Source organism: Benincasa hispida, chromosome 9 (genome assembly GCF_027475165.1).
Source record: "Benincasa hispida cultivar pf3 chromosome 9, pf3_genome.v1.1, whole genome shotgun sequence".
NCBI lineage: Eukaryota > Viridiplantae > Streptophyta > Magnoliopsida > Cucurbitales > Cucurbitaceae > Benincasa > Benincasa hispida.
In genome coordinates, this window is record NC_143486.1 from 93,357,839 (window position 1) to 93,502,017 (window position 144,179).

Below are 144,179 nucleotides of genomic sequence, written 5' to 3' on the forward strand. Positions count from 1 at the left end.
TGTAGATATTACTCAAGAGAAGAGGAAAATCCAAAGGGAGCGCAGAAGAGAGATATCGAAAGAAGGAGATCGACAAGTTGCTGACAATCCAGTAGGGTCAATGGGAGAAGAGGTTCGAGAGAAAACTCTGAGGGAGCTGGCAAAACCAAACATGGACCAGTAGCCCCTGTTCATGAAGGAACTCTAAACCTAAAGGACCAGTGAGTGAAAATGGATCGTTCCAAACTCCATTGTGAAATAACATAAACATTTACAGCCATTCCAAACAGATTATGCATTAAAGATAAATTACAACATGCTTCTGAACAAAATACAAGGGATCGAGAAGACAATACCTTTGAAAAACCCTTTCTTCATGTATTTTCCTCGATCGTTCAAAAACTCAAAAAACAACGAACGCAATGAGCAACTGGAAAAACCTCGATCACTAGCGAGTAAAACTCGATCCTCGATCCTCGAATAGAACTCGACACCACCAAAAGATTACCTTGGTATTTTTGGTGTGAGAATCCAAGATTTTTGGGCTCTGTATGAATTTGGATAGAGGGATGGAGGAAGTAAACGATCAAGTATGCGATAATCAATCGTATAGAAGAAGAAGAAGTCTATCATATAGACTTGTCTACTCGATCATTTAGGCTCTAAGGCTATCGTGTAGTAAAACTCATTTTTATTCAATAATGAATTATGTGATAAGTTTTTCGACTGAATGATTTTGAAAACTTTTTTTTCCTTTTATCTCATAGTTACCATAAACCATGCATAACCACCCACTAAAGTGGTTATTGGAGAAAAAGAAAATTAATTATCTCATAATTAATAATTTATAAATAAATACTATAACTAACTTATCATATTATATTTATAACATATAATTTTAATATTGCATCATATGCAACATATAAACCATAGTTCTTTTTCTATTTTATGGCACTTAATATAAATTATATTTATATTAATTCCTCCAATAATGTATCAAATACATGATATCAATTATATCACATATAATTGAATTAATTTAATTATATCATACATAATCAAATTCCCTCTTATTAATTTGAACATTTCAAACTAACCCAAAAACTTATTCTCAACTTGAATCCATTGTGGTACCAAGGGGACCTTATGGACCTGTAGCTTCAAGTTCCAATAGTATGTGAATAACTGACTAAACTCTTTAATCATGATATCCACCATCCATTAACTGTCAGACACTCCACTAAAGATCGACAACTGCACTCTTCGTACTACAGATATATTTATGTATCCATTGGATATAACCAAGCAATAGTACGATAACCCTTCACAAATCACTTGTAAGTACAATTGGACCAATTCACTGTTTTACCCCTGTAGTTACCTCTAACTCCTTAAGTACCACTGATTTCTCTAATGAACAATAAATCATAGTCCCACTATGACTAAGCCCTTCCCGGGCTAAGAGAAGATGTGGCGCCACATTGTTCAAGCCCCAGAATCATCCCTTAAGGGAGAAATTTCCCAGCTCTTCTTCGGGGAATGAGTGAATTTCATCTTGTGTAGCTAAGTTCCCAGCTCCACAATTAGACGAATCCCCAAAATGGTAGACTTGTTGAGTCGGCAATCTGACCACTCTCACCCATGCAAATCAAAGAACCGCTTCCATAGACAGAAGTTCACAACTCACTTCATCCTAAGGGAGAAGTTCACAACTCACTTAGGATTAAGTTGCGCCGGCTCTATGCGGCAATCCTTATTGAGCAGATGTATGCGAACAAAAATCACCACAAAGCCTTATGGTAATGCTGCTCCCGTCCGTTGATTTCTTGTGATCTCGTTTTTTGCCTTGCATCAACGCATATTCTGCATAAAAATACAAAAATTAACTATTTCTATGCGATGAACGCATACGACCGCAATGTTATGAACTTAATGCTTTTTGGACACAATCTAACATATTTTATCAACGCAAGCCAGCATTGTTTAATAACTTAGCACTGTAATAATGTGCATTTATGCCCGTTATCAGATGTCAAGACAGCTTTTCTGAATGGCTATCTTGAAGAGAGCATCTATATGTCTCAACCAGAAGGGTTTATACAGCAGGGTCAAGAGCAAAAGGTTTGTGAGCTTAATCGATCCATTTATGGATTAAAACAAGCTTCTAGATCCTAGAATATGAGATTTGACGCTGCGATCAAATCTTATGGTTTTGAAAAAAATATTGACGAACCCTGTGTATAAAAGAAGAACGTCAACAAAACTGTCGCTTTTCTAATGTTATATGTTGATGATATTCTACTCATTAAGAATGAGGTAGAATATCTAACTGATCTTAAGAGATGGCTAGCTTCGAAATTCCAAATGAAAGATTTGAGAGAAGTACATTATGTTCTTGGAATCCAAATAGCTCAGAATCGCAAGAACAGAACATTATCTCAAGCATCTTATATCGACAATATGTTGTCTAGGTATAAAATGCAAAATTCCAAGAATGGATTTTTACCTTTCAGGCATGGAATTCACCTGTCTAAAGAACAAAGTCCTAAGACACCTCAAGAGGTTGAAGAGATAAATCGAATTCCATATGCATCTGCAGTTGGGAGTTTGATGTATGCAATGTTGTGTACTCGTCCCGATATATGCTATGTCATAGGAATTGTCAGCAGATTTCAGTACAATTCTGGTCATGACCGTTGGACTGCTGTTAAAAACATTCTCACGTATCTTCGGGGAACGAGAGATTATATGCTTCTATATGGTCCTAAGGATCTGATCCTTACTAGATACACTGATTCTGACTTTCAGACCGATATTGATTCAAGGAAATCAACTTCAGGATCAGTATTTACTCTTAACGAAGGAGCAGGATGTGGAGAAGCATCAAACAGACTTGTATTGCAAACTCCACAATGGAAGCTGAGTATGTAGCTACAAGAGAAGCAGCAAAAGAAGCAATATGGCTCAGAAAGTTCTTGATAGATTTGAAAGTAGTTCCTAATATGCATCTGCCTATCACTCTCTATTCTGACAACAGTGGAGCAGTTGTAAATTCAAAAGAACCACGAAGTCATAAAAGAGGAAAGCATATCGAACAGAAGTACCATCTCATCAAGGAGATTATACACAGAGGAGACGTTACCGTCACTCAGATTGCTTCCCAAGACAACTTAGCTTATCCATTTACAAAGACTCTCTTAGCTAAAGTGTTCGAGCCTAGTAGGATTAGGTCTATGAATTTTATATCACTAGGGCAAGTGGGAAATTTATGGGTATTGTAATGCTGTAGTTTATTGTATTTGTACATGTTATTCTCTCCATGTAAAGTCAACATTGTATATACTTTTATATATTGATCCATTGGAGTTTTAGTCTAATTGGGAGTATTGTTGGGTTTTATGTCCTAAAAACTCCCAGTTTGTAAAATAATAAACATTTTCTATAATCAATATACTTGTTATTAATTTCATAAATTGTATGAAAGTCTAAATCCAATAAACTAAGATCCTAGATTATTGTATGAGTACTTGAACTTTATGTGGAGACATAAAAGTAGATCGGGTTCGAGTAAATAGTCAAAATAATCTATAGTACATGAATGAGGTTGGGTACCTTATTCTTGTAATACCATTGGATGCGGCCTACTCTATAGTTATTACAAAGAGTTGTAAAGTGCTACATACGATGTGATCCTAATTCGTATATGTTATGACATAAGGAGTAGGGGCATCCTATGTAATGAGTTTGTATAAGATCGGGACCAAGAAATAAATCACTCTTACTTTATAACGTTTTTTACTGTTCAAGACTAACTATTTCACCTAGATGACCTAGGTAACTCAATCTTAATCCTGAGCTAACTATGAACTCTTGTCTATTCGGAACTGCCTTTAGATTTGTATAGTTGAGGGTTGGCTCAACAACGCCAGCTCAATAAGACTCCCATTTCAGAGGTAAGATCCGATAAATAGCTGGGATCATAGGGTGCAAGACGAAGTTCGCGCCTACTCAATTTAGGGATAGAAGAAAGATTGTTCTTTCAAGTACTGAATCCAGGTCTTGGACAAAGGGTCCCACTCTCTCACTGGGCTGAAAGAGTTTGGTCTAGTGATTGGATCACAAACTAGTTGTTCATTAGAGGATCAGTAGGGACTTGAGGAATAAGATGTAATCTCAGAGGTAAAACATATATTTGACCCAGCCGTTATTACAAACAACCTGTGAATGGTTGACTTGCTGATTATAGTTAAATCATGTTGACATAATATATCTACATTGAAGGGAGTGTAACTATGGGCTTTAGTGGAGTAACCCATTAGTTAACGAATGGAGATTAATTTGGTCTAATGAGTTTAGCCAATTAATCTCGAATCGTTGGAGCCCATGATCTGTAGGTCCGCAAGGTCCTCCTACTAGCTCGTAACGGACTAGCACTAGAATAGCATGATAAGTTAATTTGAAACGTTCAAATTAAAATTAAGGGAATTAATAATTATATGAGATATTCTTACATGTTTAATTTGAGAATTAAACGGAATAGGAGAATTGATATATTTAAATATATAAAGATGAATATGTGTTAAAATTAATTTAATATCTGATATTAAATTAATTAAGTTTTATTAATAATTAATTTTTCTTTTTTAAAATCAAAATAGATTTTTTAAATCAAATTTTGATTTTATGATAGAATTGGAAAGAGAAAAACAAACAAAATACTAAAATGGAAAAAATAGATTTTCCATTATCCATCTTTGAAGTTACTCACACATGAAGCATTTGTTTAGCCTTGTCTTCTTCAAGCATGAGCTGCAACTCATGCGACTCTTTTCTTTACATGATTTGTAATATAATGAAGAGATTGGAATGAAAATCGAGCATGCAATCTATAGAGATTTTGAGAGAAATTTTGGTTTGAATAAAGAGTTCTTCAGCTAGTTTTCTGCAGTGAGCATTTCTCTTTCTACCCTTGATTCAAGCTTGTTTTGAGTCCCATAACTCAATCTAGAGCACCAAGAGAATAGTGGGAAATATCTTGAGATGGTAGATAACAAGATTTGGAGAAGATAACAGCTGGTAAAGGAGCTTTGAAGAAGTTCTACAAGAGGTATTTCTTGAAACTCATTTGTTTCTGCAAAAGCATGCTTTATATTTTACCAAAATTAGTGAATTTGAGTACTTAGATGATCCTTGTGCTTTCGTTGTTGCTTATACAATCCTACACCCACTACATCGAGGTTCCCTAAACACTTGAAGTGGATTTGACCTACTAGATGAACTCACATCAACAACTCGTGTTGAGGTAGCAGTCTCTTCAACAACTCTTGTTGAAGTTTCAGTAGTTTCTTTGGAAAGCTCATTCAACACGATTTTGCTTCTTGGACTATGATCTCTTATATGATCCTCCTCAAGAAAAGTAGTGTTTATCGATACAAACACTTTGTTTTCCTTAGGATCATAAAAATAACCCCCTCGTGTCCCTATGAGGTTGCCTACAAATAGGTATAGTGTAAAACCTGAGTTCAAGAGGGGTACATGAATGAACCAGCATCACATCCGAATGAAGGGGATCCTGAAGACATGAAAGTATGGTTAAGAAAGGTTTAAAACAATTAAAAGTTATTATCTATACCAACAAGGTGTACCTTCTTTTTTGGTGGCTCAATCATAAGAACTCCAAAGTTAAGCGTGCCTAGCTTGGAGCAATCCTATGCTAATTATATGTGATATATTATATGTCTCTAGATCGTGGTTCTGATATCTTAAGCTTTCCTCTGCTTTTCTTTTCTTCTCATCTAGAGAATACTGAGATTGCTTTTGTGGTAGTGCCCTTTTTGGTGTTCGTGTTTTTCACAGTGAAAAGGAAACGTGAAGATTACGTTCTTCAAGGGTAAGTCTACTCTTCCCTTTTTCTCTTCTTAGTTTCTTAAGCATGTTGTATGTTTTGTTTAATTAAATGCATGATCTGTTCTGTTTCTTTATAAAATTGCATTCTGTAAATTTTTTAGAATCGGGACAATTCGCTTCCGCTGCGGACCCTTCATAGTGTTCATTCATGCATGATTTGATTGTAAAAGTCCCTTTTTATAATGAGTCTTGATTGAGTGATTTATTGAATTTCGATTGTTATGTGATTTATGGTGTAACCCTAAAGACTATTAAGACTTGAGATAAGATCCAACAAATAGAGTGAATAGTTCTTGTCAATTTCATGACCGAGTGTTATGACCTTGCTCGGGATGATCAAATGCTAAGTTGGGGGTGTTTGTTAGTTCTAAAAAATAGCTAATTTTATGTCCTTAATCCTACTAAGATGAACATTTCTTATGCTCCATTCATTTTATTTTGTAGGTAAATCAATTCCGGAGAGCAAGCATGTTGCTGGATGAAAATCGAGCCAAAAGAAAGAAAAATTGAGAGTTGGATACACCAAAATGAGTAGAGATGTCAAATTGACCAAACTGCCCTTCAGGGCAGCGTTGCAACAATCCCTTAATGCTTGCCTAATGATGAAAGGTAGTAAGCAATGAATTCTGGACAAGTAATCAGCGTTGCTATGCTCCCTCAACACTACAAGGCAGTAGCTATCGAACAGGGCAATGAACGAATACCATTGCAAAGCCTTCCTAACGCTCTAGGCTTGATTCCGCCGCAACGTTGCGACATTGAGCTTATTTTACAAATAAGGGAATTTGATTGCAGCCGAGGAGAGAAAGTTTGGAGATTGAGAACGTAATTTAGAGCCAATTAGGTTGAATTTCTGGACAACAATTTCATCTCATTCATCATTCTCTTCATTGATTGATTTTCTTGATATGACTATGCAAGGCTAGGTAAAATTTTCTTGGGATTAGATGTATGTTTAAATTCTTGAAGGATTTCTAGTTGATTTTACTGAATTGTTGTGAAATCTTTAGGATGATTTGATTAGATTTTTAATGAAATTTTTCTGAATTGATCTGACAAGTCGGTTTATTGAAATTCTTGTTTGTAAAATCATCATAGCCTGTGCAAAATTGATTGATTTCGTTGCAAAAATTAGGATCACATGTATAAAGTTTAGACTTTTTCTTACCAAACTCAAGTATGCCTTAATTTAATCTTTTCCAATTAAACATGCTATAAGATATGGCTTTCCGCTTGTAGTATGTCTCGAAGTTTGAACCCTTTCGTAATGAAATTTTATTTTAACTTGTATTTCGTTGAGGAAGAAGAGTTGTAAATTGAATTAGGGCTAATTTAGTTTAATATCAAATTTGGCTATTTGGTTTGTTAGATTCTCTAATAGGTTGAGAAATTCACTGATTTAGTACAATTAACTAGTGCCTGATGATAGAAAAATTAAACATATATACTAATCCCATGACTCTTTGCATCAATTTAATCCAACCCATTTGCGTGCTCGTTCCTTTTCTTTACGTTGCATGCTAATTTTTAATTATCGTTTCCACAAATAAAACCAAAACCCCCATCGCATGTAATTCTTTAATTAACCAGGCTAGACAATAGTTTTCCTATGGATTCGAGCTCGTTTTTACTACTTTTATCGCATTTTTGGGTATAAGTGTAGGTTCGGTGATTATATTTCTTTGTTTGAGTCAGTGAGCATGTGTGACAACATTTCTGTTTAATCTAATCGTCGAACAGTATTCCCAACTTTCCAATCAGACGAATCCCCAAAATGGTAGGCATATTGAGTCGGCGATCTGGCCACTCTCACCCATGAAAATCAAAAGACCGCCTTCATAGGCATAAGTTCACAACTCACTCAAGTTTCAGGTCATGTCACTTGTGGTCATCATGGTGAAATGTAAGTATCTGGTATTAACGGCGTTATATAATGAGACTATTCTTTTCATTGCCCAGATTTATAGAAACTCTATGTATGGGATACCCCTGCTCACATATTTTCACATGAATGATCAGGATTAAATCATTTGTAGCACTCTACAACACTTATAACATTTACAAAGTGGGCAGTATCCGTAGTGTCATCAAGATAAGGTACTTAACCTTATCCATCTACTACAGATCGTTTAGGTTATCATTTAAACATGATCCACCTGTATGTCTCTACATACATGTTCATATTACATAAAATAACTTAGAATCTTTGTTTCTTGGATTGTGTGTATGCTCATAAAATAACAATAATTTATTTATACAGAGTTTACAAACTACGAGAATACAAGAGAGATTTAGGACATCAATCCCAACAATCTCCCACTTGCCCTAGCTTAGGGAGCCAAATGTACAATACAAATAAAGTACAAAATACAAGAAACTAGGGCATACATTATACCCCAATAACACATCCAAATTTTTAGATTCAATTTCCAACTTCCACATTATATAAGTTACAATCCAACCATAATTTCACTAAATTTTCTTCTATAACTTGCTCATAAACATCTTAACTTTCTCACCTTAACATTTGGGCCTCTGATTCCTCCTGATAAACCCAAAATTCCTCAAGCTCTTCAATTTGTCGAAGCGATCTACAGATTTGTATCACTTGTGGAAATCTTCAATTTCCAACTCCAATCCATGAGAAATTCGTCTCGGCAGCCTATGATCATCCTTAGCACCAATCAACCTTCAACTCGACAGCAAGTCCCTTCTCTTAGCTCAAATGAATTTGCCAAACCAAGTTCTCCTTCTAAACTCTTCTTTTATACTAAATTTTGCATGAATAAATAGTTTATTAGTATGACACCTAGCCCACTAACTCTTGCTAGCCTCAAATGTTGCCACTTAGCCTAGTAATCAGGTGATTAAGCTGCGCACCTCAATCTTACCTCATCGCATGTACTGGTTATCATTGTATAAGCTGGTCATCTTCTAGACTTCCCATAATCTCAATAGCACACCTCAACACCCCATAACCTTGTGCCAGCTCGACGGCTTGGCTATCAACTATCTTCTAAGTCCCATGTCAACACATTCCCTACCATTGCATGACACCCTCATCAAACCATTGTCATCACATAGGCTCATGCCTTGTTTTGCCCTTCTCTGATCTCCTTAGTAGTACTTGGCGGCTCTTCAAGGCACTCCACTCATCCATTTTACCTAAGTCTTAGGCTTTTTTTAATCGACTCAAGCTTCTCTTATGCCTCGTCACCTTCCCTATGCACTCATCATGGCACTTGGTGACTCGAGTGCAACCCTTCTTAGGTTATGCTAACCTCCCTTGAGGCCATTAACTACTACTTCTTAGTCACGCCATGACAAGCCTTGGTAACCATCTAACCTCTTCGCATAGACTTTCATTATCCTCACATAAGGTTGATCGCATACTTCCTATGTCAACCTTGGCATTACTTTACTCGATAACCTTTCTGACTTCTACATGGCCTTCAACATACTCCCCAGCCATCATTGCATCGTCATACCTTAACGTTTCTTTCAAACTTCATTCAATCATCCTTTCCTTAATTAACTTCCATAACCTACCTCGTCACATCACCTATGCAATAAGACTCGCTCATGGCTTCGCCTAAGTCCACGAAAGCCTTACCTATCAATCTTTAAGCCTCTCAGCCATTCTCATCTCACGCTCCTCTTAGCGCTCTGCCTTTGCATTCCTTGGAACGATTGTCCAAGTGAGTTGATTGCTCGCATGCTGCCTGCACTTGATCTTTACTAACATCACATGATACTGGTCTCATACCTATTTCCTTATCCTCAGCCAACTCTTTACTCGCCAGATAGCCAACTTAACTTTCTTTATGGCCATCTGCAAGTATCGTGGACCATACTTAACCACAATTTCCCTTTCCTGAATACTTGACTACATAGCTTGGGATGGCTAGCTACATAGCTTAACATAACTTCATCGCATCAAACTCTCTGTTTTTCTTCTAAGTGTTGGGCTTTTTCCATTTACCTGAAAACTTAGTTCCTTACACTTAGAATAATTTTTCTTCTTCTTATCATTTATTTATATATTCATAATGTCTTTCATATCATTTCAACTAGTTCTAACATCATACTTGTTTAGGAGGGCTCAAACATAATTAATTAGTAAACTAGGGTTAGGGGTTTACATAACATGCCCCCAATCCAGTGCAATCAGAGATTATCTTATCAGATTTATGGATAGTTGTATTCCAAAAGGGAATATAAGACCTAGGTCAACCTTCTTTATAATTACATTTTTTTTCACTTTCTGACTTAAGCATTAAAGTGTGTGTGGCCAGTACCATCATGCCACGTTATTTCTCCTTTTCACATAAATTCACTACTAGTGTTATGTGAAGGTTAGGTGTGGTTCCCCTAATCGAATTTTAACATCCACAAGATTTAGTAAGATTTCATGCATAAGTAACTCAATAAACTAATCAAGGATCCACTATACTTATAAGATACAAAATCTAAATTATTAAATTATAAAAATCAACAAATTTGATGAGACTTTTTATGGTAGAGATTAAATTGTTACAAATTTAAAAACACAAGGCTAGAATGTTAAATATGAAAGTGTAAGAATTGAACCTTTATCAATCAAAGTTGATGGACTAAATTATTACTTCTATAAAAGTGTAGAAACCAAAAGTGTTTTTTAATCTAAAAATATAATGCTTAAATTCAATAATATCAAATAAAAAAATAATGAAATGAATTATTATTAAATAAATAAATAATATAAACTAATGAAATACCAAACCAATCATAAATGGTTTGTAAATTTAATTTGGCAATTGCAGGCCCCCAAAAGTAAGTTGAATGGGCACCAAAGCCCTTCCATTATTCTCAATTTTTTCCCTCGTCCTTTTCGTCTCCTCTCATCTTTCAAATCAGAGTTTTGTCCAAAATGAAGAAGAAATCAACAGATCAGATTTTCCAGAGCATTTCTTCTTTGGAACTTCCACTTCCTCTTACCAGGTAAAGTATTGATGAATTTCTTCTTCATTTTTTATTTGTCTATTTCTGGGTCTGAATTTTTCTAGGGCTTTTCTTTTAATTTTGTGTGTGCAGATTGAAGGGGGATATGTTGAAGATGGAAGGGGAATGAGTAATTGGGATGTTTTTTCTCATATTCCAGGTTAAATCCACCTTCTAATTTCTCATTCCAATTCAAACCCACTTCCCCAATTTCCCTCAAAATCTGGTCGTATTTGCAGGAAAAGTTAAGAACAACGACACCGGAGATGTGGCCGACGATCACTACCACCGGTTTATGGTACTCTGTTTTTAGTAATATTCCGATGAAGGGAAGAGTTGTTGGATTGAGTTGATTTTTGGTGTTTGATTTTGGCAGGAAGATATTGAGTTGATGTATTCCATGGGGATGAATGCTTATCGCTTTTCCATTTCTTGGACCCGAATTTTGCCTAGTAAGTGTCCTTTCTCTTTACATTTTTTCCTCAATAAAATTATATTAAAAAAAAAGTCAAGTTACAAAAATACCCCTGATGTATAGTGATAATTATAATTATGCCCTTAAACTTTCGTGTGTAAAAATTAGGTTCTCAAACGTGTAAGATGTTAAAATTGGAGTGAAATTGTTACAATTTCTACAATTATGTGAGTTTGAGGTTATATTAATTAAAACACTGAACTAATAATTATATTAATTTAAAATGGATGATTAGAGTAATACATCAACGGTTGAAATTTTGAGTAAGAGTCTAAATTGATTCGTTTATAAAAGTTTATGGATTTAATTGATACAATTATAAGTTTCATATGGAGTTTTCCCATCCAAAACATAATGAATGGCGTAAAATGATATACTTACAAATTATTAGGTCATGATTTAAATCGATAAATTCTAAAATATAGGGTTATAAATTGATATTTTTCCCAAATTTATTTGATAAATCTTGAAACTTATATTGAAATTTTCAAATTCGTATCTTCCACGTTTTTTACTTATTAAAAAAATTGAAGTCAAATTGGTATATTAGAATTAAATTTTATGTGATGAGATCAAAGAGGTTTCAATTTTGCATTTAGTAAATTGGTGATTTTTTTTAAGGATTGTGAGACTTTTTTGAGTTTATGTTGTTACTGAATACAAAATTGAAAGTTTAAGAACTAGACAAATTTTAATTGAAGGGATTAAATAGACATAAATCTCAAAATTTGAGGAATTAAACATGTAATTTGACCAGAAATTTTAAGAATGGATTGAGAATTTAGTTGAAAGTTGCAATTTGATCTATATAATTGGGTTGAAGTAGTTTTTGTTGTTTTATCTTAATGGTCTAGTTGAACTTTGCAAATTATCTAAACCTTTTTAAATTTTAGGAATTAAGCGTTGAATCTAAATTTTGAAATACCTGCAAATTCTTTTGCATATTTCCAACTACCTATTATTATTGTTATTATTTTTAATAAATATGAGGTGGGATTTAATGCCTTGACTATGTTCATGTGTTGGCTCTAAGTTTAAACATATTTAGCGTATCTTTGGTTATGTTTGGTTTTAACTTTTCAAGTCTTTAATTTTGACAATAAGTCATTTTGAAAAAAAAAATCAAAATGTTTGTCAATCACTCGAAATAGCTTTTGGATTTTAAAGTGTATTTTAAACTTTTTTAAAAAAAATCAAAAGAGTTTCAATAAAAATATCTTTTTTTATTTATTTTTTTTCCTCAAGCATGCCCTTAATCAACCATATAAATGAAGTGTCTCATGTATTTAATATACCTTGACTATTGTTTTTATTATTTAAGTAAATATTCGGAAGTAATTTTGAAATAGTTAAATCACTTTTATGATAGTCAAAATCACTATGAAACACGTCTTTATTCATTCAAAATTAGTTTGGTTTGATTTTACCTTTTTAGATGTGATTTTCATATAATCTCGATTTTAAATTATTAAAATCATGTTTGAGAATACTTTTGAATATGATAAAAGTAATTTTGGCATTTAACATAATCACTTTTAAACATGTCCTAAACAAGGTTTAAAGAAAAAAAAAATCAATCATTCATTGCTCTAAATGTATTAATTTTCACTGAAAATTTTAAGTTCATTAAATTCAAGCCTAATCTTAGATCTCAAATGTTTGTTGACTTTAAAATTTATTTATTTTATTGATCTTACAACAACAATGTTAATACAATCAAGCAAAAATATAATATTAGTAATGTGAATTACATTATTGTAAGGAAAATGTCTTTGTTGATGATTGATATGGTATCAATTTTCAAAGGAAGATATTAATAATTATGGGGTTTTTTTTTTTTTTTGGAATAATTATATATATAGAGGGAAGATTTGGTAAAGTCAACCGAAGAGGGATCACCTTCTATAACAAAATCATTGATCATTTGTTGCTAAAAGGTACGGCTCTCTCCTTTGCTTTTGTTACTCATCCCCTCTTGAGTTGAATTATAATTTTAATTTGATCTTTATATTTCAAAATTAAAGTTGATCAGATTTCCTCTTTTTAGTGTAGAGTAACAAAATTTTAATGTAGTTATTTGCCATTGTATTTGGGGAAAGTTAACATATATGGACTATTTTTAAAAAATATAATTTGTATAGATTTTCATGTCATCGAATTATGAAGATCATGCGTCAAAGTAAACAAAACTCAAATAGTATAAACCGTGTACTCTCGACTCGTCTAGAGATCGAGTCCTCACTCCTATGTTGTACATATAATAAAAAGAACATATCGAGAAACAATTAATTTACCACAACTTTATGGCTTTATTACTTAAAACTCCAAATTAATTATTGTATCAAATTAAAACCAAGGATAAATATCGGTGTGGTTAAAAAAAGGATTAAATATCAAATATCGAGGTTTCAATTCTACCAAACATCGAAATTTGGAATGGTTTTTTTTAATTTAAATTACATCAAAATTGGAATAGTTTCTAAAGTACTAAAGCAAGAGAAATGAATGGAGCAGGCATAGAGCCGTTCGTGACAATTCACCATCATGACCTCCCTGACGAACTCGACAAAAGATATGGAAGTTGGATGAGCTTTCAAATGCAGTAATGTCTCCCTTGTTCTTCACTGTTTATGGTTTAAAAAATACTATTGGTCTTGAACTTTCATATAATTGACAAACTAGTCCCTAAACTTTTGTTTATGATGCCGTTTAATCTCTATTCTTTAAAAAGTAATGGAGTACAATTTTTTGGTGATTTGATCAATGTTATGAAAAATATGATCAAAATTTCATGAAATTTCTTACCATTGTAGTTTGATGAACTGGTTATAGGTCAAGATTCTTTATAAACTATAAAGACCACATTATTACTTAATAAAACTTGATACTTAAATTTGATGAGTATGAACTAAATTATTACTTTAATTAAAGTTCAGGGACAACATTTTTTAACCATCTAGTTTTCTTCTTTTCACTCTTGCTGGTGGATGTAAGATGACATAATTGGGACGATGAAATGGTTTGTTTCAGGGAAGATTTTGTGTATTTTGCAAAAATTTGTTTCAAAGAATTTGGAGACAGAGTGAAACATTGGATGACGATAAACGAGCCAAATTTGGTGACATTGATGGCTTATACAAGAGGAGTTTACCCACCAGCTCACTGTTCACCACCTTTTGGAAACTGCTCTGTTGGGAACTCTGATATTGAGCCTCTCATTGTCATGCACAACATGTTACTTGCCCATGCCAAGGCTGTTCGCCTTTATCGTACCCATTTTCAAGTAACTTTCTTCTCCTATCCTTTTAATACTTTTTCGGTCTCTAAAATTTTTTGTTTGGTTTTTATTTGGTCCCTAACTTTTAAAATGTTTTACTTTTAATCTTTAAGTTTTGAGTAGAATTTCTATTTGGTCCTTAAGTTTTAAAAGTTAACACTTTTACTTTTGAATGTTGAGTTTTGATGTCTTATTAATTAATTTAAAATAATTAAAATTAAATAATTTTCATTAATTTTTTATCACTATCAAAATTAATTTTGGATTACCAAACCAAATATAGTTCAATTGACATCAATTAAGTAATATCAACCTCAAGTTATAACTTCGACCCTTACCCCACATATTGTAAAAAAATAATAATAATAATAAAATAAAATAAAAAAAGGTTAATTTTCACTTTATAGTTATTTTAAATTAATTAATTGAAAGTTATTACCAATGACCAAGATGAGTACTATTGACAAAAACTCGGGAATACAAGTGTAAAATACTGAAATTTAGGGACCAAATGAAGTTGTATCAAGTTTTAAAATAAACTTTTAATTTCATCCAATTGAATTTTCAATTTAGTTAAATGTTGCCGTTTTTACTCTCTATTCAAATTTTTTTTTCTAATTTACCCATTAATTTTAACTAAAAAAAAGTAAAAATCTTTGTAAATTCTCTAATTTCATTAATATCAAGTTTTGCATATATTTAAGTTTGATTAATAACAATTGAATTAGTTTTACCAAAACACAATTTTTTTTAAAAAAAAAAAAAAAACTAGCTCTATTGTCATTTTTCTTTTCTAATCTTGTCAATTTTTTACCTTTTTCTTGAAAGTCAATTTTTTACCTCATGAAAGGTATATGAGAAGGCTCTTTTTAATAAAATTTCTAAGTGAATCTTTTAGATGATAGAATTCTCAATATTTGTATAAGTTTAAGGTAAAGATTACAATAATTGTCTAAGTTGAAGGAGTAAATTTTTGTTCTTCCTTATTTTTTTAGAAAATGTGTAATTTGATGAAATGGAAAGTTATAGATAAAAGTTGATAAAACTGGAAAAGTTTAGACATAAATTTGATCTCCCCACCCTTTTACTTGATAGTTAAGTTTATTGAAATTCAAGTCAGATTTAAAGGAAGAAGTTGAGACAATTTTTTTAAGTTGATTTTTTATTGGTCCACTTCACTTTTGAAAAAAAAAATTAAAGATCCTAGAAAATTTTTTATATATATTTTATAGTTCATCATATTTTCAAAATATAAGGATTTACAAAGCAACAATATTTGCCTAACAAGTTTGAAATGTATAATATAATTATATTGAGTTTCCAAAAAAAATCTCAGTAATTAACATCTATTTCTCTCTTTGAGATCAAAGGATTGAATGTCAAACTTGAACTTAAAAAAGAAAAGAAAAGAAAAATTAAGCGCTTTTCAAGATTTTAGTTAAAGTTACAAAATGTGAGGTTTTTTGGAGCTATTATTTTTATTTAGTGAGGTTGAATTTTAAAGGTCATATTTTTTTTAGTTTAATTATAGATTCAAATCTCCAATTTCTAGATTTAGAGTAGATATTTGGTTTAAATCCTATTTTGTTTCTAAACTTTAAATCTTATTTTATTTTTATCTCTAAACTTTTAAAATATCCATTTTAGTTCCTAAACTTTTAAAAAATGTTTATTTTGGTCTTTACGATTAAAATTATATTAGCATTTTAAAAATGAAATCTATTTAAGACGAAGGTGAAGTAAAATATCAACAACTAATGTGTCAAAATAGTGAACAACCAAAATCTTGGATGTAAAATAACTTTTGAGATCTCCTATTGAAAATTGCTTTACCACCTAATTCAAAGTTGAAACCTTATATTTTTTAGCATGCATTGTACACTTATTTGGCAACTTAGTCATCCAAAAATACAAAACCCTCTCACCATTATGTTTAAGAATTAATAGAGTCTTAATAGCAAGGACCAAAATAAGTATTTTTTAAAAGTTCAGGTATTAGAATGGACATTTTTTAAAGTTTATAGACCAAAATAGAACAATATTCAAAGTTTATTTTATATACAATATAATTAATTAATAAACTAATTTTGCAATGACATAATATGGTTATCTCAATATTTTTCTCTATCTCAAGATCAAACAAAAATCATTATAAATCCCCTTCAAATTCAATAAGCATTTTCTTCAATTCTGTTTTAAATATGCCTTATTCTCTGAAAATAATTATAAAAATTTCATTTGTTATTATTTAAAAAAAAATGTATATTAAGAAAAAGTCTATTTTATAGGAAAAACAAGGTGGATTGATAGGAATAGTGGTATTTGGGCACATGTATGAACCACTAACAGACCATCAATTTGACATACAAGCTGTGGATAGAGCCTTGATTTTCAACTTTGCCTGGTTAGTTTTTTTTTTTTTTTTTTTTTCTATCTTTTATGCTTTCACTTTATTATTATATATTATTTAACAAAATTTTATTGTCTTATTACCTTTTCTAAATTTTAAAAAATAATAATCATAATTCAGACGACATATAATATTTGGCTAGACATGTCACCAAATCGTCAACATTAACAATAATTTAAAATGTTATATTTAATTAAAAATATGTCTTAAAATCAATTAAATAATTTAAAGTCATCATTACTTATGATATAGAGTGTATCTTCAATCAAAAGGTTTAAGATTCAAATTCTCCACTTCATGTTGAAAAAGTAATAATAATAACCTCGTGTGTAATTTTTAATACTTTTATATTATTATAGTATTTAAAAATTTAAGGGATTGATTTTGTAGGTTGAATTCTTCCACTTCATTTACAATATAATATTTTTTAAAAAATTAATTGATAATATAATTTCAAATATCATGTTCTCATTTGATAACCATTCGGTTCTTGTTTGTTGGTTTTTTTAAAAGTAAACTCGTAAATTCATAAACACAACTTCTCTCCCTAAATTTCTTTGTTTGTTAATTCACTTTTCTGCTAATGTTTTAAAAAAATCAAATCAAGTTTTGAAAAAAGAAATAATTTTTAAAAATTTATTTTTGTGGTTAGAATTTTTCTGAGAATTCAAATGGCTTCTCTAAGAAATACAAGAAAATTATGAAAAAAAAAGACTAAGTATTATTTCAAACAAAAACCTAAAAACAAAATTACTGATATCTACCCCTTGATTTTGTGAGTGTATAAGTGATTTTACCAATTTTGAGAAATTTTTATAAATAGAAAAATCTAAAAAATATTTAGACAGTTTCGAGAGTATTTTGTACTTTTGAATTTTTTTGTTATAAAGTGTAAATATTTTTAAATATTTTTTATATTTAAAAATATTTTTTTAATTTTTATATTAGTATAATAGTATTATTATTATTATTATTAAAACTTTCTTTAAAGCATTAGACAAATTTGACCCGCCAAAAACCATATGTAGGATTTATTAAACCAAAGTAATAAATCAATATGGGACATGGTTGAGTTAGTACTTATAACATCAATATCATATTGGATCATTTTAATTTCCTGTTGTTTTTTTTCTTTAATATTCCCTCACAAGTAACTTTTGATAATAAAAAAATTAAAAAAAAATTATATATCTTTTTAGAAATAAAAACACATCTCAAAGAAGTAATTAGAACTACTTATTTAAAACTTCCTTTTTAAATACGAATAGGGTGTATGATCCTATAGTGTACGGAGATTATCCTAAGGAAATGCGAGAAGTTTTTGGAAACCAACTTCCAAGTTTCTCAGACTCGGAGAAAAATATTATAAGAGGAAGTTTGGACTATATTTGTGTCAACCATTATACCACGCTTTATACAAAAGACTGTCTTTATTCTGCCTGCTCTAACGGTGGAGATCGTCCTATAAAGGGATTTCTTGACACCATGGGATATCGGGATGGTGTTTCCATTGGAGATCCAGTATGCTCTTTTTCCCTACTATCTTCTTTCAATTATCAATTATTAATACAAGATTTCTATACTTTAAAGTCTTGCTTCTATTTTAATTTCGTCAAAATTTTAAAAAGTTCTATTTAATCCTTTCACGTTCTAATAAGTTTCAAATTCGCATTTAATGTTAAAATTTTAAATGTAAGTTAGGAACTAAACCAAAAACAGAAAAAATCATCAAACGTAAATGTAATAATATAAACATATTATATGAAGTTATGAACAGTCATAAGTGAGTGTTTAGTTATAATTGGTATATATTACTTCAGTTGATATACTAAATAAAATTATAATAAAAATGAAAACATATTACGCGAATCGTCTTTAGGAAAAAGGAGTTAAAACATGTTCAATACTCAAATAGGAAGAAAAAATCCTTTAGACATTGTGAATTATTTGAAGAAAAAAACTTTTTTTTTACTGAAATTTGTTATATTGTATATGATAACAAACAGTGGCAGAGTCAGGGATTTTGTATAGAGGGACACTATGTAATTAAAAACAATAAATAAATTTTTAAAAAAATATTCATAGCTCGATAGCTTAACTAATTTAGTACATATTACAACTATCATCTATGAGTTTTTATGTTTTGAAATTGATCCAAATTTTTTTGAATGGAAAAATATTATTCTGGGGTTGACAAAAACCTTGTAAGTATACTCTATGAACTTGATCTTAAATAATCATCATATTTAGAAATTTTAGTTCTTAGATCAAGATCTGCAAGTAGTTCTCCTAGATTGATTTCTATATAAGATCTATCAGAATCAGAGGTATGTTTTATTTTTTAAGATAATATCTCTATGGTCTCTATTCTTATTTTTCATTTATAATATCTCTCCATATTGATATATGGAGTTAACCCTACAAAAGTACTATCAATAAAAGTATTATGATTTATTACATAGATTTAAAATTATGAAACTTAAAAATATTAAGAAAATTTTAAAACTTACTTGTGAATGGTATGATATCATGACGAGGAATAAGAAAATTATCTTGTAACTTTAACTCTGAAATTAATTAAAATAAATATATAGTAAGTGATAAAAATCTGAAAATTAGGTAAAAAAATTAAGGATATTTTTTTAATAGAATATTATTGAGACGAAATTTAGATTGAAAAAAATATCTATAATTTTCTTCTTTTATATTTTTACTGAGGTACCGGCTAGAGAATTTAAGGATTTTTTTTTTTTTTTAGAAAACCTAAATTCCTTATCTATTGATGTCTTTGGATCAACATGTGCCTCCTTTGCCGCTAGACCATTTTTTTTGTTTCAAAAAGCTTGTTAGCTTTATTTATATATATATATATTATTTAACTTTATATTTTAAAAAAATGCGATAAGTTGAGGGGATACGTACTCCTGACTCTTACGTGACTCTGCCGGTGATAACAAGTGATCATTAAAATTTCTAAATAATAATTTTTTTATATAAAAGAAAAATAAAGGACACGAGATAAACACTTATTTACTAACATATGAATATGCAAGTAACAAGATTATCCACTAAAATGAGAATTTAATGATAATTGAAGTGTACTACATTCTTTAAAGTTTCGATTTAAATCTTCACTTCTCTATATGTTATATTAAAAAGTGACATGGTTATCATTTTATCTAACAGACAGGAGTAGATAGATTCTTTGTTGTTCCAAGAGGTTTGGAAAAAATTATTAATTATATCAAACAAAGGTATCCCAACATTCCTATCTATGTCACTGAAAATGGTAAGCTAAGCTAAGTTGAAAGTATGTCAATGATTAAAATTTTCATTTTAATTAACCAAAGTTTCTATCAAGTTTTAAGATATTGATATTTTTTAATCTTTTTTAAAGGATACTCTATGCCACCAGGCGATGGTAACAAAGTTGAAGACATAATAAATGACATTAAACGAGTCAATTTCCACAAGAACTACCTTGCTTCCTTGGCTAGAGCAATGAGGTAAATCAAAGTTTAAAGAGCACTTTTATTCCATGAAGTTTTAAGGACAAACTACAAAAACCATCTTCAAAGTATGATAGTAATTGCAATTGAACCCTTAAATTTTCAATTGAAAAAATTGGGTCCCTAAATTTTTAAAAATTGTTGAAATTAGACTCTCAAACTTACAATAATTATAGAAACTGGACTCATAAATAATAAAATTTGAACCCTCAAACTTTTATAATTATTATAATCTATACAATTGTGTAGGTCTCGTTTGGTAACTATTTTGTTTTTGTTTTTGGTTTTGAAAATTAAGTCTATTTCATCCATATTTTCTTAAGTGAGTAGTTAAATTGTTAGCCAAATTCAAAAAAAAAAAAAAAACTTTTGAAAGCTACTTTTTTTAATTATCAAAATTTGACTTTGTTTTTTAAACCATTGGTGAGAAGTAGATAACAAAATAAGAAATTTGGAGGTAGAAGTAATGTGAATGTCACAGGCTTAATGTTCAAAAACAAAATGCTTACCAAACGGAGCCATAAATTTTAGGATCTAATTTTAACTCATGTATAAGTTTGAGGGTTGAATTTTTAAAATTGAAAGTTTAAGAGTATAATTGCAGTTATCATCATACTTTAGAATGAGTTTTGCAATTTGCCCAACTTTTAATTTAATCTCTAAACTATAGTTAGTTATGATTTAGTTCATATACCAATTTAATCCATATACTTTGAAATTTGTAACAATTTAGCCCATATCATAAAAAACACCATCTAAATTACATGTCGATTTTAAGAAAAAAAATGATATCCAACTAGTTAATTGATTTACATCATTGTTTTTTATCAAATTCTACAAACATTTTCATGATAGGAATTAAGTCATTACAAATTATTTAAGTATATAGACTAAATTATTACTTATTAATTTTCAAGGACTAAATTGTTACAAATTTGAAAGTATGGAGAATAAATTGTTACTAACTAAAGTTTAAGAACTAAATTGTCATTTATGAAAGTTTAAGCTCTAAAAGTATTTGTCAATCTAAATAAAGTAGCCCACTTTAACTTTTCCATTCAATTCCACTATATTTTTATCTTAACTTTTAGGGTTGTTTTCAAATAAAGAAAAATGAGTCAACTTATTTACAAAATAGCAAAATGTCATTGTTTATTAATGATAGACCGCAATAGACTTACATTTTGCTATATTTAAAGTTTCGAGTAATCATGTGTTCATCCATACTACTTTAATATGCCAACCATCAATATATTTCTACAATAATATAATATTACTCACTTTGGTCTCATGTATATAGAGACATAATTCTAATCCATATCTCTAGTTTTATCCGACGTGAGAATTGTAATAATCTTTCACTAACACAAATAAGATAATGATGCCGATTATTATTATTATTTAGAAAAAAAAAATGTTGATTATATTTTAAATTCATTTAGAACAAAGAAAGTACAGAAAATGTAACCCATACATTATGTTATAATTTTTAATGATATTTTGATGATAGTAATGGTGCTGATGTGAGAGGGTATTTTGTATGGTCCTTAATGGACAACTTCGAATGGGCCGATGGGTACGCCACAAGGTTTGGGCTTTTGTATGTGGACCTGCAGACACTTGAGCGACGGCCCAAGCTTTCGGCCCAATGGTTTGCTTCTTTCCTTGGCGGCAACCTACAACAACTTACTAAATCTTCATCCATTATAAATAAAAATGCCTATAATTCTCTCATGGATGATTAAACAGCGTATGCTTTTTAAATAAATATATATATATATTTTTTTAAATACTGTTTTTTTATTTCCTTTATTTTATGTAATAAGGGTTTTTTTTCTTTCTATATAGTCATTAGTTAACCAACATTTGCTAAAAGTAAATTATTTAAGTTTTTTTTTTTTTTTAAGAATTTTATAGAATGTTGATATATTTATTTATTTATTTTTGAAATTTAGAATTGAGATGAGTAACTCTATTCTAATTTATATTTATTACATTTCAAAGACAAATAATTATTTTTAAAAATTGTAAATATATGCAGATCATAAATAAAGTTAATACTTTTAAACGGAGTTGATTCAATTCAACCGAAATAACTCGACATATATATTTTTCATTTATTGGAATTCAACTCAATCTAAACAATTTTATATCCAATCCAAATTAGATGGATTATGTTGATTTGAATTGATCAGGCTTTTTCAAGTCATTAGGTTAAACTTTATTTGAACACTTCTACTAAATATTATACTTTTATTTAAAAGTCGTAGATTTTAGTTCATTTTTATTTTACATATTTGGGACTGAATCAGACGCATCTTGTTCCTTTCGAACGGGATGTGATTCGCCATCAATATTTCTTGTTTTATATCCGACATGAGTTCTTTCTCCATACCAATTTTTCTGAGAGGTATATACGAAGAGTTCTATTTCAATCTCAACAAACGAAGAAGAGAGGTTGGAAATTATTTATTTGATTAGTTTTTTCTTGTTCAAAGGAAAAGGGTTAAAAGTCTTAAAATGAGGTGAATATTGAAGTGTATCACAGTCTTATATATCCTACAAAGAAAAGTTTGAAGCTTTTTCTCACATGAAAGTGGTTGAATTTCAAGTGCTTTTAAGATGGTTTCTATCTTTTTTTTCTTTTTTCCTTTTTTATGTTTCTCATGAACTTCATGGCCTCATCCTTTCATCCACTTCTTTTTCATTCTTCATTTGGTTTTTTTCTCTCTTTATAAGAAATATAAAATAAAATTAGAAAAAAAAAAATTGACTCCTTGACACTTCAATTTGAACTTTTTCAACCAAATTATTTAGATTAAGTACAAGCATGATATTAAATTTGTGTAGACACGTGTCTACATGATATGGACCCCACATTGTCGTAATGAGTCCATTTTATTTTATATCGTAAAAAATCGATTAATTAATAAAAAAAATAGTAATGCGAAATATAATATTAACATAAGTATTTCATTTCATTTAAAAATAATTTTTTATTTATTAATTTAAGTATTTTTTAAAAAAATATTTTAAGGAGGATTTTCAAAAATAGAAAAATAAGAGAAATTATTTACACAAAATAGCAAAATTTAATATTCTTTGATAAAGGTTAATAGAAGTCTATCGTTGTCTATCAATAATAATAACTAATAAAAATTCATCAATATCTATCCGTGTTTTTTCCTACTATTTATGTAAATATTTTACATTTTTTTTATGTAGGAAAATTTTCCGTACTTTTTTAATTTTAAGATTCTTGAAAAAATGTTGATTACAATTGAGGTTTTATCAATATTCCAATGACATCATCTTTTCATTTGTTGAAGTTTGAAAACATTATTATAAAGACAAAAAGTGTATTATCTACAAGTTTGATACGAAATTGAAATATATATATATATATATATGTTAATTTTAAGGTCCAGTAATTTATTTATCCTCAATTAATTGGGACATAAAATCTTAGCATGGAGATTTTTCTTCTTTTCTCTCTCCTTTATTTTATTTTATGAGTACATGGAGATATGTAATATGTGGAGACCTAATATATGTAGATGTATTTATTAAAGAAGATTTTGATACAATGAATGGATATTTTGATGCTTCAAATCAAAGCCAGCTAACCTCTTTTTGTCACCAATATAATTAGTTTCTTAATGAAACAACAAGAAAAGTATAATAATTATGCAACTAGACTTTATTAGTCTATTTTAATTCAAACAATTGGGCTGAGTGAAAGCTACCAACTTCTCTCAATTATTTTCAAATTTTGTTATGTGTGTAATTAATTTGGATAAAGTAGATTTCGATAACTTAATCAATAGCAATTAAGTAGATTTAGATTAATTTATCCTTTTTCTTTTAGGTCACATTCAATGGTAGTTTTATTTTCATTTTTGTATTCATTTTTTAAAATTTTTACCGATAGGAAAAATGCCAAATTATAAACTAATAAACACTAATAGGCTTCTATCAACCTTCATCTAGGATGTTCATGGGTTGAGTTGGATTGGGTTGGGTTGAAAGACTCCTAATCTAATTGTTTAGTTGTAAATTTCTTCAACCCAAATAATCCTTATTAAAAAATGAACCCAACCCAACCATAAATATTTGGGTTGGGTTTGTTTGAGTTAATCGGATCATTTATTTAAAATTTTGTTCTGTAAATATGTAAAAATCTAATTTAATTATTTTCATATATTGAATTAAGATTAACTACTCAACTCCAATTTATATAGTGAAAATTTTCTTTTTAAAGTGCAAAGAAAATATATATGTATAAATAATTGTGTTATAAGTAACAAAAAAATATATTTTAAAATTAATAATAAATTCGGGTTGGTTTGGGTTATATTGGGTGAACCCACGAACCAACCTAATCCATAAAATTTTCATTTATTTGAACCCAACCCAACCCAAATGAGGTGATAACCCAACCAAAACCGTACGGATTGAGTTGGATTGATCAATTTTTTCGGGTAATCAGGTTTTTTGAACATCCCTAACCTCCATCAATGTAGATATGTCACTTATCAATGATACACTTCTATCAACATCTATCAGTGTTAGGCTTGTATCAATTTCTATCACTAGTAGACATTGATAAACTACTATCAGCATCTATCCGTGATAGTGTTATCACAATTATAATTAAATTTTGCTATTTATGTAAATCTATTTTTCTTTTTTGAAATTCCCTTTAATACTTTTGTGATCTTTTTCAAATTTCAATAATAACTATATTTTTTTAATATAGCTTATAAATACTAATTTTATCAACGAATTTCTTTATTTTATTAACTGCGTTTTTAAAGATATTTTCAGATCTAATTTAACTTTAAAAATCACTATTTTATAAGAAATATAAAGATTATAATAAAAAAAAAAATAGAAAGAAAAAAAAAAAAGAAGAAATCGTTATGAAACATAACCAATTTAAAAATGAAAAATTCATAGAGAACGGGTTTCATATTTTGTATAATTTTGTTATACACTAAAAATGAAAAGAAAAAAAAAATCCCAAAATTGGGAATACCATTAATGAAGTTTGGTACAATTTCATGTCATAATCTATAATACAAAGTCTTTAATCTCTTGATGGGTCTTTGTAAGTTTGGGTATAATGTAACAATCATAAAGACAAATGGTCACAATAATCCAGCTAATAAGAGGTAGGTTGTTGCACTTTAAACTCTATAACAACAATATATATTTCACCTTTTTTGCTATTCTTTTCATTCTTCTTTTCCATTTAATACATAACTAAATCGCTTCATTTATGTTTGTCACCAATTTAATGAATACAACTTTATTGATTTTGATCTTTTTTAACAATAAACTTTCATCTAACTAAATATTTACTATATAATAATTTAGTCTTTGTATTTTTAGAACATGTAATGATTTAATCTTTGCCACGAAACAATCTCTTCAAAATTAAAGAGTCAATTATTATTATGTGATGACTTAGTTTTAGTCTATAAACAAATTTATTCTCTAATAATTTTATCAATTTATATGTATAAGAAATTTTATTAAATCTGAAATTCACGACAAAGGCTAAGTAGTTACAAAATGTAAAGTATAAGAACTAGATTGTTACATATTAAATATTCAAGATTAAGTGGATACAAATTTTAAAGTTCTCGAATTAAGTGGTTACTTTCATATAAATTTAGGAATCAAAAGTCTTTTTTTTAACAAATTATATAATCATTTCTTACATATAAATGTGTTAGTAATAAAAAGACTTGTGGTATGAATTTTTCTATCCCTATGATACTAAAAATCACTTTTGGTCCCTAAACTTTTATAAAAGTAACAATTTAGTCCCTGAATTTTGGTTTGTAACGATTAGTCCCTATACCCTCAATTTTGTAACAATTCAGTCATTGTACTTTTAAATTCGTAATAATTTAGTCCCAAACATAAACAAATCTATCAAATTCATATGTCGATTTTAATTATTTTATTATGTATATTTTGTATTTTATAAAAATATCGAGCCTCTAATTAGTTTATTGGTTTGTTTATGCAATAAATCTCATTAAATATTAACAGTAATTTTTAAAATAGAGACTAAATTGTTATAAATTTAAAGTACAAGGATTAAATTGTTACATAGTAAAATTCAGAGACTAAATTGTTACATAATTAAAAATCGAGAGACTAAATTGTTACCTAACTAAAAGTGATTTTCAACCCATACATATATATATATATACTCACACCAAAGGTAATATAATAGAAAATGTATAGCAAAAATAAAATTATTATTAAACAACAACTACTAAAGTTTGGAGATTGAAAGATGACTAGTTTCTCTAGACCCTTAAGGCTACTTGTCACCTTTTCAATGGCATAAGAAAGCCTATTTATAAGGTCCATGAGAAAAAAAATTAAATTGCCAATTTCAATAATATATCTTATAGAAATATCACTGTATATTGAGCTATCAAACATATTCTCAAAAGGGATACTCTTTTTGGGGTTAAGTTATAATTTCTATCCATATATTTTGAATATTATACTTATTTAGACACTAAATTTAAATTTTTAATTACATCCATATATTTATAATTGGCTTTTATTTCATCCATATTGACAAATTTAATAAGATACTAACATGACATTCTCTAATTCTTAATTTGTTCTCTGAAAAATCAAATTTGATTGTCACATCAGGTAAATTTAACTAAATTTTGTATTTTTTTTTTATAAATATTATGTCCATAATTTTCTTAATATAAATACATAAAAATACGGTAGAAAATCATACTCTGATCAAAATTTCATAATTTAAATATATCTACAATTATTAATATGATTTGAGAATTTATGATCGATTAGTATGAGATAATTTTTTTGAAAATAAAAATCATTAATTTAGAATTAATACAATAAATATTTTACCAACATCAACTTAATTAAACTGATATAAAGTTTATATTATCGATTTTGAGATAAGATTAAAATAATAACTCATCTCCAGCGAAGATGCAAGTTGAAATATCTATTTTTTTTTTTAAAGAGAGAGACAAATGATAAAGTTTAAAAAATAAAAACTTCAATCTTTTTAAGAAGCAAGAGGAATCCATTTTAATTTCATTGTCCATTATGATTGTGACATTTCATCTAATATAATTAGAAAATCTCCTTGAGCATAAAGTGTTGATTAAATATATTATCAAACCACTCTCACAAATCAATTATGAATTAACATTATTTAAATATTTTTTTTTTGTATATAGTTTGTTGCAACTTACAACTTTATTTCTAATTTAATTAGTCCTAATTGAGTGCAAGGAATCAAAAGCTATTTAATTCATCATATTTTGACTATAAATATAAAGTTAGAAACCAACCATTCTTTATAGTTTTATACTTTTTATGAGGTGTTATTTTGAAATTTTAGTTTTAATAACACATTTGTTTGATGGGGTGATATGATATAGTACCACTATTTAACTTTCATGTAATATACTAATAGCTTTTTGAAAAGAAATTATTGTAAATACAAATATTAAAAATTATGGACCAATAATTTAAAAACATTTTGATTGGACAACAAGAGCGTAGTTGAATCGACATAATATTTTATCAACTTCGTAGATTGAGGTTCGACCATTAGATATATAAAATTTGTAATGGTAGTTGAATGAGGTGATGGCGAGAGTTAGATGATGAAATTTGGATAATTTCTATTAAAATCTCTTTTCATGGGTATTTTTTAAAAAATTCATAGAGAAAGGAAAGAAGAGTACAACCATCATCATTTCACTCCATCTCTCAAGCTCTGAAACAGTAGTGTTTTAGAAGAAAACTGAAGACCTTCGAAACCCTTTTTCTTCTCCCCGAAATGAAAGCTTAGCTGCCTGTAAATCTAAGCTTGCGGTTGGTGCTTGCTTCTCTGGTTATATTCTTTGGCCACTTCTTCACTCTTCTTTCTATCTGAATCTTGCTATGAAAATGACAAAGTAAAGAAAGAAGCAAAATGAGAACACTTCAATAAAGCTTCCTTTTTCAACTTCAGCCTGTCTGTCTCTGTTAGCCCCACCATCGCCATTTGCTGTTTTTCTCTGAAAGCATTAGTTAGAACCGCCCCCTTCGAATCATTGTTTTGGATAAAGAGTGGAATTCAATTACCCTTGAATTCAATTGGGAAAATTTTTATGTGGATGAGTGAAGAAATACGAATTTGTCGGCAATTTCACATGGACCCACCTTTTTCAATAATGGACTAAAAAAATCCCTCTTCTTCTCATTCTCTGTACTCTTCACTCACTGTCCCATGTGCCAGCTCTATCGATTTCTGCTGGCGATTATACATTCTTTTCTATTCTCTCTCTTTCTCTCTGTTTCAACCCTTCCATGTGGAGATTGCAGTGAAAGCATTGCAACTAGCGTCTACTGTTTTTCCAGGCTTCAATCCAATGAATGGGCTGTTGAGGCTATGACCCATTTGTGAAATTATCTTTCTCTGTTGATTTTCTTTTTTCTCTGTGTTTTTTTTTTTGGGTTTTCATGGATCCTCGCACCCATCTGGATCATGCTCTGTTTCAGCTCACTCCCACTAGAACCAGGTTAATTTTTCTGAGTTTTTTTGAGAATTTTTTGTTTGTGTATCTGGGTTTTGTCCTGATTTTGGTGTTGTTTGTTTGTTGAAGATGTGAACTGGTTATCTCCGCCCATGGAGGCGCCACAGAGAAACTGGCATCTGGGCTTCTTCAGCCGTTTCTCAACCACCTCAAATGTGCTAAAGATCAGATTTCTAAAGGAGGTTACTCCATTACTCTTCGCGCAGCTGCAGGATCAAATGCTTCTTGGTTCACTAAGGGCACTCTTCAGAGGTCATTTCTTCCTTCTCTCGAACAATACTTCCTTGTCACATTGTGGATTCCATTTAGAAGATTATTAGAAATTAAAGTCAAAAGAGTTTTGGGTGTGCTGGATCCAAGCCTTGGCTGGTTTGTCATTTGCATAATCTCACTCTGTTGGGGATTTATTGATACAGATTCGTGAGATTTGTTAGCACGCCAGAGGTTCTTGAGAGATTTGTTACTACAGAGAAGGAGATCGTGCAGATCGAGAATTCTATGTCCACAGATGCAGATGGTAATGCATTGAACTTTTCATTTCTGTTTATTTATTTTCCTGGTTTGTTGGGTTTTTCTAAATTGTTTTTCCTGCTTATGATGCTGGTTTTCAAACTACAGCCTCAATTGGTACTGCAATGACCTTGTCCTTTATTCTTCAAATATGATATGATGCTTCCATAACTGGAGCTATTTAGACTTTCTGGGATTTTTGGGATGCATTCAATTAGACATCTTATGGTCTTTGACGTGCAATTTACAGGAAACACGACGACTGCTGATTGGAACTCAAAAAGATCTAGCCCCACCTCGAGGGTAAGTCATTTGTCTTGTCATTTCCCTGGAGATGCAATGTCTTGTGGATGTTCATGTAGTGATATTGGACCTTTTATTGTGATCGGGTTGGGGCAAACAGGTGAAGGGTGATTCCGATGAATATAAGGACGAAGCTGCATCGAAGGAGAATCCCAAGTAATATAAGCATTCATATATGTTAGATTTTATAAATGGATAGTCTCCAATGTACTGATTTTTCAGTAATGGGTAATCTACAGGATCCGTCTTCAACGTGTTCTAGAGACACGAAAGGCAGTGCTGCACAAAGAGCAAGCAATGGCTTATGCCCGTGCTTTAGTTGCAGGATATGAGCTGGATCATATTGATGATCTTATATGTTTTGCTGATGCGTTTGGAGCTTCACGTTTGAGGTATGAATTTTGCATTCGTGGGTATGATTGGCCAAAATAATTTATTTATTTTTATTAGAAGAAAAGGAAACTACTCCAGTATTACAAAATGTCGGCTTTTTCATCCATTTATTTAGCACAAAACAAGTATATTATTGAATGAGTGAACAAGTTGACAAGCTTGCATTTTAGTCATTATTTCTTTACCATGTTATCTTTTGACAAAGATGGCGTTTGTCATCTTGAACATGAATTTCACATTTGAAGTATGAATAGAAAATCAAGCAATTAATCAATCCACTATTTGGATTGACAACAAGTGGATGGCATTTTTTACTTTTTAGGCTCATACTTATTTGGTGTTTAAGTTGGTTTCTGCCATTTATCTTTTGTTGATAGCTTTGAAGTTATTTACGGTTTCACATATGATAGTACCTTTGTTGTTTTACTCCTTAAAAAGATGGATCGTTGTCTCTTGAGGACAGGCACTCTGGATTCAGATTATTATCGATAAATATCTGTTTGTTTTCTCATTCATGGCTTTGCTTTTCCATTTTTGAGAGAGGATTTGTTTAAATATTAGATAAAGCATAAAGTACTATAATTTTCTTGATTTAGGGAAGCATGTATAAACTTTGTGGACTTATGCAAGCGAAAGAATGAAGATAAGCTCTGGATGGACGAAATAGCAGCTATGCAGGCATTCTCTCAGCCAGTATTTCCTTACTCAGAAACTTCTGGTATCATACTAGCCGGTGAAGACAATGAAACTAATGGCAATGCTCAACCATCAAGATCGGATTCGACTGCAAGTCAAGGAAGTTTGGATAACAATCAAGGTATGGTGTATATGAATTTTCTAATTAATAAAACTGTGGATATTTAGCTTTTGAGGCGTTGATTCACATATACAGGATACTCTTAGACATTGTAATTCAATATATGTTCCACTTCCACCTAAGCTGTCGATTTGTCTGAAAACTAGTTCATGGGTTTGAATTGCTCTCTTACAGCGAGAAAGAAAAACACGCTTGTATAAACAGATCTCTGATTGATTTAATTTTACATGGTTGAAATCTATGCAGATGGTAGCGTTCCAAAATCAGGACAAATTCCAATGTTGAATGGGAAAGCTCAAGTGCCAATGACATGGCCCAATCTTCCTCCTCAGTATATGCACAACTTTCAAGGTCCTTTATATCCTCCATATCAAGGATATCTTTTACCCGGAATGCAGATGCCACCACCATATTACCCAGGGAGTATGCAATGGCAATCAAATGCTGAAGACTCGAATATTGCTTCTGATCGAGAACCCAATGGTCGTAGGAGTTCTAAATCTCATAGGAACAAGAAGAAACTTTCACATAAGGAGGTTCACAGAACTTCAGAACAAGAAGGAACTACAGAGTCCAGTGAATCCAGTGTTGATAGTGAATCAGGTGAACACTCCGATGATGAAAAAAAGCAATATTCAACGGAAAAGTTACGTAAGAAAAGACATGGAAAAAAATCCTCAAGAACGGTCGTTATACGAAATATCAATTACATAACCTCAAAGAGGAATGGTGAAAAGGGCAACCAATCAGAGGATGATTCATCGGATGAGGGTGAATTTATTGGGCGATTCCATCAAACAGCAGGTAGAGGATGCAGTTGGGACGTTGGAGAGAAGACATAAATCAACCAATCGTCACCAAAAGAAACAGAATGGCTATGGCAATGCCGATGGCTTAAATGATTCGGAAGGACAGGAGACTAACCGGGTATCAAACAATTCAGAAGGAGAAAAGATCAGTAGCCCATGGGATGCTTTCCAGAATCTTCTTATGAGAGAAAAAGAGCCGGATAACTCTGGTGAACTGCCCTCAGTTCAGAATCAAGACGGCCATTTTACAATCAAACCCGAGGGAAGGTCACCTATGCTAAACTTGGAATCAGAGAAAGCACCGAGACAGCGTGAAGTTTCAAGTGATTCTTTCCTCGTGACAGATAGGAATTCAGGTAATGAAGGGAGAACACATATTGAAAATTTTGAAGCTGGTGATATTGCCAACCCAATTAATAGGAGAGAAAGTACATATGAAGAGTTATTATTTTCACAAAGAGGTGGAGAATCAGGGAACAATGCGCATTCCACTTTGTCCGATTTTACCAATGTGTCTTCCAGAATGAAAAACAAAAGAGGAGATGATTGGTTTGTCAGCAATCCAGCTGATAAATCTGAAAATGGGTATCACAATGTAGGTCCCAGAATTTACGACACCGACCTCTCTTCATCAGCTCAAGACCACTTCTATGCAGAGAAAAACAAGAAAGATGTTTTGGCGGATGACTCTTTCATGATTCAGCCTCGACCATTAGTTGATGACCAATCTGACTTTCAATCTAGACGAGACATAAGCATGGTATCCGACATTGTTGGGGATGCCGAAAATGAGTATGTCAAACAAGAAACCTCAAGAGATGATAAGCCTGCAACCTTTGGTGTCAGTGAACCAGATGACCTTTACATGATGCTTGATCGAGATATAGCTGTGGAGCATACGGTAGCATCTTGGACCCCAGAAATGGACTATGAAAATAATTTTTCGACCATAGCCAATAGTAAGCACAGTGATATTGAAGCCAACGGCGGTGATGATAACGAGTCACCTGGTTTGGAGAAGAGCAATAAAAATAAAGAAACAGGGGGCAAAGTTCCAAGTAAAGAAGCAAGATCCAAAGCTTTAGCAGGATCTCTTGTCAAAGGCAAATATGATGTCCAATCAAGAACAAGAAAACCACTTTCTGGAAGCAGAACTACAGTTCATAAGAGCAAATTTGAAAAGGTATTTTGATATGAATTCAAGCTTCGAATATGCACACGTGCACACATTTACACATGGTTTTCTTGCCTTTCTGCACTTGCTTTTGGTCAAAATTCTCTGGTGGGCCTCGATTTTAGCTTCTACCAAAATGCACTTTGCATGGTCATTCTCTTTAAATCTTTTTATCTTCTTTAACTCTTCTGTTACCAGAGTTCTGAATTTCATCATATTTTTGGCATAATATGGTCTCATAAAATTCTCGCGGCAAGTTCTTTTTTCCGTTGTTCTTATTTTGGATGTGGTTAACTTTTTCACTTTCCTTTTCTCATTTATCGATGTTTCTCTAAGAGAGATCAAGTTAAAGTTGCATTTTCATTTTCCTTGAGAAAACCAACACTTGCACTTTCATGGATGATTTCCAAATTTTAACTATTTCTTTTTTCTTTTCAATGTTTGTCTTAATGTTACAGGAAGAAGAGACCAGAAGGAAAATGGAAGAATTGGCGATTCAACGCCAGAAAAGAATTGCTGAAAGGAGTGCTTTTAGTAAATTTGGTACTATGAGTTCTAAGCCTGGTGTATCTAAGATTGAGAAGCCAAAAAGCCAATCCCAGGTTCAAGAAGCCAAGAAGTCACCTAAGCCTGTACTTAGGAGCTCAACCATTGATCGCCTTGCAACCGCTCGTACACCTCAGAAGGTATCTGCAACTCAATCACCATCAGGTCAACCAAATAAGCCAATCTCAAGAGCAAATGGCATTAGCACTCGTACCTCATCAGAAAAGCTCCCTAAAACTGACAGTAAGAACCTTATCTCGAACAAAGTAAAACCTTCCAATTTAAAAAACGGGCACAAGAAATTGAGTAAGGCACTTTCTTCTGATTCTTATGGCCAGACAACAACGGATGGCAAGGAAGACGCAGCAGCATTACAAGCTGAGTCGGAAATACCAAATGCAACTCAACCAATCGACAACATCGATGATGATATGGAAGATATTAAGGAGGTACACACTACCCATTCAGTCGAGGAAAATGATGAAACTTTTATTACTCGAGGAGATGCATTAGTTCACAGAAGTGGTAATGGTAATTCAAACGACAAGGTTTTGTCTGTCCCAATTGAAGATAAACTTGAACAAAACCAGTTTAAAGGTGTTGATGATGATGCTGTTGATTTATCTAAAGCACCTCTAGTTCTTAGCGAAGAAAAAAACATTTCTAATGGTCACAGTGAACTTACTCCTGAAAAGATAGTCGATTTTGTGGTTTTGTCCGATAAAGCCTTAGGCCCTTCAGGCTTGAATGCTGGTGAAAATGGGGTAGCTGATCATATTGTAGCCACACCCGAAATTTCTGAGATCGAAATCTCGACTCCTCCTCCCTTGAGTAACGAGATGATCTCGGAGTATACAACACACTCCAGGAAGAAATGGATGAGTGATGAAAACTCTCCCAAAGCACCTAAAGGATTTAGAAAGCTGCTCTTTTTTGGACGTAAAACCCGAAACACCTCCACAGATTGATCCTCCATCTCTATTTTCACTTGTTAATTCAATTCTGTTCTAGCCGATGATTGTCTTGAGTTGTTTGTTGAGATTGAGTTCAGTAACCATGTTGGATGGACTGCTTAAATTGTTTGATTATTCTGCAGATAATACGTGAGTGATGACTGAGATGAAGCAAATAGATGATCCTTGTTCTTAATAAGGCCATGGATGATGCTGCCATGTTTGGATTTGTGTTGTAATTTATATTGTTTCATTTTTTCCCCTTTTCTATTGGAGTTGCAGAAGGTAAAGTTTCTTCATTTTTTTTCTTTTCTAGAGAGAGTTGTAGAAGGCAATGCTTCCTTATTCAGTTTGTATAATGTTATACAGTGTAATAATTGTAATTTCTGTTCATAATTATGTTTGTAATTCAAACAATGTCCCAAAATAATCACTTCTGAACTGCATTCTTTCCCTTGTTTTCTCCTCCCAACTGTTTTTGTTTCTATGTTAAAAAAAAAAAAAAAGAATGAATCAAAAGATGGAAATACCCTTCATTTAGGGATTCTTGTATAGTTTAGGCATTCTATTCTTTCACAAGATGAGAGGATAATATACCCCTTTGAACATGAAACTGTTCACTCACTGGTATAAGTTTGCTTAGCCATCTTCCATTTCAACGAATAGTTTCTCGTAGGTGGTAGATACACACTCACTATATCTATATATCTACGTTGATAGTCTTTTGCAAAAAGTCTCCCTCTCTCTCTACTAAATCGACGTTTTTAGGTCAAATCAAGCCTAGATCCAACTGAAAAACGGAATGAAATATTCTAAGATGCTTCGTAACTTCAACAAGCCCATATTGTTTCCTTTGGAAAAAGATTCGAGTTTCAAACTTTTATCTAAGAAAGAGCTCTTGTCTTCAACTCAAGACACAGCAGAACATTCTTTCTGCAATGCAAGGATTCATTATCTCAACTTACTCGATGGCTCCCAGATGATATGGTGCTACTATATGATAAAACAGGCATGGACTAAATTTGAGATTTTAAAACATAGATCAAGACATGAGTCTTAAGTCTTATGCATCATTATTATTATTAATATTATTATGTAACACAAAACAAAACATCCTCCAAGGATCTAGATCTGGACATATCTGGGCCCACAGGCTTTTACTAATAAGATGACATGGCATCCTTTTGATTGGATGATTAATATCAGTGATCTGTGTACAGACTGTATAATATTGACAACTGCACTCTGTTATGTTATGCTGCTTTCTTGGAATCCCAACTGTTGATTTGATCAAGAAAGAAGTGATATCAGCCATTGGATTGTTTTTTCTTTTTTTCTTTTTTTTCTTTTCCTTTGAGGACATAATGGGAAATGAAGAAAGCTGGTGGGCTTTAATTGTTCTGGAAGCATCTGCCCACTTCTTTCCTTCTCTAATACACAAAATTTCCCCCACCGACAGTCAGGTGAGGCATCCAATTCTCTCTCAAATTCCCATTGTACCCTTATTTATTTTTAAAGAAAAGGAGAAAATTTATTTCCCCTAATTTCTTGCCTTTATTTTAAGTTTCTCTTCTAGGTGAAAACTCATTTTATTCTTATATTTTGAAAAAAAAAAAAAAAATTACTCACTTGAATTTCAAGTTAAACCTATGTTTGTATATCTATTCGATTATCTAATCATAATTTGTTATTTGGTGAATTCTTCGTTTCTTTTTTAAAATATTTTTAATATCTTTTTGTGTATGATAAGAATGGGATACATAGATGCACTTAAGTATGACTCGTTTTTAAAAGCTTTTAAAGTCAAAGTGAGCACAATATAAAGTTTGTACTATCGACATCGAGGTGAGTATATCTCAATATATAATTAGCATGTATTATCTCGTTTGAGGTTAAATGTTCAAATCTTTATACTCTCATTTATTATACTAAAAAAGAGAGAGGATAACTTATAAATTGCAAAGTTTTTTTAATTCAACAATTGCAGTAGTGAGAGACCAAACCATAAACATTTAGAATTATAATTAGTATTTTATCAATTAATTATACTCAAATTGATAACCAACAACCTGATTGTTGAATTTACTTTCCATCTACTGACATCAACGGTAAAATTTAACATCATTATAAGAACAAACCAAAACTCTTAAAACCAAAACGAAAATTAACATAAATCATTGAACTAGCTTAACATATTTTATATTTCTTTTAAGAAAATAATTAACATTTTCCATCTAAAAATAATTCTACAAACAAAAACACTTATTACCATTTATCGATGATGCATGTCTAATATTAAGCTATGCTAAATCTCTTGGAGTGGTTGGAACACAACACTTGAAAGCTCAGTTTTTTATTTTTCTTTATTAAATTACTCATTACATTTTTTGAAATTCAGACACAATATGGGCATAATGGGGATTTGGGTATGCCACTGGCAAAGATGTTGAGAAGTTCTTTTCTCTTTCTAATTTTGCTTCTTCTTCACTGTTTTCATCAGTGCAGAGCTTCCTCTCTGTTTCTCATATAAACCCCAACCAGAAGAGAGAGACAGAGACAGAGGCAGAGGCAGAGGCAGAGGCAGAGAAACATTGCTGAATCTGCTCGAGAATTGAGTAGAAACAGATAAGAGAGCAGATCTGGGGGAAATAAAGCCTTTCTAACAGACCATTTCCTCAATCAATGGCTTCCAAATTGATTCTGATTATAGTTTTTGTACTCGACGTTATTGCTTTTGGCCTGGCCGTTGCCGCTGAGCAAAGAAGAAGCACTGTAAGCTTCAGTCTCTCTGTCTCTCCCTCGCTCCATTGTCGTTTTCTTTGATGCTTTTTACTGCAATTTTTGTCGATTTGGGGTTTTTTGCTTTCTGGGTCTGTTTGATTTCTGTGATTCTGTTTGTGGGTCGTTTTGGGTTTGCTGAAATTGGTATTGGAAAATCGAATTGTAGAGAATCTTGCCTTTTCTGAGTTTTTCTTGGCCACCAAACAATGATTTGTAGGTTTCTGCTTCAAATTAGTTTGTTCATTGTTGATGAATGTGGTATCTGTCCATCTCCATCAATTAGGGTTAATGAATTGTAGCTTTAGTAGTTAAAGAGAAGGAAAATGGAAAATGATAATATATTGGTATGAATATTATGTTATGTACAATGTCAGGGAAATGGTGAGAAGATTGTTGATATTTTCATGATTTAAAGCAGACTAACTAAGAATGTAATTCAATAGTGAGTTAGTGACTATGTCTTGGCTTTTCCAAAATGCAATTCTGAACTGTTTTTAATTGAAGTAGAAGGGAACTTCCATAGATTTCTCTGTTTCTTACTAAGCACATTGATTCGAAAAGGTTGAGGCGTCTGCTTTCGATCTAGACAATGGTAAAATTGAGACAACTCTTGTGTTTTCACTATCGTTCACTCATTCAAATTTCCATGAAGCTGATCTTGCTGATAAGCTGTATCAAATGGGAGCCCTTATATTTGAACAAGCTGAAAATTGCGAATTCGATAACTCGTTTTGTTCTGTACCCTTTCGGTTTCTTCTTTACTTAAGAGATCAAATAGTTGGTTTCAACTGATTAGTAATGCCTATATGATAATGGTACATTGATTTTGAATGGTGTTGGTAAATCTAACTGCAAATTGGTTTGTTGTTAAGAAGTAATCGAATCGTGTATAATATTGTCTGATAACAGGCCAACGTTGTGCAAGATAAAGAAAAAGAATACAACTACTGTGTGTATGACTCCGACATCTCGACAGGCTATGGAGTTGGTGCTTTTCTACTTCTCATGGCCAGCCAGACCCTCATAATGGTAGCTAGCCGATGTTTTTGCTGCGGGAAGTCGTTGAGTCCTGGAGGTTCAAGGGCGTGGGCTGTTATCCTATTCATAATCTGCTGGTAAGTGAAGCTATTTGTGATCTTCACTCCATCAGTTTAGCCTTGAGCAGAAAACTTCAAACTAAAGGGTTCTAACCCAATACACACAATCTTGCAGGGTGTTTTTCTTTATTGCTGAGGTTTGCTTGTTCGCGGGTTCGGTAAGGAACGCCTACCACACCAAGTACCGAACCATGTTCGGTGACAATCCTCCGTCATGCCAAACTTTGAGGAAGGGAGTTTTCGGTGCAGGTGCAGCCTTCATTTTCCTCAATGCCATTGTATCAGAACTCTACTATGTATTCTACTCCAAGGCGAGAGAAAGCTTCCTTCCATACGGTGGAGAAACTGGTGTCGGCATGGGAACCTACAAATGAGTGAATCCGTAGTTAAGTTTAGTAGGTTCCTCTCACGTTATATCGACGTTCCCGGATCGATTTTGAGATAATTTTGCATATCAACTACTGGTTTTAGTTAGGAAGAAATATCAGTATCATAATTTTTACTGTGTAGTTCTTTGTTCTCTCTCCTTTTAACCAGCGCTGTTGGGTTTTTCTTTTTCTTATTGGTGGATTGTTACATTTGTATTGACAATAAGAGACTTCCTATAAATATCTGTATCTTTTATAAGACCTCAGTGACATATTTGTTCTTGTATTTTCCATTTTTACCAATGGGTATTTGATAATATTGCTGAAAAACTTAGAAAATTATGCATTTGAGATTCTCATATTCTTCTTTTAGTGCTCTTCTTATGGCCCAACTGATAAGGTCTTGTTTGGCACCCACTAAAAGAGGGATATATAATACTAGTAGTGATTTGCAAAATTACAAATTATAAGGTTCTGTTTTGTTACTCTCTTTTTATTTTGGTTAAAATCTCATTTTTAGTTTATATACTTTGAACGACATTTAATTAGAGACTAAAGTTAATTTTTACTGGAATTTATGGTAAAAATTTAAATTGATAATAATTTTTTTCTAAAAGAAAAAAAAACAACAAACTAGCCGTAAGAATTATATTTAAAATTAAATTGGAGAATTAAAAGTATATAGATTAAAATTGTAAAATTGTAAAATCTAGAGGCTGAAATGATATTTTATAACCTTTTATTTGTTTATCATTTGTTTATCATAGGAAATCATTCATTCAGAGGGATGTCCAAGTCATGATTTTCATGTACATTTGAAACTTTGTAACTTAGTTTAATTTGATACCTTTGAAAAAAAAAAAAAAAAACTAAGATTATGCAGAGAATATGAAAATTTAAGTTATAAACTCACACTCTATACAAAGAGCCAATTTAAACATAACTCAACTGACATAAACTTGTATTATCAATTTCGAGAATAGATTGACTCCACACTCCATATATGTATTTATATTCATTCTTAAATTTAATAATTAAGATAAAGCACAATTGAATAAGAATGAAAATCAAATTATTTATCTTTTTTTTTTTTTAACAATTTAAGATTATTATTGAGAGCTTTTTTTTCTTTTTCTTTTTCTTTTTCCTAACGCCAATATGTGGAGTTGGAAATTCAATCCTTTAACCTTTTAATCAAGAGTAGATATGCTTAAACTAGATGAACTATACTTTGACATTGTTTTAGAGCACAAAAAAAAGACAATTACAAAATACGAATATTTATGGTTTTTTAATTTTTTTTTTTTTAATTCAACTAACACATAAAATCAAGATTTTTGATAGAGAATATATGTCTTAATTAATCGAGCACATTAAACTATATTTAATACAAACTTCTTTATGTAGTCTTAAAATAGGTTTTTTTTTTTTTTTTTTTTTTATGTATCATTTTCCATCATGTCTGCCTTAGATTTTTGGTTATATTTATCCCATTAATATAAGCTAAAGACAAAGTTGAATATCCTAAAGATTTTAAAAAATAAAATAAAATTGATTTTATATATAAGAAATAAAAGAATGATTTGAGTAATAGAAACATAGGACATGAGGCATAGTGACAAAGCAAAACGTAGCATTCATTTTTGTTTTGGACAATACCTAATGTGGAGAATGATGTGACCTTATCAAATGGTGCAAATTTAATTTGTTGCCAACCAACTCCAACTTTATTGCCAAATAATAATAACAATAATAATTACTATTAGTATTATGACAATTTTTATTTGAGAATTTGATATTATAAATATCGGTAAGATACATGGAATATCTTTTCATTGTCAAATTAATTTGGGATACAACTTCGTATTTATCTAATATGGTATTAAATGCCAAAAACTTTATACAAATATTCGGTGCATAAAAAACTGGATTTTGATCCTGTAAAGACGAATCAAAGTACATCATCTTTTGAGAATCATGTTCAGGATCTAACAAAGACGTATAACTCAGTTTGAAAAATAAAACAACTAAATTTATGATTTAAATATTTTCTACAAATCAGTTGAGGTTAATATTTTGTAGATATATCCGTAAAATTGAAATATCAACATCAATATTTTAAACCTTGGCTTTGAGATAGAAACTCATGTTTATCTGATACACCTAGACTTTGAAAGTTTTAGGTGTCGTTTGGTAACCATTTGGTTTTTTTTTTTTTTTTTTTTTTTTTGAAAATTAAGCCTTAAACACTACTTCCACATCTAAATTTCTCTTTGGTTATCTACTTTTTACTAATGGTTTAAAAAATCAAGTCAAATTTTGAAAATTAAAAAAAAAAATTTATAAAAGCTTGTTTTTATTTCTGGACTAAGAATTCAATAATTGTACTAAGAAAATAGACATGATCTTTAAAAACCAAAAATAAAAAACGAAATGGTTACCAAACTGTGCCGAAAAAAATACTCTTGAACTCCTCTTCCTCTTCCTCTTCTTCTTTTGTTTATAAACAATATAAATTGTTGTGGTTGTTAGATGTCTAAAAATTAGAAAAAGTAAATATATTATCACTCTTATATAAAATTATGGTTATGATTATCATTTATTTCATCTTAAAAGTCATCGTTAAAATTATTTACATAACCACATTTTAAACATCAGTTGTTAAATGATTTATTTGAATTATGTTGTAATTAAAATGAAATCGTGTATATCTTGCAATTCTTCCGCATTAACCATTGTGTAAATTTTCATTCTATTTTATTGGAAAGAAACTCGTAAAAGATATTTTCTTTTGAACATTCATACTACAAAGTAAACTATTTAAAATTGATTAATCAAATCTCAATATCAAAAGGCATTTTTGTATAATTTAAAAGAAAAAATTATATATATATATAACTTCATTTCTAAATTTTAAGTCTGACAAAAGTGAAATGAAGATGATAAAAACTAAAGGAATCCAATATTATTGGTGGTTGCTATAAATAGCTCTAAATAGTAGTATGCTTTTTCTAAATAATAATTATGACAATAATGATAATAAAACAAGGCTATAACTCATAAGCCTATAAAACATAAATAGAAGTACAAATAATTTGATTATGGTACTTTCATATGAATTTTTTTATGGAATTATAATCAAACCAATCACATTTAAAATAATATAATTAGTATTTTATTCATCAAATCAAATTTAAATTGACAAAAATAATAAATATATTCGAAATCTTCCTCATATACTTGAATCGTAGTACTATAATAAGATCGTTATTGAATCTTAATTTGATTGATATATATAGGTAAGTCTTACAATGAAAATTTAAAAACTAATTAAAAGTAACTTTCAAAATTTTGTTAATTTGATTCGAGACTTTTAAAACATTTCATACAATTAGACAGTAATTAATTATATTATCTTAAAATTTACAATAAATTAATAGATGTACCAATTATAAATTTATAACAATGCCAGTAGATTTAAGTTGAAATTTTAGGAATAGAATTAAGATTTCAAGATATATAAACAATAACATCTCTAACTTGTACATGTGTTGTTTGTCCTCATCATTTTTTTTTTTTTTAAAGTAAAGTCTAATTACAACATTGCACATGATGAATTACTTGTTATATATTAATGGTAATTAGGCAAATAAGCTTCGATTTCTCTCTCCTAACCTATAAACAAGAATGACAAATATCAAACAAACTTATTTTATCCAATTAGACTTTATCTTTAAGGGAATTAGACTTAATTATTAGCTCATGAACTCTTTAATACTATAATCACAATGATACTTTTTTCATGTGTTAGATTATGGGTTAGCAAGACCCAAATAATTGTTACATCTATTCTAATATATATATATATATATATATAATGGATATTTAATGGATATAAAATTAACTTTCTTTTCAATTTACTCTTTATTACTTTACAATTTTCTTTATAGTTCCATAAGTTTTTGAGATATAGTTAGTTAAGATGTGCGAGGAAGATTCACTTTTTTGGATAATGGAGGAATTTTTTTAGTACTACAATAGTATATATTTGTTATTTTCGTATTATATTTGATACGTTATGAAATGATATATCACACAATTCTTAAAGGTTTCTTCTATAATAAATAATGAATGGAGGTCGAGGTAGTCATAGTACTAAAAATTTTTCCTACAATATTAAAATATGAAAAGTATTCTCATTCATTATTTGTTGAACCAACATTATTTAAGAATGATATGAGATTTATAACATTAAAGATTTATTGGTAAAAAAATATTAATATGAATAGAATGAATAGTAAGAGACTATAACTTTTCTATATAGGGATGCTTTCAAATAAAAAAAATTGAGTTAACTTATTTACCAATATAGCAAAATTTCATTATCTATCAATGAAAGACCGCGATAGACATCTAGCAGTATTTACAGTGATAGAAGTCTATCGTAGTCTATCATTGATAGACTGTGACATTCTGTCATACTTAAAAATATTTTTAGCCGTTTTTACCTTTTAAAACAATTACTTCAAATTTTTAAACTTTTTATCTTCAAAATTTCGAGAAATTATTAAATGAGGTGATCGTTACAATTATTTCATCTTATTTTTACATATTATTGATTGAGAGGCTACGAAAACTTAAATATCTAACTATACATAAAAGAATATATGTTAATTACTATTGAATTATACTCGATAACTCAACGACTGTAGCATGTCCCGTAGTTGCCATAACTATAAGGTAAGATTCTCAAACTTTGCCGACCTTCCTCCATGTACAATAATAATGCTATCCTTATGCAAATTGCTTCTTTGTAATTTAATGGCCAAAACTGTACCACAAAACAGCACATGCCGCACCCCATCGCCAATCTCCCACATGCTCTCAACCTTTTCTTCTAATTTTCCACTTTCTTTATTATTCTCCAAAATAATATTTCCGTTGAATTTTGACAAAATATTAAAAATATACTTATCTCGCATTAAAAAAAAAAATTAAGAATGGTTCCATATCGTTGCAGTTAGAAACATGACTTGAAGCTTCTGTCTGCTAATTATTCTGTGAGTAGTATAAAAATTTTGAGAATGTGTAATTAAGATCAGGGAGAGAATTATTCTGTGTGATTGTAACAAATTTTCACGTAGAAGATTTCTTGGTGGGTCGTAATTTTTCTTTGGATTGGATTTCTTGTTTTCTTTAATTTTTTCGGTCATTTTTCTGTTTATTCCTATAGTAATAGTGAGAGGTTTTTCTCAATAATATGTACCTCTTAAAACCATATTAGATAAACATATATAAGTTTTATCTCAAAATTAATGGGTAATAAGCAATATCAAGTATTTGTTTGGTCTTCATAAACTCTGATACCATATTAAATAAATAGAAAGTTTCATCTAAAAAATATTTAGTAATAGAATGAGTATTCTAGCTAACAAGGGTTTAGCTCAACTGACATTTATATCTATCGAGAATCAATCGACAATTATGATGAGATAATTGTTGATTGTTTTGTTTTGGCCATTTATGGACATGGGTGGTGTTTGTTTAATTAAACCCTTTTGTTTGGTGAAAGTTTTTGTGGGATTGTTTGAATTAGAGAACCAGCTCAATGGGGTTGGCTTAAAACTTGAAGAAAACAATGCAGTGGCTGCAGATTTAGGACAGCTTTGAATTCAATAACATGTTTCTCTCACACGGTTGTTTGTGAGCACCACATGTTTGTGAAAATGTCCAAACCAACCTTTTCTTTTCCTTCTTCCTTTTTTTTTCCCTAAATTATTTTAAAAAATGCCCATAAACTTTATTAACTCTTTCAAAAATGCATTTGAACATATTTGAAGTAAAATGTTGGATGAAATGTTAACATGTTTGAATGTCAGTTTATTTCAAACTTAATTCAAACAAGAGTTCATGTCCAACATTTTAAAGGGTTATTGGAAGTGCTAAATTAGTTATTATAATCAGTATTTATCACGGTTTGTATTTGTGATGAAGACTATTTTAGACTATTTGGGGGTCCGTAATGAAATGTGGGTTTGAATTGTAATGTAATCCAAAATCCATGTTTGGATTGAACATTTTGGGTCTAATTTGTTATATTAAACTCACTTCGTTCTGACAGTTTTTAATTCAACCCTCTTTTTTACTATTTTCACATTTCATGATCCTATTTTCGTTCCACCTTTGATTCTTCATACACCTTTAATGGGTGTCGCGATGGGTCTATTTGCGATATTACTATGTATTATTTTGGAGATTTATAATTCTTCCATTTTACTGGACGGAATTTCAAGCAATTAGATAGTATTTGCAATTTCTGAGGGTCGTTCTAGCTTTATACGAAATTCTTGATTAATAATAAGATAAATCAATTTTTGGGTTGTTGGGGGAACTCCATAGATTTAGAGAATTGGTTACTATTCCCGAATCGCACAAAAGAGATTAAAAAAAAAAAACTAGGGATATTGTAATGTAATAAATTGGTATAAAAAATAGACAACTCAAGGCAAGTCGAAAAAAAGACAGTCGAATCAAAATAATTTGTGTTAAGTTCTATTTCTTTCAGAGGGCAATACTCTTCTGAATTCTAATAATCCATATTACATTTTAGCCTCCCAAACAACCCTTTTTTAGTTTGTAGGTTATAAATAATTTGGAACTTCAATTATTATACCAAGACATAAAAGGCAAGTTGGAAGCCCAAACGTCCCCTAAAAAAGTATTTTTTGAGACGTTCATAAAAGATCAAGTGCAATGTATCACAACGTTGGAAAGAATAGAGTTTTTTTTTTCTTCTACAAATAAACAGTTGTTTTGTTTTTGTTTTTTTTTTTTTTTATGAGGGTAGATGATGAGGCAATGAGAAATATGACTATTTGGGGTAGCTATAAAGAAAGCCTAATATCATGGGGCATTGAAAAATGATTGGTTTAGGGGTCTGTGTGTGACAGATTCTTACTCTTTGAATTTGGACAAAGAAACTGATGTTGTGAAAAAGATGCATTGTCTTAGTACAATGAGGCAAGATGGCTGGCTTACCACCTTTCTCAGCTGTGAATTTAAATAAAGTCAATTCTATCAACATGACTAAAGCCTGTCAATCGCCCTCTTTTGCTTCCTTCTAATTCATTATGATACTCATATTGCAATTTACACTTTTCATTTTGTTAGAGCTTGGTTAAATTTTGTGATATATACCATTCTCGATTCTAATCAAATCATCTCGTTTCTGAGACATGGTTAACGGTCCAAAAAAAAAAAAAAAAAACTTATAAAAGAATGATTTTAAGACATATTTGAGACTCATTTAAGATTTAGATTAATATATTTGACATGTTTTTCTTTTCTTTTTTATAACTAAATGTAGTAAGATCAAATGGTTGTCCTAACTAAATAGTTGAGGATGAGTTCAAGCTAATTCAGACATTTATATATATTGTGTTAATCGTAATTTACTATCTAAATTTACATATTTATTATATTCGAGACTTTTAGATTTTTAAAATATCTATTTAAGCTTGTTAGTGTTTTAAAAGTAATAATTGTTTGGATTGAATACAATTAAAACTGATTAACCTAACAACTATTTTTTTTTTATTCTGTGAAAAGATTATTAATTGATAGTTACAAAAACATGATAAGAATTGAAGTCTTTTTTTTTTTTTTTTTTAAAAAAAAAAGGAAGGATAATACCCCTTTTTTAATATAGATGGGTAACACTTGAACTAGTGTTTAAAAAATATATAAAAATATTTAATTTAATAATAATATATATTTTTTAAGTTTTAATACGTGAGAATGAAGATTTGTTGAAACCTGAAACCTCTAACTTTTTTATCTATATATTTTAACCAGTTGAATATTATAGTTGTGTTATCTCCATAATTTAATTACTTTGACTTTGGAGCATAGCAATCACTTAGAGTTATTTTTAAATATAGGAAAATATGTCAACTTTTTTACAAATATAGTCAAATGTTATAATCTATCAATGTCTATCAATGATAAACACTGATTGACATTTATCAATGTTAGTTATGTCAATCACTAACATTAATAAATGTCTATTAGTATCTATCATTGATAAATAGTCACATTTTACTATATTTGAAAATATTTTTAGTAATTTTTCTATTTAAAACAATTATCCAATAATTAATTTAATAGAGAGTAGTAGTTTGTAACTTGATATTTAATTAATAATTAATATTATTCTTTTCTTAAAAAATAATAATGAACATAATTCTTACTTGTCATTGCTTTTAGGCTTCGGTGATTTAATAAATACTACTTATTTGACTTTAATTAACATTATTCTTGCCTCATATAATGTCATATTTATTAATTTTTATGCTCGCGTACACCTTATCAACTTTCTCTCTCTTCTTATTCTCTACCCTCCATGAGGTTCAAAGTATATTTTTGTCCCAAATCTTAATATTTTGAAATGAAATTTTAAATTCTACATCGTGTTGGATAATCATTTTGTTTTTTATTTTTGTTTTTTAAAATTAAAGTTATGAATGCTACTTCTACCTTCTAATTTCTTTCTTTCTTACCTGTCTTTTTTTTTATATAGAAAAAACTAAGTCATATTTTAAGAATTGAAAATAGTAGTTTTCAAAACATTGTTTTTGTTTTTAGAATTTAGTTAAGAATTCAACCATTGTACTTAAGAAATATGCAAATTATTATAAGAAATGTGCACAAAATAAACTTAGTTTTCAAAGACTAAACATCAAATAGTTACTAAATGGGGCGTTAATATTTTAAAATGAAATAAATAACTGCCATTTTTTTTATGTGAATTAGCATGTAAAACAAAATTTATCTTATCCTTTCAAATAATTCCATTTCAAGAAAATATATTTGCTAAAACAATTTTTTTAATGCAAAATGTCTTTAACACAAAACACATGTTTAGAATAGTTTGGTTGTATAATTTGTTAATTCTGTTTTTGAAAAGTTAATTTTCCTAATTGTTTTGTTTTGTATGATTTTAAAAATTAACCCATATAATAGACTTATTCAATAATAATTAGTATCTTTATCTGATTAAGCTATGTCCATATTAATTTGTGTTGTTGTATTTTACTATTGAATTTAGAGCAAATATCAATTTAGACTTTTAAATTTCAGGATTTGTATCAATTTAAATCCTAAACTTTGAGGGTTATATCAATTTAAATTCTGAATTTTGAAATTATATTAATTTAAACCCCAAACTAATAATTTTATCAATTTAAACCCTAAACCTTTATAAGAGTATCAATTTAAATCCTGAACTTTCATAAATATATTAATTTAAACTCTGAACTTTTATGAATGTATCCAAATAAAACATAAGGGAGAGTTTAAATTGATACAATTATAAAAATCTAGAATTTAAATTGATACACATATAATAGTTCAGAGTTCAAATTGAAACCATTATTTTAAATTGATATAATTATTAATTTAAGCTTTAAATTTGTGATTTATCTCAAATTATTTCATCTTAAAGTACAGTTTTTTTTTTACCTGAAAAACCGAGAAAATAGAATTAAAGCATGACCACATAATTATAATAATAATAATTAAATAAAAGTAAATTCTTATATTCTCATATTTAATTCTAATACAGGCTGTTAGGAATCAAGGCACGAGGTTTTATTAATAACAAATGGTCTATCTCTGGAAATATTATATATATATATATATATATATATATATATATATATATATATATATATATTTGAATTATATTAATTATAATTTGTCAATGAATTATTAATGAGAATTAAAAAGCATCCAAAGACATTGTCTATAGTTAGTGGGAAGGAGGATTCTTACACACATATATAATTGATCTACTTTTCTCTATTTCTAATTCAACCAAAAAAAAAAGTCTTCTATTTTTTGTTTTAAACAAATCTTTTAGTATTTTATTTTAGAAATATTTCATCAGTGATTCTTTCTAGAAGCTACCACAACAACCAAATGGAACATTTCTCCCTTCCTTTTTTTTTTCCCCTATGAAAATGACAATCTCTTAGAATAAATTTAAATTGTTTAATTCCATATTAGTTTTTGTATTATGGTTTAACATTCAAATTTTATGATTTTAACCCAAATTGCTTAATCTAAATGGAATTAGAAAAAAGAAAAGAAAAGAAAAGAAAACTCTCCAAAATTAAAAGTTTTTTTTTAATAAAATATTTCATCTTATTAAAACTAGAACAATTTCTACCCTTGGATGATATTAATGAACATTTTTCTAAAAAAAAAGAACTACTTGATCGAAGCAGAGTATATTGCATGAAATTATATAAATGTTATGAGTTATAACATTGGTTGGATGCTATTACGCAAAGAATTAATGAAGAATCTAATTATTATTCATGACTCACACAAATATAAGACTTTACTTATTCTTAAATAGGAAAAATATAACCGTCAATTACGAGCTAATATTAAATTAATAATAAAGAATTAATTAAACTATTTTACAGTTACTAAAAATTTCTCATTTAATATTAAATCAATACATGTAATAAATGCAAAGAAAATATAGTTGTGGTACATATATAAATTACTTACTATCTTTTATCAAACACTCATTTCAAGTGCAACAATATCCATTATTAACTCTCAATAGAGAGACAATAATGCAAGGTATAAGTTTAAAATCTTTTAAAGAATTACAATGTATCAATTTTACCATATATAAAAAAGTTGTGTCCATTCATTTTTATTTGTAATAATCAATTAAAACACGAGTATAAACTCTCTAAATTTTAACTTAAAATTCTATGTTAAATTTTGTAATATACATGTTATTCCACTGTTAAAAGACTGTGAATGATTTTTTTTTTTCTTTTTTTCTTTTTAGAAAGAAAAAGTAGATTTATAAACCTAATTTTGTGATACATGGAATGTAATTAAGAAAGTAGAGGAAAGTAAAAATAACAATGAACAATTCATTTCACCTTAAAAAAAAGTGTATGAACTTGAGCCTATCAGATAAAAGGCTGCTCCAATTCCACCAAACAATCACACTAATCAAGAAACACCATTACATGAAGGGAAGGCCTATGATTGCGTGCTTCCAAATCCCAATAACTCAAAAGATTTTTTTCCTTTCTTTCTTTTGGCCATAGTTTTTTTTTTTTTTCTCATTTTAAATTTCTTCTAATGGATTCGAATTCGGTTAGTCTTTAGTTGTATTTTAATTTCAACGATTTAATAGTCGTAGCTTCGAATATGTATAGTAGCATGTCAATCTTGTTATAATGGAATTAGATTATGAAGTTTCTTTTGTTAAAATATTAGCTATACCGAAGGGTCTTCTTTTTACAAAATTTCTTTCCCGCCTCAAAATTAATGTTGAATCCAAGCTATCAACCAAATTTCTAGAGAGAAGAATTGTTGGTACATTGAAGACATCAAAAAGCTTGAGAAGAATTTTGATTCGATTTCCTTTATACATTGATATCTTGGCAAAAGAAGCAAGATCTAATGGTCTTAATTCTATATGGTGCTCTAATTATCCCACGTGGACTGTAAAAATTGTCCTCAAGGATAATATTTCAAATTATCCCTAAGTGGTTACTTAATAAATTTTTTTATATTCAATTAAAAAAAGTAGCAGGTTAATACGAAGACGATTTCAAACTAAATAAATTATAGATTGAATATTAGACAACACAACATATTTGAGGTAGAAAAGTAACATAGCAAAATCAAAATAGTTTATTTTAAAAGATTTGAAAATCAAAGTTAATATTTTTAAGGTTTGACCAAAATGAACAAACTAAATAAGTTATAGCTTCATATTTATATTCACCAAAATCGTATAAATATAAAAGTTGAAGCACTAAAATGAAATTTAAATTTGTTTTTCTTCCATTCAAATCAGGCTTATTTTGTTGGTGTGGTAAAAGCTTAAACTTGAGCATCCATATTACAACACAGAGAAACTTTTATGACTGATTTTGTTGAAAAGACAGCCCTATGTATATATATTTTCAGCTTTATCCATAAGTCTTTTCAGAGATTCCCAATACATATTTCATTTGTTGATGATCCAATTTTCCTTTTTGGTTTGTGTTATTCCCAATGGTCAGACAATATATCATAACTTACTTTTTTTTCTAAAATATATCTATTTTTTTTTTTCATTAAATATTTCCTAATGTTTCTCCTCTACTTGTATTTCTTTAAAAAGAATAATATTAATAATAAAAAAAACTTGACACTAAATTTTATGATCATGTATCAATTTTAACTCTACAATTTTAATTTCATCAAATTTAGATGTGTTGTAATTTTAATTTTAATCTATACTATATATGAAAGAGATTACGAGAGAAGAATCTTTACATCCCCATTTTATCCTTATATCTTTTAATAATTCCTATTTTACCATTTGTTATAATTATTCGAGTTGAGATGGTTACACATGAAGTGATGTATATTCTTTAGTGTATGGATGTGGTCTAGACCATAATTATGAACAGTCTAACGATAAATATATGTTTAAATGAACAATGACGTACTTTACCCCATTACAACTATTCAAACTGCGTTATTATTAGTCTAAATGGTATTTCATTTCGTATGAACCATACATATGAAACATCACAATCTGAGTGTGGTGATATGTTTGAATAGACAAACACGCATTTTGCCTTGGTCAAAGTAGTTGCACAATGAAGTAGTGTATCCTTTCGTGTATGGGTGTGATTTAAATCACATATATGAAACGTCACAAGTGAACATTTGTTTAAATGTATAATCCAGCTATCTGCGAGTTAAGTTCCTATTTTATCTTTCTTCTCAAATAGCGGCAACTATCTGAGTTAAACAATGTAAAAGACTATTTCATTAATTAAAATCTCTTTAAACATTTTTCTTATGTGTACTGAAATAGAAATAGAAGTGTCACAAACATCGCACACGTTATGGCCTAGTCTTTAAAAGAGTTGCAATTTTAACACCAAGTTATCAACCATCAAATATGGTTAAAAAAGAGTTGTTTGTTGTGTATCTGTCGAATTATAAAATATATTTAGTACACAAAATTGTTAATTAAAGTTTTTTTTTTTTTTTTTTTTTTTTTTTGTCGTTGAAGTCTATTAATTTTGGTAAAGTTATTTAATAGTTAATTTGTGTCTTCGTCAAACTATTTTTTTTTTGTAAAACTGTATTTTTTAAATTAATAAATTTATATTAAAATGAGGTTAATTCAATGGTAATTGACATAAGCTTTTTCTTTAGAGATCGTGGGTTTAATCCCCTAGCTCCATCGTTGTTGTACTACAAAAAAGAAATTAATGAGTTTATGAAAATTTTTATATTGTATTATGTTAAAATTAGGGATCGAATTAGTGAAAATTAAACCTATGATAAATATTGCAAAACTTATTTATGTTTGTAGTATAATTTGATGAAATTAAAATTTTATTGTCTAATTTAACCTATGAAATTAAAATTTTCATATTAGTTCAATTAAAAAATTAAAAATTTCATAGGTTAAATTTTATTGTCTAATTTAACCTACAAAATTTGACTAAAGAGAACGTAGTTCAATTCACACATGCATGTATCAGTGACCACGAAGTTGGTTCATATTTCCCCCCTAATGTACTAAAAAAGAAGAAGAAGAAGAAGCAAACAAATGGAATTTATATATGATTTATAATTTAGACCATTTGTTAAGATTACATTTGAAAATATTTGTGAATTCATTTTTTTTTTTAAGTTTATGCATACAATTCTTATACATGTGTGGACTTCTACAAATGTCAAATTAATAAAATAGACCATAAATTAAAACTCTCACACAATGTGATAATGCTGGTGCAAAAATTGTAATTATTGGTCCAAGGTTTATATTGATACATTTCTAAAACTCATGAGTATAAATTAATATACTTTTCTAAGTATATATGATTGAGGTCACATTTACCCCCAGTGAAAACGTAATAGATTAATGGGAATAAAAAAATGAGTTCCATTTAATCACTTTTAGTGTTGCTTACTTGTGTTATGCATTCGTTACTGTTACTATTACCACTATAGTTACCGTTGTTGGGATTGATGTCCTAATTCTAGTGTATCTCATGGTTTGTAGTTTTGGTAACACGAATTATTTATCTAATAAAATCAAAGGTATTTTATTTGACATTTAGACAACATTAATTCAATCCAATAAACTAAGATCCAAGGTTATATGATGTTGCTTGAACAGTATGTGGTGACATACAAGTGGTTCATGTTCAAGTTACCTAAAAGGTTTGCAGTAAATGGATGAAGATTAGGTGTATTATTTTGGTAACACCGCAAATACGACCCACTTTGTAATTGTTATATGAGATGTAAGTGTTACAAAGAATATGAACTATATTGTTCATGTAATGACATGTAAGTGGAGGTATCTTGTATAAAGGAGTTTATACATAGACCGGACCACGAAATAATTAGTTTCTCTTTATAACACCATTACTTGAAGAAACTAATATTTCACTAAGATGACCATAAGAGACTTGACCTTAATTCTGAGTGAGTTGTGAACTTCTGTTTATGATGTCAGTCTTTTGATCTGTATGGGTGAGAGTGAGTCAGTGACCATGATAGCCGACTCAATAAGCCTACCATTTTGAGAATTTATCTGATTAGGGAGCTAAGAACACAGCTACACGAGATGGAATTCACCCATTATCATTTCTTGAGAAAGTAGATAAATTGTTCCCATAATAGCTGGTTCCAAGTCTTGAACAATGAGGCCTTAACCTCTCACTGACTCGAGAGGTGTTAGTTTATAGTTGGACTATAAACTGTTTGTTCATTAGAAGAATCAGTGGTAGTTAAAGAGTTAGATGTAACTGCATAAAACAGTAGTTTGACCCAATTGTAGTTATGAGGATTATGAAGGGTCATTGCTCTGTTGATTGGTTATATCAATGAACACAGAAATATATCTACAGTGCAAAGAGTACAACTATCGATCTTTAGTAGAGTGATCGATAGTTAATGAATATTAATTAATTGGATTAAAAGAAGTTTAATCAATTAATCTCATATCATTGGAGCTTCTAATTTGTAGGTTCACTAAAGGATATTAATGAGAAATGATTTAAATTATTCAAATCAAATGAGAGAATTTTATATTATTGAGATTAATATATAATTGTTAATTATAGATATGATCTACAGTCCAAATTACGTAAGAGAGATATATTTGAATAAGATTCAAATATTAGATTTATATGAATTGAATTCATAAAGAGATGTACACATATAAATATGTGATATTTATATATTAATTAACTCTATATTAAATATGATTTAAAATAGTCATTTAATTGATTAATTCATGGTTAATTAATTGATTAAGAAATAATTGAGATCGGAGGTTAGCCTCCAAGCCTCTACATTCTTTCCAATTTCTCTTTGAAAATTCTCTATCATTTTTCTCATCAAAATTTATTGGAGACCACTCTTTCAAGTTCTTTAGAATTCTAGAGAATAACAAGATAACTTTGTCGGTGGTATCCTTCTTCATCGGAGAAGTTTGAGATCGTTGATAATGGTGGAAGAGGAAAGGTAGAAGAATAAAAAAAGCTGAGTTTTGATTTATTCTCTTCTTCTTCTTTTATAGCATGCTTATAATTTTGTTTGAATGTTTATCCTACAAATGTATGTTTTATTTTACTGATGTTTGTTTCCATAAAAACGAATGTCTAAATGCAAGGCGTTCTCACGCTTCCGCGAAAATTCGATTTATTATTATTGTTATAGCTGAAAAGTTATCAATTTTGACATGTTTACTGTTACTGTTACCGTTTAACTCTTAAAGGTAGAGGCAGAGGTGAATAGTACATTTGACAAAATTCATAATTTTAAGTAAATTCATAATCCAATTATACTTGCATTTCGAACTGATTACAATTGGACTACATGGCAGAGTTAGAAGCCCTAAAAAAATATTAAGTTACCTAAGTGTCAATTTAAGAGGATATAAGTTCATGCCAGCTTAACTATGAAAGGGGAGCTCGGGTTGAGCAATTTCTTCATGCCAAAGAGAGGGAAATGTTGCCAAATTAAAAAGTGAGGAGTGTTATGACCCAGGGCTACTGGAAAAAAGTACCCACAGAATCAAGTTGAAAATTGAAGACTTCCCCAACTGTGCAAGGCTCTCGGATCACTTGAACAGGCTGTAAAGATTTGGGAGTTTCAGGTTCGTTAGATGGAATTTTGAACTGAAATTTTGAGGTAAGTTGGGGTTAACACATGTGGGAGCAAATACTTATAAGGAAATTTTATAAGAAAACACTTGAATTTTGAATTATTTATGCTGGAAGATAAAATTGGGAAATTGATAGGTTGAACAAGCAAGCTGTTGCACTCCAATCACAAGTGAGAGTCGGGGTTGTGTGGTGAAGAGCGTGCGCGAGAACAGGCTTTGTGTGCTATATGATAGACGTGACTTGAGGCGTGTGGTGGGCTGTGTGTGTGTTGTGCGACACAAGCAAACACGCGAAAAGTGTGTTGAACTGGTAGGCGAGTGGGGCGCATCTTGAGCACCCTCGAGCGACCGTTTGTGGGCAACAAGGTAAATTTGTGAGGTAAGGATGCGATAGACTTGGACAATGTTAAACTTGTGAAGTTAGGTCTAATTTCTTGAGTTAGGCTGAAAAGAGGCTGAAAAATATTAACCCATGGTTTATGTTAATTCCATAGAACAAATGCCCATAGGAGAGGCTTGAGGAAATAGCCCAAAAGATGGTGAGTGACTAGTTTTATTAAATAACTTACTTTGAATTCGTGAATGAAGTTTTACTAGTATTAAAGTATGCATATTGATCAATAATGAGTATTCTGATATTTTCCAGAAGGCTAAGAGGTTTTATGCAATTTTATGAGTTTGTTATGAGTTTCACAACATGTTTTCCTTAGCCCTTGAAAACATAATTGAGGTTATATGCATTGATTTTCGATGAAGATTATGAAGCTTGTTTTAATGAGTATTTCCTGCATGAGCATTTCTTGAATGACCTTACTATTTATATGTATTTAGTGGAATGATGTAATGAGATCTATGAGTTATGTGAAACATTTTATATTGATGATGTTATTAAGGAAATCCAGTACTAAAGGACTAAAAAAAGGTATATGGGTTCCATGATACTTAAGGTATGATAGTATCTAGGGTATATGAGTAGTCTTTAAGGCTTAACCACGTGCATGTATGTATTATCAATGTTGGTTGTGTTGAGATTGCTCCACACCAACTAAAGGCTTTCAACGTTGAGGGATTGAGCAAAATGGCTCTCCTCAACTAAGAATTGATGAGTGGAGGAGGTTTTCTAGAAATGAGAATATGGTTTTCAGAGTTTTTATGCATTATGATAATTTATATGTTTTATGACTTAATCATTTCAAACCATGATTTTTTTTAAGAGTCATACAATTTATTGACGTTTACTGATCCATACTTAAAAGAAGTCACTCACTGGGCATCAACTCACTTTTTCCCTATGTTTTCCTTTTTCCCTCCCAGGTAGCAGTTTACACCCCCAAGCCTAGCTGATCTACCAGTCTACCACATGAGTAGACCAAGTTTTGGAAGAGTTGAAGGAAGAAGAAGTTTAGATCGTTAACTTGTTTTGTTAAGTTTTATCATGTGCATACTAGGGACTAGAAACATACTTAAGTTGAGAGAGCCCACTACTGAGTAACCTAGAGATAGATGTGTTTGTAATATGTATATATTTTCTGTGTGCCTGGAGTTTCTAAGTATCTCATGTGGTTAGTGTGAATGTTTAGTTAAAACTACGTTTTATTTTAAAAGCAAGTACTTATCAAGTATGCCAAACCCAAATTATAAACTTCTGAGGAGAGAGGGGGTAGTAGATGTCGCAAAAGGGTTGACATCTGCTGTCTTCACACTCCCTTCTAGGTTAAAAAGGTGATCTAGGAAGGGGTGTGACAACAAGATAAATAATAATAATCATATCAACGTCAAGATAAATAACATGCACGACTGAACCAATTTGAACTTGTTAATCTCATATAAATAATAATGATTTAATTATCATCTTGAACACAACTCAATTAGTTAGGAATCTTAGGATATATAAGTAAAAATTTTAATCTATACTTTCACATTTGGATGAATAAAAAAAATTATAATGGTTTAAATTGATTGGACATAAGAATATACAAGAAAAACAAATTGAAAAATGACAAGTGATTGTAAATACGATGAAATTCTAAATAATCAAAATTATACTATATTTATGAAATTTTTAATGATATTTTGTAAACTTGTTATAATTATATGATAGATTTAAAAAGAAAAATTAAATTATGTTATTTTGTATATCAATGTGAGGATCTACAAATATTCGTATTTTAAAAACACGAAGAATTATAAAGTATTAATTAAAAAAAAATCTAGCATCTTCGCATCCAATTTTGTGTTTTGAATCCACAATGTAGTAAAAAAAAAAAAAAAGCTAAATTAAAATATGAGAATTAGAAAAATGGTTGATAATTGGTTCTATATAAAAATGTGAAGGGAAAAATTAGGTTATTAACTTCAACATAATCAAACACTTTAAATTAAATGCTGCAGCTTCAAGATTCCCAATATGAAATTTGTTATTTTTGATGAATGGTACAAACAAATATCTGATGGGATTGAAACACCACCCAATCAAATGGAATGCTTTTGACTTTTGTTTATATGTATGGACAACAACATTGTTACTATCCCTACTCTTCCTATTCCCCCCTATGCTTTTTTTTTTTTTTCTTGTACTCTACTCTCATTTTCCACCTAACTCACTTAATTTTTCGTCTCATTCGATTTTCTTTACTTCTACCCCGAATTCAGGGTTTCTCTCACGTCGAACTGAACGATGATCGAAATTCAAGATTTATTATGTAGCTGTCGATAGAGATACACATAGGGTTATTTGGTGATTTAAACATCAACGTATAAAAGATGAGTAGAAGTCGTTGATTTGGAGTCGAGGCAAAGTAATGAAATTATCTACTCAGAGTAATTTTAGAGAGAGGAGAGAGGGGAAAAAAATTGCATGGAAGGCATTGATAAGATGGTCCCTAAAGGAGTTATAGCCTTGGGGTGTCACCTTCAGTTACCAGTAATGGGCTGGACAGGTTGAGGATGGTTGGGGAGTACAGTAACTAGTTGGCCATATTTGGTTGTACATTTGTGCCCTTTCTACCTCTACTTTTTCTTGGGCTTCCAAAAGCCCATTTACTTTTTCTTTTTATATTATTTAACCACACCATTCAATGTTTTTCTTTTAATAATTGAATCGACCTACGATATTTTTCTCAAAGATCAAAGGTTCAAATATTCATGTTCTCACTCTTTTACTAAAACAAAATTCGATCTCATGTTATAATTAAAATCGTTTCAATACTCTAATCTCTTAAATAGTTTACTTATGTTCATGTTGAAGTTGATTTTTTTGAGTTGAAGTGGCTCAAACTACTGATTTCATGGTCATTAAACACATCTTGGATGATAGTTGATCTATGTTTATTTTAACGGTTGAGGTTGACTTTTGTATATATTAGTTATGTATATGCTTTTATATATATGAGAGTTAGGGCTAGCTTACGCGCATCTCGACTAATCTCATGGAATAATCCGTCCGACTTTACAATATTTGAATGCCAAGAAAACTCGTAGAATATTAAATCCTAGGTAAATGACCATCATGGTTTGAAATTCCATGACCTTCTAGCCCTTTATATGTATATACTCGTTAATATTATACAATATGTATAAGAATATAAAAATCGGAGGCTTTAGAATATGGTTATACATTAGAGGGTTTTTTTTCAAACAAAAACTATATATACATATATATATATTGAAAAGTCAATCCAAATGGACCGTAAGATCAGTTTAAATGAGTAGATATTTCATTAGTATTGGCATAAAAGACAAAATAAGGTTTATTTTTGTTTAAAAAAAGAAAAGAAAGAAAAGGTTTATTAGGAAATGAAATTAGTTGCATTAAAAAAATGAAGAATGGGTATGAGAATTGAGAAGAAGCTCTGCCTTGGTTGGTTTAGTACAGTAAAACTGTTGGAGTGACATCTTGGGTTCTTCCATTCTAAATGCCTTTTTTTTCCATTATTATTATTAGTATTAGTATTATTATTATTATTATTGATATTTTAAATTTTAATGGACAAAAAATTCTGGTTGCCTGTGTTTGAAAAGAAGATGTTAACTTGGTAAAAGAGGTTCCATGTTCTTGTTGGTTCCATAATTCTAATTTAATGGTCTCTTTTAACACACCCAGTTGTTCATACACCAAAATTTTGTTGCTGAATCCCACATTTTGCATTGGCAGAATCCCAATCTGTTGTTTCTTCTCTCTGTTTTTTGCTCTTTTTTGTTTCTCTTTCTCTGTGTGAGTGTTGGTTTCTGGGTTTGTTATAGTTTCCTCCAAAGTTCCAAACACAGACAGCGCAAAATCCAACTCTTTTGCATAACCCCAGCATAGGGCTTCGTTCCCTTTCTCCTTTCTCTCGCTCTTTTGTTGGATCTGACTAACCAACCATAAATCTTTGCATATTACCTTCCATATTCTTCCTTCTCCGATCCCTTTAAATTCTTCTGTCTTCCTCCTTCTTTTCTTTCTTTCTTCCTCTTTCTGTGTTCTTGATTCTTATTGGGGAATACCCATTTCGGTTGAACGATTGATTGATTGATTATTCACTAAGAACGGCATTTAGCGAACCCCATCTCTGATCTGATCGTTTCTTGGGGCATTTTCCATTGAGATGGCAATGCCCTTTGAATGATGAACAAATCCGTGGACGAAGACGACGAAGAAGATTGTTTCTACGAGTCACTTGATCGCATTGCCTCCTCAGGGTCATGTTCTACTTCCAATTCCGACGATGACAGAGATTCAAACGCCAACTCCCCTAATTATGATTCTGAACACCCTTTTCCGATACCCAAATTCCCAATGGCTGTTTCCAACTATGATATTTGGATCTCCGAGCCGGCTTCTGTGTTGGAACGACGTAGCCGTCTTCTTCAAGAAATGGGTCTTAGCGGTGACCCTTCTCTCTCACGGGTTAATACGGTCTTGGAATTGGATCATAGAGAAAAGGCTGTTGGCGATTTTGGTCGATCGGTGTCGTCGGATTATTTGACTAGTCAACAACAGCAGCCCCCTGCAATCATCCGCTCGAAATCGGATGGTGCTGCAGATTGTAACAGGAACACCAGCTCTTCACAGGCTTCCGGCAGCGATATTAATAACCAGTGTAATTATTCGTCGTCCACTAATTCTCCTTCAATTCTTTCATTTCATTCGGTCGATGAGACCACCACTTCATTTGCAAATAACCGTAATCGTGTAGTTGTTAAGTCCAGAAGCTGTAAGAGCGATGGAACTCCATCGGTTTCTTTCGCTGCTTCACAGCATAAGCCGCCTTCTGGGAAAAATTGTAGATGGGCAGATGAGATTCGAAGTGATTCGTTGGTTGTGAATGCCAATTCGGATCCTGATCCATCGTCGATGTTCCAGAATGGTGTGAATAGACGAGAGGTTGGCGAGGATTCGGCTTGTTCTACTAGTGGAAAGGTCAATGAGAATGCCTGCACTATCAAAGATCTAGACAATGGGAAAGAGTTTGTCGTGAATGAGATTACTGAAGATGGTATGTGGAACAAGCTCAAGGAAGTAGGGACTGGGAGACAGTTGACCATGGAGGAGTTTGAGATGTGTGTTGGGCATTCACCTATTGTTCAAGAACTGATGCGGCGGCAGAATGTGGAGGATGGTTGTAACGAAAATGTCGATTTGAATGTGAATGGGGATATCAGTAGCAGTTCGAAATTGAAAAAGAAAGGAGGCTGGTTTAAGAGTATAAAGAGTGTCGCTAGCACAGTGAAGGGTCAAAAGGAGAGACGTAGCAGTGATGAGAGGGATACTTCATCTGAGAAGGGCGGACGAAGGTCAAGCTCTGCAACAGATGATAGCCAAGATGTCTCCTTTCATGGACCAGAGAGAGTAAGAGTTCGGCAGTATGGAAAATCAAGTAAAGAATTGTCTGCACTCTACAAGAGCCAAGAGATACAGGCCCACAGTGGGTCGATATGGACCATTAAGTTTAGTTTGGATGGGAAGTACCTTGCAAGTGCAGGAGAGGACCGTATCATTCATGTTTGGCAGGTCATTGAGTCTGAGAAAAAGGGTGATCTACTGATGGAGAAACCTGAAGAAGGGAATTTGAGTTTCTTATTTGCAGCTAATGAGTCACCAGAGCCCACTTCATTGTCTCCGAATGTGGATAGCCATCATGAGAAGAAGAGAAGAGGGAGATCTTCTATCAGCCGGAAATCAGTGAGCTTGGAACATGTTATAGAGCCGGACACTGTATTTGGGCTTTCAGAAAAACCTACCTATTCTTTCCAGGGGCATCTTGATGTTGTGCTTGACCTATCTTGGTCCAAATCTCAGGTTAGTTTGTATTTGAATCCTTATAATGTTTTGTATTTTGGTGGTATCAATATTTTGGATGTTTTGTGTGTTGTTTTTTTTTTAATTTACATCTTCAAATTGGTACCTTTTAGATCCACAATATGAAATATTGTCTGGGAATATTGACATTGTATAATTTTGCTATTTGAGAGATTTTATCATGCTGTTTTGCATAAATAGAAATTTTCAATTCGAGATCGAGAGAGATCCCCTCTTCGTATTCTTAGGAATGTACGGATTCGTGCTTTGAATATGAATCGTGGAATGGAAATGCTAGAGGTATATTTGGAAAATTCCTAGGCAGTTATATTGTTGTGAAACTGATTAAAGTAACTAGAATGCAAGGGAATAATTTTATTTAGTTCACATCTGAGAAAGATGGAAAGAGATTTCACCTGGTTAGAACTTCTGAAAGTGACTTCCAATATTTAGAGCTATTTGCGAGAGATATTATGTGCCTATATGGATAGGCTAATTATTGTGGATATTACCTTATATTTAAGGTTTGAACTCTATATTGATTCGAGAAGGAATTCAACTTGGTATTAGTACCTTATATTTAGCCCTCCGGGTGATAACTGAAGTCTCTAGGCTGGGACATTTACTTGGTGACAGGGCCTAGAAATGGTAGACTGACATTCTGAATATTGTATCGGAGACTCCGATTTCAAATATTTGTGTCATTTGTCTGTAGTTCTAAAATTAACTATCTCCATATTGTGCCCTTGATCAATTTTGAAGCCAAAGCTCATTTGGAAGAGGGGTTTAGGGAGTTAATTTGAATAAATAGATGACCTTTAACCTAACAACTTAAGCTTTTGAGCTTTGTATTATATATTAGGAATTATTCACAGATGTGACTACCATTTGTGCTAATGTACAAGTGATGTGGATAACAGTGAAGTTGTATCTACAAGGAAATTAAAAATGCCAACATGGTGAAGAAGGTATTGGCATTTGAAACTACACTGCTTGATTTATGGTGGTAGCTAATGTTGTCAATGTTTCAACTTTTTTCATGTTTAAAAGGGGACGATATCTTATTAGACATAAGTTTGGCACACTTTTTTTCTGTTTATGAGCTATATGAAAATAGTTTTTCACTATTGTTTCAAAGTTTTTTTCAAGGACTGTTTTGGATAACTGGTAAATGCCAAGGTCCGTATTGTGCACTTAAAATTACTTTTGATAAAGTCCACTGTTTTGGAAGAAAGAGAGATTATAAGTGTTCTGAGAAGAAAAAATATTGTTCTGAAAAACAGGCCCACCACGAAAATAAACTACAAGAAACAAGAGAAAACAACTGTTAAGAGAAAATATCCCGCCAAGGCTTCTAGAATCAACTCGATGATATGGAGGAGTGATGTGTGTGTTAGTTCAAAAGGGGGAGTGAAAGTAGTTGGGGATGACAAATTCTTAGTATCTAACGTTCTAACTTTAAAAAAGGTCGTTTGGGCATATATGGTGATCAGGATTGGGAAGGTCATCTGTTCTTATTGACGCTGCTCTAGAGGGGAATCAATGCTCGTCAGACAATCAAAAGGCTTCCAGTTGTTGTATCTTATGTAAAGAGCAAAAAGAATCCTAATCACTTGTTTCTCCAACGTCCCTTCTCCTGCAATTTATAGACTTGTATAGTAGTTATCTTTGTTCTTCACTCCTATTTTCCTAGAAGAATGCAAGAAATGAGCAACAAGTATGTGGCTATCCTTTTAAACAGATAGCGAATAAAATGTGGTAGTGCTGTGACAGCTCTACATTAGGAACGTTGGTTAGAAAGAATAGGAGGTTTTTTCATCATTTGTCTAGGGACCTACTCATCTTGTTGATATTTCTGGCTTTGCTTTGGTGAACTCTTTTGAAAATCATCTGTATAAATATTTATACCCTCCTTTTGATTTACACCAATTGGAGCTTTTTCCATAGCTGATTAGCTCTAGGAAGGAGGTCTTATCTTTGTCAACGTATTTCCCATCATAGGAAGTGTTTCTAATTTTTTTTTTTTAAAATGCTAAATTATGCAAAATCCCCCTTAAATTAGATTTTGAAAGGTTTCATTTTTACCATTCAATGTGACATTTGTTCCAAAACATACCTTTGGAGAGTTTTTTCGTTAAAATTATTTGGAAATTGACGTGACAACTAGTGTGTAAAAATTGAAAGGCATACATGATATCATTTACAATATCATTCATGTAGAATAGCGTGACAATTGATGTGTAAAAATTGATTATGCAAATGATTTTAATGATATCTTTTGAGATAAAATAAATAGTAACAACGACGATAATCTTCTTTATAGTTGTAGATAATCATATCCTTTCTAACTTTTACATATCAATTGTCACGTCAGTTTCCGTACTTTGTTTGATTTGAGTATTAGTTTCTTTTCATCATATCATTGAAAAGCTTCGTTTCCTTTAAAAAGAAAAACAAAAAAGATATTTTGTAAAGCAATTTCAAAGTTCAAGGGTATTTTTAACAAATTTCAAAGTTCAAGGATAAAAATTAAACCTTTCAAAGTTTAGGGAATAATTAAAAAGAAATCCCAAAGTTCAGGAGTATTTTGTATAATTTAACCTTAAAAAGAGTGATATAGAACTCTAGAGGAAAAACAGAATGGAATTGTGTATGAAGTTCTTGAAGACAATTTGAGGGAAGGATGTGTTTTGGTCAGGCATGGATGTCTCCTCCCATGGTAATTTTAGATGCCTATGGCTATGGTACTATATTCCTATAGCTTTGGACAAAAAATGAGCAGCTCTTAGATTTATGATATCACCTCTATATTTTGCAGAAATATATGGTGCCTTTCTAGAATTTCATTTACTAGTATCATGAGGTCCATGACCAAAATGAACTCCTGTATGTTGCTTCTTCTTTAGGCCAATATATTATTCAAGTGGATGAAGATGAATAGCTTGATGAAAATGCTTTGTATATCAAATTTTCTAGACTCTACAGGATTACTAATAACCATCTGGTAAGTATTCATGAAGTTTTGGAACGGGGATAGATGGAGCCATAATGTCAGAAGGCCCTTGGCAAAGTCAATTAATTTGATGAAGTTGGGAAGGACATCCTGAATTTGACAGTCTCTCCGGAATGATTTGTGTGTACAGTAGAAGTGGAGAGATCAAAACCTTATTTGGTGGACCAGTTTCTGGCTTTCCAATTTCCGCTATTGTATCCAGAAATGTCTTATGTGAGTATTTGCATTTTGGCAGGGAAAACTAAAATTCAGTGGGTGTTAAACAATGCTGTGGATTCTTTGACTTGAAAGGAGTAGTGGGAATTGAGGAATAGTCGACAAATGTTTATTAAAAGAGAAGAAAAAGTCGTCCATGAATGAGGTTGAGGTCATCATGAAATATTTATTTCCTATATAGAAAATAAATAAAGAAAAGAGTGAGGTTGGAGTTGATTGCTATATATCTTTTGTCTAGAGCGTTTTACTTTTTCCTTTTTTCCATTTGAACTAATCAGAGACCTTTCTTTGGTGATCTCCTCTCCTTTAGTTTTGGAGAGGATAGAATCAATGCTACAAAATGTGTGAGCTTTGCACCAGAATGCTCCTTGCCTCACATGAGGCGAGACAACCTCAAAATGGGGGCCTTTGCCATTTTTGTTGTTACTCTACCACTCGCTCTCTTTCTCTCCCTAAATTGAAGGAACAAATGCCAGAGGGCCTATTTGCAAGAAAAAATCTCTTAATATTGCCCTCATTTCTTGAAATTTTCCTTATTTTGATGATCATTATTGGAACCTTTGCTAGACATTATATTACATTGATGATTAGAACCGGGAAACATCTTTCCATTGCCTTGCTCTTTGGGCATGGTCAAAATCAGTGATCGTCTATTTTGAAACTCATATCTATAGTTTATCATAACGTGTGCAATAGATATTTTTAATTCGGATGTCTATTTAGGTTTTACTTTGGATGAGATTATTTTTTCCCCAAGTTTGGTAACAGTAGATAGTTAGAAGCTGCATCTTCCAGTGCAGAGTTTTGAATTGCACGTGTAGGCGCATCTAGGCGTGAGGCGCAATGAAGGAGAGGCAAGGCATCTTATGGAGGGCGCGTGCTGTGGCACACCTTGTAATTTTGAAACATATTTTCCCTTTTGTTTATATGGGAAGAAAATAGCTCGAATCCTTTTATATTTATTCAAATTTTTTTCCCTTTTTTTAGAAGGCCCTTCTTCTTATTATTATTACTATTATTTTAATTTTTAATTGTCTCATTCTTCATAACACTATATTCTTCATTTATAGAATTAGATTTTTACCGTACACTTCAATTAAAACAATCCCTCTTTAAAGAAAAAAAAATAATAAACACAAGTCCCACAATTTTTTTCCCCTGGCCTTCTTGCATTTTTTTTTCTTTTAAATGTCACTGTTCCAGATCCATTTCGTTATCATCTACGTGCCATAAATAAGGTGAGATACTAATTGAACCAGCAACTATTGAATCAGAATGTATTGTGAGACAGCCGAAAGTCTAGGATATAGGATTTAACAGGGTGGGAAGATAAAAATGGCTGTGATAAGGAGAGCATTCTCTACCAGTGGTATCACCTAATTATATGGAAATTAGGATGTTGTATAGTGTTATTTTTTGTTTACTGAAAGTTTCATCCGTTCTTCAGTTTTTCCCTCTCACTAATTGGAACTTAAAAACTTGAAACCATGTATTTTGGTTGAGATATCTTTCTGTAGATTTGTAATTCCTCATATAAAAGGGAGCTTTATTGGTTGAAGTGGCTCATATTAACTCTTGTTATTTTAAAAATTTTCTGAGACAGTATAAACTAAATGTTACGTTGAATTAATTTTCAGAGTCATTCCTAGCCTTAATATTGTAGTGTAAACTTTGCTTTTATTTTACCAGCATTTGCTCTCGTCTTCAATGGACAAAACTGTGCGGCTCTGGCACTTGTCAAGCAAATCCTGTTTGAAAATCTTTTCGCACAGTGATTATGGTAAGTTCACTTTATTTTTCTTGGTTTGGTTTTTTTCCCCTCGTTTTTTCCAGCTTTTTGTGGTAAAACTATGTGTATGTGCCTAATTCAATTAAAAATTGTGATAGTTGGCAAGTCTAAGATGATATAACAATGAAAGCAAAACCCTGGCATAATTTGATTATCTAAAAATCCCAAGGAAAGTTTTGTTATCTTCTATGGTTTCTTGTACTGTCTTATAACTAATAGCATGTCTCTTTCTCATGTGTGCCCTGCCACAGTAACTTGCATCCAGTTTAATCCTATTGACGATAGATACTTCATTAGTGGATCGTTGGATGCAAAAGTTCGTATATGGAGTATCCCAGATCGTCAAGTTGTTGATTGGAGCGACTTGCATGAGGTGGTGACCGCTGCATGCTATACACCTGATGGCAAGGTTGAATAGTTGATAACATTGCCTTGTTTCTATAGAAATAATCTTCAGTCCCATTTATTGCTCAAAAAGATTTTTTTTCCCACTTTTAAAGGGTGCATTGGTTGGTTCTTACAACGGAAGCTGCCGATTGTACAGTACTTCTGGTATATTATACTCTCTGTCAAACCAATCATTCCTTCCTTTCCTAAGTTCCAATTGACTGGCTGAATTATTTTGTGCGTCTAGTTAGACTGAATTATAATATTTCTTTCAATTTTTTCCCAGAGAACAAGATGCAACAAAAAAGTGAGATAAATCTGCAGAACAAGAAGAAAAAATCTAGTCACAAGAAAATAACTGGGTTCCAGGTAATTTGATGGGTTTATTTTAGTGATTTTTTCCTTCTATATTTTTCCTAGTACAAGGGAATCGAAAGCCATTGTTACTACCCCTAGACTCAACCAAAGCATGTGGATTCCTGAACTTCCTTTCAGTCGCTGATCATTTCCAATTAACAGTTTGCTCCAGGAAGTTCTTCAGAAGTGCTCATTACATCTGCAGATTCACGCATCCGAGTGGTTGATGGTGTTGATCTGGTCCAGAGGTTTAAAGGTATGGTAGAAGTTCATTAAGATGATCTTTTAAGGGTTACCTTTTAGATTTCTTAGCAAATGTGATAAGTAAAAAACCTATGACTAACGATCCAGCTAATTGGACTTGCTTTGTGGTAAGCTCCTTAACTGTGGGGTTGATGCCTCTTCGCCAACACTTCAAGAAGTCGGTTACAGTTTCGGTTTCACACCTTCAATTGACTGCACAATTTTGGCTCATGGCTTCTCAATCTTGGCCATCCTCATTTCTATCCAGTGCTTAAATGAATTAGCTTTAGCGATATGATCACTGCCAACAAATATTTGCCTCTCACTGCACATTGATCTTCCTCTAGCTCTACTTTTGTGATCATACGAGTTTTTTCCTTTGCCTTTATTCCTTGCTTTTGGATCCTACTTTCACACCTTTGATTGACTCGTTACCGTGTAAAAATCGACTCTGGTGCATGGCTCCCATAATTTGGTCATCCTAGTTCTTACCCCACGTTTAAATGAAGTTCTAGAGATGGGATCATTGCAAACGAATATTTGTCTCTCACTGAACATTTTTCTGGCCATACTTTTTGTGATCATATAAGTTCAATTCCTCTGTCTTTAATCCTTGCTTTCGGGTTTTTTACTGAAGCGGTAAAACTCACTTCACTCTGGGCATCAGTCCATAACAATATATAGTCCTACAGTGAAGAAAACTAGTTAAATTGAACCGTTCATGCCTCATATTGATGAACTGATGGTATGAGGCGTTTTAATATGTATATTTTAAACACGGTTGTAACTTCGGGATTTGATTGATTATATACCCAGTTTCTCTGCTGTTTAAATTTGCTCATCTGCCAGGCTTGGATCCAAGAATGATAATTCTTATATCAGTGGTTTGTTATGTTTACTATTTAAGAGTGTTAAGTTGGTAACAGGGTTCCGAAATACAAACAGCCAAATCTCTGCCTGCCTATCAGCGAATGGCCGGTATGTGATATCGGCCAGTGCGGACTCTCAAGTGTACGTATGGAAGCATGAAGCAGATTCTCGACCTAGTAGGAGTAAAGGAGTGACGGTCGTTCGATCATATGAGCATTTCCACTGTCAGGATGTCTCTGTGGCTATTCCTTGGCCTGGTATGGGCGACACATGGGGACTTAACGATGATTATTGTGGAGATGACAATGTGATTGAAAATCATCTCGACGAAGTCTCCTCTGCTAACCATCCCCCTTCGCCCGTGGAGGCAGAAAATGGCAGTGAGGATTCACTATTGGCATCTGGCTGCACCAACAGCCCTCTTCATGGAACTCTTTCAAGTGCAACCAACAGCTACTTCTTTGACAGAATCTCAGCAACGTGGCCGGAGGAAAAGCTCGTTCTGAACACTCGGAACAGCCGTAGCCCTCATTCCAGTGTGGACATTGCGAGTGGAATGTTCCAAGGCTCATCGGCATGGGGTATGGTGATCGTAACTGCAGGTCTTCGAGGCGAAATCAGAACATTCCAAAATTTTGGATTTCCAGTTAAGATTTAAAGAGGTGTGAAATGAAGAAGTTGAAAGCCTCTTGAAAACCAGCCCCAAATGGGAAGGCAAAGGAAAGATGGGAAGGGGAGTTAGAAAAACCAAACTCCAATACCATTGCCATTTGCCATACATTCCTTTCCTCCCCATTGATTGGAATATATGTGTACAGAGACAATGTTGGGTGAGATTTGTAATGTTAGCAGAGTTAAGTTTCTTGTTACCCTGTGCTTGTGCTCGTCGGGTGGGGCTATACCGAGAGCCAGTCCGGTGGAGAATGGCAGGAAAAAGTATAGATTTGTGAAGGGAAAAACTGAAAAAGGGGGAAGGGAAAAAAAAAGGAAAAAAAAAAAAAAAGACAGAGAAAGAAAAATTTACACTATGCATTTAGCAACAGATGATGTAATTTCTGTAATCGGGAATTGTAGAGTTTTGAGCACTGCGAAAGCTTTATTGAATTGAAAAGGAGGGGAGAAAAGAAAAAAAGAGGAATTTTTTTAAAGGTTGAATGTTGTCCGAATTGGTTTTGAGAATTATTGTTTCTCTTACAAAATTACAAGGCGTCTGGTAATTGAATTCAAGCTTCTAGCTGTATGTTTCTGTGTCAATGGTCTCAATCTTTATTTTTTATTTGAAATAAGTTAAAAGAATGATGGATTTCACTTTGAAAGATAAATGTGGAAATTAAGAAAAAATGACAAATTGATTTTTAAAAAATATATAATCCAAAAATTATATAGCCCATCTTCCATATAATTTATATTATTGACCGTGTAGTTAGTTAAAAGTTTGATTATCCATCTTACAAGTTGTGATAAGAACATAAACATTTCAAAACTACGATGGACTATAAATTTTAAAATTTTGAATTTAAATTGAGATTTTGTGTGGTGATGATCTAGAATAAAAATTTGGATCACCAACCATTTTAAGTTCTATTTATGTGTAATTTCAAAGGTAATTTTAATAAGCTAAAAGTAATATTACAACTTTAAAAAGAATAATTTTTTTTTTCTTCAAATAAATGACAAATTTTATGTGCATTTTTTTATAACTTAGACATAAAAATAGAAAAGAAAAAAAAAAAACTTTAGCCACGTCAGATCAACATTTTATTCCTAGTTTTCAACTTTTTAAAAATAAACTTACTGAAACTACACCCTTGGGGAAATTTTAAAACAAAAAGAGATTTCTAAAATGTTTTTTTTTAACATTTCACTAAAAATTCAAAAAATAAAAACCTCTATATAAAGAGACTTTTAAAATGTCTTTTTTCTTTTAAAAAAAAACATTTCATTAAAAATTCAAAAAATAAAAACCTATACCCTATATAAAAGATGTCATGAGGGGAGAATCATTCTCTCCATTTTGTCCCTATTTTTTCAAAAAAATAAATTAGTATTTTATCTTTTTTAGATGGGACAAAATCCTTTTAAGCGTGTTTGTTAACTGCGCAATTGATACCAAATAAGAATCGAGTTTTCAATTCCCCTTATAAAATTGTAGTAAATCTATAAAATAAAGTTTAGAAAACGCTGACACAACAAATTTTATAAAATAAAAACTATATATTTTAGAAATAAAAAATTAGGGAATTTTCAAAAATAAAAAATAAGAAAAATTATTTACAAAATTTAATAATCTTTTATTGAGGCTGATAGAAGCATATCAGTGTTTATCAGTGATAGAAGCTAATGGAAGTCTATCATTGACACTATCAGTGATAGAAATTGATACAAGTTTATCACTGATAGACGTTGATAGAAGTCTATCATTAATAGAAGTTGATAGAAATCTACCAATGTTTATCAATTATTGAAATTGATATAAATCTATCATTGACACTATAGTGATAGAAATTGATACAAGTTTATCATTGATAGACGTTGATAAAAATCTATCAGAATTTATCAATATTTTTTTTTTACTATTTACAAAATTTTAAAAGGGAAAATAAAGTGAGAGAGAGAGAAAAATCTTTTTTTTTTAACAAAAACACTAGAAAGAGGGAGAAAACTTGAGAAAAATGAGAGAGAAAAAAATTAGCCTAAAGAGACAAATAAAATAAAATTGTATTATTTTATTTTTCTTATGATCATAGTTTAAAATTTCCATCGAAATCTAGAAATATCAAATAAAATTAAATTGTACTGATATTTGAGATTTCGAGGGCTCAAAATTTTGATCGGGGAAATTTAGTTTTTCCTCCAATTTTGACGACAATTTCAAGAATATTCCGATTCCCCAATTTTGACGAAATTTCGAGAAAAATTTTATATATTTTTAATTAACTACATTAGCCAAGTTCAAGTTTTTCAATTTTGTGGTCCTAATTATACACAATTCCATAGTTTTATACACCAATGTCAATTTTGAATTTTCAACTTTTCTCAAATTTTAGCTTTATTTTTTAGTTAAAACTTTCATTTTTAAAGAAATTGAATTTGAAAAATCACAAATATGACCTATATTTATTTTAAAATCATTCAAACTTTTTTCATTAGATTTTCAAATCATTTCACCTCAAAATTGAATTGATGTGAGTTTTTTTTTCTTTTACCATCCAAAATTTTCATAATTTTCACATCATTTCACTTCAAAATATTTCTAAACTTTATTATTTTGTAATTAATTTTCTATTTATTTTTTAAAATTTCGGCTCTCATATCAACAATTACACATACATTTACAATAGGCATCTAAATATTGTTTTACTTTATAGAAATTGTTATTAGAAATGGTCAATTATAATCTAATTAAGCTACAACGAAAATTTCATTAATTAATTATAACAATTTTCATTAATTTCCATTAATATTTCCATAAAATCGAGACGTCGATATTTCGAACTTTGTTTATGACATTAAATCTTATTTATGTTCAACATTGATTCTCGTTACCTTTGAAAAGTAGGAAATTAATGGTTATAATATAAATATTTTATTTATGATTACGTTTTTGTTTGGATTATTACATTGTAGTTTAAGACAATAAAATAGGTGTGCAAATTATATCATATAATTGTCTTTGAGTGTTTTTTAGACAATTAAATACTATTTTAAAACTTTAAATTAAAAATTTGACATTTTTCAAAAATAAAAAGGTTAAAAATAGAAGAAGAAAATGAAATTTAAAAACAAAAACCATGGTCTCTCTATTCCATCTCAAGTACAACCCACTCCCTATCCCTTTCAATTTTGGAGATTTTCAGCCATCATCCCATAATTTCATTTCTACTATTTTTTATTTTTTTATTTTTTTAAAAATATCTAAGGAAATCCAGTTCTCAAATTTTGATTGGTTGCCACAAATTGATATGGAAGAAGCCCACACTTCACCAATTATCTTATCCTTTCTGATTTTTGGTATCTTAGAGCCATGACTCCTTTTTGTATGCAATTCCTTCTGATCTTTCTTCCTATATATACTCTCTCTAGATATTCTCTTCCAAATGCTTAAGGTAATTTAAAACCATCAATTTTCTGCTCTCTGGTTGCTCTTTTTTTTGTTCTAATGGCTCTCCAAGCTGCTTCTCTGGTTTCCCCTGCTCTCTCTGTTCCTAAAGAGGTCTGTCTCTTTTTTTTTTTACACTTAAACATTGGAGACGTGTTTCTTGAATCTGGGTTGTGTTCATTTTGGTTTGACATGCATGTGGGTTTCTTTTTCTTTTTTTTGCAGGGTAAATCTAGTGTATGCTTGAAAGATTCTAGTTTGTTTGGGATTTCATTCTCAGACCAATTCAGTTCATCTACATTGAGGTGTAAGGTAGTGGGTGCTTCCAATTTGCTTTTCTTTTGCTCTTTTCCCTCCATTTAGTAGTGATGTGAGAATTTGTTGATTCATGATTGTATTAGATTGCATGTTGATTCATGATTGTATTAGATTGCATGTTGATGGGATGGTTTGGTTTGGTTTGATTTGTTGGTTTTGTTTCACTTTCATTCAAGCTGAATTGTGGTGAACTTTATGTGTTTGACAAAATGCCAGAGAGAATTGAACCAGCAGATTGGTGCAATCAGGGCTCAGACAATTGCTACCACCACTCCAGCAGTCAACAAAGCTGCTCCAGATGGGAAGAAAACTCTCAGAAAGGGTAGTGTTGTGGTTACTGGAGCCTCTTCTGGGTTGGGATTAGCAACAGCCAAGGCTCTGGCTGAAACTGGAAAATGGCATGTCATTATGGCTTGTAGAGACTTTCTCAAGGCTGAAAGAGCTGCCAAATCTGCTGGCATTAGCAAGGAAAACTACACTGTTATGCATTTGGACCTTGCCTCACTTGATAGCGTTCGCCAGTTTGTCGACAACTTCAGGCAGTCAGGCAGGCCACTTGATGTGCTGGTGTGCAATGCTGCTGTTTACCTCCCAACTGCTAAAGAGCCTACCTTCACTGCTGAAGGTTTTGAACTTAGCGTTGGAACTAACCATCTTGGTCATTTCCTCCTTTCTCGTTTGTTGTTAGAGGATTTGAACAAATCTGATTACCCCTCAAGACGGCTCATCATTGTTGGATCGATAACCGGTACATTCTATTGTGGGTTGTGCTCAATCTCGTAATTGCCTTGTTGGTGTGCTGAATTTTGTATTTTTATGATCAGGGAACACAAATACCTTGGCTGGAAATGTACCTCCTAAGGCCAACCTTGGAGACCTTAGGGGACTTGCTGGAGGATTAAACGGCCTAAACAGCTCATCGATGATCGACGGTGGTGAATTTGATGGTGCCAAGGCATACAAGGACAGCAAAGTATGCAACATGCTTACTATGCAAGAGTTCCACAGACGATTCCATGAGGAAACCGGCATCACATTTGCTTCCCTCTACCCCGGATGCATCGCTACAACTGGATTGTTCAGAGAGCACATTCCCTTGTTCAGATTACTTTTCCCTCCATTCCAAAAGTACATCACCAAGGGCTATGTTTCAGAAGAAGAAGCAGGAAAAAGACTTGCTCAGGTAACTTGAAACTTCACCCATAGTCGGTGAAAACAATGTCAAATATTGTCTGGTCGTATATATTCGTTAAAGAATCTGATTGATTGCTTGTAATGCAGGTTGTGAGCGAGCCAAGCTTGACGAAATCGGGTGTGTATTGGAGCTGGAACAAGAACTCGGCTTCGTTTGAGAACCAGTTGTCTCAGGAAGCAAGTGATGTAGAGAAAGCTCGGAAAGTGTGGGAGCTTAGTGAGAAACTTGTTGGTTTGGCTTAAAATCTGAAGCCTGAAGTTCCTATGATGGTCTTTCATTGCTAAAACTGAAGCTCATTGTGAGTTGCGGGAGTTTGTAACTGTGATGTTGTGTTGTGTAAACAAATTTTCTGTTGTAAAAGTAGTTGGTTGACTTGAGTTTAGTCGTTAATAAAACTTGCAAAGTTCCAAACATTCTGGCATCTTGTCACATGTTTCTCTATCCAAGGTTGTATTTTAAACATTATGCCCTTCGTCAAACCAGTGAACCGTGTGAACAGATTAAATACGTCATTGGGGTAGATGGCTTGTAGTATAGTATGGTAGTACCACGGTTGAGCACGATTTCTAGAACGTCTTCATTTGCTCTGATGTGCCTACTAAAACAAGAGCCAAACATACCTACCTATCTCATGTCTCACTCTCATAGTATTAAATCAAGATCTTCAAGGATTCAATGTTGATATGAGGAGTGAATTCAACATTTTCATTGCATCTATGTAAAATATAAAATAAGTAATGACATTACTTTAAATTGTTTAAAAAATGTATAATGTTAATTTTATTAAATCAAATTCAGCTTTAACTTTTTTTTGTTTTTATAAATTTTCTATTAATATCAATCGACGTCGATATGACGATATTTCCTCTACAATCTCACAAAATTGAAACCTAAACATTTTCCTCGATATCGACATTTTGAACTTTACTCTCCAAAATCTTTGAAACCGTATTGTAACTGTATTGTATCTCTCTTGACCTGAATACTCTTGAAATCGATCACTTTTCCTATCCTTTTCTTTCTTCATAAAATTGTTTTTTCTTAATTTTTGTAAGCCTAGTATTGTTCTGTCTATGAAAGCGCATTGAAAAAATTTTGGAACATTAAAAAAATGAAATCATGAAATTAAAAAATAGTGTATTATATCATTTGGTCCTCTAAATATACACTATTTTTTAATTTCATGATTTCATTTTTTTAATGTTCCAAAATTTTCAGTCAAATTTCTACCAAACAAACATTTTTAAATTAGCTTCCGAATTTTTCAATTCAAATATCCAAAATGATGGTTTGAAAATTACACTTTCCTCTCTTTTTCCTTTTTAGTAATTGAAATTGATGGAATCTATATTTAACTAGAGACAATTGAGTTATAAAATTGAATAAAGCCAAGTTAGATATTTTATGAAATAACATGCTACACCACTATTCATATATTTGATTTAATTGGGTCAGAATTTTACAGAAAAAGTTTAAAATGTTGAAAATAGCATTGAAACCTAAAAAATAATAGAGACAAAATTCCAGGGAAAAAAAAGGTATATATATACAAAATATTATATATATTAGACAATAGTCTGGAAAATCTCCTTACAGTACAAAAGGCCCAAAGAGACAAGTACAAACTCTACAATATCAAAATTCTAAAATGTTGTCAAGGTTCACTTGAACTTTGTACATTCCAGAAGTCTCAGGTAAGTTTTAAGAGAACTTTAGAGTTCATAAGATGGGAACTTTGCTGCATAAGGCTCAATCATGTCAAAAAAGAGATATGCCATTCCCCCAATTCCTTCAAACAAGGAATAAGGGCTATCACCAGAATGCATTTTTCCTTCTGAAATTAGCGTTTGTGCATTCTGATGCAGAAAGCATGCAAATGCTTTGGCTCTGTACAAGTGTATGAAATCACCGGTTAACCGGTAAAGTGAAAGAAACACATACGTGTTACCACTAATTCCATGGCAGATGCCGACCCGTTTCAGCAGACCACGGTTCCACACGACTTCCCCAGCATCCAATGCCGCTTGCAGAAACTCATCGTCTCCAAAAACCTGGTGTAGATGCATACATAGAGATGAATACTATGATTACTTGGATCTTTAGTAATACAGATCTAAAGACAAGAATGATAATGAATACCTCAGCTGCTTTTACGAGGGTAAGTGCAACCCCAGGAGCACCATGGCACCAGTGCACCAGACAGTCAGATTTGTTTCCTTCGCTCGAAGGATAATTACCACTTGGAAATCGATTTTTTATCATGTAACGTAACGTATTCTTGACATCCTCAACTTCATCTGGTTTCAGTTCCATGTTCATCAAGACATGCATGATTCCAGCCAGTCCATGGGCAGCACCCCAGTACTTCTTCCCATGCCATTCATACATCAATGGAGATTTCCTCTTCTTACCCAATCCTCTACCAGCCTCAATGACTTCATCCACCACTGATCTCTACCCAAAATGATAATCCATTAGATGAGGAATTCTGCAGATTCTCAAGTTAAGAAGGTCAAGTGAGAGTATGTGACCGACATGGCATACCATAATAGTGTTAGATATTGTGTTCCAACCAACATGCTTGTTTAGGAACAAACAGGCCCATAGGAACCCTGCTCTGCCATATAGCAGTTCATTTGGTAAATCACTAGGTAGTTTGATCTGCTCTCACAGGCATATAAATGGGGTATTAAATTTCGTAAGCATAGAAATGTAAGGAAGCCAACATGAAATCATTGGTGAAAGAGCATTACATCTTTAAACTTTTCCAAGTAATGATCGACTAGGCTTCCATCATTGGCGAGCTTTGCTGCAACTGCACCAAGAGCACAAACTCCAGCTTGGCCACAGATAAATGACACACGCCTGCAAGGAACGTGAAAAGGGATTGAGAACAGGATTGACACTTAAATTAGGAATGAGCTGAAATACATTCCAAATAACCAATTTCACCAGAACTAAGAATCAACACATATATCTCGACATCAGACAAGAAAGATTGGATTGAGCTATACATTTTCATCTTTCATTTTGTAGCTTCAGAATTTGCATTTCAATCCTCAGAAATGCCTAATTTCACCAGAACTCCGAATCAACACATATATCTCCACGTCAGACGAGAAAGATTGGATTAAACTATACATTTCCATCTTTTATTTTGTAGCTTCAAAATTTGCATTTCAATCCTCAGAAATTACCAATGTCACAACTCAGTATCAACACATATATCTCCACATCAGACAAGAAAAATTAGATTGAACTATACATTTCCATCTTTTATTTTGTAGCTTCAGAATTTGCATCAGTCCTAAAAAATAACCAATTTCACCAGAACTCAAAATCAACACGTATATCTCCACATAGACAAAAATGATCAGATTGAACTATACATTTCCATCGGTTATTTTGTAGTTTTAGAATTTCCATTGCAGTCCTCTAATTTGATTCAGTCTTATTAATAGTCCCTCTCAACAATTAACCATATTGATTTTATTTTTGACAAGGAACTGACTCTATCTCCACCATTCTTCATATTTACATAAACTCATTAAATACTCCATTGAAATTAACTTATTCACAAAATACAGGGACTATCCAAAAGATCAAACTAAAATACAAAGAACAAGACAAAACTTGGTACAGGAAAACACAATTGAAACGAAAAATTACCTCGAATTTCTAGATACAGACTCACAGGCAGTGACAATCTCAGAACACAATTTGAGATCATTCTCATTTTTAGAAACTAGGTAGGATTTCAAAGCCAGGAAAGCCGTCCCTAATGCTCCAGTATACAAAGTATAATCCTGCACATGCCTTCCACCCAACGCCCACGTCTCTCTCACGACCTAAAACTATAAATTTCAGACCAAAAAAGAAAGGAGCCCTAGAAAAGCATAAAACCTCCGGAAATTTCTGAAAACGAACCGAGTAACTAAAGGTACCGTTTCTTTGAGGTTGAGAGCTGTCTGTCTAAGGCGATCGGAAAGTGCAGCGTCGGGAAGTGGAAGGAGCTCTGTGGGAATGAGAGTGTGGTTGGCGGAATCGGAATCGGACGCTGCGAGTTGGTCCGCCGGTGATTCGGCAAGGGAGCGTGGCATCCGGTTTGGAAAGAAACGGTCGGACATTTCTGCGCGTGGAGATGGTGGTTCCGATCTTCCCTGGAGAAAAGCTGAGTGACGCTAAGAAGTGCAGCAGCAAAGAGAGTGAGTGGAAGATTTCGGAAGCAGGTAAGCGGTTGCTGTTGATGATTCGGCTGCCGGAGCTAACACGTGTTCCTTGGTTAAAGTACTTATTTTCAGAAGTTAACGTGAGGATGTCGAGTGAAAGTTGGAATAGTGATTTTATAAAATTAGATTCAGGTATTGTTGATTTTAAAAAAAATCAAATTTACTTTTAGTTTTAAACATTTTAAAGTGATTTTTAAATATTTAATAGTGATTTTGAATTATTATGTTAATTGATTTTAGAAGTGAATGAAAAATTCGTACGGATGGGTCGAATTTTGAGACCTACTCGAAATTTGGTCCAACTTTCAAAGACATTTGAATTTTGACTTTTTGATGATGTCAGTGGCGTATAAAATGTCTGTTTAGTCCCCAAGACACTCGATGTCGCACACGCATCGTAGATTCTCGCTCGTTCATCTCGTTTTGGACTCATTCATCTCGTTTTTCATCGGACAGATTGAACGTTTTAATTTTAAATTTCAGTCCGACGACTTCTTCTTCCTCTTCGTCTTCTTCTTCCTCTTTCTTTTGCCTTTTTTTTTTTCTTCTTCTTTCTTCTTTTGGCTTTCTTTTTTTCTTCTTTCTAAATTCAAATGAAGAAAAAAAAATCAAAGGAAAAAACTACAAATTTAATGAGGAAAAGTTAGAGGAAGAAACAAGAGAAAGAAGTGGGAGGAAGAATTCAAAATAAAAGAAAAAATTAATGAAAAAATGATGGATAACAATGTTAATTGGGGAGCAAGATGAAGTAGCGAGAGGAACGAGATGAAGGAACGAAAGGAAAGAGCGAGAAATTTGTGTTTGCGTTTGGTTGTGTTTTGAAGTTAAAATGGTACTTTCCCATGCGATTGACGTTATCAGGAAACAAATTTTCAAGTGTTTTTTTAAAAGTGGGTCAAATTTCAATTCATACAAATTTCCCAAAATGAATTTAGTGTTATCCAATTACTCAAATATGTATTTTCTATTTAAGGAACCATTATTTAACTAAATAATTATGGTAAATATCTATATCTATTTATTTTATTGTTAAATTCTTTTAATATTTTGAGTAAGGTGAAAGTTTATCATAGATATTGAAAGAGAATTAAATATATATGTAATTATTTGTTTTATTAACAATTTAATGACATCTTTTGTTCCCGTATTTAAAATCTTTTTGAAAAATGATTTTATGAATCTCAATAAGCTTTCTTCTTATTGTACTCTATGCTGGAATTTTTTCTTACCATGGGGAAAAGAGAGGCCAATCTCGGGTCAGAAATATTTCTATTTCATCTTGCTTTTCACTAACGAACAAAACCTGAGACAGCGAGCCTCCTAGTCCCCGTGAGGAATAAACAAGGGATCCTAAAACAGAATAAAAGATCGGCTTCTTTCATTTGTGTAGGATAGCTAACTAACAATGTTTTAACAAAAACTAAATTGGACAACCATTTTGGGAGTGATTCTCGACCAATCAGTTAATAAAAATCACCTATCAATTAATCCTCCAAAATCAATTTGAAATTATTTTAGATTTTTCTAAAATCAATTTTAGCTCATGCCAAACACCATTATTTTAAGTAAAAGTAATTTTGGTGGTTTTGACCCTTTCAAAATCATTCCCAAACATATCCTAAATAGTCTTTGAAAGTAGAGAATTTTTTTACTATGATCTAATTAAAGTGGCATTAATGTTCCATCCTAAAAAAAACAATGAAAACTAACTTATAGAAATGTCTCATCGATGGTAGTAGAGAGCATTGTGACTAGAGATGTCCATTTAATCCGCGAAATTGAAGCTCTACGAGATTCGCATCAAATGAGGTGAAAAATCCCCAATAAAATAGTTGATGGGAGAGGGAGCAAAGAAATTTTTTTTTTCCGAGACTACATTTCTCTATTTTAATTATATTTAATTTTCGTCATATATGAGTGTGGATTTTAACTATTTAATTAAAAAAAAAACTCATGATTTAAGTTGATTGATATTTTAACAAAATAATAATAAACAGTAAAAATTCTTTGTTAAAATCTGATCTCACGTATTTCTGTAAGTATCCCCGTCCCGAGAAATCCATGAAAAATTTTGCAAAAATGAGAAATGAAATGCATTCATCCTCATAAAATTCCCCACACACAAACCTTAAAATTGAACCTCTGTTTTGATCATTAGAAAAATTTTAGGCATTTTTTTCCGCTGCCAATTGAGCAGTTTCATATCCATGGTTTGAAACTTTTCATTGAATTTCAATAATGTGATTATAGATTAATGTGGCAATGATAAGATATGACATCACCGTTTGATTAGGGTATCATCACAACTTTCACTTTGCGACGGTCAAAGAACAAAATGAAATCAAGCTCTTTCTTCCTATTTTCAAAGGTCAGAAACTTCCAAACTCCATTCCGATCTCTGTCATCATATCATTTTGAATCCTTTTCAAGCTTTTGAGTGTTTTAAAATTTTGAATAAATTCGAGTTCTATTCAACTAAGAAATATACAATTAGAGAAAGAAAACGGAGAAATATTGTAGTGCCGATAAGGTATTTGATATAATTCTTCGCAATGAAATATAATTGTTTTAACTCTAACAGGTAATGAGTTTATTTGTTTATTTACATATATGAAGAAGTAAGAAAGAAAAGAGAAATTTTATTGTTTCAAATAATTACAAGCCATTGAAACTGAAAAAGGGATGTTAGGACTTAGAAAAGCTAAACTGTGAAAATGGTAGCAGCAACAACACACAGAGAAGAGAGAAATGTATGAGTCTAGTTTGTATCCCATTCAGCCCAGTTAGCTTCACTGCCTCTCCTCGGGATGCTGTTGACCCTTGTGTAAACATCAACCTTGAAATTAGCTCCGCACATGGCTCCTTCACTGTCAATTCTAGGCATTGCTTTCATCTTGTTCATTGGATGCTCAAAACTCATTAGACCTCCTTCACTGTGGAACATGCATCCTGCTCATTCATTCATTCAAAGCCATTTCTCAATTACACAATGTTTCCAAATCTAGTTCCTCATTAGGGGTGAACTAATGGAAAATCTCATCTAACTTGCACGTGTTCCTCAACGGTGAATTTGTTGTCTAAGCGAAGTTAGACAACAAATTCATTGTTTAAACACTTGCAGATCAGATGGTGCAATTTTCCTTGTCCAGTTTATTGTGGATTACCAGTTGGAAAAGGGGCATATGATTTAGCACAGCCTTCTTTGATGACATCCACATCGTCTGATATCACCACTGACCCATCTGCTGCAATTCCCCAATACAGCTTCACTCCCCCATCAGCTCCCTGTTTAAGTGAACCTTATAATTTTGGGGAGAAAAAACCAATCCTAATGCATGAATAAGCAGAAAATAACGAAAAAACGCCACCCCCCACTCAAAAGGAAATCTATTTCCCTCGACCCACTAACAAAAACCTCAGCTTTTTAGACGTCTAATTTTTTGCCAAAAACTTACCAATGTCAAATTGCCACTTGGAAGAGGATGATATAAGATAAAAAGAGAGAGAGAGAATTATACCAAGGCAGCAAAAACAGCACCGGCCCTGCTATCATAAACAACAAAAGCAAAGCTGCCATCAAGCTCCTTAAGGACCTGATCAGCTGGGTAAGGACCTCTGTCTCTAAGAGTCCTATACGCTTCAATCAAAAACATAGCCTCATTTGAGCCTTTTGATAGACCGTATTGCTTATTCAATGCACATAAATTGTTTAAACTTCCCAAGAACAGACAGTATATGTCATCAAACCCACAGAACAGCCTGCAAAATCACCCAAATTAATCAAACCCAGAAAACCAATTAAGTAATCCATCCGTTAAAGCGTGAAATTAAATTACCTTTGGTGAATTGAAAAGGAACGATGAGGAGAAACATAAGCAAGAACAGCAGCTTGGCCAAAATTAACAGAGAAAGTGTTGTTAGGATGACGAGAAAGAAAGTCATTGAGTGTTTCTTGAGGTAGCTTAGGGGGCTTAGAGGCAGTGAAAGAGGCAGGGCTGTTAAGCTCTTCAGGTGGGTGTGCGAAAGTTTTGTGGAAAATAGCTAACATTTTGCATAAATGGAACTTACTGGATTCTCATCAAAATTTGAGAGAGGGAGAGAAGCTTATACAGAGTTTGCCTTATATATATGAGCAAAAACAAGTATCTAAAAGAATAAAGAAAGGCAAATATGGTACCAAATGTTGTGTAATTATTGTGGGCGTGGATTTTTGTGGGATGGGATGAGATGAGGGATAAGGTTCTCGTTTTTCAATGTGGCCTTATCCCTCTCTCTATATGTTTTTTTTTTTTTTTTTTTTTTTTTTTTTTTCATTTTTTAAATTTTGTGTGATACGATATATTTTAAAAAAATAATATGTTGAACAATATTTTTAAATCATACATATTTTTTTCCAAAAATAGATTTATTTGATAAGTATATTTGTTGTTTGTTTTAATTTTTTTTTTTTGGAAAATAGTTGTTAAATGAAGTTTTGAATCTCTGTTTATGCTAAAAGATTGGAATTTTCATGGAGAATTATTATTATTGTTGTTTTTTTTTACCATGATCGAGTAAAATAATTTTTTTGAAAAATATTTATTTAATGATTAATATTCAGGGATTTATTCTCATTTAAAATAAAATTATTGATTTTTTAATAATAAAATAAAAATAAAAATAAAATTTAAACATATTAGGTAGATAAATATTTTTTTTAAAAGAAAAAATCGAGTTGGAATAGAAAATTAAGGCAAGAAACTTTAAAATTTAAACTTATTATGTAGATAAATTTTTATAAATTTTTAATATTGATAGACACAGATAGATTTCTATTAACTTTGATTTAAGAGATTAAAATTTTACTTTTTTTATTTTTGAAAATACTCTGTGTTCTTCATATTGTTTTTATGGGAGGTAAGAAGTGCAAATTTGTTTGGTTAGATGGTGGTATTTGAAAAAGAAAATCAAATATTAAGTACTTGTGAGGGCAATGATTAAAGCATTGATATTGACATTAAACTATAAATTTTAAACACTAAGATACATGCTTACCACTTAATTTGATGAGACGTTTTAAACTTATTGGATTATAATATAACTTAAATCATATGTTTGTGCAAATATTATTTTGTTTTATCCTTTTTAATACAACAAAGTGAAGATTGAACTAAAATGATAATTAGAGTCTATAATTTTATGATAGTAAAATTATATATAATGGACTTTTAAGTAAGGTCAAAATTATGGACACTTTCAATCCTCTTACCTTCTCCCATAAATTAAATGGAAGAATAACCAAAGGGAAATTTAAGAGAGGTAATAAAACAATATTTGAGTACATTCATTATTTCATAATTTAAAAAATTTTAAAAATTTATTATAATATCATTTCGATCCTTATATTTTTAAGTTGAACTTTTTAATATTTTCAATTGTCCAATGTCATCGTACTTTCAATCAATCTTAAATTAAGTCCCTCAATATTAATTTTTATGCAAAGGAATAGAGTATATAGATTGTTTTTCAAAATTTATAGTAAAATGATAATCACTTACAAAAAAAAAAAAAAAAAAAGCCAAATAATAAGTTAACTTTAGAGACTAAATTTAAGATTTATTAGAAGTACAAAAACTAAAATTGAATAATAGAAAATACAAAAACTAAAATAAAACAAACTTCAAACTATAGAGACCAACACAATATTTTGATCTAAAATATTTTTAAAAAGAAGAAAGAAAGACTTATCACGTGATAAACTATGATTGAACAACCAAATAAATTGTGACTGAACAACTGAATAGGTCAACGATGGTGTAGTGCATAATTCTCTCAATTTTTTTAGAATTTTTTTTTAATACTATTGTAATATCTATTACTCTCCTTAATTATTTGATACGCCATTAAATGATATATTGTTTTTTAATTTATTTCGTAGAGCTTGTGTAATTTACACAGTAAGAAATGAATGAATGTATTATGAAATATTTGGCCGGTATTAGAAATTTTGAAAAGAAAAATTGTGTTATTTTTTCTACAGATTATTAATTAAAAAAAAATGTGGGACCAGATTAGGATGTGGTTTGGTATGGAAGTTATCCAAAAGTGGAGAAACTCATTGCCACATCAGCTGACAGTGCTATATTCTTTCCTTCCCAAATCTGTGGGTGTATTATCAAAAGAAGAGCTAACCCTAGCACCCAGAAATAGCCCATACCCTCTCCAAAATATATATATTATATAGACATGGTTTGTTTTTACCACTCTTTTCTAACCTTTTTTTAGGCTCACTATATTTCTAACATTGGACTTTATTATATACCCTAATTTTATTTTCACGTATTTGTAGTTTAATTGTGTCAAATTATAGGTTGCATGAATTTGGAAAATTTTACAAAATCATCTAAAAAAAATTCTATGACTAACATCATTCTAAAAGTTTGTTTGTCAATGACCATTTTGCCATGTGAAATGTCAGATTTACCTCCAAAATTAAAACCTCTTCTCAACCTGCCAACCTTCTTCCTCCTTCGACGATTTCTTCCGCGATCTAACAAATTTATTCAATGCAAAGCATTTATTTTCAACTAATATTCTACCAACATTGAATGCTAGTGATATCATGAATTGAAGGTCACTCTCAATTATTCACTTTCAATTGAACTTTCCAACTTCTTCTCCCATTATTCTCTCAGAGTTTTAGTCCAACATTCTCATTGTTGATCACTTTCATCTTCGTTTAGAGCAAGTTTGTTCCTCAGAATCAGAAATAGAGAGAATGTAAGTGCTTACGGAGTATTTTTCTTCCAATATTGCTTTCTTAAAAATATGAGATCGCTCGACATAATGTAAGTGATCATTTAATATTATATTCTTGATCACTTAACTAAATGATCATTTACATAACTATGGGTGATCTCTTATAATTTGTTGGTCGATCACTTATTAGTTACTGGGCGGTCTATTATAATTTAATGGGCGATCGTATATGACTTACTGGGCGATCACTTATTACTTATTGGGCAATATATTATAACTTACTGAGTGATCACTTATTACTTATTGGATGATCGCTTATTTTAATAACAAATTGAATCTAATTGTCAATTTTCTGATTACATATCAAAGACACTGATTCGTATCTTTGTTTGATTTGATGGGGAATGAGATTCGTTCAAAACCAATTATGTTAGAGGTCATATGAAAGGTCTGAACGTCAGAAATGATATAACTTATAGTGAACTAGTGAGTATTCAGCACCAATGACTAAATATATATCCAGATACGTTTGATATACACATTAAATTTTGTTACAACTTATTAGTCCCAACTCCCCCAATTGACATAGTCGAAAATAAAGACCTTAACTTTTCTTTAGAAGGTAGTGATGCATCCCGGATTCCTTGGTTTGTATCAGTTACACCTCGCAATATTCTTAGAGTAGACACAGATAATATGTACTAGCATTGCAATCTAAGAATTCGAACCATTAAAACTAGACAAAACTTTGGGTTAGCAACTGTTCCAACACATAATATTCCTACTATATCTTCACTAGATGAGAATATTGAGCCATGCAACCTAGGGGATGACAGAAATGAATATTGGATTAGTCACAACATCCAATCTAGATGCTCTTCGCAGTTCGATACTAACCATGTATATGTGAAGGAACTCTAAATCTAGAGAATTAGTAAGCAGAAGCGGATCATTCCAAACTCCAATGTGAAAGAACATAAACATTTACAATCAAACGAAAAAAAGTTATGTATCAAAGGTAAATTACAACATACTTCTTAATCTAAATACAAAGGATCAAGTATAATACCTTTGAAGAACCATTTCTTCTAGTATTCCCTCGAGCTATCACCAATGCGTCCAACAACATGAATGCAACAAGCCTATGGAAAATTCACGATCACCAGCGAGTACAACTCGATCCTCAACCCTTGAATAGGAACTGCACACTACCACTCGATTACCTTGGTATTCTCGGTGTGAGAATCCAGGAGGTATTCTCGTTGTGAGAATCTAGGAGGTGTGGGCTCTTTATGAATTTGGATAGAGGGATGGAGGAACTAGATGATCGAGTATGCAATAACCAATCGTTTAGAAGAAGAAGTCTATCGTATAGACTTGCTACTCGATCGTGTAGAAAGCGAGTTCTATTGTATAGAAAACTCGATAATTATCGTTTACTCTCTTGAATATGAAAACGATCACTTGATGCGTGTGTCATGTGGTATGAATAATGAAAACTATTTCATCTTTATTCATCAGTTGGCCATAAACCGTGTATAACCACCCATTAAGTTGGTTATTGGAGAAAAAGAAAACTAATTAGCTCATAATTAATAATTATAAAAAAATATAATAATTAACTTATCATATTATATTTATAACCTTTAGTTTTAATATTGCATCATATGCAACGTATAAACCATAGTTTTTCTCTCTCTTTTTTATTATGGCATTTAATATAAATCACATTTATATTAATTCCTCCAATTAAATAATGTATCAAATACATTAAATCAAGCATATCACATATAATTGAATTAATCTAATTATATCATATATAATTAAATTTCCTCTTGTTAATTTGAACATTTCAAATTAATCCAAAAACTGATTCTCAACTTGAATCTATTGAGCTACCAAGGGGACCTTATGGACCTATAGCTTGAAGCTCTAATGGTACGTGAGTAACTGACTAAACTCTTTAATCACGATATCCACCATTTGTTAACTGTCGGACACTTCACTAAAGATCGACAACTGCACTCTTTACACTACATATATACCTATGTTCATTGGATATAATCAATCAATAATACGACGACTCTTCATGAATCACTTGTAGGTACAACTAGGCCAATTTACCGTTTTGCCCATGTAGTTACATTTAACTCCTTAAGTACCATTGATTCCTCTAAGGAACAATAAATCATAGTCCCACTATGACTAAACCCTTCTTAGGCCAAAAGAAAGTGTGGCACCACATTGTTCAAGTCCCGGAATCAGCCCTTAAGGGAGTAATTTATCTACTTATCCATGCTTCGCAGAAGGAGTGAATTCCATCTTGTGTAGCTGAGTTCCTAACTCCCCAATCAAACGAATCCTCAAAGTGGTAGGTTTGAGTCGGCAATCTGGCCACTCGCACCCATGCAAATCAAAGGTAGGCAGAAGTTCACAACTCACTCAAGATTAAGGTCATGTTACCTATAGTCATCATAGTGAAATGAAATTCTCAATTATGAATGGTGTTATATAATGAGACTTAACATTTCATGATCCGATCTTATACAGACTCCTTTGTATAGAGCATCTCTGCTTGCATGTCTAATACACGAATGATCAGGATCAGACCATTTGTAGTACTTTACAACATTTGTAACACCTATAAAGTGAGCCACACTCATAGTGTCACAGGATAAGGTATCCCTCCTTTATCCATATAATACAGACCATTTAGGTTATCACTTAAAGCACGATCCACTTGTGTGTCTCCACATATATGCTTAAGTTACAACAATAACCATGGATCTTAGTTTATTGGTTTGCAGTTAATGCAACTAAAATATCTCATATTTCATAGACTAAAGTAAATAAAATATCTCATATTATAAACCAAAAAATCGCTTGTTCATACAAGTGTTTACAAACTACAGGACCGTATGAGATTTAGGGTATCAACCCTAACAATCTCCCACTTGTCCTAATGCTAGTGGGGTGTACAAGATAATCATATTACAAGTACACAAAACAATAAACTAGGGCACAAACGCCCAATACAACAATATGGACAATCTTTAGGACCACAAATAATTCCAACATCTTCCATTCATGTTACAACCCCACCTGTTCTCATCCTACTTGTGGTGATGCCTTCAATTCAAATGCATTCTACTATTCCAACTCAACCATTTAAAGATATACTCATACCATCGGAGGACCCGTCGTATGACAATCTTATCACAATACCTCACAACTGTTTGAATGACGATGATATAAAGGTTGGATAGATTTTCTTTTCAAAGTATGATGTATCAATTAAATTGTCGATGCTTGTAATAAAAAAGAACTTTGACTATCGTGTAAATGTTGGGATTGGTGTCCTCATTCTCCTGGAGCCTTGTTGTTTTGTACAGATACACATTGTTTGATGAATAAAATAAGTGTTATTTAATTCTGGCATTTACTTATATCCAATAAACAAAGCTCCTTGGTTATCTTATGTGAACTTAAGCATATAAATGTGATATACAAGTGGATCATGCCTTAAGTGATAACCTAAATAGGTATGTAGTATAAGGATTAAGGTGGGATACCTGATCCTGATGACACTACGGATATAACCCGCTTTGTAGAGGTTTGCAAGTATTGTAAACTACTACAGATGGTAGATTCTAACCATTCATGTGGAAACGTGCGAGCAGGGGTGTCCTATACAAAGAGTTTATATATGACCTGAATCACAAGATGACTAGACTCTGTATATAACGTTGTTGATACTAGAGACTTGCATCTCACCTAAACGACCATAGGTGACACAACCTCAATCTTGAGTGTTTTGGAAACTCCTGTCTTTGAGGGCGATACTTTGATTAGTATGGTGAGAGTGGCCAGATTGCCAACTCAACATGCCTACCTTTTTGGGGACTTGTCTGATCTGGGAGTTGGGAACTCAATCCACAAGATGAAATTCACCCATTTTCCAAATCAGGGATAAGTAGAGAGATTACTCCCTTAAGGGGCTCATTCCGTGGCTTGAACATAGTGGCCACAACTTCTCTTTGGAAGAGAAGACTTAGTCATAGTAGAACTATGACTTATGTTCATTAGAGGGATCAAAAGTACTTAAGGAGACAGATATAACTATAGAAGCATAACGATTATTGGCCCAACTGTACTTACGAGCTATCTGTGAAGGGTTGTCTGTCACGATAAAATTGATCTTATGTCACACAATGCATGGATGCATATGATGCAAGTTCATGTCCCCGTAACCAGTTTCCTGGCAATGGCGCCATAAACTTGTTACGGTAAAATTGCTTCCTTATTAATGATGCATGCGTTAATGAACTCAATTTATGCAATACTATTTCTAGATATGCGTTATTAATGGATGCTCTTGTAGTATGCTGTATGTTGTCACAAGTTTCCTTACGTTGGAACTAAGTGTAATTCCACCGCAAGTTTCTCAGTGTGATCCGAGGTCAAACACAGGGACTGTTTGAGGTTATTGCGTTATGTTTATGATACATGCGACTAGGTTTTTTTTTTCTTTTCAATTTAATAAAAGTATTTGTGTACAAGTATATAAAGTTGCAATAAAGTGAAGGAAAGCAATAAAAATGCGATAATAAAATAAAATGCAGTAAACCTAAGCTAAGATGGCAAAAGATACAAGCGGCATGATCTAAAATATTGAGGGCAAGGCTGGCTGTGAAGATTATACACAGATCATGTGATGCGATGGCAAGTCTTATGTACGAAGCAGAAAGAGAAAGATAACTAATATAAACATCGGAAGTTCCTTAATTGTGTTAAAATGATAAGTATGGTTACACCTTTCAGTGATCAGCCGCATTCTCATATGTCTGTGGTGAAACAGAGATGAACCTGATGAACGCAAGGTTGCTTCTATTCTTGGAAGTACTACTCGTTCTAGTTAACGCATTCTTCTGACCTTCTCTCGATAGATCAGAATGACATCTTCACTTCTTCTCTCATAGGTGAAGATGTCATGCTCATGCCTTAGCTAAACGCAATTATCTCTCTAACACAGATTAAGTACTCGTTTAATTCATATTGACTACCCGGGGATCAAGAACACTTCATGAAGAAAACGATAAACGGAGGAACGAAAATAGACAGAGAAGTGGTAATGAAAACGATCGAGACATTCAATATATCTATTTAGCGTCTGATACATGGTGTGTGAATGAAGAGATAAAGAAGATGAGATACACTGATGAAAAGAGATAGAAACAAATACAAATAAGTGCCAACGTCTCAACACCGATTTGGATGGAGATTTGCTTGCCAGAATGGATGGATTGTGTGGAAGGATGAGCTTCTCTCCTAGGCTTGCTTAATCGGTAGAAGGGATCTGAGTATAGAGCTTCACGGCGGGGATCTGGCAGATTAACACTAAGACTCACCTCTCGGCCTTGCGTCTTCTTCTTCCCGGATTTCTTCAGTTTAACACTCAGCTCAGCCTCTTTCTCAATATAATAGCAGCAATTAGCCCAGTATCGAGTAACCTCTTTTTTTGTGAATTCTATGGGGTATTTATAGGTGAAGATCTTTTGACTCTGGCCTTGTGGTCCCCACTTGTTGTTATGGAAATTCTGATGATGGAGGGATATTATTCCTTCTGTTATGCAATCAGACAGTCAAATCTGCACAACCGTTCGGCGTACACGTGGCATAATCCTCCGCATTTGCGTTGCTCAGCTGCATCTTTCGATCGAGTGTTCGCATGTGGTGTTGTTTTGCGTATGCGGGTGAAAGTCAGCTCAGGATCGACTGTCGCATTGCGCCGTCATTGCATTAATCGCCTTTTCATTGTTGATTAATGGGTGCAATATGTCAAAGATGCGTTGGTCAGTTTGTCTTGAGCCTTAATTGCAAACGGTGACTTGGTTTCCTGCAAAATAGAGTAGAAATCTCCTCTCCTTCTATCTTAATGATGTTAGTTCGTGTAATTGTGATAATTCAGAATTATTGTATTTCTAAGCTAATTTTCATACCTAGATAAGACAGTATAAATAATTTGTATTTCTACAAGTTATCACACCCCCAAATTTAGATATATGCTTGTCCTCAAGCATATCTTCTACTAAGGCAATAAAGCTCAATTTCTATCCTATATTTCAGCGTCAATTGGTTGCTCCGACTGTTATACTTAGGCACATTCCTTGACATCGTAATTTCTTTCTATCCTTGTTAATTCTTAACAAGCCCGTACTTTATTCTTCTATATAACAAAATTCTGCTCAAAGATGCTTTTCTAATTTTTTTTCAAAATAGAATGTTTATCTCTTCTTGTCAAAACACTTGATATATCTACATACAGTGGTCAAAATTTTTCCGTCATTTACTAGAGACAGTTGGTCATGGTTACACTCTTCATTTTGGCCTGTCCCCATAGGTGTCATGCGAACATCCAACTATGGTTGTGTGCCAATCTCAACTTTAACTCATGATATTCAGAGGAGTTGTCTCTTGCATTTTTTTTATTATATGTTTTTTTTAATACTGCGTTGATCTTGGAAACCCATCTTCGTTTTAGCTTGCTCCTACGAGTGTTCATATGAACATCCAACTACGAGCAGGCTCCTTTCACAACTAAACTCTTATCAAGTTGGAAACATTTTATTTTTTCCCTTGTACTGACATTGGAGTTTTGCATAAAAGGATTTTTTTTTCAAAATAGAAAATGAACGCATGTTCTTAAATACTGCATATTCTTGATCTTATCTGCTCAGACCTTCCCTACCCCCAAATTTAAAGATGAGCAAGGTTCTCATTGCATTGTTTCGATAGAATAGACAAACACTTAGAAGAAAAAAAAAATCAAAAAGAAGGTTTGAGCAGAACTTTGAAAGATAAAGAAGTAAAGTACTACTAAACTAAGAATTAACTAAGTGTTAGTCAGAATTTATAAAGTATGAGAAATGTTTCTAAGTATAAACATATATTACATCATAGCAACACAATGAAAAACACAAAAGTAAAAGATTCAGAACATTGCAAAGATTGACAAAGGATGATAAAGAGAAAGGCACAGGCAAAAAGTAGAGTGAATATGTACTCATTGTATTGAATATTAACAAAGTATACAAATAATTATAAATTAACGCAATACAAAATTGTGTGCCTGTACAAGAATTAAAGAATTGATTAACTTTTAAAATTTAATTCAGATGGGTGCACGCTAAAAAGTAGCACCGCGCTCCTAATAATGCAAAAACATTTTTGCTGAGGACGGGAAACAACGCATGCACCCCCGCAACACAACCCCTTAACTAACACATTTCTGGAGGATACCTCAACATAGTGCATTTAGCTAAGGACAGGCAAAGGACACATACTCACGCAACACACCCTTCAACGCAATGTATTTGGGTGTAATGGACGTAAAGTGTCTCTTGTTAACTCACAATGTACCTATCATCATATTTCTTATCAGTATTTATTGTTCTTTTCAATTCATCTAAAACGCAAGTCGAAAAGGACTTTGCGGTGTTTAATGCTTCATCCAATCATTCACAAAAATTTATGAACGGCGCTACTAAATCTAAGGAATAGAAATGCATATGAAAGTGTATTGAAAGGAAATGCATAAAGCATTAAAGACTAATTCTAATGAGCAGTAAATAATGACATTTAGTAGTTGATAAAAGAAAGCTGGAGAGAAAGCATGTAAACATAGATAGGGATGTTGATTGTCAGATGTTTCAGAATTACCGCAATCGCTTCCCCCACAATTAGTTTAATCCTGCTTGCCCAAGTCAATGGTGTCCATGCGTCGTTCGAAGTCGCCTCCATAGTAAGGCTTAATTCGCTGACTTTAAATGTGTTGTTCCCATCTAAAGTTGTTAGTTCTACTGCGCCATGAGGAAAGATTGTCTTGATTCGGAATGGCTCAGACCAGCGGGACTTCAACTTTCCTCGGAACAACCGAAAACGAGTGTTAAATAATAATACATGTTGACCTTCGGTGAATGTCCGATCGTTTATGTGGTCATCATGCCATTTCTTTGTTTTCTTCTTATAGATCTTGGCATTTTCGTAGGTGTCCTGTCGCATTCGACCAGTTAATTCAATTGCAGCTTTCGGACTTTCCCCGCACTTGCTAAATCAAACTTCAGCTTTTTACATGCCCACATTGCCTTACTAACTCGAGCGGCAGATGACAAGCATTTCCAAAGACCAGGGCGTACGGGGACATGCCAATTGGTGTCTTATAGGTAGTCCTGTATGCCCACAATGCTTCATCAAGCTTGGGTGACCAATCCTTCCTAGAAGTACTGACTACCTTCTTCAAGATCGTTTTGATCTCTTTGTTAGAAATTTTCGCCTGCCCATTAGTCTGTGGGTGATACGCAGTCGCAACTCGATGGCCGACGTTGAATTTTGTCAACAGGTTGGCAATTATGCGGTTGATAAAGTGGGAACCCTCATCGTTGATTAAGGCTCGTGGCATCCCATATCGAGCAAAAATGTTCTTCTTCAGAAACTTCGCCACTACGGCCGCATCATTCTTGGCGCATGCGATGGCCTCAACCCATTTTGATACATAGTCAACCGCGACCAGAATATAGTGATGACCTTCTGATGGTGGAAATGGGCCCATGAAGTCAATTCCCCAAACATCAAATAATTCAACCTCTAAGATTGACGTCAATGGAATTTCATTTCTTTTAGACATATTCCCCGTTCTTTGACATCTGTCGCATTGCACAACATGGGCATGGGCATCCTTAAAAAATGTTGGCCAGAAGTAGCCACACTGTAGGACCTTTATTGCAGTCCGCTGCCTCCTAAAATGTCCTCCATATGAGGAATCATGACAAAGCTCTAAAATGTGTTTGACTTCGCATTCAGGAATGCATCGTTGTAATATATGATCAGGTCTGAGTCGATATGGGAATGGATCGTCCTAAAAATAAAATTTGGCATCATGTCTTAGCTTTTTCTTCTGCTGGTAAGTATAGTCATCTGGTATTTGTCCGCAAACGATGAAGTTTACTATGTCCGCATACCAGGGAACATTAATGTCTACTACCATCAGTAGCTCATGGGGAATCTTTACTCAATATCTTTTTCTATCACCTGAACCTCGCAATTTTCCAATCTTGATAAATGATCCGCGACTTGGTTCTCGATGCCCTTCTGGTCTTTGATCTCTAGGTCAAACTCTTGCAGTAGAAACACCCAACGTATAAGCCTTGGTTTTGCATCCTTCTTTGTCATCAAGTACTTGATCGTAGAATGATCCGTATACAACACAACATCTGTTCCGATTAAGTATTGTCGAAATTTCTCCAGTGCAAACACCACTGCGAGCATTTCCTTCTCTGTGGTTGTATAGTTTTCCTGCGCATCATTCAACGTTTTACTTGCATAATAAAGAGGATGCAATACCTTATCCTTGCGCTGACTCAAAACTACACCCACAGCATATCCACTAGCATCGCACATCAATGCAAGTGGGTGCGTCCAATCTGGCGCAATCAAAATAGGTGCGGAGATGAGCTCATCTTTCAATGTGTTGAATGCTTTAGTGCATGCGTCATCAAAATTATATTCTCGGTCAGCTTCTAGTAATGCACTTAGGGGCCTTGTGATCTGGGAGAAGTTACGAATAAATCTTCTATAAAACCCCGCATGTCCCAGAAAGCTCCTAAGTGTTTTTATGTTCACTGGTGGGGGTAACTTGGAAATTGCGTCAATCTTTTCCTGATCAACTTCCAATCCGGCCTTAGAGATTTTGTGACCCATAACTATTCCTTCTTCCACCATAAAGTGACATTTTTCCCTGTTCAAAACAAGATTTGTTGCCACGCATCTCTTCAAGACTTTTTCAAGGTTAGATAGACATGAGTCATAATTATTGTCGAAAAGTGAGAAATCATCCATGAATACCTCGACTGACTCCTCCAAGTAATCTGAGAATATTGCCATCATGTATCGTTGAAAAGTGCCTAGCGCATTGCAGAATCTAAATGGCATGCGTCGTAATGCAAACGTACCAAATGGGCACGTGAAGGTTGACTTGTCTTGGTCCTCTGGTGCAATTGCTATCTGGTTGTACCCTGAATAGCCTTTAAGAAAATAGAAGAATTCATTCCCCGAAAGTCTGTCTAACATCTGATCAATGAACGGGAGTGGGAAATGGTCCTTTTTAGTGGCCAAATTCAGCTTGCGATAATCCGTACCAATTCTCCACCCCGTAGTCGTTCTCGTGGGAATTAATTCATTCTTGTCATTAGTGATGACTATCATCCCTCCTTTCTTTGAAACACACTGCGGGGCTTATCCAGCTGCTATCAGATATCGGGTAGATGACACCTGCGTCCAACCACTTCACTATTTTCTTCTTCACGACCTCCCTCATGGCAGGGATCAAACGATGTTGCCTTTCTCTGATCCAGTCTTTCCTTCTTCCAGACGAATCTTGTGCATACAATATGAAGGATTGATTCCTAGAATGTTTGCCAAGGTCCATCATAATGCCTTTGCGTTATTTTTTAGGATCTGTATGAGCACATCTTCTTTTCCTTACTCAACGATGCGTAAATGATAACCGATAATGTGTCGTTATTTCCTAAGTAAGCATACTTAAGGTGCACGGGCAATGACTTTAACTCTAGCACAGGTGGATCTTCCTAAGATGGCTTAATGCGTTGTGATGTCCGTTCAGATAACTTGAGCGGTTCATAATTTGATTCAATATGAATTGCGGCGCAATCTTCCTTCAACATTGCGTCGATTTCCAATTCTTCTTCCTCTAGCTCCTCCAGGGGTTCGTGCAAAGGCTCTTCTCATAGTTCCTCAATATATTGGCAATTTTCCACATCACCAGGGTATTTCAACGCATTGAATAAGTTGAATTTTACTTCCTGATCGTTGACCCTGATAGTCAATTCTCCTTTTTGCATATCGATCAGTGCTCGCCCTGTCGCGAGGAATGGGTTATAAAAAATTATAGGGATTTCTTTATCCGCTTCGTAATCCAATATGACAAAGTTTTTCGGGAAGATAAACTTGTCCACTTGCACGAGAACATCCTCTATCTTGGTCTTAAGAAGCTTTATTGATCTATCGGCCAACTGTATTGTGATAGTAGTTGGTCTTGCGTTGTCGATATCCAGCTTTTTAAAAATTGATAGGGGCATTAGATTCATGCTTGCCTCTAAATCGCACAGCACGTTCCCGACCTTCTTCCCTCCTATCGTGCAGGGCAATGTGAAACTCCCAGGATCCTTTATTTTAGTTGGGAGATTATTTTGGAACAGCACGCTACATTCATATGTTAACGCAACTGTTTCATTTTCCCCGATATTTCTTTTATTTGCAAGAATATCCTTGAGAAATTTTACATAACTTGGCATCTGCTCTAGTGCTTCTATCAAGGGATTGTTAATGTGTAGCTACCGGAGAACGTCCAGAAACCTCTGAAATTTCTTGCTATCATCTTTCTTCTTCAGCCTGGACGGGAAAGGTGGAAGATCCTGCCGTATTTCCTGTTCACTTGGCTGCTTGCGAGGTTCGGTGCTTGCTGCGCTTCATTAGCTGGAGATTTCGTTGATTTAGCATTCATGTCTTGAAGAGCTTCATCTTTTGTAGATGAACTTACTTCTGAACTGGTACTTTTTCCAATATTAACTGGCTGGTCATCATCAACAATCAAATCGACTAGTGTTGTTGTTGCGTCTGGTACTGATGACATTGGGGCTGATGTTTTTCCACTCCTCAATGTCACTGCATGATATTGTTCTTTTCCTCGTGGCCCCTGTGCTTTTGAGCTGCTATGCTTCGTCCCAAGCTCTTTCTTCTTTAATTCCCTCGTAAGCTGCTCTATCTGCTCTTCTAATTCTTTAACGGTGTCAGCTTGCGATTGTCTCATTGCCTCGCTCTTTTTAATATAATGTTTTAACGATGTCTTCAGAGACGAGGTGCTGCAAGAGATATCATATAGGAACGGTTGGTCACAGGGTGGTATAACTTGGGCATTACTTGGGCTGAAGTCCAGATTAATGAAGACTGGAGGGTTGCCTCGATCCCCTTGATAACTATACTGATAGAAACTATGGCTCTCCTAATTGTGATTTCCGTCCCAACCTATAGTTGGGTGATCCCACCAACTAGGGTTGTAGATGTTGCCAAATGATTCATCGTAGATGGTATACACGGGTTGTTGATTCCATGGGCAAAACTCTACTGGATGTCCCTCTCTGCATTGTACGCAATTCATTGGGGCCACGTGAGTTAACACATTAACTTGTGCTGATTCTTATGAGAGAGTTCTCTGTTGGTTAGTCATTGTCTGGAGAATTGAGGTCATTGTGGTCATCTGATCGACCAGTGCACTCATTGTATCGGTTGACACCTCGGCACTTTCTACTCTCTCTTGCTCTAGACCTCTTACCTCAAGCCCAGTCTCAATCCACTCATCAGAATGTCGCAAGATGCGATCCAATATGTTCTTTGCCTCCATATATGACTTGTTCATCAAACCTCCTTCTACAGAGGCATCGGCAACTGCTTGTGTTGATTGGTCTAAGCCATTATAAAAGGTTTCCATCAAAATACTATCAGGAATCTCGATATGCGGACAGCTTTTCATTAACTGTTGGAATCACACCCATGCGATACTCAAGGTTTTGTACCCTTTTTGTTCAAAATTCAGAACATCCCTCCGTCTCCTTGCGTTGACTGGTGAAGGAAAGAATCTGTTCATGAACCTATCAACCAACTACTCCCAACCATTAATCTTGGCTGTCTCTAACGCTTGAGCCCACCTCTTAGCCTCATCTCGCAATGTGTACGAGAACATATATAATTTAAGCCTTTCTTGAGTTACACCAGGCATGGAGAATGCACTGCACATGTCTACAAAATTCGTCAAATGAACGTGTGGGTCTTCTCCTTATAATCCTCCAAATTGACCCACATTCTGAATCATCTGCAACATGATAGGTTTTATCTCAAAGCTTAAATTCCCCTCAACCAAGGGTCTTGAAATTCCTGGTGAGAAGTTATAAAACTTCGGCGCCGCATATTCCCTCATAGGGATGTTATGGTCAACAACAAGAAAAATCGGATCTTACGCTGGCAAATTTTCCCTTTGGTCTCCTGCAGATGCCACATTCTCATCAACAATGCTTCTTCACCAATTAATTTGGCCCCGATGAACTCTTGCACGAATAATACACTAGATCTCTGGGTCCGCTTAGAATTACCAGATCACTCCCGCATTCATAAGCCATCCCCGACAACGGCGCCATAAACTTGTCACGGTAAAATTGATCTTATGTGACACAACGCATGGATGCATATGATGCAAGTTCATGTCCCCGTAACCAGTACCCCGACAACAGCACCATAAAATTGTCACGGTAAAATTGCTTCCTTATTAATGATGCATGCGTTAATGGACTCAATTCATGCAATACTACTTCTAGATATGCGTTATTAATGGATGCTCTTGTAGTATGTTGTATGTTGTCACAAGTTTCCTTGTGTTGGAACCAAGTATAATTCCACCGCAAGTTTCTCGGTGTGATCCGAGGTCGAACACAGGGATTGTTTGAGGTTATTGCATTATGTTTATGATACACGCGACCAGGTTTTTTTTTTTTCAATTTAATAAAAGTATTTGTGTACAAGTATATAAAGTTGTGATAAAGTAAAGGAAAGCAGTAAAAATGTGATAATAAAATAAAATGCAGTAAACCTAAGCTAAGATGGCACAAGATACAAGCAGCATGATCTAAAATATTGAGGGCAAGGTTGGCTGTGAAGATTATACACAGATCATATGATGCAATGACAAGTCTTATGTACGAAGCAGGAAGAGAAAGATAACTAATATAAACATCGCAAGTTCCTTAATTGCGTTAAAGTGATAAGTATGGTTTTGTTTTTCCCTTAGCGTACACCTTTTAGTGATCAGCCGCGTTCCCACATGTCTGTGGTGAAACAGAGATGAACGTGATGAATGCAAGGTTGCTTCTATTCTTGGAAGTACTACTCGTTCTAGTTAACACATTCTTTTGACTTTCTCTCGATAGATCAGAATGACATCTTCACTTCTACTCTCACAGGTGAAGATGTCTTCTAGCATGCCTTAGCTAAACGCAATTATCTCTCTAACACGGATTAAGCACTCGTTTAATTCATATTGACTACCTGAGAATTAAGAACACTTCATGAATAAAACGATAAACAGAGTAGAAATCTCCTCTTCTTCCATCTTAATGATGTTAGTGGGTGTAATTGTGATGATTAGGAATTATTGTATTTCTAAGCTAATTTTCATACAATTGGTGCATATCTATTCTCTTTTGACCGCAATATCTAGATAAGGCAGTATAAATAACTTATATTTCTACAAGTTATCATTGTCGCAATGCTGATTGGTTAAGATGGACACATAATATATCTGTGGTAAGGAGAGTTTAGCTGTCGGTCTTTATTGAAGTGCCTGACAGTTAACGGATGGTGGATCCCATAACTAAAGAGTTTAGTCAGTTGTTCATGTACCGTTGGAGCTTCGAGCTACAGGTCCATAAGGTCTCCTTGGTATCTCAATGGATTCAGTTGATGATTAGTTCTTGATGTTGATTTGAAATATTTAAATTAACAAGAGGTATTTTGATTATATATGATATAATCGGTATGATGTATGAGATACTTCTAGTGGAGGATTGATGTAAATGAGATTTACATTAAGTACCATGGAATAGAAAAAGAACTATGATTTATATGTTTCATGAGATGAAATATTAAAACTATAGGTTATAAATATAGTATGATAAGTTGGTTATCATTTATAATTATAACAATATTAATTATTGGATAATTAATTCTTTTTCTTTAATAACCAATTGAGTGGGTGGTTATTGGATTTTCATGGTAATCGTGAGTTAAAAGAAAAATGGTTTTCCTAATTTTAGAAGTTTTTCATAAAAGTTTTTTGAGATTTCTCTCACAAAAAGGATCTCACAGAGTTGTCAAGTAAATACAGATTTACTAAACAACAGCTTGGGTGAATTAAACAATCGTGCAAGTGGTGAGCTAAACAATCATACAGTATTTACCAAACGATCGCATAGCTTTTGCTAGACGATCGTTTGCCTAAAGTAAACGATTGTGTAGTGTTTGTAGGCAACAGACACTAAGCTAAACGATGAGCTAAACGATTGCATAGCTTTTTCTCTACGGTCGCATAGCTTTTGCTAAACGACTAGGCATCGACCTATACGATAGGTCTCTGCCATCTCCCACTTGCTCAGTCGTGTACACGATCGGTGTTTCCTTCTTCATCTGCCTGACCAAGTCTGAATAGAGCCCACCCTCTAGATTCTCACACCGAGAATACCAACGTAGCCTTGTTGGTGGTGTCATACTCAATTCGACATCGTCGAGGTTCTGTGGAGGCTATTTGTGTTGCTGGGGAGTTCGTGACTGAGGCGATCGTTGAGGACGAGCGCGAAGTGTTCGTGCTGTGTTGCGGTCATGTAGATCGAGCGTTCGAGGTTCTTGTTGTTCGAGTGTTCGTGCGCAAGGGAGCATGGAGACTTATCTTTAAATGTTCGTAGAGTTTTCTCTTTGTTCATTTGAGTTTTCATGTTGTAATTTCTGTATTGAAGGAAATCAGATTCGAGATTTCCATGAGCAGCCGAACAAGATTATTCCAAATCACAATCATAAATGAACAATACATTTACAGACGTCTTCAAATAAGCAGTTATACAATTCATAGAGAAATTACAACATGGAAAAAACTACAAATGCTAAAAGGGAAAACTGTACGAACATTTGCAGATGCGTCTCCACGCTTTGTTGGCGATCGCTCGAAAAACAGAAACCTCGAATACTCGATCTACACGACTGCAACACAGCAGCACGAACACGTCGCGCTCGGTCACGAACTTCTAAGCAACACCACGAACAGCCTCCACACCACCACGAACGGCGTCCAGAAAACCTCGACAGTGTCAAGTTGAGTCTGACACCACCAACAAGGCGACCTTGGTATTCCCAGTATGAGAATCCAAAGGGTGGGCTCTGTTCAGACTTGGTATGAGGCAGACGAAGGAGGAAACACCGATTGCGTACACGACGGGCAAGTGGGAGATGGGGGAGACCTATCATATAGGTCGATGCCCAATTGTTTAGATAAAGCTATATAATCGTCTAGAAAAAGCTATGCGATCGTTTAGCTCGGTCTGTCGCCTACAGACTCTACACGATCGTTTATTTAGGACACGCGATCGTCTAGCAAAACTATGCAATCGTTTGGTAAATATTGCATAATCGTTTAGCTCGCCCCACCGTCGTTTAGTAAATCCGTATTTACTTGACGACTCCATGAGTTCCCTTTTTGCCGAGAGAAATCTAAAAAACTTTTATCAACCTTTTATTAAAAAAAAAAAAATTCAAAATAGGAAAACCACTTTTCTTTTAAACTCAAGTTACCATGACTCCAATAACCACCCATTTGGTTATTAAAGAAAAAGAATTAATTATTCAATAATTAATATTATTATAAATATAAATGATAACCAATTTATGATACTATATTTATAACCTATAGTTTTAATATTTCATCTCATGAAACATATATACCATAGTTCTTTTTCTATTCCATGGTACTTAATGTAAATCTTATTTACATCAATCCTCCACTAGATGTATCTCATACATCCTACCGATTATATCATATATAATCAAAATATCTCTTGTTAATTTGAACATTTGAAATCAACATCAAGAACTGATCATCAACTGATCCATTGAGCTACCAAGGGGACCTTATGGACCTGTAGCTCGAAGCTCCAACGGTACATGAATAACTGACTAAACTCTTTAGTCGTGGGATCCACCATTCGTTAACTTTCAAACACTTCAATAAAGACTGACAACTGAACTCTCCTTACCACAGATATATTATGTGTCCATCTTAACCAATCAGCAGTGTGACAACCCTTCACAGATCGCTCGTAAGTACAACTAGGCCAATAACCGTTATGCCCCTGTAGTTACATATGTCTCCTTAAGTACCACTGATTCCTCTAATGAACATAAGTCATAGTCCTACTATGCTGAGTCTTCTTTTCCAAAGAGAAGCTGTGGCCACCATGGTCAAGCCACTGAATCAACCCTTAAGGGAGAAATCTCTCTACTTATCCCTGATTCAGGAAAGGGGTGAATTCCATCTTGTGGATTGAGTTCCCAGCTCCCAGATCAAACAAGTCCCCAAAAAGGTAGTCATGTTGAATTAGCAATCTAGCCACTCTCACCCATACTAATCAAAGGACCACCCTCAAAGGCAGGAGTTCCCAAAACACTCAGAATTGAGGTCGTGTCACTTATAGTCATTTAGGTGAGATGCAAGTGTAACGGTGAAAATGAATTCTTTAATGCATAAGAACAATGATGAATATGAATGAATGAGATGTTGAGTTATGTTATCGCTTATGCACACTACTGCTAAGTAAATCTTTTTATCTATTCTAACGCATGGTTTATGGATAAGATGAATGATGTGTTGAATATGTGCTCAAGTACTTTGCGATAAAGACATTTTTACGTGATACTACGTCTAAAAATATGTGTTGTTAATGGTATGCTCGTAGTATGCGATGGAGTAATGCGTATCACAAGTTTCTTTGCACTGAAACCAAGTATAATTCCAACGCAAGTTTCTCAGAATAATTCGAGGTCGAACACAGGGATTGTTTTTGTTAATGCGTTACTTTTGTGATACATGCGACCGGTTTAACAATGAATAAAGAATTAAGTTTATACAGGAATGTAAATTGTGATGAAACAAAATTGCGTTCATAAAATAAAATCCTAAACTAATATGATACAAGATACAAGATACATGATACACGATACTGAGGTCGAGAACTGACTGTGAAGTTGTACAAAGATTCGATGAATGCGATGGCAAGTCTTTATGAATGAAGTAGAAAGAGAAAAAATAAATAGTAAAAACATTGCAAGTTTGTCAATTACGTTAGAGATGCAAGTAAGGTTCTGCTTTCCCTTGGCGTACACCTCTCGGTGATCGGCCTCGTTCCCATATCTCTATGGTGAAACAGGGATGAACGTGATGAATGCAAGGTTATTTCCATCTCTGGAAATACTTCTCGCTTTAATTAACACATTCTTCCAACCTTCTCTCGACAGGCGGAATAACATCTTCACTTCTGCTCTCACAGGTGACGATGCCGTCGAGCATACTTTAGCTAAACTTAATTATTTCCTTAACAAAAATTAACTCACTCGCTTAATTCTTGCTAATTACCGAGGGAATTAGGAAAACATCATGGAGAAAATGGGTTATGGATGAACGGAAAGAGACAGAGTGATGACAATGGTAATTATCATAACATTTAATTCTAGAATTAAACGTTCGATACATGGTGTGAATGAAAGATTAAGGAAGATGAATAAAAATGATGAAATAGAGATTAGAAACAAATACAGAAAGAGTGTCAACGTCTTGACACAGATCCTGAACGGAGATTGTGCTTGTCGGCGTGTGGAAGTAATAGGGAGGAAAGCTTCCCTCTCAGGCTTGCTTTCCTGGTAGAATTGACCTTTGCACAGATCTTCAGCTACGGGAATTGGAAGGATTCTCTGCTCGGAGACTCACCTCTTGGCTTTGTCTCGTGGTTCGCCTGGATCTACTCTGTAAGTCGCTTCAGACCAGTCTCTCTCTTAGAATCAGTATATGCATGTCTCTGTGTATTCATGCATATCTTTTAGTGAATTTGCAGAAGCTATTTATAGGTGAGGCTTGGCTCTTTGAATGTTGGTCCCCACTGTATGGTTATGGTAGTTCCTAAAATGGTGTAGTGAGAAATTCCTTCTGTTATGTAATCAACCTGTCAGAAATGCACAACTAAAAGATGTACACTTGTCAGAATCCTCCGCAAATGCGTTGCTCTTTACATCTTCGATCGATCGCCGCATGCAGTGCTATTTTTTATTACCGCATGTGGTTGAAATTGTGTTGATCGCTAGAGCTCTTGATCGATTGTCGCATGCGCCTTCATTGCGTTGATCACCTATTCGTTCTCGATTGATGGGCGCAATGCGACGTAGATACATTGTTTATTCTATCTTTGAGCCATGAATGCATGCGGTGACTGATTTCCTGCAAACTGAAACTAAAACATTCTATTCTACCATTGCAATGGTGTTAGTGGGTGTATTGACGACATTTTATAATTTTTGCATTTCTTAGCCAATTTGTATTCTATCGACGCAACTTTCCTTTCTTTTAGCCGCAATATCTAAATAAAACAGTATAAATAACTTGTATTTCTACAAGTTATCAGCAAATCTCTAGTATCAACGGCGTTATATATAGAGTCTAGTCATCTCGTGGTCCAAGTCTTATACAAACTTTTTATATAGGACAGCCCTGCTCGCATGTCTCCACATGAATGGTTAGAATCTACCATCTGTAGTAGTTTACAACTCTTGCAAACCTCTACAAAGCGGGCCGTATCCGTAGTGTCACCAGGATCAGGTATCCCACCTTAATCCTTATACTACAGACCTATTTAGATTATCACTTAAGGCTTGATCCACTTGTATATCACATATACATGCTTAAGTTCACATAAGATAACCAAGGAGTTTTGTTTATTGGATATGAGTAAATGCCAGAATTAAATAACACTTATTTTATTCATTAAACAATGTGCATCTTTACAAAACAACGAGACTCCAGGAGAATTAGGACACCAATCCCAATATATATAACCGCATGTTTCTGTACAACTATAATTTGTATTGTTCATTCATGATTGTAATTTGGAATGATCTTATTTTCGCTGCTCATGGAAATCTTGAGTCCGATTTCCTTCAGTAAAAAGGTCGACAAAGAACTTGCTAACTATACGGTGTTCGGTGGAGGAATGCAAGTGGAGGGTTCATACAAAAAAATTAGAAGAAAGTTTTCAAAGTGATGAAGTATCCAAGCGTCCATACATGCACTTTTTAAATGAGAATGGATAATCATCAACAAGACAATAGTTAGGTTATTGGACACTTATTCAAGTCCAAATATGATCGGATTGTTTGAACATACCGTCTAAGGGATATAATTGAAGATGCTCGACGAGATTATGAAGTGAATATAAATTACGAGTGGGCTTACCATGCAAAAGAGTATGCATTAGTGTTCACACGAGGGTCGCTAGAAGGATCATATGCTTTTGTTAATGGTGATGTACTGAAAATTGCAAATCCGGGCATAATCTTTGAGGTTGAAGTAGAAAACGAATACTTTAAGTATGTCTTCATGGCATTCAATCCAAGGGGATTCTTGAACTGCATCCACCCTATAATTGTTGTTGATGGGACCCATTTGCATGAGAAGTACAAAGGTATGTTGTTAATAGCAACGTATATTGATGAAAATAATAATATATATCCTATCGCATTCAATATTATGGATGGTAAGAATGATGCATCATGGACTTGGTTCATGACTTTTTTGAAGGCTTTGGTTGGAGAAATTCCGGACTTAATGATTATATTATATCGTCACATCTCTATTGGAAAGGTTGTCTCAAGTATATTCCCCAAGGCATTTCATGCGCTATGTATATACCACATTCGGAATAATTTGGTGGACAAATTTAAGAATAAAGACATAATTCCACACTTCTATCTTGTGGCCAAAGCTTATAGGATGTCAAAGTTTCAGATATATTGGACTAAGCTTCATCAATATCCCGGGATGATGATCTATCTTGAGAAAGTTGGATTAAAACAATGGGCAAGGGTGTATCAAGTCCATTATAGGTATGACAACATGATAATGAATATAGTATAATGCCTAAATGGAGTGTTAAAAGACGCACAAGAACTACCAATGGAGCATATCTGTGAGTGGCTACAGGGTTAGTTCTATGTCTGATATACACATGCAATGACATGCACGAACATCGTAACTGATTATGTAATGACTGTTCTTAAGGAGGCAGAATTGATGTCTAGAAGATATCGTGTTTCTCTAATGGATATTGAAAAAGCATTAGGGTGACTTATCACTCGAAATCTAGATGTTATACAGAAAGCACTAACGAGAATTGTAACAATAAACAAAAACAAGTGAACAAACACAAGGGTTGGTAACCCAATTCAGTGATAAACCACCTGTGTCTGGGGGCAGTGTGCTTAAGAAAGATAACCCACTAACATTGATGAGTTAATCAATTTACAATGTAGTACGTATCTATAATACACTAACTACTATAGTGGCTCACGTAGAGCTCAACCCAAATCATCTAGGCTTTCCTTAGATGTGAGACTCCCTTTCAAATGTACTTAGGCTCCCTCTAAACTTGATGATATTAGTGATGAGACACCTCTCACAATGATACCTTCCCTTTGAGTTACTAAACTCCCTTCACCTGATGAGTCTTAGGATCCCCTTAAGATGGAGAACTCTCTCTCTGAAGTTGAGTATTAGGCTCCTTCTAAGACTGAGAATTCCTTCTTTGGGGGCTAAGACTTAGGCTCACCCTAAGTCGTGATAATCTTTAATGTGTTTCAATCAACGGATGAAGAACTTGCACAACAGAATAATGAATAATGAGTAAGTACACAATGTAGAACAATTTGACTAAGGTACATAAATCGTCTTGCTCTTAAAAATACAATCTGGCTTCTTCAAAATGGCTCTCAATAACCCACACCTTTTACAAATGAATCCAGAAAAAGAAATAACTCCCAAATAGGAGAATATAATCCATACATTATTAAAGGAAAATATCGGACAAAATTAATCTGCCAGATTTTTTCAGATAAGGAAAAAATATTTTGCAGGAAAATATTATGATGTCAAAACTCGATGTTAAGGCATTTTGTGAGACATTTGTAGAAACCAAAGACTCAGAAAAATATAAAGTCAATAAAATGAAATCTCCAACAGATATGCAAGTAATTAACGTGGACAATGGATATTTGAGGGGAATGATTGATCTTTGTTCACGGACATGTACTTGCATGGAGTTTAATTACATGGAGATCCCATGCTCCCATGCAATAGCTGCGATAGTCCTTCGAAACATCAATATTCAAACATTATACGCAAAGTGGTTTGCCATTGAGTGTGCGCTTAGTCGTTTACGCTGAACCGATCTAACCAGTTAGACATACATAAGAATTGAGATGAAGACCAAAGTTCGAAGACTTTGAAATTCAACCACCAAGAAAGGTAACAAGTGTCAGTCGATGTCAAACCTTAGAATACCTTCTACTGGTATAGAGCTAAAACAAGTCCATAGGTCTACACGATGTGGTCAGAGAGGACAACAAGAAAGCATGCAAATAGATAACACCCGGCACAAGTCCATTTAGGTTGCAATGTAATGGGAACATCCAAGCTAACACTGATAACACTTGGCACGCGATCTCTTATGTTATATTAGGCGATCTGTAAAAAATATGAGATCACTTAGCCAACTTTGGGCGATCCTTAAATGATAATAAACGATTGCCCAAAGTTTACTATTCGATCGTTTAGATAATATAAACAATCTCGTATTAAATTATGAGTGATAGCTTGGAGATGATTGTATTATTTAGGAGAAGCTTGGAGATGATTGTATTATTTAGGAGAACGCTTGGAAGATGTTTTTCTCTGTTTTCTTTATTCTAGTATGATAACTTTGGTTTAAATTGTATTAAAGTTCAAGGGTATTAAAGATATTTGTAGTAAAGTTCAAACTAGATTTTCAATAAAATTCTATTTTTCATCATATGGGGGGACTGAAAATGTTAGGGTTGATGCCCTAAATCTCGTGGGTCCTGTATTTTATAATTGTAATGTACAAACAATTTATTTATCTAATAAAATAAGAGATATTTTATTGACATTTAGTAGCATTAACCCACAACAAATAAATTAAGATCCAAGGTTATCTTCTGTAAGTTAGACACGTATGTGAAGCATACAGGTGGATTGTGTTTAAGGGATAACTTAAATGGTCTGTAGTAGATGGATAAGGATGAGTACCTTATCCTGGTGATACTACGAACACGGTTCGCTTTGTAATTGTTACAATTGTTATAAAGTGCTACAAATGATTTGATCCTGATCATTCATGTGGATACATGTAAGTGTGGGTGTTCTATACAAAGAGTTTGTACAAGATCGGACCATGAAATGAATAGTTTTACTATATAACATCATTGATAGAAGAGACATACATTTGACCATAGGTGACTTGACCTGAATCATGAGTGAGTTTGAACTCCTACCTATAAAGGCGGTCCTTTGATCTGCATGGGTAAGAATAGTCAGTTTCACTGACTCAATATGCCTATTATTTTGGGGATTCATTTGATTGCGGAGCTAGGAATGCAGCTATATAAAAAGGAATTCACTTCTAGTTAGAGTAAGTAGAGAGATTGCTCTATTAAGGGCTGATTCCAGGGCTTGAACAATGTGGCGCCACATCTTCTCCTGGCACAAGAGGGGTTTGGTCATAGTTGAACAGTGACTTATTGTTCATTAGAGGGATCGGTAGCACTCAAGGAATTGGATGTAACTACAAGGGAAAAACGATAATTTTAGTCTATCTGTACTTACGAGCAATTTGTGAAAAGTCATCATGTTGTTGATTGGTTATATCTAATAGACATAGAAATATATCTGTAGTGCGAAGAGTACTGTTGGTAGGAAAATTTATTAGGGAACGGATGCGGTTGCACATGCAATCATGCGTTAGACATGACTTATACGTTTGCGCCCATGCGTCTGAGGTCATGCATTGGAATGAAAATGTGTTAATCTAGTATACGATGACCACACGTTCTATCACAAGTTTTCTTACACTCGCGCCAAGTATAACGCAAACGCAAGTTTCTCGGGTAATCCGAGGTCGAACACAGGGACTTGTCACTCAATAATGTTCGTGAAGCAATGCGTTTAAGGCGATGAATAAAAATAAAACAAAGAAAGTTTAATAGATTTACACACTACTCCTACTTCTAACTAAACAGATTGAGTAATATTAGACTTGCGATGAAAATAGGTAGATACACAACAACCATTAACGCATAGTAATGTTTATTATCTTAAATCACCCAAGTAATCCCAGCTCATTGCACTAACGCATTGTACACCTCTCAGTGGTCAGCCGCATGACTATATCTCTATAGTGCTTGGTTGCGTCGAGCATAAGATTGTGCCTATCTCTAGGAACAATGAAAACTTTGCTTTAGTGCGTTCCATCTCTTACCTTTTCAGGCAGTTAGATGCGGCTATTTAACATATAGATAACTAATGCAACAACCCATAGACAAGCGTTACTACAACCTTTCACCAAGGAAAGAGGATTAACTCACTATACTTGCACAACGCACACCTCTCGGTGGGTCGCTACATGCGTCCTATCTCTAGGCTACACGATTAAGTATGCGATCGCCTTTGATAAATAAATGTTGAAGATAAACAATGATAGAAATAAAGATGATGAAGAAGACGACAATGAAGGAATCAAGATTTGCATTGATTATAAAATGTCTTAATATCTTAAGCTAAAATGTAATACAATACAGAGATTAGAAGAGAAAGGAAGGACTCTGCATCAAGGCTGCCGGTGGTGCCATGGATGAATGGTGGAGATGTCTCTCTCGAGCTCTATCTCCAGCGAAAGCTCCAGTTGTCACTCGGTCTGGTTTGTGGAGATGAAGAATTCTCACTGAAAATCTTGTTCAAGCTCTCATCTGTGGTCGCAAACCTCTGCCTTGAGGCAAAAGTTTGAATGTCTTGAAATGAAGGTCCAAAAAGCTATTTTTAGAGTTTAAACGCCGACAGCTATCATGATTGCGTTATGGCTCACTGCTGCTTTTGTCGCGGTATGGGCAATGTCACATCGTCTTATCTTGTTGACACTCCCAAGGTATGCGTCCGAGCTTGATTCAGCTGAAGTATCAACGCGTTTTACCCATCTTGCGATCGTCCTTCTATTATGGTTGTCACTCCGTAGCCGCAATTCCCAATTGATCACCGCATTCGCTTGATCACTGCAGCTTTCATGTGATAGGCACATTTGATCACCGCAACTTCCATGTGATGGATGCATTCGGTCACCGCATCTGCTTGATCACCACAGCTTTCATGCGATGGGCATATTCGATCACCGCACTTCCATGCGATGGGCGCATACGAACCAACTTTCAGTGTATGCGTTTGTCTTTACGAACGCCTGGCTTCAGCGCATGTGTTTGTCTGCGATTGCAGGAATCAAACGCATGCGTTTGATTCCTACAATAGCTACAAAAATAGACACTTTGGCATGGAGTAGCGCATAATATTGGGGTCAATGAAGATTTAGGTGCTAATTGACGCAAAACTCAATTTTTCACAAATTCTAAGTATTATCACCACGTTTTCTACTTGTCAGCCCTCATAATTCTAAATAAAAGGCTCATAATAACTGGCATTTATGCCAGTTATCACACTCCCAAACTTAGAATCATGCTTGTCCTCAAGCATGCGTCACACTTAAGAAATTCTTACCTCACCTTTCGTCATTCCTTTGTGATGACCAGCTTCTCAGAATATAATTAACTCGTACCTCTAACCATGGCTGCAATACTCTCCTCTACTTGGGCTGCTTCTTCAAAGAGATCTTTTCTAAGTTGAAATTCGGCAAGCCTTTGCTAAAAAACTTTTTATTCATTCTCTGCAACTTTGCGTTCAACTCATGAGAATGCGTTCGTTCAAAACAATTCAAGATTATGTGATTACTTATTCGAATGCGGCGTGAACCTGGTTACGCTTTTCGTTTTGGCTTACCCCCATGTGTGTCATGCGGGCATCCAACTTCGGTTGCATTTCATATTCAATTCAACTCATGTCTTGCTTGGCTTGTGCCAGACAGAGAAGTTGCGCTTATGCATTGATCCTAGTGAATTACCTTCATTGCTTGCCCCCACGAGTGTCATGCAGACACCCAACTACGGGTAAATGTCTTTCACAACTTAACTCTTATCAACATGGGTTTCCCCATTGTGTTGACAGTGGAGTTGTTATTTTCATTTTTTTCAAGGAAATGACTGCAATGTAATGAACGCAATTTTTCGAGACCGTTGCCACCCCCAAACTTAGAGGGTGACAGTGTTCTCAGTGCAAGATAAAAACAAACTCAATGGGAATGTGATAACAAATGTTTGAGCAAGGGTTTGCACATAATAAAACTATAGACTTTCACAATTTAAAGAAGCTATTAAAAGTAAGGGATGCCTTGCGATGCCTAGTTAGTGGATACGGTGAATTATTTGTACCATCATAGATGCATCGCAAAGGACCGCAATCAGACAAGGAGAATTCCAAAAGGATAATGCATAAAATATAACAAGAAAAGAACCTTAAGTAAAAGAATGCATGCGACAATGCGTTAGAGTTCATGCGATTAAAGCCATGCGTTGAAGGATGTGAAGGATTCTTCCGTTGTAATTGCGCACCGAGAAGAGTTATTGTTGCACCTACAAGGAGCAAATGCACCACAACCAAGGAAGCAGCCGCATATCCAAAATAACAATAAATAAAAATAATAAACTAAACTAAGAAAGCAAGGTAAAGATATAGTAGAATACGTCCTTGGAGAAATTTAAGTGTTGTCACCGTAAGGATTCTCCCATGCAGGGGATGGTTCTCAACTGCTCGGGTCAAGAAGTCACCCTGACCATTAGAGCTTCCAACAATTGTTGGACGCATGATGGTTGACATGCGTCTAAAACTGATTCCAGCTCATGCGACAAATAGCCTTTCTATCTCGGGGTCAATATTTGACTTTCGACGCATCACCTGTACTTCAAATATTGTTTGCAGCTTGGTCGCACAATCTACAATACGCCTAAGATTGAAAGGGTGCCTACGAAAACACAAAACTTCACAAAACATTAGCTGCCAAGACCCCGACAATGGCGCCAAAAACTTGTTGGTAGGAAAATTTATTAGGGAACGGATGGGGTTGCATATGCAATCATGCGTTAGCTAGAGGTGGAAACGGTTCGGTTCGATTCGGTTTGGTGGTCAAACCGATTCGAACCGAACCGCATATATTCTATTTTAATTAAAAGCGGTTCGGTTCGGTTCGGTTTTCAATTCGATTTTGTTCTTCAAATTAAATGCGGTTCGGTTTTAAATTCGGTTTTATTATTTTTTTTTAGATGTGTAAATATATATATATATATATATATAATAGTTAAAAATAGTTCAGTTTAGTTTCAAATTCGGTTTTGAAAGTGAAACTAAACCGAACCGATTTTTTCGGTTTCACTGAGTTTTCGGTTCGGTTCAGTTCAGTTTTTAGAAACGATTCGGTTTTTGTGGTTTAAATGACCACCCCTAGCATTTGCGCCCATGCGTCTGAGGTCATGCGTCGGAATGAAAATGCGTTAATCTAGTATGCGATGATCACGCGTTCCTATCACAAGTTTTTTTACGCTCGTGCCAAGTATAACGCAAACGCAAGTTTCTCGGGTAATCCTAGGTCGAACACAGGGACTTATCACTCAATAATGTTCATGAAGCAATGCGTTTGAGGCGATGAATAAAAATAAAACGAAGAAATTTTAATAGATTTACACAGTACTCCTACTTCTAACTAAATAGATTGAGTAATAGAAGACTTGCGATGAAAATAGGTAGATACGCAACAACCATTAACACATAGTAATGTTTATTATCTTAAATTGCCCGAGTAATCCCAGCTCATTGCATTAACGCATCGCACACCTCTCGATGGTCAGCCGCATGACTATATCTCTATAGTGCATGGTTGCGTCGAGCATAAGATTGTGCCTATCTCTAGGAACAATGCAAACTTTGTTTTAGTGCGTTCCATCTCTAACCTTCTCAGGCAGTTAGACGCGCCTATTTAACTTATAGATAAGCAATGCAACAACCCATAGACAAGCATTGCTATAGCCTTTCACCAAGCAAAGACGATTAACTCACTATACTCGCACTATAGTGCGTTCCATCTCATTAGTTTAAATTTTAATTTTAAGGGAGGGAGCTATAATAACTTTCCCCCTTAATTCTCTTGGGATAGGGATTGTTGGAAGATGTTCTTCTTCTTCTCCCTTCGTTTTGACACAGAATAATCTCTTCTCTCCCAAGCAATCGCTCTGCAATTTCTTTTCCTCTCATAATTGTCTCCTTCTCTTAAAATTATTACGAAGCCCATTCCTCTCGTAGATTCTCAACCCTAAAGAGAATACAAAGGTTTCCATTATGGTGGTGTCTAACCGAATTGGGATTTGATGTTGCTCCATTTTGTTATTCGTGTTTGAAGGATATTCGTGAGATCGTGACCGAAGAGGATTACGTGAAGAATTTTGTGACTTCAAGGGTTAGTATTTTCTAAACCCTCAACCTTTTTTTTTTAAGCATGTTGTAAATTTCTGAATGTATCACAACTATTCGAGTTCGGACCTCACTAGCAGCATCACTTGATTGAAGAGCAAAACAGGGATGAAGAAAATTTCAGTCCTCTGTAATTTTACATTTATGTGAACAACTAAAAATTGGGATCCGATCATATTTCCGCATGGTTTTCACAAACCTTTAGGAAGCATCAAAATGAATACTAAAATGCAAGTGTAAAATACACAATTTCATTCAATATAAATACAAATTACCATAAATATTTATTTGTCTACGACTGGGCAACATATTATTTCCTAAACAGATACATATGATCTTGTTTTAGGCTACCCCTATCCTTTTGTGTTACAAGAAATTCAACGAATTTCGCACAAAAATTCCATAGTCAAGAGATTTATCTATTTGCAAGGTGACCTTTGATAGCTTCACTTCCCACGGCCCATACTTAATTTCTTATGATATTTATCAAATTCAACGACTATCAAGATGGATGATATTGATCTGGCCACCAGTTACAGACTATCATTCACGACGTCTTCACCGATGTAGTTTGGCATGGAGTTAAAAAATGTATATCGTGTATGAATATAGGCCAGTGGCAGCCATGAATCAATATTGTTTGATGTTGATTGAACCAAATATGGGTCATTATTATTCTTTTCATTAATATCCTGAAAAAACAAATCAACAGAACTATTAGCTAAGCGATCGATTATAAATTTCTAAATGATCATGTACAGAATCCTAGACGATCGTGTTGAAAAGCCTAAACAATCAAGTATGAATTCCTACACAATCATATATACAAGAATACACGATCATCTAGACATTCCTAAAGGATCATGCAGAAAATCCTAAATGGTCGTGTAGTAAACACTAAATAGATCACATTAACTACCTTGCCTAAATGTTGGACACATAGCTTAACTTCATTTATTTGTTGGCTGAGGAGCTCATGTTACTAACGAACTATGCTCATTAAATTTGCAAGTTAAGTTCGCTAAATCCTTGCGAACTTTTAATAGTTCCTCACATATTTTTTTGTAAGACTTGTTTTTCTTTTTGTATCTTCGTGAGGATTTTGTATGCTCCTCGGTACGTTCGAGTCGCCTCTTACTCGTATCCTTATCATGCCTTATATATTGCGTAGGACCACGTTCCATGCTCTTGAATATGTTCGAATACTTTATGACCACATGTCCTATGCTCTTCCATATGGTCAAATGCATCATGACCCTGTTTGCCATGCTCTTTCATATGCTCGAATGCATCATGACCACTGTGCCATGCTTTTCCATATGCTTGAATACATCATGCACCTAGATGTCTCGGGATGCTTAGCTATATCGATGGATTGTTCGTCAATGAGCATAGTGTCAGCAGCACCATCTATGTCTTCCTTATCAGCTCTGTCAACAACTAGCATCAAATCAAGTCCTCTTATTTAGTCCTCCTTGTACCTCAACTCGTCTGATGTGGGTACGAATCTCGACATAACAATAGTCTTCATGTAGATGATTGGAACATGTCAATCAATATGGAACAAAGAATTTCAAGTATTACTAAACGATCGCTCATGTATTTTCTAAACGATTGCTTATATATTATCTAAACGATCGCTCATATAAAATCGGATGATCGTTTGTTATATTACACGATCGTTTAATTCAGTATAAATGATCGTGTAGAAAGTATGTTAATGATAATTTATTTAAACTTAAACTATCATTTACCAACCTTTTTGAAGTGATCGAATCTCATGCAGAAGCGTGTGAATGTTGTGCCAATAATATTTTTATTTAGAAAATGTAGAAAAATAGAGAATGAAAAACATATATATAATCTAATTAAGCATGCTTTTTAAAAAACATATATATAATCTAATTAAGCATGCTTTTTATAAAATATTTTAGGGAAGAAGAAAGGAACTTACTCTTGAAGAGTACTGCCACGATTACACTTGAAGAATACTTCAATGATTACCCTTGAATAATACTTCAACGATTCCTTCTCCCCCAATGATTTTTTTCCAACGAATGGAATGTCGAACACCACCTTTAGTGTCTTCTCCACTATTATCCGACAAGGACTTGATTTATGGGAATAACCTTTTAGAAGAATGTGAGAAGGAAAAGAATTACTTCTATTCTCAAGATTGAGAGAATTAGAAAGCTTTGAGAGGATTGTTGAGATTGGAGAGCATGCTTAGAAAAATAAATCACATTTAGTTCAGGTAAATTAAATAAATATTAATTAATTTTCATTAATTAAATATGATATATTTAATCAATATTTCATTTAAATCATAGTCAAATGAATTTTCCTCTCATAACCTATAGTTTAATATGAATCTCATTCATATTAATTTTATCCTATAGTTTTTATTATGAATCCAATCCATATTATTTAATATTTGAATCTTATTCAAACATATGATTCTCTCATATTATATAGTTTATATTTGAATGTCATTCGAAAGTTAACTTTATAATATAATGTATCTATATATATTTTGTTGATTATATCATATACAATTAAATCAATTTCCAAATAATTTGAACTATTCAAATTCTTCCAAAACTACTTAATCCTTCTTTTATCCTTAGTGAACTCGCAAAGGAACCTAATGGACCTACATATTAGGAGCTTCAATGATATGAGAATAATTTAATTAAATTAATCAACATTCGTTAACTGTTGGTCACTCCACTAAAGACACAATAGATATTTCTGTGTTCTTGGATATAACCGTTACTAGTAAGTCGATCTTTCAGAGTCATTCATAATTACAACTGAGTTAAATTACCATTTTACTCATATAATTATCTCTTATTATTTAAGTCTCATTGATCTTCTAACGAACAACCTATTTATGGTCCAATTACAAACAAAATCCATCTTAGGCTAATGAGAGGGAGAGACCCTGTTGTTCAAGACCCAGGGTCAGCACTTAAGGGAATAACTTCTACTTTCCCTAAAGGTGGGAAAGAGTGAATTTTATCTTGTGTAGCTATGTTCCCAGCTCCCTGCTAGGATTATCCATCTCGTATAACTATGTTCCCAACTCCCCACTGGGATCTATCCCTAAAATGATAGGCTTATTAAGGCAACAACTGGGTCGCTCTCACCAACATAAATCAAAGAACAATGCCTCATAGGCAGGAGTCCATAACTCACATAAAATTGAGATTGAGTTATCTACAGTCATCCTATGAAATGTTAATCTTTTCAATTAACGGTATTATAAAGAAAGATTAACTACGCGGTCTGGTCTTATACAAACTTTTTGTATAAAATACCTTCACTCTTATGTCTCTACATGAACAAATTGCATCAGTTCATTTGTAACACTTACAATAAATGTAACATCCATAAAATGGGTCGTATCCGTAGTGTTACTAGGATAAAGTACTAAACTTTATCTATATACTGTAGGCTCTTTAGATTATGACTTGAACATGATCTTCCTTGTATGTCTACACACTGTTCAAGTTTACATTAATAATCATAGATCTTAGGTTATTGGATTGAATTATATAGAACTAAATGTCAAATAAAATAACATCTTTTTTTATTAAATAAATAACTTTGTATATAATTTACAATCTACAAGATTTAGGACATAAACTCCAACACTTTTTAGATTGGAATACATTCCTATCCAATGGCTTACATAATGGAGCATGAGAACCCTTCCACCTAGGTATTATGGTGTTTCCTTCTTGCTCACTTTGGTGGTTATGAACTTGCTAGATGTGGATAGAATTTCATAAGTTCAAACCTACATCATGAAAAACCTTGTCACACATATATAAATTATCACAAACCCGTTGAAATTATATTGGATTTGAAAAACAATCACGTACCTAGAATGCAAGTACAAAACCTTTATACAGTAATATGCGATGTGATTATGACTTGCTGCTTTCTTCATTTCGTGCGCCTCCTTCTTTCTATGTAAAAGGTTTTTCATACTATTTAATAACCGTTTAAAGAAGACTGATGATCAATCATAACTCCAAAAGACTTCAACATCATCAACGATCCTAAATATCTTAACATCGAACTTTGTTTTCTTGTCTTTTCCCATCATTACAACTTCAATGTATAATGCCAATGCAACCTTCACGACATCTTCATCGCTTGTAAATTTATAAGTTTTAAAAGCGATCTCAATATCCTTGCAAAGTTTTTCTTTCTCCTTTGGGGCCTTCGGTCCAAGTATGAGTTGTCACAATCTCTGACCATTTGTATCCCTTTCTACTGTTTCCTCAATCAGCCACAAATCAATTGTCGTAATAAAATCATCTTGGGTGAATGTTACCTTCTTCCCAATATGTTGAAGCTTACAACATTTGGATTCTCATCTCTGACTTCCCTTAGCAAAAAAAAATGGTAGAATAGCTGCCCATTAAACACAAGGTCCACGTCCAGTTGTGGACCAAAACATGTTTTCCTGAACATGTCCATCTACTTTCTGGTAAAGCTTCTTCTTGATCAGGTCACTCATTTTGTGGACCATGCAAGGGACGATAACAGGGAAATATTTATCAACAAGGGACTGAATGCACCATCTTAGTAAACTATAATAAACATATAAAACATGTAAATAGGTGATTGTTTAATAAGAGTTGTGCGATCATCTAATCAAAGTTGGCGATCGTTTAATAAAGGTTGGACGATCATAAAAAATATTAAACGATCGCTTTAGACAATTTAGGTGATCTTTTTATAACTTCTAGGCGATCGTTTAATAAAAGTTGGGTGATCATTTAGAAAGCAATAGCGATCAATTTTGAAGAACTAAACGAACACTAAACCCTGACGCTCAGATGAACGAAAAAATCAACATGCATTAAAGGATAAGAGCGACATACCTTTCAGGTCATGAGAACAATGAAAAATGGGAAGAAATGACTTGCAAAAATGTGACAAAACGCTCGAAGGAAGATCGAGGATGACGAAAGACGTTGAGGGAAAACTAAGAGAATTGAGAGAAAATTACACAATGAGAGAGATAATGAAGAGAACGTAAGTGATTCCTTAGTAAAGTAATTGAAAAAATGTGCATCTTCCATGTTTTAATATTGATGGTAAAATTCGCAAGCAACTATGTTTAGAAAGAGGTCAGTCATAGAAAGGATTTTGGCTTTTAGCTCATTTTGCGAAAATTTTCCTTGAATTTGAAGTTTATATGATTCGTAGTTTGGTTGGATAATTCAATCATGTAGGCTTTACTTTTTAATGTTATGATGTTATAGCAAATACTATTGGGCAAATACAACAACCACCCCTAAAATAGAGTGGTAGTTGCAATTATACTCTCAAATTTATATAAATGTTAAAATTGAACCCTGAGCTTATATAATTATAGTAGTTGTAACAATTGCATAAGTTTGAGTGTTTAGTTTTTTTTTTTTTTTTTTTTTTTTAGATTCAATTTTTACTTGTCAAAGTTTGAGGGTTTGATTTTTATAATTGAAAGTTTAACAATGTAATTGCAATTACCACCATATTTTAAAGTTGGTTTTTATAATTTGCCCAATATTATTTATGAGTTAAATAATTCCAGCTTAAACTACAATATATAAAAGATAGGTTAGAGTATTATTTTAGTTCTTATTCTTTGAGTTTTATTCAAATTTGGTCTCTATACTTTCAAATGTTCAATTTTAATCATTGGACATTCAACAACTCTAACCTTCTTGTCATTCAAAGTTAATTATTATCAAAACTAGTTATGTAATAATAATAATTTTTATACAAGAAAATATGCTGTGTGTATATGTTTCTAAAATATATAGTAAAAAATTGATAGAGAATAATTGTTAGATTAATTAGTATATTTGTGCTAATATTAGTTCTGTTTTCAAATTTTGTATTAATTAGTATATAATTAGCTTTTTTTTTTTGTAAGGCTACTATAAATAGTAACTTTAGGGTTGTCCTTGGAAACTTTAAAAAAAAAAAAAATTAATCTTTGAATAGAACTTTGTTCTTTAGAGAGTTGTCTCTCAACCTAGGGTAAACTTTTCTTATTTGGCCTAATATCTCAACCCGCTACATCAAAAGTACTCTAATAGTACTAAATTTAAAATTGATTGAAAATACATATTAAAAAAAGATTTATTGAAAACAAATGGACTAGAATAAAAAAATTTAAAAGTACAAATACAAAAATTAAATCAATTTCAAAATATAAAGATTAAAAAAAATGATATTTTAATCTAAAAATATTCGACTCTATATGTAATTTTGTGAAATGTTAATATGGTGTAGGGGGAGATTGCGACGATTTTTGAAAAGAATAGTGTTGATCGACTTAGGAAAGCACGAAAACAAGCAAATATATAGTTCATCACCATTTATGTTTTTTCAGTTCTAATTATCATTAACATTCCAAGCTCTTAAAGATTAAATATTCTGTCCTATGTTTTGTTTGTAGATATATATCTTAACCAATTAATTTATATTTAAATAGGTTTTTTTTTTTTATCAATTTTGTTGTGGTCAAAATTTAGAAAAGAAAAATGTCTAATCTTTTCGTGGCAACAACGCTAAATTTGTTTCGTTGAAGAACAATGTGTTAAAGTAATTAAAAGAGTTTAAGAAAACAATGAGAGAGATCAACCCAAATCCAACAAATTCATGTTTTTTCTTAAAGAAAATTTTGCTCCATTTATGATGCTCACTATGTTATGAATGATTATATCACAAGGTAGGACTAATTACCAACTTATGAAAGGGGCAATGTCAAAGAGAATACTACTAGTGAGGCTTAAAACTCTTTTACCTTCGATTCAATAGGGGATATTCAATTCTCGGAATCTCTATTTTCCTATGAGTGAAAGATAGCCATTAAATTTGGTTTCAACCTGACAACTAATAGAACATTCCCTCCTAACCCCCTCGAGAGAATTTTTTGCCCTCAATTTTTAGTTTCCAGGCTCAAAATCTGATTGAAGATGCTAAATCTCTTTCAGAGATCACAAGCTGAATTCTGATTCCTACTTGTACATTCATGAGGGTAAGTACCAATTAATCATGAATCATGAATGCTTCATTCTTCTTCTCTCATTCCACGCTTTCCCCCCTAACCCTTCGAGGGTGTATGATATACACGCTCTAGGTGGCCTCCCCACTTCAACCAATGAATTGACGAACACTCTAGTATTTGAGTAATTGCATGGAAAAGAGACTAGAATTGATTTTTTTATGCTTTTTCTATATATAAAGGAACCGCATATTTATAGACTAGTTGTGGTCATTCAGATAGTCACATCTCTTAGTATAGAGTTGTATCTTTTGATAAAAGACATCTTTTTCATTAAAGGTTGTGTTCTTTACCCAAAAACACATTCTAAGTTGTGGTTTTCTAATTTTAAGAACATATTATTTTTATTCATATTTTCCAACGGAATGTCACCTAGAAAAAGGAAAGAGAACAAAAACAAGAGTGAAAAAAGGAGAGCAAGAATGGGAAAAAAAAAGGGGAAAAGGCAGGATATTGGAAAAACTTATTTTGAAAAAAGCCGATCAAATTTCATTTCAACACAATTTTTTAGGTCATCCGTACAAAAATTTGTATTGATCTAAAATAATGTTTCTAAGAATAACGTTCAAGTAATTTTATATTTGAAAACCAAATAATGCAACGAAACCAAAGTTCCATGATTGATTCGTCCTGGGTATGATGGACCATTTTTACATGGGCTTCTTCTGTTGTAATAAGACAGGCCAGGGCCCAATCTTCTCAATTAAAATGGGCCTCAGGACAGGCTGGGGCCCTAATAATTCTAAAAGTTCTCGTATCGTTTTTTTTTTCTTTAAAAAAAAAAAAGGAAGTATGGCCTAATTATGGTAGGTTGGTTCTTAAAATGTTGGACTTCTAATTCTTTTAGATTTAAAATATAACCAAACTATTTTGATGAATCCTGGCTTCCTGCTAACTAGTAATTGGTTAATTCAAAAAATTTAGGCACGACTTGATAAAGAAATACAAATATTTGAATACTTATTCCCATTCTAAAAGAAAAATTAAGTTTTTGAAAATTACCTTTCTATACTTCAATTAGAAACCATTTACTTTTTTATTGTTAGTACGGGTATTTAAAAAATCTGATAATTCGACCAACCCGGCCTATCCAACCCAAATCGTAAGGGTTGAGTTGGATTAGATTTTATTTTGAATTTGATTGGGTTTAAAAATCTTTAAAACACATTTTCGGGTCGGGGTTTTGAGTTATTAAATTTTCGGTCCAGGTCGACCCAACCCGATTTCTAACCTAGCTAGTTGCAAACTCTGACCCACATGTGACCCTAGTGCCTCTCCACCCCAAACCCCACGACCATCTGTGATTTTAGTCGTGTGCAGCAATCGACTTCGATCTCTGCGTCTTCTATCGATTGCAATCCTTCATTGATATTAGTTCCATCAATCTCACTTGTCGATCTCAGTAGCCAGTCCATCGATCTCTCACTCCTCTTCGTCCTCCGTCAACGTCGATCTCTTCATCCTCCATCGACGTCGATCTCTCTGTCCTCCGTCTTCAATATAGAGGGCGGGAAAGGGGGTACTCGATGACCCAACCCAACCCAACCTGAAAATATTGGGTTGGGTTGACCCTTCAAAATGGAACTAATAGGGTGGAGTTCAACCCGAAAATTCGAGTTGGTCCAAAAAAGTCCCTAACCCGGCCCATATACTCCCCTAGTTGTTAGTTTTTAAACATTAAGCCTATAAATGTTCATTCCATCTCTAAATTTCGTGCTTTATTATCTCCTTTTTACCATTGTTTTAGAACCAAGTTGAATTTTGAAAACTAAAAAAAGTAGTTTTTAAAATCTTGTTTTTGTTTTTAGAATTTGGCTAAAAGTTCAACTCTTTGACTTAAGAAAAATGAAACATGCACAAGAAATTGAGAAGCAATAGACTTATTTTTCAAAAACCAAATAGGTACCAAACGAAATCTTAGTTTTCAAAACTTTGCTTGTTTTAAGTATTAGTTGAAGATGGATAAAGGTGGAAGTGTAATATGTTTATAAGTTTATTTTTCAAAATCCAAAAACTAAAAATCAAATAGTTATCAAACGAAACCGTGGCAAACCTAGTTTATTAATTCAAATCTTATGCTCCCAAATGACACTTTTTTCATTTCCATCCAATTTTAACTTATTGTCTCTAAAATAATCCCTCATTAGCAGATTTTTCATTTGCTTTCAAGAAAGACAATAAATGTTAATTAGGAAATGTTCATCTTATAAGCTTTAGTTTTTATAGTTTTACTTGGAAAATTGGATTTCTATATTTCAAATAATTTGGATTTTTGTAGCCAATATTGTGTGTTTGGATTTCCAAATTACCCAATTTTAGAGGCAGATTAATGCATCTGTTTTTGTTGCTTGTAAGATATTAACAAACTAGTAACCTAAGCTAAACAAACTTGCATATTAAATGTAGGCTCCACTTCATAATCTTAAACTATATGGACCAACCATAAATTAAATATTATGTTTTCTCTAGAATTAAAAGGTTATTTGTATGTCAAAGTGAGTTTAGCTATAAAGGTTGAATGTTCGATTCTTTATTTACTAAAAAAAATTCTTTGTATTTTTTTAAAGAGAAAAAAATCAAACATATATCCCAAATCTTTGGAGAAAGATTTTGAGTTTGATTTTTCTTTTATTACTTTTACAAAAAAAAATTAATAAAAGTAATTTGAATTAATCTAAATGAAAAGTAAATGTCATCAAAATTTCAACCTTGTTTTCCTAGAAAAACACAGACCACACAAAGTGCTAAAATTGACTGTCCCAAAGAAGACAGCCAAGTATTTTTGTTTTGTGGAAAGATAAAATGACTTTGTTGCATTTTTGGTGCCCTTTGTGTTGATGTAATTGTAGGAAGCAAAATAAAAGATGTCTTTCCTTTCACTATAAATTCTAATTGCAATATTTTCTTTGTTTTGTTCTTTGTTTTTTTTCTTTTTGGTATTATTTGTAGGTTGTTTGTGATTACTTGATGTGAAATCATTGTTTTTGTATGTATGGAAAATGTATATACATTAAGAAGGGATGGGATTATTTATGGGACAATAATTATTATTTTCTAAGAACAATTAATGATGTTACCTTTGTAACAAACATTAGGTGATACAAGTCAATTTTTATTGCTACCAAAATTAATATAATATATCCAAGTGTATAAATAGACTACATTTGTACTAAAAAAAACTATTTTATATGGAAACAAAATCAACGAGTGTCATATCTATTGAACTATGTTCGAATTTGACGATCAATTCACTATCTTATTTTTTTAATTTAAGGAGGAGTTTGGGACAATGAGTTGGTTACTATAGTCTTAGATTATTATAGTTAGGTTATAATAGTTTATATTAGATTATTTTAGATTGGATTACAATAGTATGTGTTTGATGTGTAGACTTTTTTGTTTAAAAAGAAAATAGTAAACATTGTAGTAAAGAATAAACAAAACGATAAATGTAAAATAGTAAAAATTATACCAAATAGTAAATACTGTAGCAAATTGGAGTTTTGAAATAGTATTGACTGTAGCTAATTGTAACCAAGGTTTAAAAATGTCAATATTAAGGAACACATCGAAATTTCAATTTTATAAAAATGTTGATGAAAGTTGATATCGATGAATATTTTGCAAAAAAATATAAAAACAAGAATTGTTTTCAAATATAGAAAAATGAACCAAAATATATATAAATATAGCAAAGTTTCACTATCTATCTACGATAGACTGCGATAGACTAATATTTGTGTCTATCTGTGTCATGATAGACAGAGATAGCAGTCTATCGTGGTTGCTTTACTATTATTTGTAAATATTTTCAACAGTTTTGTCATTTAAAATAATTTTTCTAAAAAAATATTAAAAAACAAATATTTTACACTTTTTAAACCATTGAACACGTTTATTATTTATATGGTATTTACATTATTGATATTTTGTTGGAAGAATTTTCAAAAATAGAAAAACAAGTTAAACTATTTACACAAAATAGTAAAATTTTAATCTTTTTTTATAGAGGTCGATAGAAGTCTATTAATGTCTTTCGGTGTTTTTTTGTTATTTTTGTAAAAAGTTTGACATTTTTTTCATCTGTGAAAAATTTTCTATTTTGTTGCTTATTTAATTTTTTATGTTACATATATTTTTTTACAATATAATAAAATCGTTTATTCATCTTTCATGTCAATATCAAATCTATAAAAATATAGAAATATGGGATGAAATTAGTACCATAATTGTAACACTAACAATTGAAGCACTTCAAACATCAAAATTTAAAAAATAAAATAAAGTAATTTGGACTGAAAACAAAAACTCAACCACATATATTCTAAAAAAAAACACACATAAATATTTGGAAAGATACATGAAGTGACTTAATTTTTGAAAAAAATAATAAATACCAAAGTTAACATCGTTCGAGAAAATCGTGATTTAAATCCATCACCTTCTTAAACCTTTGTTCTGTGTTAGGAACGAAATTTTAAACATTGATGTTGATAAAAATATCGTTTTCTCAACTATTATAAAAATGTCTATAAAAATATCAATAAAATGTCGATTTCGATAATAATAATTTTGAAAAATAAAATTATCGAGTATTAAAGAATATATTAGGTCCACATTGGTGAGATTCTATTGATATTTATTATATTTTATGGACTATTTGACCATATATAATATAAATGTTGATTCATACCTTATATTAAATGTCGAAAACACCAAACTCTTGTACATCTACAAAAATGTATATATAACGATAAAAATTTAAATCCCTTTATAAGAATTCAAACTCTCGATATACCTTACAATAAAACCTAATATGCAGTATGTCGTATGTAGTCTTGTGAGTCGTTGAAATTGATAAAATAAAAGTAAGAATTAAAATATTAATGTTGATATCAATATTGAAATTTCAAATTTTTGAATATACCCATAGAATAAAAATTATTTACAATAATAATTAAGTTATTTGTATATAATTCGTAACTAAGTTATAAACCTTATTCTTAGTATACATATTTGATTAATTGATGATAATTTTTTTGGTTACATTACGTTTTTGGTTCCTATATTTTAAAGTTCTTAAGGTTAGTCCATGTACTTTTAATTGTCCAATTTGAGTCTTTTACTTTCAATAATTCTTAAATTTAATCATTCAAAGTTAATTTTAATCAAAATTAATTAAATAATAATAATTATTAGAAAATATAATACGTGAACGTGTTTTCAAAATGTATAGTAAAAATAGACTAAAAAAAATTAAAAATCAAGAATAAACTAACCGTGTAGATCAACTTTAAGATCTATTACAATTTTAAAAATTAAAACTGAACAAACTTTAAAATATAAGGATCAAATTTATACTTTTAACCTAATTTTCTATATAAGACGTAATAGATATTGTTTAATTTTTAATATCGATATCGAAACTTTCAATTTGACGATATTCAAAAGAAAGCAGGTAAGTAAAGATAAAGACAAAAAGGAAATGAATAGGGAGGGAAGAAAATTGTAGAGAAGAGCCAAAAAGGCATTGAAAGTGTGAGGCTGTACAGTTGTACTTACCAGTAAGCATGTGAAAAGTACGGACCATCCATACCTTCACAGCTCATTGTTTTATTCAACCCACATGCTTCTTCCTCGTTTCCCCACGTTTAACAATGTGTTTGGTTAGTGATACGAACAATATAATTTCTAAGAAAAAAAAAATCAAATTAAACGATATTTTGTTGAATAATAATTTTAGTATAGTAAAATATCATTGTCATAGATTGTAATAGACTCTAATAGACTTCTATCATTTAGTAATCAAAATATATCGCACAATAGACAGTGTTATTTTGTTATATTTGTAAATAAGTTGATATATTTTCTTTTATTTGATTTTTTAATTGTATCAATTAGAATTCTTGAACTAATAATTATATTAATTTATATCATCCATTTATCTCCTGTTCTAATAAGTATTATATATGGCTTGGCTTATAATTTTATCAATTAAACTCTTGAATTTTTATAAGCGGATCAATTTGGATTCTCAATTACGATATTTTTTTAAAAGTCATTCGTGTATTCATTCTAATTGTCCATTTTGTTACTCTAACACATATGAAGAAGTTTACTTTCTTATAAACAATTTTCAAAGGTAATTTTAATATATAAAGGATCTATGTACTTATAACAAGTTAAGAGTTTAACTGAAACAATTATACATATTATCACATAATATTTTTCAAATCAACGTATATAGTTGTAAAAGTTTAAGATATTAATTAATACAATTCCTACCATTTATGGGTACGAATTGATATTTTTCTTAAATTATTTTATTATATTATATTACGATTTAAATGTAAGTATTTTAACAAAAATGAAATGAGTCCCTAACTTGAAATATTTGAATTATTCATCCAATTCCAAAATAAAAAATATATATATTCACCGGCCTTCTTTGATGACAATTTGTATTTTTAGTTTTCTGGTTTTAAAAATTATATTTGTTTTTTTTTTTCAAATTTTCTTATTAGGGTTTTCACCTTTTTTGAGTTGCATTTGAATTTTAATCAATTTCAAAAAACGAAAACAAATTTTTAAAAACTATTCTTTTTTTTTTCAAAACTGTTTTTTAAAAACTAGTAAAAAGTAATACTTGTGAGCTTGATTTTCTAAAACCAAATGATTATGAACATTAAAAGAAATTCAAAATTTTACTTGGATTTTGAAACTAATCTAAGTTAACACAACAAAGAAACTCATAGATATAAGAGTAGTGTTCATATACTCTTAATTCTCAAAAACCAAATACTTATCAAACATGTCTTAAAAAATTTGTGTTCATTGTTTTACTTCAACGATCACATATAGTTTTTATTTATTTTTCATACAACAATGAGAGATCGAATCTTCAACCTCTAAAAAGAAAAAACATGTCAAATATCATCGAATTAAGCTCAATTTAGCTACGTAATTTAACATATATAAATTTATTTTACCAACACATTATTCAATACAATAAAAATGGAGATTGAAGTTATTAGGAAGATCAATGGAAAAAGACTTTGAGGGACTTATTTTGTCATGGGAAAGAAAAGAAAAATGATTTGGCTTCAAATTTAGTTGAGAATTGATTCTCTGTCACATATACACATGCCATGATCAACAATTGACTACAAAACAAGTTTGTTTGTTTTTTTTATTTTTATTTTTATTTTATTTTATTATATGTTGGCCTCATCTTGTCACAAAGGGATTCCTAAAGTCAGAGGACTTGTGAGAATATTCCTATTCTTTTAGCACAACCAAATATGTTAAAACTATATATCCTCAAAAAAAAAAATGTTAAACCATATGGTAGTTTTTTTTTTAATATTAAAGTGAGACCTTATTATAACTTATAAGCAGTAATTTGATCTTGATAAGTAATAAGCACAACAACAGCTTTGATATCATGAATGCATTTTCCTTGTATATTACTCAATTTGGCAGATATATTAGACTAAAATTCATTAGTAATATTACATAACCTTAGTCATTCTTCTTATAAATGCATATTTCATAAAGTGATTATCTTTTTTTTTAAATGGTGTGAAATGCTTATTTATTAATTATTTTTTTTTAATTTATTGTTGTTTATAAAAATTATCCATTGAATACACTTTTATAAAATTGAGGCCTTTATACTTTTATGACATTGACATTTTTTATATTCATCACGCTATGTAACTTCAAATTTTTAGTAAATCTAGTAAAATGTGGCTGTTTTAGATTATTAGAAAAACAAAATATCATTTTATTTAATATGATAATAAACAACAAAACCTCATGAATTTAAAATAATCATAACTCAAATTCATACACATAATTAAATAGACTAAAAGGTTAAGTCGAATCAAGCTAAGTAAATTACATTTATAAACATATTTGGTAATCTCTAGCTAATTGATTTTTCATCAATATGAGAATAGCCTTTTTAGTCTCTTGTTTTGACGGATATGAGCATTTGCACTATTGTATTTTAAAATATACCTTTTTGATACTGGAGTTTTTTATAATAGACGTATTTGGTCCTTAAATATTTAAAATATACTTTTCTAGCCTTGAGTTTTAAGAATATGTTTAAAAGTTCTTAAGGTTAATTTTTTTAAATAATTATACAAGGTCTAAAATTAGAAAATATTTTTAAAGAATAATTTTATTGAGAAGAGATCATTTTTTTAAAAACAATATTTTTTCTAATTTATAATGTTATAAAATTATTTAAAAAAATAACCGGTCTTTTTTGAAATGGGACCAGTTGCATATATGCTTACAAACTTAGGGATTAAAAAGGTATATTTTGAAAACCGAAAAATCAAGCGCACACATTATTAAAAAATGAAAGACTTAATTTTCTCATATTAATAATATTTTTCATGATAAAAAAACAAAGGTTTCATTTGGTAACCATTTGTTTTTTTTTTTTTTTTTTTTTAAATAATCATATTTCATCCATATTTCTTATAATCCTTTGTGGATAATGATTGAATTATTAGCCAAATTCAAAAAACAAAAGCAACTTTTTGAAAGCTATTTTTTTTAGTTATGAAAATTTGGCTTGGTTTTTAAAACCATTGATGAAAAGTAGATAACAAAGGAAGAAATTTGGATATGAAAGTAATGTTCATAAGCTTTCAAAAACAACATAGTTACCAAATGGAGTCTAAATTATTACAAAATTTAAAATATAGAAACTATATTATTACAAGATTGAGAACACCAAATGCTAGTAAATTGTTACAAAATAAAGTTTAGGGACAAAAATGTTATTTTTGTTACAAAATAAGAGAATAAAGAACAAAGTAGGGAGAAGAGAAACTAGAAAATAAATGTATTCTCTATCCAATGGTGTTTCTCAAATGTCCCAATGACTGCTATTTACAGAGAAAAAGGTAAATATATAGAGAAAATAATGGAGAAGATATTTAAAAAATATATTTGAGGATATGTAATCTATAAACATCTATATCTAATATAAATATTTATAACAATTTTGATTAAAATTAGAAGTATTTTATTATGACCCAACTCATGATTTGCAAGAGAACATGCGTTTTGGAATCAATAGCCATGACCTATAAACTCTCAATTAAAGGTGACAATGAGAACTTATAATATAAGAAGCTTTCCACCAACTATTTTTCAAAATTAAAAGACATTTGTAAGATTTGTGTTTGTAGATAGGTTTTCACATTATGGATATTCTATCTCCTACATTTATCTCAACTATTTTGAAAAAAGGTTTCATTTATTGGTTTTACCAGATTTGATAAATACCTCAGATTATATCTTTTTAGTATGAAGCGTTTGGTTCATAAGTACGACTTTTGCAACTCAAAAATTAAGAGAAGTCGAGTCTATTTGATATAATCATTTATTTGGTATTTTTCTTTAAAATACACCATAAACAAACAAACAAACAAACAAAAAAAACAAAATATTAAGTTTAGACATCGGAAAATTTAAAATATCGATGTCGTCATATTTATGTATTTTGCATATATTTAGGCTATAGATTAGGAAATTTGTTATCTTCCCTTTGTATAAATTTTCTACATAAATCTCAAATCAATATACAAAAAATATTCAATCCAATATCACGCACATGATATTAGAGCCCAATTTTTAGGCTTTTTTACTTTACAGTCATCGCTATTGTCCGATCTCTGCCTCTGTCTACCACCGATAGACAAAGGAAAATTTTTGCATAGATCCATCATCGATCTGCTCATTGCAATCGTACCCAAATCCATTTGTTCCCAAACCTTGTGTCGCTGCTCAGCCCATGTCGGCGCCATCAAAACTTGCTCCCAGATTCGCGCTGCTTGGAACCACTCGCATGCACAGTCGTCCAGATCCAACTCTGTGACCCAATAGTTCATGTCGCTACAGGTATCTTCGTTGCTAAGATCTCTGATCTTTTCCTTAGTGGGTCTCAAAACGGAAATCCAAGTCTCCATAAACCGCCACCGTGTCACACCCTCTCCCGAGTCAATCTTTCCACCCGGAAGGAAGTGTGAGACCATCGATTTTAAGGATTTTTATTGTCTAGGATTTTATTTTTATACATATATTTCATTTTTAAACATAAAATATAACCGTGCTAATTTAGTTGTTTATACAATACATTAATGTTTATCCATTTATACATTTTACTGCTATCATACGTTTGAACTCTCCTGATACTGCTATCAGGACAGAATGATTTCCATAATCATTCCGATGAATGATCCTAATCCAATTTCAGCACCCTCTTCTTGTTACCTGGGGAGGGGAGGGGATTTAGAAAAACATTTGAAAATCATGAGCAAGAATGCTCAGTTAGTGGTAAGTTCAAACCACATACTATTCGCTTTCAAAATATTTATGGGAAAGTAATAGCACAACGTGAATAACCATCCAACTTATATAAATATAGATAATAAATGAAACAAGGTTGGCATGATCACATAATCCATCAATACATAACAAATCCCATAAACTGATTTGAAGAAACAATTTCCAGTATCCCAAATATCCCATCGAATATGTACATGTCGACAATTCCTACTAGACATACTCGGGTACGTGGATAACCCCAGCTAGATATACTGACAATTTTAGTCCAACGTCCACGAAATATGCTAATAATATTTGGGTACAATTTCCAGTTTCCAACCAAATCAAGACGACCAAACATCCAAATCCAGACTCACAGAGTAAACGGTCATTCAAACTAAAGAACAACAATTATAATCCAAGAAAACATATATTTTCAGATCATACCATATTTACCAAACCATACTTGTATGTATGTATGTATGTATATATATATATATATATATAAAATACCATATATGTATATAGATTCAACCAATTATTTGAAAATAAACCACTCACCTTGCTTTGTTGGAACCTTACTCTTTTCAAGTTCCCTGGTTTCCTCTTGCTTCCTTTTTTACCCTAGTTTCCAAATTCATTTGAAGCTTAGATTACTCATCATTCTAGACCTTATTTCGAGACACTTCCTTCTATAAATATATTTATAAATGTCTTAATTTACTTACCTTAAAATTTGAGCTTCAAATTTCAACTTAGGAAGGAGCTCAAGATTACTCTAGCTTGCTTAGTTGTCATCGATTCTGTGAACACCTCTCGGTTTCCTTTCGTTGAAACAGCCCTTCTCTTATATTTTCTTTGCAGCAGCCCTCACACATAAAACTACACTCAATCTATGAGATTTTGGCTCAAGAATCATCTAATTTTCACGAGTAGTTTGTGAGAACTCTTCGTTTGAAGTTGGTGTAACAACAAGACTTTATGTTGTGAGAACTTTCCCCAACGCCTGGGTTGATCTCAACGCCCAAACAACACTTTGAACACCTAGAAACCTTCATGGACGCATGGTTGGTCCATTCCAACGCATGCCATACCCCCGGAACCTTAATCCTCTCCAACACTCGCCCTTTTGGGTCCTCTTTAGGAGATTTTGAGTTGGGATAGGAAATTAGGCTCCCTTGGGGTATTTATAGGCCTTAGAAAACCATCCTCATCATCTCCTTCAGCATCAAATGCATGACACCTCCTACTTCATGAAAATTTTAAGGTCAGCACCATGCAAAGTCCAGCACTAAGATCTTTACACATTCTACTTACATGTTACTTGATGTGTCCTTTTCCAGCCATGTCCAACGCCTGGTGCTTGCATTAAGTGTCTTCCTCACACTTTTCATGCCTCAAGCTTGATTCTAAGTCGTCCACTTCTTAGTGAGACTCCCAAGGTTGCATTTGGTAAAGACACATCAACCCCATTTAACCCTACTCCAACGCATGGCCCTTGAATGTGTCCCAAAACTTCCAACTCTTTTATCATGCGTCCAAGGCAAAGTCCAATGCCTACCTACTTGGTGTTTGTGTGTCCAAGGCCCATCCTTTATGACTTAGACTTCCCTAAGTGCTCCCTAAAACACTCAACTTCCTCACCTAGGCGTCTAAATATATTATGTCCTCAAGGCATGTGTTTTCATTGTTTCTCTTAGGATTCTTATTTTAGCTTCCCCTTCCATGGTTACTTCAAGCTCTAATATTTCTTTCCTTAGGTTTATATTGGCTTTTGTTTATCCCCCCATGCATCCAACATGCCCTCTAGGCATCCAACCTTCAAACTCTAGGGTTTTACCTTCTGATTAGGTCATATGTTTTTCAATACTTAGCCAAATTTCGAGCTTTGACCTTTATGCATTCCCTACCTCATTACCATGTGTCCAACCCTTATCTTCCACTTGGTTTTGCCTAGATTAAAGTATGGTTATCCAACACTTAACCATTTCTTCCCCTTGGCGTTTTACCTATCTAGTGTTGCTAGAGTTTCCCTGACATATGTCCAAATGAGCACATCTATCCTAGAGTTGCGTCCAAGGTTCCTACCATTTTCAGTTGTGCTTCTAACTCCGGGATGACTCATTTCATACTTAATACTTAGTCTAATTTCCTTCTTCTTCCTTGGCCTAGGCGTTTACCTTGTCCCCCAACATTTAGTTAATTTGTTTTCTTCCATTTCCAAGCCAATTCTAAGTTCAAAGCAAAGTCTCGACACTTAGCCAAAATTCTTCTTTCCAACCTACTATACTTCCAACTCTTGAATTCTTTAACATTTAGCTAAACTTTCCTTCTCCAACTTCTCCTTTATTCCTATGTCAACCACATGGTCTCCATACTTAGCCATTTTCTTGACTACTAAAGGTGACTATTTGATGCCACCTCTAAAGCATGGTTCTAATACTTAGCCAAAATTTTTGCTTTCAAATTTTCCAACTTGGGTTCCCATCAAGTATTCTTAACTCCAAGGGATAGTTTAGGGACTTAGCCAAACTTTTTCCTTCCAAGGCTTTAATTATGAGTTCTTCTCTCAACCTAAGGAATACTGCGAAGGTCCGGGTGTTATACACCATTCACCATACCTTTGCCTCCCTTTGCCGACCCATGTCTGTGCCTCTCAGATCCATCCAATGTGCACAACCCCGATAACCACAGATCCTTTCCCCTTGCGCATCAATTGCACAACCCCGATAACCACAGATCCTTTCCCCTTGCGCATCAATTTGCACACCACCCCTATTCGACCAGATCCTCTTTCAACCACAGTCTTTAGATTCACATTTATCTTCTGATCTGCTGCTCCGTTCATGTCAAGTCGTCGCACGTGAAATTAGCCACAACGGATTGGTCGCACGCAGCTTATCAACCCTAGATCCACTCCATGCTACCCAGATGAGGCTAAAAACACTCACACAGATGTCCAGATCCACGTCATTTTCTCCTCCTGAGATTCATACCATTCTGCCCTACTCCATGAAATAGTCACTTTTACGTTCTAAATGTCGTTTAATGTATAAAACTGACTATTTCGTTTATTGATGACCTAGGTAACTTAATCTTAATCCTAAGCTAACTATGAACTTCTTTTCACTCGGAATTATTTTTAGATCTGCATAGATGAGGGCAGCTCATTATCGCTGACCCAATAAGCCTCTCATTTCAAGGGTAAGATCAAGTGGATAGTTGGGAACATAGGGTGCAAGATGGAATTCACTCCTACCCTTTATAGGGATAGTAGATAGGTCGTTCCCTTTAGTACTGAATCCAGGTCTTGAATAAGGGGCCCCACCCTCTCATTGGCCCGAAAGGGGTTCGGTTTATAGGTTGGACTTTAAACCAATTGTTCATTAGAGAATCAGTGGAACTTAAGGAGTAAGATGTAGTCTCAGGAGTAAAACGGTTTTTATGACCCAGCCAAGATTACGAACAACTTGTGAAGGATTAGCTTACTAATCATGGTTATATCAAATGGACACAAATATATCTATAGTGAGGGAAGTGCAACTACGGAACTATAGTGGAATGACCCGTTAGTTAACGAATGTTGATTAGTTCCATCTAAAAAGTTTAGCCAGCTAATCTCGGATCGTTGGAGCCCATAATTTATAGGTCCATTAGGTTCCCCTACTAGCTCATATGGAATAAACTTAGAACAGAATGATAGAATAATTCGAATTGTTCGAATTAGGTGAAGAGAGAGAAACCAACAAGTATATGTGATATAGTGGTCGATTTTTCAATTTAGAGATACAACTTCAATATTTAAATGTGATTTAAATATCAAGAATATGAATACATTCATATTCGGAAGCTCGGAAATAATAGAAATGGTCAAAGATGTAAAAAGTCAAAGAGTTGACTTTTGACTTTGAAAGCTCAAACTTTGACCGACCTTATATTCAAATGTGATTTGAATTTTGAGAAATGAATGCGGATTCATGCTCAGGAGGTCAAAATTAGTCAACACAGAAAAAATCATAAAAAGTCAAAATGTTGACTTTTTGGTCAAAGTTTGATTTTAACCAGATGACTATTTTTCCCTTTGACTAAAGTTAGTGGGGAAATCCAAACTTTTGTTGGATAATTCCACTAACAAAATAGTGGGCTAGGTGTTGGCTTATAGTGGAGACATTAAGCCCACTAAGATAGTAGATTCTAGGTGTTGGGATTTTATGAAATTATTTCATGCAATTTTGCATAGCCCTTTTCTACAAATATGGGCTTGTGTTTTTGGATTAAAAACTTTTGGATTTTTGCCAAAATAGTTTTCTAAAATTGGACTAAAAAGAAAAACCCAAACCCAACCAAAAATCCCTTCTTCTATTTCCATCTTTTCTCTCTCTCGGGTTCTTCTTCTATCGGGTCCCACAACTCGATTCTGAGTCCAGAGAATAGTAGGTCAGCTCTAATGGTGGTCCGTTCATATTCGAGTGGAGATAGACGAGTTTCGGGAGCTTCAAAGGTATTATTTCAAAATAACCCTAATTAATTCTTTTAGGGTTGCATGTTTATTTTGGGCAATTAGAGTAAAATTGATTCTCATTTCCGCTACGCATGCCGTTTTTTCCTTCATGTGGTATCAGATCGTGTTATAATTTTACTCAGATTCATGTGGTGGGTATCAATTTATTAGATAAAATTGAGATTGGAAACTAAAATGGTTTTTAGGTTTTGGCAATTAAATTAAGTTTTTTTTAGTATTAACTTGTAATTGCTCACATGTTTATGAGCATTAATGTGTGAAAAGGGATCTGTAAATTTACTAGAGTCATTAGAGTTGAAATTAGGTTGTAATTACTCGGTTTTGAGAAAGAGGACGACTTCAAAATGGAGAAAAAAATGCTCACAGACCTGGTTTTTTGCTCCCAGACCCGACGTGCTCCATGCGCTTGTCCAGACCCGAGACATGCTCAGATCCGACCTGGTTCGCCGCCACTTGCTCGCACCCAGATCTGACCCGGTTTGCTGCCCACTTGCTCCGCTTCGCGCGCCCCGCGGCTTCTGTTGACCGCCCCTGCATTAGTTGACCAGTCGGTCCAGACGGTCTAAACCGGTCCAGTTGAGTCAGTTTGACCGGTTCAACCTAATTTTTGGATTTTTTGGGCCGATTCGAGTGTTTGAAGCTGGTTCGAGGGCGGTTTTTTGTACTACACCAAATTATTATTGTAATAATTTAGTTGTTAGCTTAATTTAAGAGCCAAAACCTATCCATTTTAGGGTGTTTAATTAATTATACATGTTGATGTATATTTAATTAAATTTTTGAATCTTGTTGTGCATATAGTATGTCATATAGATTTAAAATCCCACCATAGGTTAACATATACATGCATTTGATATATGTTATAATTATTATAATGTAAATAGTATGCATGTTAAGTTTTTTTTTTTTTAATATAAAGTATTATATTAAAGCATGATCATTAAGTATGAATGTATATTATAAATGTATGATTCTAGGGTTATAATGGTTATAATTTTATTTTATAATTATTATAAAATAACCTAGACTTTAAAATCTATAACAAAGGTAAAAGTTGCATGCTCACCTAGGATTAAATTGGTGCAATTTCAATCGGCTTTTCTAAAGAGTTAGGATAGGTCGATTACTTGTTAAACAAAGAGTTATTTACTTACCCGGGGAGATCTTGTCTAAGGTTGGGGGTTCTTAAGATGACGGTTTATGGAACACCTCCTACCTGGAGATCAAACTGACGTCTAAGTCAAATAATCCTAGTTTTAATGAGCATGCGTAAGAGATGTGAGGTAATAAAATTTGTTTATTACCTAGACATCATAGGTTAAAATCCAGTATAAGAGTTATACATGGATCTATCACCTAGACTTAAGATATGTTTGATTTAGCCGAAATATATCTCTAAGTATTTTTTTTATACCCTAAACCGTTATAGAACACTTCAACTAGAGAGAAGTAGCGTAGTTTTAGCCCTAGCGTCCCTAAGAGTTCACATCGTGAGGTCCATACAGGGCTTTGGGTCGTGCTTAGGAGCAGGCTCCCTTTGGAGAGTGTTTGCATGGATCAATATCAAGGTGAATAGGGGAAGTAGTTCATAGTAAGTGGGTGAGGGGTATGTAACAACATATCCCACGGTCTCTTCCCTTAGGTCGCATCGTGAGATTCTTATAATGCACCTGCATGTCTGCCCTGGAGCGACCTTTCCCTTCAGAGGGTTGTATTATAGGATTCGGAACACCACGAACTCCAAATCTGGATAGGCTCTCTTAGATCAGTTTTCATATTGACTTTCCACTTTCGGGAGCATGTTGATTTTGGTTTCTGAAATCCAAAAATGGAAGGTTACACTTACAAGAACTACTAAGATGTTAGTATATTCTTGACCAAAGTAGCGATAACTAAAGTGCTATAGGAATAAAGAGTTATTCTGAAGTTAGCATCTAGTCAAGATTGTCTTAGTTCAAAAGAGGAATAATCGACTGTCCTTCGGTGGAGGTTACTCTAAACTTTTGAAATATCGTTGCAAAATATAATAATGAAGGGTATATTGTTAGTTTTTGATAAATTAAACTTGTTTCTTTGTGGTTATAGTTTTTTCTAAAAGAATATGTTTATCTTTTCAGCATGAATAGCTCGATAATCCAACTCTTAGCTTCCGAGAAACTAAATGGCAATAATTATTCGACATGGAAATCAAATCTAAACATAATACTGGTAGTAGACGATTTAAGATTTGTCTTAACTGAGGAATGTCCTCAAGCCCCAGCCTCAAATGCTAACCAAACTGTTCGGGAAGCATACGATCGATGGGTCAAAGACAATGAAAAGGCCCGTGTTTTGGCAAAGAAACATGAATCCTTAGCTACGGCTAAAGAGATAATAGATTCATTAAGAGAAATGTTTGGGCAACCATCATGGTTCCTTAGACACGAGGCAATTAAGACAATTTACACAAAGCGGATGAAGGAGGGGACCTCTGTTAGAGAACATGTCCTGGACATGATGATGTACTTCAATGTCGCTGAAGTAAATGGCGGACCCATTAATAAGGCTAACCAGGTTAGCTTTATCTTACAATCTCTTCCAAAGAGTTTTATACCTTTTGAGACAAATGCGTCTTTAAATAAGATAGAATTTACCTCACTGCCCTTCTTAACGAGCTCCAGCGATTCCAAAACCTTACTTTAGGTAAGGGAAAAGAAGTGGAAACAAATGTTGCTACCACTAAGAAAAAATTTATAAGAGGATCGTCCTCTAAAAATAAAGCTGGACCCTCTAAAGCTCAAATGAAAAAGAAGAGAAAAAGGCAAGCTCCCAAGATAAAAAAGGGAAAGAATGATACAGATAAAGGAAAATGTTTCCACTGTAACCAAAATGGGCATTGGAAGAGAAATTGTTCGAAGTGTCTTACAGAGAAGAAAGCTGAGAAAACGACACAAGGTAAATATGATTTACTGGTCGTTGAAACATGTTTAGTGGAATATGATACTTCAATCTGGATACTAGATTCAGGAGCCACTAATCATATTTGTTTCTCGTTTCAGGAAACTAGTTCTTGGAAAAAGCTTGAAGAATGTGAGATAACCCTCAAAGTTGGAACATGAGAGGTTGTCTCAGCTGAAGCAGTGGGAGATCTGAAGTCGTTTTTTGAAGATAAATATCTAGTACTTAAAAATATATTATATGCACCTCTTATGAAGAGGAATTTGATATCTATCACTTATATTATAGAATAATTATATACAATATCTTTTAATATAAATAAAGCGTTCATTTTTTGTAAAGGTATTCAAATCCGTTCTGCTACACTTGAAGACAACTTATATAAGTTAAGACCAACTAGAGCAAATTTTGTTTTAAATACTGAAATGTTTAGAACATTAGAAACTCAGAATAAAAAAACAAAAGGTTTCTTCCAACGCCTATTTATGGCACCTAAAACTTGGTCACATAAATCTTAATAGGATTGGAAAATTGGTCAAGAGTGGACTTTTAAGTCAGTTAGAAGATAACTCTTTACCTCCATGTGAATCTTGTCTTGAAGGAAAGATGACCAAGAGATCTTTTACTGGAAAAGGTCTCAGAGTTGAAGTACCCTTAGAGCTCGTACATTCGGACCTTTGTGGACCAATGAATGTCAAGGCTCGAGGTAGGTATGAATATTTCATCAGTTTTATTGATGATTATTCAAGGTATGGTCATGTTTACCTGCTTCATTACAAGTCTGATTCTCTTGAAAAGTTCAAAGAATATAAGGTCGAAGTTGAGAATGAATTAGGTAAAACAATAAAGACATTTCGATCAGATCGAGGTGGAAAGTATATGGACATACGATTCCAAAACTATTTGATAGAAAATGAGATCCAATCACAACTTTCTGCACCTAGTACGCCTCAGCAGAATGGTGTATCAGAAAGAAGAAACAGAACCTTATTAGATATGGTTCGCTCTATGATGAGTTATGCTCAATTGCCTGATTCCTTTTAGGGATATGCACTTGAATTTGCTGTCCATATTTTGAACAATGTTCTCTCTAAAAGTGTTTCAAAAACACCTTATGAGCTATAAAAATGGCGTAAAAGTAGTTTACGTCACTTTAGAATTTGGGGTTGCCTAGCACATGTGTTGGTACAAAATCCCAAGAAATTGGAACATCATTCAAAGTTATGCCTATTTGTAGGTTATCCAAAGGAAACAAGGGGTGGTCTGTTTTATCATCCTCAAGAAAATAAGGTATTTGTATCAACAAATGCCACATTCCTAGAGGAATACCACATTAGAAATCATCAACCAAGCAGTAAAATAGTGTTGAAAGAAATTTCAAAAGACGCTACAGATAAAGCTAGTTCATCTACTAAAGTAGTAGATAAAACTAGTATATCAGGTCAGTCACATCCTTCTTAAGAGTTGAGAATGCCTCGATGTAATGGGAGGGTTGTTCATCAGCCTAACCGTTACTTGGGTTTAACAGAAACACAAGTCTTCATACCTGATGACGGCACAGAGGATCCATCGACCTATAAACAGGCGATGAAAGATGTGGACCGTGATCAGTGGATCAAAGCCATGGACCTCAAAATGGAGTCTATGTACTTCAATTCTATCTGGAAACTTGTAGATCAACCAAATAATGTAAAACCAATTGGTTGTAAGTGGATCTACAAGAGAAAACGAGACCAAGCCGGTAAAGTACAGACTTTTAAGGCTCGACTTGTGGCAAAGGGTTATACCAGAGAGAGGGAGTGGACTATGAAGAAACTTTCTCTCCCGTTGCCATGCTTAAGTCGATTAGAATACTCTTATCCATTGCCACCTTTTATGACTATGAAATTCGGCATATGGATATCAAGACAGCGTTTCTAAATGGCGATCTTGAAGAGAGTATATATATGGCTCAACCAGAGGGGTTTATTGCACAGGGTCAAGAACAAAAGGTTTGTAAGCTTCAAAAATCCATTTATGAGTTGAAACAAGCTTTTAGATCCTGGAATATAAGGTTTGATATTGCGATCAAATCTTATGGCTTTGAACAGAATATTGGCGAGCCTTGTGTTTACAAAAAGATCATCAATTCTACTATAGCGTTCTTAGTTTTATATGTCGATGATATTCTACTCATTGGGAATGATGTAGGATATCTTACTGACGTCAAACAATGGCTAGATACACAATTCCAAATGAAAAATTTAGGAACGCAGTATATTCTTGGGATCCAAATTGTTCGGAATCACAAGAATAGGACACTAGCCATGTCTCAAGCATCTTATGTAGACAAAATGTTGTCTAGATATAAAATGCAAATTTCCAAAAATGGTATGTTGCCTTTCAGGCATGGAATTCATCTGTCAAAAGAAAAATGTCCTAAGACACTTCAAGAAGTTGAGGATATGAGAAATATTTCCTATGTCTTCGCAGTTGGAAGCCTGATGTATGCAATGTTATGTACTAGACCTGACATATGCCACTCAGTAGGGATCGTCAGTAGATACCAGTTTAGTCCTGGATGTGATCATTAGACTTCCTTTAAGAACAACTTAAAGTATCTCAGGAGAACTAGGGACTACATACTCGTATATAGCGCTAAGGATTTGATCCTTACTGGATACACTGCCTCTGATTTCCAAACTGATAAATATGCTAGAAAGTCTACATCCGGATCAGTGTTCACTTTTAACGGAGGAGCAGTAGTGTGAAGAAGCGTAAAACAGACCTGTATAGCTGATTCCACAATGGAAGCTGAATACGTAGCTGCTTGCGAAACAGCACAAGAAGCAGTATGGCTGAGGAAATTTTTGACAGATTTGGAAGTTGTTCCAAATATGCATCTACCTATCACCTTGTATTGTGACAACAATGGTGCAGCTGCAAATTCAAAAGAACCTCGAAGCCATAAATGGGGAAAGTACATGGAACACAAGTACCACCTTATCCAGGAAATCGTACACTGTGGTGACGTTGTAATGACCCAAATACCTTCTAAGCAAAACATTGTTGATCCTTTTACAAAAACCCTCACGGTTAAAGTTTTTTAGGGTCACCTACAGAGCTTAGGTCTACGATGTTTCTAAACTAGGACAAGTGGGAGATTATGTTGGCCGTGAATGCCCTAGTTTATTGTATTCATATGTTTATTGTACTCATATGTAATATTAATTTCTCACAGTTAAATTCAACATCGTTTGATCCTACTAGGAGTTTTTAGTCCAAGTGGGAGTTTGTTGGATTTTATGTCCTAAAACTCGTAGTTTGTAATATCATATTATTGTTCAATAAAGCAGTTATTGAAAATCTTTAGTAAATTTAAATTCTATATTCATGAATCCAATAAACTAAGGTTCCGAGGCTTTTAAGTTTAAGTTTGAACTTTATGTAGTGACATAAATGTGGATCAAGTTCAAATATATATAGCCAAAATGGTCTATAGTATATGAATAAGGCGCTTTGTTCTGGGGACACTATGGATGCGGCCCATTTTGTAGTTAGTACAAACGATGTGATCCTAAACCGTTCATGTGGAGACATGAAAATGGGGGCATCCTATGTAAAGAATTTACATAAGACTGAACCATGAAATAGTCACTTTTACGTTCTAAATGTCGTTTAATGTATAAAACTAACTATTTCGTTAATTGATGACCTAGGTAACTTAATCTTAATCTTGAGCTAACTATGAACTCTTGTTCACTTGGAATTATCCTTAGATCTGCATAGGTGAGGGTAGCTCATTATCGCTGACCCAATAAGCCTCCCATTTCAGGGGTAAGATGAGGTGGATAGTTGGGAACATAAGGTGCAAGATGGAATTCACTCCTACCCGTTATAGGGATATTAGATAGGTTGTTCCCTTTAGTACTGAATCCAGGTCTTGAACAAGGGGCCCTACCCTCTCATTGGTCCGAGAGGGGTTCGGTTTATAGGTTGGACCTTAAACCAATTTTCATTAGAGAATCAATGGAACTTAAGGAATAGAATGTAGTCTCGAGAGTAAAACGGTTTTTATGACCAGCTGAGATTACAAACAATTTGTGAAGGATTAGCTTACTAATCATGGTTATATCAAATGGACACAAATATATCTATAGTGAGGGAAGTGCAACTACGGAACTATAGTGGAATGACCCGTTAGTTAACGAATGTTGATTTGCTCCGTCTAAAGAGTTTAGCCAGCTAATCGCGGATCGTTAGAGCCCATGATCTATAGGTCCATTAGGTTCCCCTACTAGCTCATATGGAATAAACTTATAACAGAATGATAGAATAATTCAAATTGTTCGAATTAGGTGAAAAGAGAAAAACCGACAAGTATATGTGATATAGTGGTCGGTTTTTCAATTTAGAGATACAACTTTAATATTTAAATGTGATTTAAATATCAAGAATATGAATATGTTCGTATTCAGAAGCTCGGAAATAATAGAAATGGTCAAAGATGTAAAAAGTCAAAAAGTTAACTTTTGATTTTGAAAAGTCAAACTTTGACCAACCTTATATTCAAATGTGATTTGAATTTCGAGAAATGAATGCGGATTCATGCTCAGGAGATCAAAATTAGTTAACACGGAAAAAATCATAAAAAGTCAAAAATGTTGACTTTTTTGTCAAAGTTTGATTTTAACCAGATGACTATTTTTTCCTTTGACTAAAGTTAGTGAGAAAATCCAAACTTTTGTTGGATAATTCCACTAACAAAATAGTGGGCTAGGTGTTGGCTTATAGTGGAGACATTAAGCCCACTAAGATAGTGGATTCTAGGTGTTGGGATTTTATGAAATTATTTCATGCAATTTTGCATGGCCCTTTTCTATAAATATGGGCTTGTGTTTTTGGATTAAAAACTTTTGAATTTTTGCCAAAATAGTTTTCTAAAATTGGACTAAAAAGAAAAATCCAAACCCAACCAAAAATCCCTTCTTCTATTTCCATTTTTTCTCTCTCTTGGGTTCTTCTTCTATCAGGTCCCACAACCCGGTTCTGAGTCCAGAGAATAGTAGGTCAGCTCTAGTGGTGGTCCGTTCGTGTTCGATGGAGATAGACGAGTTTCGGGAGCTTCAAATGTATTATTTCAAAATAACCCTAATTAATTCTTTTAGGGTTGCATGTTTATTTTGGGCAATTAAAGTAAAATTGATTCTCTTTTCCACTGTGCATGCCGTTTTTTCGTTCACTTAGATCTGTCATGGTTTGATTCGGAGTCTTCTTCAATTTCTGTCATCAGTTCAATCGGCCAGTTTGTGGGTTCGGTTCAGTTCAGATGGATCAATTCAGTTTTTGTAAAACTTGGTTCAGTTGACGTCATTCAAATTAGTTTGGTTCAGTTCGATTGGTTTGGTTTAGTTTAGTCAAACCAATTTGGTTAAGTTTGGTGTATTTGCTTAATTAATTCTGCTGTTTAGGTTCATGAGTTTCAACATAGTTTTTTTTTTTTTTTTTTTGTGAGTCTCTATTTTCATATCTTTATCTTTGTTTTGTTTTCAAATTGGTCGTTCATGGGTTTTATTTTCCAATCATTACATATATCTCTATTTTCAGCTTAGAAGTTAGTATGTTTTTACATCTTTATGTTGGTCTCTTTTTCCAGTCCAGAAGTTTGTGAGTTTCTGTTTTCAGCGTAGAAGTTCTCTATATTTTAGTTCTTCATGGGTTTTTATTTCCCGCCCAGATCTACTATGACTTTATTTAGAAGTTTGCTTCAGTCTCTGTCATCCAGTCGCTTCAGTTCGTCGTTCACAAACTCAAGTTGTCTCTACCACCTTGAGTTTGAGGGAGGATGTTGTCATATTTATGCCTTAATTTATGTATTCTACATAGATTTAGGCTATAGATTAGAAAATTTGTTATGATCATTTTGTATAAATTCCCTACATAAATTGAAATCAATATACAAAAAATGTTCAATCCAATATCACACATAGTTGACTTCGACAAAAATACCAATATCTCACTTTTATGAAAATTTCAATTGAAACATCGATAAAGTATTGATATCGAT

The 144,179-nt window shown here is 32.8% G+C and overlaps 7 protein-coding genes across 9 annotated transcripts; 5 read left to right on the plus strand and 2 right to left on the minus strand.

Annotated features, from left to right (window-relative positions):
• Nucleotides 1-10,545: 10,545 nt before the first annotated feature.
• LOC120086572 (beta-glucosidase 18-like) lies at nucleotides 10,546-22,327 on the plus strand. Of its 2 annotated transcripts, none has more exons than XM_039043293.2 (12): nucleotides 10,546-10,866; nucleotides 10,960-11,026; nucleotides 11,106-11,164; nucleotides 11,243-11,318; nucleotides 13,204-13,278; nucleotides 13,856-13,943; nucleotides 14,372-14,624; nucleotides 16,907-17,022; nucleotides 18,297-18,549; nucleotides 20,215-20,317; nucleotides 20,426-20,534; nucleotides 22,048-22,327. In XM_039043293.2, the coding sequence occupies exons 1-12, from the start codon at nucleotides 10,708-10,710 to the stop codon at nucleotides 22,280-22,282; spliced, it is 1,593 nt and encodes a 530-aa protein (XP_038899221.2). In that variant the 5' UTR covers nucleotides 10,546-10,707; the 3' UTR covers nucleotides 22,283-22,327. The 2 variants fall into 2 exon arrangements, with proteins under 2 accessions (XP_038899221.2, XP_038899222.2); XM_039043294.2 differs by having other exon boundaries at nucleotides 10,645-10,866; nucleotides 22,126-22,327.
• A 6,178-nt stretch (nucleotides 22,328-28,505) lies between these two features.
• On the plus strand, nucleotides 28,506-35,096 carry LOC120087185 (COP1-interacting protein 7). Its single transcript, XM_039044090.2, is given in 10 exon segments — nucleotides 28,506-29,122; nucleotides 29,207-29,389; nucleotides 29,554-29,654; nucleotides 29,898-29,950; nucleotides 30,051-30,106; nucleotides 30,190-30,342; nucleotides 30,940-31,160; nucleotides 31,407-31,941; nucleotides 31,943-33,152; nucleotides 33,602-35,096. Coding segments are annotated over 10 exon segments (3,627 nt in total). The 5' UTR covers nucleotides 28,506-29,063; the 3' UTR covers nucleotides 34,658-35,096.
• Nucleotides 35,097-36,939: 1,843 nt separating this feature from the next.
• LOC120087350 (uncharacterized) lies at nucleotides 36,940-39,218 on the plus strand. Its single transcript, XM_039044340.2, has 3 exons — nucleotides 36,940-37,414; nucleotides 38,333-38,538; nucleotides 38,636-39,218. Exons 1-3 carry the CDS (start codon nucleotides 37,325-37,327, stop codon nucleotides 38,892-38,894), a joined length of 555 nt encoding a protein of 184 aa, XP_038900268.1. The 5' UTR covers nucleotides 36,940-37,324; the 3' UTR covers nucleotides 38,895-39,218.
• A 19,688-nt stretch (nucleotides 39,219-58,906) lies between these two features.
• LOC120085995 (Transducin/WD40 repeat-like superfamily protein) lies at nucleotides 58,907-69,511 on the plus strand. Its single transcript, XM_039042368.2, has 7 exons — nucleotides 58,907-61,396; nucleotides 66,315-66,405; nucleotides 66,666-66,823; nucleotides 66,915-66,966; nucleotides 67,088-67,170; nucleotides 67,321-67,414; nucleotides 68,328-69,511. Exons 1-7 carry the CDS (start codon nucleotides 59,720-59,722, stop codon nucleotides 68,927-68,929), a joined length of 2,757 nt encoding a protein of 918 aa, XP_038898296.2. The 5' UTR covers nucleotides 58,907-59,719; the 3' UTR covers nucleotides 68,930-69,511.
• Nucleotides 69,512-72,073: 2,562 nt separating this feature from the next.
• On the plus strand, nucleotides 72,074-74,296 carry LOC120085996 (protochlorophyllide reductase, chloroplastic). Its single transcript, XM_039042369.2, has 5 exons — nucleotides 72,074-72,484; nucleotides 72,596-72,682; nucleotides 72,905-73,436; nucleotides 73,513-73,871; nucleotides 73,970-74,296. Exons 1-5 carry the CDS (start codon nucleotides 72,431-72,433, stop codon nucleotides 74,123-74,125), a joined length of 1,188 nt encoding a protein of 395 aa, XP_038898297.1. The 5' UTR covers nucleotides 72,074-72,430; the 3' UTR covers nucleotides 74,126-74,296.
• A 1,108-nt stretch (nucleotides 74,297-75,404) lies between these two features.
• Nucleotides 75,405-78,230, minus strand: LOC120085311 (lanC-like protein GCR2). 2 transcript variants are annotated; one of them, XM_039041234.2, is made up of 6 exons: nucleotides 77,828-78,230; nucleotides 77,553-77,731; nucleotides 76,637-76,748; nucleotides 76,428-76,544; nucleotides 76,023-76,337; nucleotides 75,405-75,934 (listed from the first exon to the last, which is right to left on the minus strand). In XM_039041234.2, the coding sequence occupies exons 1-6, from the start codon at nucleotides 78,008-78,010 to the stop codon at nucleotides 75,596-75,598; spliced, it is 1,245 nt and encodes a 414-aa protein (XP_038897162.1). In that variant the 5' UTR covers nucleotides 78,011-78,230; the 3' UTR covers nucleotides 75,405-75,595. The 2 variants fall into 2 exon arrangements, with proteins under 2 accessions (XP_038897162.1, XP_090173146.1); XM_090317020.1 differs by lacking the exon at nucleotides 77,553-77,731 and having other exon boundaries at nucleotides 77,811-78,151.
• A 2,501-nt stretch (nucleotides 78,231-80,731) lies between these two features.
• Nucleotides 80,732-82,357, minus strand: LOC120086147 (stem-specific protein TSJT1-like). Its single transcript, XM_039042620.2, has 4 exons — nucleotides 81,949-82,357; nucleotides 81,631-81,871; nucleotides 81,277-81,397; nucleotides 80,732-81,061 (listed from the first exon to the last, which is right to left on the minus strand). The coding sequence occupies exons 1-4, from the start codon at nucleotides 82,158-82,160 to the stop codon at nucleotides 80,871-80,873; spliced, it is 765 nt and encodes a 254-aa protein (XP_038898548.1). The 5' UTR covers nucleotides 82,161-82,357; the 3' UTR covers nucleotides 80,732-80,870.
• Between the last annotated feature and the right edge of the window lie 61,822 nt (nucleotides 82,358-144,179).

Bases quoted from the DNA above. Each gene is read 5' to 3' on its own strand.
- LOC120085996 (XM_039042369.2), top strand. From the start codon at position 72,431: ATGGCTCTCCAAGCTGCTTCTCTGGTTTCCCCTGCTCTCTCTGTTCCT. The intron at 72,485-72,595 runs GTCTGTCTCTTT...TTTTTTTTGCAG, and splicing joins CTCTCTCTGTTCCTAAAGAG to GGTAAATCTAGTGTATGCTT. The intron at 72,683-72,904 runs GTAGTGGGTGCT...ACAAAATGCCAG, and splicing joins CATCTACATTGAGGTGTAAG to AGAGAATTGAACCAGCAGAT.
- LOC120085995 (XM_039042368.2), top strand. From the start codon at position 59,720: ATGATGAACAAATCCGTGGACGAAGACGACGAAGAAGATTGTTTCTAC. The intron at 66,824-66,914 runs GTTGAATAGTTG...CCACTTTTAAAG, and splicing joins GCTATACACCTGATGGCAAG to GGTGCATTGGTTGGTTCTTA. The intron at 67,415-68,327 runs GTATGGTAGAAG...AGTTGGTAACAG, and splicing joins TCTGGTCCAGAGGTTTAAAG to GGTTCCGAAATACAAACAGC.
- LOC120085311 (XM_039041234.2), bottom strand. From the start codon at position 78,010: ATGTCCGACCGTTTCTTTCCAAACCGGATGCCACGCTCCCTTGCCGAA. The intron at 77,732-77,827 runs GTACCTTTAGTT...TTATAGTTTTAG, and splicing joins CTCTCAACCTCAAAGAAACG to GTCGTGAGAGAGACGTGGGC. The intron at 76,545-76,636 runs GTAATGCTCTTT...CTGTGAGAGCAG, and splicing joins ACTTGGAAAAGTTTAAAGAT to ATCAAACTACCTAGTGATTT.
- LOC120086572 (XM_039043293.2), top strand. From the start codon at position 10,708: ATGGGCACCAAAGCCCTTCCATTATTCTCAATTTTTTCCCTCGTCCTT. The intron at 11,027-11,105 runs GTTAAATCCACC...TCGTATTTGCAG, and splicing joins TGTTTTTTCTCATATTCCAG to GAAAAGTTAAGAACAACGAC. The intron at 13,279-13,855 runs GTACGGCTCTCT...TGAATGGAGCAG, and splicing joins TGATCATTTGTTGCTAAAAG to GCATAGAGCCGTTCGTGACA.
- LOC120087350 (XM_039044340.2), top strand. From the start codon at position 37,325: ATGGCTTCCAAATTGATTCTGATTATAGTTTTTGTACTCGACGTTATT. The intron at 37,415-38,332 runs GTAAGCTTCAGT...GTCTGATAACAG, and splicing joins CTGAGCAAAGAAGAAGCACT to GCCAACGTTGTGCAAGATAA. The intron at 38,539-38,635 runs GTAAGTGAAGCT...ACAATCTTGCAG, and splicing joins ATCCTATTCATAATCTGCTG to GGTGTTTTTCTTTATTGCTG.
- LOC120086147 (XM_039042620.2), bottom strand. From the start codon at position 82,160: ATGTTAGCTATTTTCCACAAAACTTTCGCACACCCACCTGAAGAGCTT. The intron at 81,872-81,948 runs GTAATTTAATTT...GTGATTTTGCAG, and splicing joins TCCTTTTCAATTCACCAAAG to GCTGTTCTGTGGGTTTGATG. The intron at 81,062-81,276 runs GTAATCCACAAT...ATGAATGAGCAG, and splicing joins ATATGCCCCTTTTCCAACTG to GATGCATGTTCCACAGTGAA.